General features: G+C 45.0%; 2 long non-coding RNA genes across 5 annotated transcripts; both read right to left on the bottom strand.

Moving 5' to 3' along the window:
• Positions 1-75,923: 75,923 nt before the first annotated feature.
• Positions 75,924-87,468, bottom strand: LOC149128621 (uncharacterized). Of its 2 annotated transcripts, none has more exons than XR_016213416.1 (4): positions 87,215-87,468; positions 78,693-78,744; positions 78,240-78,408; positions 75,924-77,453 (listed from the first exon to the last, which is right to left on the bottom strand). It is a non-coding gene; the product is annotated as an uncharacterized LOC149128621 (long non-coding RNA). The 2 variants fall into 2 exon arrangements; XR_016213415.1 differs by having other exon boundaries at positions 75,929-77,490.
• A 3,471-nt stretch (positions 87,469-90,939) lies between these two features.
• LOC149128620 (uncharacterized) lies at positions 90,940-116,635 on the bottom strand. 3 transcript variants are annotated; one of them, XR_016222160.1, is made up of 3 exons: positions 116,449-116,635; positions 115,886-116,036; positions 90,940-91,287 (listed from the first exon to the last, which is right to left on the bottom strand). It is a non-coding gene; the product is annotated as an uncharacterized LOC149128620 (long non-coding RNA). The 3 variants fall into 3 exon arrangements; XR_016222161.1 differs by lacking the exon at positions 90,940-91,287 and adding an exon at positions 103,593-103,661; XR_016222159.1 differs by lacking the exon at positions 90,940-91,287 and adding an exon at positions 108,318-108,998 and having other exon boundaries at positions 116,449-116,634.
• Positions 116,636-144,179: the final 27,544 nt, after the last annotated feature.

The raw sequence follows: 144,179 nt of genomic DNA, 5'->3' as shown, positions 1-144,179 counted from the left end.
GTGACTGTGTGATTTTATAGAACACTTACCCTTTTTAGTTCTCTGGGCCTTTTTCATTGAGATAACAATCATGACTGATAACACAACAAGATTATTAGATTTTTGTAAATTTTGAACAGTTGTATCAGTAGCATCTTACACTATCATAACTTAAAATTTAGCACCACTTTATGTCTTGACAGTACCTTGTAAATTGATTTTCTTTTTCTTTTTGGAATGCCTGTCAAAAATGCCAAGAAGGCTTAAAATATCTGATAACATAATATGATCAGATTTGATTTGTGCTATAAAGTGATCACTCAAGTGCTTTAGAATTGGTTTATATTCAAACAAACCATAACTCTTTTCATAAAAAAATCAGCTGTTTTTAAATAATTATAACTTAAGGAGAAACAGAGAACACAAAGAGTACCTAAATAAAAGATACAAAATCAGTGTCTCTGGTTTGTCACCAAAATGAGAAATGAAAATCTTGGATATAAGATTTAGCACATGGAACCATCTCATAACTTGGAACACTTTTAACAGTGTCAGAACTACAGAGGAGAAGAGAGCTTAGTGGAGCTGGCTAAGAAACTGACATGTTGCCAATTAAATAAAAACTATTAAAAGGAGGTGCTGCAGTGTTTAGACAGATTTTTGACTATTTCAAAGTATTTACTAACATTATGTATTGTAAAAACATCATTGCTTTCATAGAAGATCAGATTCTAATTTTATGTAAAGTAAAATATATCAATAGCTTTTGTCTCCAAAAATTTCTTTCTGTCATAACCTTCTTTGACATCCTCATACCTTCTGCAACTTACTTAAACCTTTCTATTTTTTCCATTCCAGTCTGGAGTAAACTAGTCATTAGGATAAACTAATTCTTACAAATCATGTCTCTTCTTTATTCAAAAAAGTCTCTTTCCTTCTTAACCTTCCTTATCAAGAACACATTTTTTTATACTGTGACCTTTTTCTATCTGCTGATTTCTTTGATTTACATTGAAATAATCCTTTAAAAATCTCCAAATCAAGACATTTCACATTTTAACCTTAGTTACCTTCTGAAGCCTTGAATTATTTTTCATAAACAGTTTATGAAAACATATTAATAAACCCACAGTTTTTGCACAGAATATAGGGTGCTAAGAGTCCTTAAGTTTACATTTAGACATATTTATCTCATTTATATTTAGCTAGTTTATGTTTAGCAATTACTCCTAGATGACTTAAGATACTGATATTATATGTTTATCTGAATTATGGTCAAAATTACATTATATGGAATTATACTCCTGTTTGTAAAAACTCTAACTGAAGTCAGTGACAATAAGCTAGATATTGTAAAATCCACCTTAGGGTCTATAACTAGACAGATTACCCATTGCTATTTTATCCAGATCTGTTAAACCAAGTCATAAAACAAATTTGGCAAGTTATAAGGCAATTTTTCAAGGCAGTGATCTTTCTAAATTCAAAAGAGGGAAATTCCTTTAAACCCAATGTCCAGTTACAGCTGAGCCAAAATTTTCATGCCTGAGATTTTTATTTATGAAGTTTGTCTCTTTAGATTTTAGATCAAATTTGAGCCTAGTCTTACCTAACAAGCACCTTAGGCCAGCACCTGGTCAAAAGTCAGATACCTGGGACCATTTTTGAAACAAATATGTCTTCAGAAAGCTACAAGACAGATCCCAAGGATGACTGTGGGCCAGGAGCTGGTATGTCACAGGTGAGAAGCCCACCAGAGATTGTCAACCTACATGCAGGAGACCTTTAAGTATCACTGCCCCATGCTGAGAGATAGGAGACAGTTCTCCTCTCTGCTGTCAGCAAGGGGATGGAGTTAACACACCACGAAGCAAAAAGATAAAAAAGGTTCTTAGCAGCTTCTCTCTCTCTCTCCCCTCACACTTTTTCCAAAGAAACTACAGGAAGAGAGGAGGTAAGTGAGGTTTAATCCTTTAGGCCCTTGTACAAGCACAACACAAATTTTTTTTTTTTTTTTTTGGTTGTTTGTTTTTGTTTTTGTTTTTTTGACAGGCAGAGTGGACAGTGAGAGAGAGAGACAGAGAGAAAGGTTTTCCTTTTCCATTGGTTCACCCCCCAATGGCGCTGCAGCCTGCGCGCTGCCGCGGCTGGTGCACCACGCTGATCCAAAGCCAGGAGCCAGATGCTTCTCCTGGTCTCCCATGTGGGTGCAGGGCCCAAGGACTTGGGCCATCTTCCACTGTACTCCCAGGCCACAGCAGAGCTGGACTGGAAGAGGAGCAACCAGGACAGATTCCGGCGCCCCGACCAGGACTAGAACCTGGTGTGCCGGCGCCGCAGGGGGAGGATTAGCCTATTGAGCCACGACGCCAGCCAAGGACAATTTTCTTATGGCTCAGTTCTCCTAGTGTCTTCCTGGGTCGATCCTTAGATCAAGGTCTGAGTGTAAAAGGAATTCCCAGTGTCCTGGAGGCCCAGTATGGGTGCCTTCTTATTACTGGAAATGTCATTCAAGTGCTGGGCAGTGAGAGCTTCAGGTCACTGAGCTCACAGTGAGGTGGGAGTAGATGCACTTACCTACACTCAGCCACCCATCCCTTATGTCCCTAGGGTGACTGGAGCCCTGCTGAGAAGATAGGATTCCAGTGATACAAGGCAGAATGTGGAGGGAGTATTACCCATTTACTAGACTAAAAGGACCAGCTCTGGCTGTCCCAAAGTTTCTTTCTGCCTCTAAGGGGTCAGTGAGATGTCTCTCACTCTCCTGAGGTTACCTGGAGGGGACACTCCACAAAAATCAGGGCCTGTCAGGAGTCTAGTCTCCTGTACTCATGTGACCCTTGATCATATGAGGATCACCACAAAACTCTGGTTTCAGGCCCACTCATAACCCGTTGCTTGTGCTGTGCATCAAGAGATTCCAACTGCCAATGCATGCAGGAGCAGCCAATCATTCCCACACCTCTCATAATCCCCTCCCTCTAAGGGACATCCCTTCCTCTGAGGGACAGTTCTTACCTGGAAATCCACAGGTGAATTTACTGGGGAGTGTTCAGGTCCCCCTTCTGTATAGTGGGGCAGGCCTGTCTTGGACTCCAGTCCCTGCAGATTCTTACCTTGTCCAGTGTTTCCGGGTCCAATCATCTTGAGTCTCCTTGAGTCCAGTTGGTAGCAGTGGCCAGGACAGCAGCAATTCCTGCTGTCTGGAGGACTTCTCCCTGAAGTCTTGGGAAAGGACCCTAAGTCGTCCATCCTGCAGGGGTCACCATTGTTCCGTCCATGGCCCACGCCACTTCTGTTACTGGTTTGCTTATTCATAATTTTAAATTAATAAGCTGTGTGGGCTCTTGCCTTATATTCAAAGAATTCTGAATACTGGCACAAATAGACCAAGCAGCATGATAAGTTTTTAAGCTTTTTATTCAGTGAGAAATGCATAGGAGAGTGAGCATGTTAGTCTAATCTAGAGGAGAAGGGAAAGTCTGGAGATTAAGTTGGAATCCATACCAAGCAGAAAGCAGGCCAAAAGCCACTTGCAGCAAATGTTTTGAGCAGCTATTAACAGCCTATCACCAGCAGTGGAGCAGAGGCAGAGAGTGATTTTGGGGTGCCCCTCACCTTTCATATGCTTTTCTAGGGGGAGTGGTTACATAGTCTGGTGCACAGGTGGGCACCCAGGTATGGTCAGGTAGGGATGTGAGATCACACAGGGAGTGTGGTGGAAGGTGTGGTCTCCAGCTTACAGACCTAATAGGTTTTGTTCTATCTGCCTGCCTATATCAGTCAGTTTCCTGGTCAGGGAACCAATTTTTTTTTAAAGATTTATTATTTATTTTATTTAAAAGGCAGAGTTACAGAGAGCAGAGGCAGAGAAAGAGAGAGAGATCTACCACCCACTGGTTCACTCCCAGATGTCCACAATGGCTGGAACTGCACCCATCTGAAGCCAGGAGCCAGGAGCTTCTTCCAGGTCTCCCACATAGGTGCAGTGGTCTAAGGACTTGGACCATCTTCTAGTGTTTTCTCAGGCCATAGCAGAGAGCTAGATTGGAAGTGGAACAGCCAAAATTCAAACCAGTGCCATATGGGATGCTAGCATTGTAGACAGTGGCTTTACCCATTATGCCACAGTGCCAGCTGGGAACCAAATATTATGGACAAAAGACCAAAGAAAACAAATGACACTCAAGGCTCGGGAGAAAAGACACACAGTTTATTTATGCATGTGGGCTTGACTAGACTCATGTCCCAAGAGTCAAGCCCCTATCCTCTGTCTTTCTCTACTTTTATACCCTGAATTTAGCAAGGCAGTACCAAGGCAATTTTAATCCAGTTTGGGGCAGTTTCAGGGAGCACACTGTTATCTTAGGCCCTCAGGGATTAACAAATCACAACTGCAAGGTAAGATAGTGTTAGGATACAAATACAAAAAAGAGTAAATTTAAAGTCAATTTCAGGAGGCGCACAACTATCTTGTCTTAGGTATGAGACTAGGTTTTCATGGCAGGTGGGGAACTGGTTTCTAAGTCAGTACCAGTTTGCTTAGACCCAGCTGGCCCTTTGATAAGTGGGAGTGACTCTGTAGTGTTCCCAGGACTGGCTGTATAATGTCAAACAGGAGAAGGTCTGTAACAACCCTAACTAAGTAACTGGATCTTATTTCATGATTTTAAGGGATCCTATTTCAACCAGATATCTTAAGCCCTGCTGACATCTATGACAGGCATTCTCAAAATTGAAGTTCTAAATTCTTTGGACTTCAATATCTCCAGTTGGGACCCTGGAAATAACAAAGGTTTCTCTAATCTTGTAGAAATAATAGCTAATTTGGCTATTTGTATTACATAAAAGGTACTGTCAAGATGTGAAATGGTGCTAAACTTTAAGTTATGATAATATGGAATAAGAATGTCTAAATTACATAAATGTCTAAAATTACAAAAGTCTAATGATCTTGTGTTGTTATCAGTCATGATTGTTATCTTCATGAAAAAAGCCCAGAGGCCTAAAAGGGATAAATGTTTATAAAATCCTACAGGTGTTTTCGAAAATACTCTGGAATAAACAAGTGCTTCTTCTTTTTGATTAATGAGTTTTATAATTTTAATCATGGCTATTTAAAGTCTTTTGTCATCCACAGTTTTGTATTCTTCTCTAAAAATTCTTACTATCAGATTTATGAAAAAGATCCCAACAATGTTCTTAAATGTAGGTTTTCTGACAACTATAAAATCAATGAACTAGATTAGAAGTTCCAAAACTCTGAAAAAATGTGAAAAACTGGTCATAGAAATTAAAGCATTGTTGGTTTTGTGTTTGAATGTTTCCTGTTCTAGGTCTGACAGGACTTTTATCTGTGACTTCTATTATATTCAGTACTTTAGGACAACTCTCTAAACAGATGAAGCTAAGCTTAACAATGGACTCCAGGTACAGTTGCCTAGCAACTACTCCTCCTAAACCCTCTTTGGTTTCTTAAATGCAGCTAAGAAAGTTATTGACATTTACTACAGGTCATCAACTAAATCTCCCCCTAAGGGGGACCAGATCAACAACCAGATAAAATCTGACCTCACAAATGAGTAACAAATAAAAAATAGCCACAAGATAATTAATCAACGATGTGCTCAAAATGGATTTTGAACACAAGGAAAAAATCAAAATCAAAATGAAGTCACTGGTGTCATCCCCCCCCCCAAATTAAATAAGGCCAAGAGATTATAAAAAAGGGTTCTTGTGTATTATTGCCTGTTAATTATTTTGCCATATATTCATAATTAATTGAGTCAAATCAAAAAGGGAGTTCTGGGGCTGGTGCTGTGGCATAGTGGATAAAGCCACAGCCTGCAGTGCCAGCATCCCATATGGGTGCTGATTCGTGTCCCAGTTGCTCAGTTTCGATCTAGCTCAAGGGATGGTCTGGGAAAGCAGAAGATGGCCCAAGCTCTTGGACCTCTGCACCTGCATGGGAGACTGGAAGAAGCTCCTGGCTCCTGACTTCAGATTGGTATAACTCTGACCATTGTGGCCAACTGGGGAGTGAACCAGTGGATGGGAGACCTCTCTCTCTGTCTCTCCTTCTCTCTGTGTGTAACTCTTTCAAATAAATAAATAAATAAATCTTTTTTAAAAAGAGGGGGTTAGATCCAGCCAAAAAGAAAAAGTTTCCCTAAAAGAGATTTAGAGGTAATTAGAGATGGCTTACGTGGATACCAGGTAAGCCCAGCAACTCAGGACTATAACCCCTGGCCACATGATGAGTACCAGTTAAGTCTGAGTCCAGAAAGGCAGGTAAACTATCTGTGAGGCCTGAAATGATGCCTCATTTCTCCTCCACTCTATTCTAGATGGAGAACTGGCTATTCTAAAAGACTACACTAAGATGTACAGTTTGATCCTCAGACCTTATAAAGGAATGACTTGTCTTCTGTAATAATACCTGGCCACATATAGGGGACCAAATAACATAGCCAAAAAATTAGAGCTTAAACCATGGTAAGATTTTACAGCTAGACTTAGGTTGTTATGAGCATAGTACAAGGCAACCATCCCCCCACCCACCCTTTTCAAACCAAACTAAGGAAGGGATAAAAAGTTTTACTAATAACTTCAAGTTTATGGGTTTGGGAAAGCTAGTCATCATGTTTGATCTTACCTAGAACAACATAGTTCTCCTCATGGCACTATCTTCTCTTACATGCCTGTTTCTATAGATTTCTAGTTCAGACTACCAAAGATTAGGGATGGGACTGAACACCACCTTGGCTGACATCCTAAAGGCTGCCTCCTCCAGGTCTACTTCATCGGAGACCAGGAAGAAGAAGAGCAACAAGAGAGATGTGAAGATAGGTGACAGGTCAATTAATAACATCTTTGCAGAATGACCCGCCATCAGGGATAGCTAACAATGTCAGTCCACTCTCATATGGCACCAGTTTTTGATATGGAAAGCCAGGGCTTTGGGCAAACTGTTCTAATGTCTGAAGCTAGTTTCCAAGAGCTCTGTCAGCTCTGCCTTGGGACCAAAGGACTTCTAGATTGGAACCCCAGACCCTGTTGGTTCTAAGCTGAAAAAGCTCTTCATGGCACCCAGCTTCCATAGTAACCATCACTATTAAGGGGATGGCCTGGGGTCAGTAAATTGCAGACAGGACTGTGAATTTTCTTTTAAAGATGCTGCCTACTCTATACTAACCTTTTTTTCATGACAACTCTATTCTTGGCCAGCCATGTGATGGGAGTCAGTGGGATGTCTTCCCTAAGGAGGTTCATATCTCCCTTATGTCTCTTCCAGAAACCCATGTGAAGAGATAGATAGTTCTGGGCTTCACATATATCTGGCCAGGCCTTAACACCCACCTGATTATTATCAACCCCCTACTGTCAGTTTCTATTTGTCTCCCAATGGGAAAACTTCCTTTTGATTTGGACAGCACCTTTCATAGGTCCTCTAATAATGACTCTGTCCTTTGTTTTGGACCCTATGTACTTAAACTGCTTGTGAGATCTGTTTCTTCCAGACCTGAAGTAATAGAATTCTGACTGGCCATGTACATGAAACCTCAAATGTAAGCAGTTCCTGTGCCCCATGAATGCCCCTCTGGCAGTTAAAAGAGTGACCATGCCTCTCAATCCCCTTTTGACACCCATCTCTTTCAGCTCATCAGCACCTACCTTGCTGCTAAGGGGTCAGCATCACATAATGACACCATCTTATCCCTTTGCAGGTTACCATGGACTCTGCTGTATATCCAATCCAGTCCCCCAGCGCTGGTCTTCAGAAGCTTAGGCAGCTCCTCAATTGGGGTGCACATCATCATCGTATGAAAAGAATAGATGGGCTTGAGGCAGAGGAAGAAGGATACACCATGGGGGACAGCAGGAGAATGTGCTGAGCATCTCCAATTATTTTGACATAGCACAGCTGTATATCTTACAGCTTTTCACTAAGCCTTCCCAGAATCAGGAACTCTGGCATCTGGTGGACAGTGCTGTTCTCTTTAGTTCTCAGTTTCCCTAGGTTTAAATCCATGAGTCACCTAGTTCAAAATGCAACTGATATAAGCTAGCTAGTTTAGTACCACATAGCCCAAAGTGTCTGCAAGCCACAAGTGCCCGTGCTATGCACCTACCCACTTGTCAATCAAATCTCTCCCTTCCCAGAATGGATCTCCTTTCTCTGGCACCTGGGCAGGAAAGGCACAATCTGAATAGCTACTCCCTTTCTGACATAAAAGCGGTCATAAAAGAGGTTGACAACTGGGAGACTTTCTTCTCTCTCTGCAGACCAGGAAGAGAGGAGTGCTGAGGCATACTCACTCTGGTTCCCTAGCCCCACCTCCTTTTTCCTTATGGTCCACTCTTCACCTAAGCCCACACATGTGTGTGTTTGCTTTCTCATCTTTTAAAGAAACTTTCTTATTTTGTGTACATATATGAGCCTGTACTTACAATGCTTCTCTAGGTAGAAGGCAAGGAATTGGGATAAAAATTAGACTCTACTTCCCCCTTCATATTGGCACCTGCAGGCAGGAGTATGAGAAAGCCAGTGAACTCCAGAAACAGCAGTAATGTAAGGGAATCGCTGTCTGAACTGTACATATTAAAATCCTAAGTATCTCTCTCTCTTCCTCTCTCTCCCTCTCCTCTCTCTCCCTCTTTCTCCCTTTCTCTCTTTCTCTTTTCTCTCTTCTCTCTCTACCCCTAAACCCCAGGCTGTCTTTTCTGAGTCAGTGGCTTAAGCACATCTGCTAAATTTCAAATGTGCATATTGTTGATCCTAATGTTAGTAGCTGCAGGGGTGGAATGGGTAGTAGTGTTAGGTGGCAAGTCAGAAATTGAGCCTATGTGTGTATGAGAAAGGCTTGAAGACCAACACCTACTGCAGAAGCTCCAGAAGCCCAGCATCCTGCACTTCAAAGTCCTGCTCAGACCTTGATAGCCTCCCAGGTGGTCCCAGCCCTTCCCCCAAGGAAAGTTCCCAGGAGAAATCTCTCTCATCAGGACCAAATAGGTTACCTGACCTGATAACATGGTGCAGTAAAACCTCCTCAGATGCCCTATGGGAAGTCCCCTTACTCTGCCCAGGACGGGCAAATCTGGGGAGGAATTTGGCTAATTTTCACCCAACAAACTCTTCCTCCAGGACTCTCCATCCTTTGTCCTGGAGGAGAGGGGGAGGTAGGTAAACAGACTCCCTTAAAAATGCAGGGAGTCCAAATGGACTGGCGCTCAGCTCTCTGCTCTCTGCTGAGTCACCTCTTGGCCTGCCCAAGAGTATTCTCTCCATTCAATCATGTAACCTCACTCTCCCCCAGTTCTCTGAGCGACTGGGCGCTCTCTCTGTCCATTCTGATGGATGCCCTATCCCCAATAAAGCTTTATCACTCTGCTCTCTCTCATGCCTGCATTCTTTCTTGCATGAAAACAAGAGCCCCATGGCTTCCACGGCCTTCCCTCATGTAACAGTAGCACTCTGGAACACACACTTCAGGCATGGGGTTTTAATGCCTCCTCTGGTTCACTAAGATCTTAACAATGGTGGTACATCCTGGGGAGTAGATTCCCTAGTGGTGGTGATAAAAGGTTCTCAATATTTGGAATGCCAGGAAAGGCCCTTAGTGATATTAATGGAGGGAAGGCTAGCACTACCCCTTGGGCCAGGATACCCCAGGAGTCGAGGTTAAGGATATTTTTATAGAGATATTGGGTAATAATTATCCCATGTCAACATGCACAGGGGCTCCCCCAAAAGGCTGGCTAACACAGGGAACCTCATCTTGAGATACAAAAAAGAAAAGATAAGACTAAGGTGCAAAATGACATCTAATACAGTGGATTGAAGTCACATGTCTAAATGTAGCTGGGCTGTGTCTTATCAGAATCTACTGAGACTGTTCAGCTGTAGGTGACTCTGCATTCATTACTATAGATTCACTTCTAACAGCACAGTTTCAAAAACTGGCCATGGACCCCAATCCTCCTGAGGTAGGTGGTAAAAACAGCATTTCAATTGTTCACTAATAATATATTTAGGAGCTAAATGTGAAATGAATCTCCAACATAGGAAGCAGTCTAAACAGCAAGCTCATAGAATGACATTCACTTTAATTATCACCCAGTGACCTCAGTCAGCCTGTAAGACATTCTGGTCTGGCTGAAAAACCCACAGTAGAGCGTTTCATGTGTGGAAAGCCAGAACACTGGTGCACGCAGTATCCCAACAAGAAGAACCTCTGTGGTCCAGGCATAGAAGGCAAAACACTGGCCATTAAAGAAGGAATGTCCCCTCCACCAAAAAGAGGAGAAACTTCCACTTTGCTCATGGCCTTGTCTAAACACTGATGAGGTCTAAGAACCTAGGAGGTTCCACAGCCTAGGCATCTCATACAAATAGCCTTACATGATCACTATGTCATACATAAGAGTGTTGTTACATTAACAACATGAGTCACTGTGTACTAACTTCATATGCAGGACTCTAAACCACAAGAAGTTGTAGTATTTGGGGAGCTAATGGCAAACCCTGCTACTGAAGATTTATTTTGCCTTTATTATGTCAAATATAGGATTTTCTTTTTCACCTGTCACTAGTTTTAGTGATGTTTAAATGTCCAACTACTTTGCTGGAAGAGAATTGCTATCATCCCTAGGTACTTCTCTAAGTTTAAGTCATTTGTTATTCTAGCAAGTCCTGAGGCTGTTTGGATGATCTTCCTACTGAAATAGAAAATAGGGTAGATCCTCAAGTCTGGAATCACAGAACACCTGGACAGGGCACACATGCTATGCCTGTCAGAAATTTCCTAAAAGAAAACAATTTCCTCATCAGTGTCAGTATCCCATACAATCAGAAGCTAGAAGGAGACTTCAATCCTTGATTGATGTTTCTCAAAAATGGACTCTTGGTTCCATGTCAGTCTCTATGAAATAATATTCCTATTCTGCCTACTTTGAAACTAAATGGGGGAATATATGGTACAAGACCTCAGGGCTATTAATGAGTCAGATATTTTAATTCATCCTACTGTGCCTAACCCTTATACTATATTGACACAAATGAGGACACTTCATGGTATACAGTCCTAGACCTGAGCTGAATTTATGTTTGTGTGTGAATAGACGAATTCATCCTTAAATATACTCAGCAATATACATGGGCAATCCTTCCTTTAGGTTTCAGAGAGAGTTTTCATTTATTTAGCAAGGTTCTGGAAAAGAAGCTCGGAGAACTTCAATTAAAGGATGGAGCAACGAGGCCGATGCTATGGCACAGCGGGTTAACGCCCTGGCTTGTGTAGGACCCCAAAAGCGGTGTCCTCTTGTGACGACCCCAGAAACACAGACTCCGGACCAGACGATGCAATAGAACAGGAGGTAATTTATTTCATTTGTACAAATGGGCCCCCTACTGCTGCAAGCAGCAAGCAAGTGAGAGGAGCCCCGAGCAGCTATCTCACACAGCTTTTAAAGGGCAAAACCACAAAATTAACATATTATAGGCTGGTGTAAGTTCATTGGATAATTTTCAGTAGCAGGCCTTGTATGGCAGTCTGAAGTGCTAATGTCGGTAGAAAAGTACTAGGTCAAAGGGATACATTAGGGGAGGGGGTTTCTAGGAGACAGGAGTAGGTTGCTACGTGCCTTGTAACTTTCTTAGTTAACCTTGAGCAAGCGTAGGGAAGGGGGCTTATCTACAAGGCAGGTGTTCTGTGTATCTCTGGTCAGTAGCTGACTGCTTTCTCTGTGAACCGGTTTACTCCCCATTTCCCAAGGCCGTCTCTGGAACGGTTTGTCTCAGGAGCCCCATTTTTTTATGGTGGCTCTTGGCTCCTTTCATTCCCCCATTTTCTCTTTGAACTAATTTTAATCTTAAAATTGTGTGCCGTTAATGAGGGGTTTCAATACGGTCACTGGTGGCCAGGGCTTGATACTGTTGCGTGAGGACTAATGCCAATGATCAGCAAGCCAGGCCTTAGCATGTGGGCCCATGGCCAGCCATGGGTCCCCACATTTTTTTCTTTTTTTTTATTTAATTGAGAATGGCCTCTGTCTTAGGTTGCCCTCAGTCATCTCTGTCCTTACCCGTCATCGGTAACTCTGGCAGCTTGGCCTAGAGCCCTGTCTTAGGTTGGTACAGGATGCTGAGCGTCTTACCCGTCTTTGAGTACCATTCCAGCCCAACATTAGGTGAGAGATGAAACATACAGCCAAATATCAATTATTTTGATTACAAAGGAGGCTTGGTACGAAGTTTTAAATGATGAATCTCAGTCCATTCATACTATAGGGAAGTCAGCATAAAATGCAGAACACACGGAAGACATCCCATATTAAGTGGGAAAAGCAGTAGCAGTCCAGCCAACATTAATAACCAATGAATCCATTGAAACCCTTCAAATGAATAGTGGGTTAGTAATAAACATATGTTGCATTTTACTCTTAAGTTTATCAATAACAGACTCTATATATGGCACATTGTTAGTAATGTTAAAGCAATATCCCCCAGGTACAGGTTTACAACTTAAATGATCTTTTTAACAGCAAGTAATTGTTAGCTGCATGGCTTAAAAGCACTCCTGAGTGAACTTGATCCAATTCTTTGGCTATATTGGATAGCACAGTAGCAGTAAGATTGATTGCTTTGGTCACCAAACATGTAAGCCTTTATAGTCCACGATTATTTCCAAATGCCAGTCCAGGAACACTTACTACTGATGCAGCCATGGCAAGGGCAGTGTCCTATTAGGATGACGTTGTTATTGTAGTCTTCAGGTAAAGCACGCCACTGACGTGCTCTATCCGCTGTTGTAAATACAGATGTTAGCATCAGGGCCACACGGCCCAGGGAGCAATTGCAGAAAGGCATGTTGGTTACATGGAAAAACCCATCCCTTAGGAGCCCTTGTCCCATACCAGTACTGGATCAGGTCCATTCCATTGATTGGTGATAGGATCCCTCCATTTCACCATTGTTCTTTTTACAGCTGTTTTTAAGCAGTTAGAATTTAACAGAGACATCAAGAGAACATAATAGATTACTTTAACTCATTGCTTTAACAGAGGATCAGATTTTGATTTTATGTCAAAGAAAATAACCAAAGATTTCTTCTTTCCATAACATTTTGCGACTTTCTCACACCTTCTGTAACTTGCTCAAACCTTTCTCTTCTCCCCCCCCCTTTTTTCATTCCAGTATAAACCAGCCATTAAGATAAACAATTTTTATAAATTATATCTTTTTAAAAGTATTTTTTTTAATTTTTTTTTATTAAGAACACGCTTTTATGTTTGTGACCTTTTACATTAAAATGATGGTATCTGGGACTGTAGCAGTCAATGGGAGAGTAACTTTGTTTAATTCCCTGTAATCCACAGTCATTTTTCAGGTTTCATCTGATTTCTTAACATGCCAAATTAGATAATTTCTTTTAGTGATTATAGGAATCATCACTCCAGCACTAAGATAATTTTTTTTTACTGTTTTAGATATTTCCTTATATTCACCTGGAATTGTGTATTGTTTACACTGAATAACCTTAGTTGGCCCTGGCAGCAGTACAGGAGCTTGATATAATTTTTTACCACTACCTAGCAGTTTGACTCCAAAGGGCAGCATTTTTTTTTCTCAATTTACATTTATCCTGTACTTATTTTTCCAATTGCTTACACATGCATCAGTATGCAGATAACAAAATCCATTCTCACCTCCCCAAAGTCTATACTTCATCCCCCTTTTCCACCGGCACTGATAGCAAAACCTCAATAACTTGTGGAGGCTGTGCACTCTGTAACTTGCCATCCCAATTCTCACTCGATTCTGAGCAGAGAGCCCATTCCTTCACCAAAGAGGCGAACTGAAGGTCTTTTCAGCCAGGAACATCACAGGTTACACATGCAACTTCAGTTTTTCTTTTAAAGAAAGGCATTGCTTTGCATACTTGCAGATCCTGCCAACTACGCCAATTTGTGACAGTAAATTACTTTTTAGCTGTCTGCTGTGCACAGACTTAGTTACTTTTAATCTGCAAGAAATACGCTGCAAGCCTTGTAGTGCACACTAAAATTATTTACAGGAAAGATGGTAAAGGAGCATAGATTAACAGAATGTTGCAATAAACATGGCTCTATTGCTTTAATGATACTATAGCAAGATGGTCCACTGATCCCTGTAGGGAGGGCCTGAGGCTGGCCCCGCTTCCAGTTTCCTGAACTCTGTTTTTTAATGAATTACCTTCTTTATCAGTTTTGGAGTGACACTTATTGGCCCAATGCCTTTCCCTTTAGCACTGGAAGCAAATCCCAGGAAGAGCCTTATTTTGATTTTTGACTTCTGGACAATTTTTGTACATGTCCCTGTTGCCCACATTTATAGCACCCTCATTTATCAGGCATAGCCCTCCTTGATGATTTTTGTAATGACATACCAAGCAGAGCGTCAGGTCCTGAATGTCCTGTTATTAATCCATTTTGTTAATTTTTTATTAAAGGGACTGTCACAGAACACCTCAATCACAGTAGCCAATTGATCATGTAATCATTACGGGCACATTTAACATTCAGCTTGACTGCGTGTTCCCCCAGGATGAAACAGCAGCAGCAGAGGCTTGCTCCGGCTCCCCCCTAAAGCCTCCAAGGACAAGGGTGGCTCATTGCCAAGATTTTAGGCAAGCAGTGCGTCCCATCTCGGGTCTTGGCCAGAGAGCCGAGACATGAAGCATGCCCACCTGTTTATCAGAAAACATTCCCTTATCCTCCTCCCCGGGAACTGGCCAGGCTCCCAAGGAGCAGGAGAAGGTCATTCGGCAGCAAAGTTTCTTGGTTACCAGAGCCAAATCTAGGTACAAGCCTCTCCAGCCCAAAAATTTGTCCCTACATTTGGCCCTAGAGTTGCATTGAGAGGTAGACATAATTAACACATTATAAGAATACAATACACATTTTTCATACAAGTATACATCTAGCAATCAAACACAACAATAAAAACAGATGGGGGAGACAGTAAGAGATAAAGGACAACAAAAACAGTGACACAGAACACAAATCACAAGCCGCGCGGCAACAGACCAAGACAAAACCGAAACTATCAGAAGGGAGCGGCAGTCTAGCCAGGCTCTCCCCTGGAAGAAAGGAAATTCCCTCTTTCCCTCCTTCCCAGACCACCAGCGTTCTCCAGGGTTGAACCAGGGGTCTCAGGACACGTCTGAAATCACAAGCCGCGCAGCAACAGACCGAGACAAAACCAAAACCAGAATTTCAGAAGGGAGCGGCCGTTTGGCCAGGCTCTCCCTTTGAAGAAGGGAAACACTCTCTTTCCCTCCTTCCCAGACCACCACTGGAGCGTCCTCCAGGGTTGGACCAGGGGCCTCACGACACGTCTGTCTCCCCTTTGGTCCAGTCAGTACTGAGCCTGTACAGGCGCCCCAGGACGGATTCCACGTCGTCCTGGCAGACAAGGACAAACAGTACAAACCACAGTTACAATAATACACAAGTAAGCAAACTTACCTCCGTCTGGCCGATGGAGTGTGGGAGTCTGGGGTCCCCCAAATCCCGGACGAGCCCCCAGATGTAGGACCCCAAAAGCGGTGTCCTCTTGTGACGACCCCAGGAACACAGACTCCGGACCAGACGATGCAATAGAACAGGAGGTAATTTATTTCATTTGTACAAATGGGCCCCCTACTGCTGCAAGCAGCAAGCAAGTGAGAGGAGCCCCAAGCAGCTATCTCACACAGCTTTTAAAGGGCAAAACCACAAAATTAACATATTATAGGCTGGCGTAAGTTCATTGGATAATTTTCAGTAGCAGGCCTTGTATGGCAGTCTGAAGTGCTAATGTCGATAGAAAAGTACTAGGTCAAAGGGATACATTAGGAGAGGGGGTTTCTAGGAGACAGGAGTAGGTTGCTACGTGCCTTGTAACTTTCTTAGTTAACCTTGAGCAAGCGTAGGGAAGGGGGCTTATCTACAAGGCAGGTGTTCTGTGTATCTCTGGTCAGTAGCTGACTGCTTTCTCTGTGAACCGGTTTACTCCCCATTTCCCAAGGCCGTCTCTGGAACGGTTTGTCTCAGGAGCCCCATTTTTTTATGGTGGCTCTTGGCTCCTTTCAGCTTGAAGCTCCAGCATCCCATATGGGCACCGGTTTGAGACCTGGTTGCTCCACTTCCCATCCAGCTCTCTGCTATGGCCTTGGGAAGAAGGAGAAGATGGCCCGAGTCCTTGGGCCCCTGCACCCATGTGGGAGACCCAGAAGAAGCTCCTGGCTCCTGGCTTCGGATTGGCGCAGTTTCAGCCATTGCAGGCATCTGGGGAGTGAACCAGTGGGTGGAAGACCTCCCTCTCTCTGTCTCTCTCTCTCTCTCTGCCTCTCCTTTCTCTGTAACTCTGACTTTCAAATAAATAAATAAATCTTAAAAAAAGAATGGAGCAATCCTATAACTTAAGGCCCCTCCAATGAAGATGCAGATGAAAAAACCACCTGGGTCTTAAACTTTTTAGAACATGAGATAGAGTGTTTTTTTTTTTAAAGCTCAGATTTCTAAACAAGAGGCAAATTAATTAAGGTGTATTTTAACCCCAAGAAAGCATGTTCTTTCACTCAAGAGAAAGAAAGCTGTACTATGCACAGTGCTACCACAGACAAAGGGCTTTTGTAGAATATGGATTCCAGGATTTGCATGGCTAGCCGAAGCTTTATATGAGGTTTTAAAGGGTCCTGACATAGACCCAATTTACTGGACAAGGAAGCTTCCCGAAATCTTCCCCCTCAGAGTAAAGAGCTATACACAGAATCTCTCACTAGGAATACATAACTTGGACAAAGAAACAAGGGTAGCTCTAGGAATACTAACTCAAAAACTGGGTCCACTTCTACAATCGATGGCCTATTTTTCTAAACAGTTAGATTTAGTGGCTACAAGGTGACCTGCATTCATGCTTAAGGGCTGTTGCTGCTAGTATTGCTGGGAAAAGAAACCTCTAAACTGACTCTAGGCCAGCCATTCAAAATTCAAACACCATACCTTGTGCAAGAGGTTTTAGAAATTGAAGGACATCAATGACTAACAGAAGTGTGCCTCACAAAATACCAGGCACTTTTATTATCATAAAGTCATGCTCCTGGTGCCCTTTCAATGAAAGATTTTTAAGAATATACATGACTCTACCCATCTGGGAAGAGGAATTTTGAAGCAAATAGTCTCTTGGTCATTTAAAGGAAAAGTACTGCATACCATCACATACCATCCTAGAGAAAGTAACTCAACACCTAGACACTGCTCAAAAGGATTTTTTTTTTTTATTATCTCCATGCCTCTTGGAGACCTCAGTCACCAGGTAAAATTGAAAAGGCTAATCATAGTCTTAAGAAAATTCTGGCTAAGCTTTGTCAATAGACCTCAGAAATATGTTTTAAATCATTGCCTATTGCCCCTCTCAGGCTGAGAATGACATCTAAAGCTGCTATAAGTCCATGAAATGATGCATGGAAGACGCTTCCTCACCTCTCACTTCCTCTTTGATTCAGACTCAAGATCAGATAAAGTATGTTCTTCATTTAAATCAGATAAAAAAGGTTTTGATGGAGTAGGATAATGAAACTCTCCCAGCATCACATCCCAAAAATTGCCACAGACTATCTCCCCAGGAGACATAGTTTTATTAAAGACTTGGAAGGAAGGGTCACCCTCAGACCAATTGCAGCTTAAATAAAAGGTATCTTACCAGGTGCTACTTTGCACTTTTACTACAGTTAAGTACAAGGCATTCCAAGTTGGGTACATTTCTCAAAGATTAAGCTTCTACCTCCTGAGCCTTAATAGGTACACACAGAGGACAAGTTTGCCTACTCTGTGAACAAATTAAAGATCTCAAATATGTCTTCAAAAGGCCAAAAGATAAGCAAATCCTTAACTTTTGCTATAGTAAGGCTATTGCAGTTTGTGGCAGACATGTTTTACCTATCTCTTGAAACTCTCAGGAAGCTGCTGTTGGCAGAAAACCTGCATAGTGAGTTCTTCTAGAATAATACTAAAGGGAACTGCTATGCCTCATAAAACCATTTTTAAATATTGGTCCATTGCCTGGGGCGACCCAGCCTACACTTTAGGCCAGCTTCTACTGCAAGTACTAAAGTCTGTGGATGATCTGTGTAAGGCAGTCATAGACAACCAACTAGCCATGAAATATATACCAACAGAACAAAGAGGAACATATCCAGTGAGTAATAAAACTACTCATATTTAACAGCAGGTTTTTCACTAAAAGAGACACTACAAATTCTATACCCAGGCTAAATAGTTCTATAATTTGAGTTAAAGAAGACTACCAATGCCCACCATTTGGGAAACAATAAAAATATACTTTTCCTTTTTTAAAGGGGATTCCACTTGCAATTTGTTTTTCACCAATGATGTTCAACCTGACAGATAAATTTGTCTGTTTCAGAATTCAGCAGCTTCTCAAAATAATGATGACCATGAGGGGCCACAGCCATTGGCAGTGAGTGATGAAAACTGCTAAAGCTATTGAGATGAAAGCATTAGATATGATAGGAAAGATTTCTGAACCCAAGCTAGGCAGGGACCCCACCCTGACCAGCAGGAAGTGGATAGAGAAGATGGATCTTTCAGCACCCCCTTAAGACTAAGGGTCAGAAATCTCCAAGGGAGGGGAGATGATATGGGGTAGCCAGTTAGGACCACAGAGTTAAGGTTGCTTGCAAGCCACAAACCACCCCCTTCTCAGGATGGAGCTCCTCTACCTAGGTGGGAGGTGCCATCTGAATAGCCACTCCCCTTCCAACTTCACAAGAGACCAGCAATTGGGAGGGCTCTCTCTTCTCTGTCTGCAGACGTAGATGAGAGGAGTGCCAAGGCGTCCTCAGCGTATTTCCCTTTCTTCATTCATTTTCTCCTTCTGGTCTACTCCTCACCTACTCTCACATCTGTATGTGTTTGCTTCTCACCTTTAAAATAAACGTTGTGTACTGCATATTGCCCATACTTCGAATGTTTCCTTAGGTAGAGGTAAGGACCTGGAATAAAAATTAAACCCTGTTTCCCCCGATTCACAACCACTTTGCCAGAGCAGAGCATTTTGTTCCATGAAGTCAATATCCCTATTACATTTCCATCTATTTATTTACTTTCCAGAATTTCATGGAACACAATTACTTTTTTTAATAAATGTGAATTTACGAAGTGAAACTTTTGTATTGTTGTGGCTTCCCCCCCCAACCTCCCTCCCTCCTGTGGCCCTCCCCTCTCCCACTCCCTCTCCCATCCCGCCCTTCATCGAGTTTCATTTTCAATTACCTTCATATACAGAAGATCAATTTAGTCTACACTAAGCAAGGATTTCAACAGACTGCACTCACACAACCGCACAAGGTATAGGGTATGAAACATAATTACTAATTAACTCTCTACCCTTTCACATGTGTCATGCCAGGTTACTTTAAACCTGTTTATAATTATACCTTGAAACACACATGAAGAGTTTTCTGAGCTGTTAATAAATAGCTTTTGCTTATATTATGCATTTGTTAAGGATAGTTTACCCATATAGACTAATGAGTATTAGATACAGTGCTAGAACACCTGTTCACATTAATGCTAATCATTTAACGATTAAAATAGCTTCCTTTTTGTTATGTGGACACATATTTATTTTATCTTCATTTGTGCAGGATATTTTCACTAAGTGTAGAATTCTAGCTGAAGAGATCAGAAGCAGAGCAGCCGTGAGTTGAACTGGCACTCAAATGCTGGCATTGCAAGCAGCAGCTTAATCCACCATGACACAATGCTGGCCTTGATACTTCTTTGTTAAAAAAAAAAAGAGCAGGAACTTAATTTTTGGCCATGTCCATACAAACACACTTTCCATTCCCTAGTGAGGCAGGACAAAGTCCTCCATAACCTGGCAATGAGCAATCTTTATCATCTGTCCTCAATATACCCTCCACAGTCATATTCCCTTATCATCAAGGGTGAGGTTTCTAGGCAGAGATGTAAGGTTAGAGACAAGATACAAGGACTATCCTTTTTTTTTTTATTTTTGAGTCGCCCTTCTCACAGATTGGAAACATTAGCCATATATGTTTGCTCAAGGTAAGTTTGCTTGGGAGAGAGAGATGTTCTGAGACCATGAAAGACATGGAGATATTTGGCTTATATATCCTTTCAATAGGATTTGTGGCTGTATTGCTTCAAGTATAAACAATACCAATGACCTGTGACTTGATAAGAGTTTTTATGTTAAATAATAATCAAAATTCTGGATACATGGTAGTTCTGCATGTGTTTTACAATTTTTTATTTATAAAATGGGAACAAATCTCTTGTATTTCATATATACAATTTTCAGGGCATAATGATACTTCACGTGTCTCACTTCCACTCTCCTCCTTCCTTCTTATTTTCATTTTAAGTTTTTCAGTGACATACTTTTGATTTGCTTTATAGTCACAGCTTAACCCTCCATTAAATACAGAATTCAACAAGTGTGAAGTAGAAACAAGTCACTGTTTCTCAGGAGTATAGACAAGGCCTGTACACAATAATCAAATCTGAAAACGTCAGTTTCACTCACTGTCGCTCTCCCGTCCGTGGAGGAATGACACCGAACGCTGTTTGCTTCCCCTTCAGTAGGGCTTTATTAATAGAAAATGTTACAGGGTAGAAAGATAGAAAAGAGGAAAAAAAGAGAGAGAGCCTCTACACTGTATTGTCTTCCATATATAGTCCTTTTCCACCGATCAGAATTGTCCCTCAGTTCATGCTGCAATCAGACCAATCAGGTTTGAGTCCACGCGGTGTGCTCGCAGTTCTCCTCCAATCGATGATAAGGTCAGCTCCCAGTCATTCGGCATTGGCAACACTCCATTCTCAGTTCCAAGTTTTTCCACTTCCTCTCAGCGGCATCTTGTGAGAGACGGGCCCTGTCGCCCACAACTCACAGACAGTCCTTTTTCTGTGCTCTGTTTATTAGTTACCACAGGTCAGGGAAAACGCATGATATTCACCTTTCTGGGACTGCTTTATTTCACTAAGCGTAGCAGACCCCAGGTGATACAGCACTGAATTCAGATAGCAGAAAGCTCTCAGCCACCTGCAACTTCAATGGTTTGCTCAGGCCCAGAGGGAAGCTTATATGATGGCATGCCCCTCCTAGGCGACTTGCCTATAGTGACTAATATAAAACTGCCTGGTCACCATGCCCCAACATGGAAGGAGCTGATAAGAAACACTTCCTGCAGGGATCTCTGCTGCTTATTGGGTCTTCAGTGCAGTTCAGCTTCTTTTCCCCAGTCCCATTTCATTCCCTTCGCTGATACTGATCCATAGTAAATGGTATGTATTGCACCACAATCTCCATCACACCGTCTACTTCTGTAGAGCTCAACAAATCAGGTTCCAGAACTTGATAGCTCATTGCCTGATTAGCAATAAAAACTTCAAAGAGTAGATTTACCAGCTTGACATTTTTGATCAATGTCCTAGTTTCTTTATTTTTTATTTTTTATTTTTTGACAGGCAGAGTGGACAGTGAGAGAGAGAGACAGAGAGAAAGGTCTTCCTTTGCCGTTGGTTCACCCTCCAATGGCTGCTGCAGCTGGCATGCTGCGGCCTGCGCACCACGCTGATCCGATGGCAGAAGCCAGGTACTTATCCTGGTCTCCCATGGGGTGCAGGGCCCAAGTACTTGGGCCATCCTCCACTGCACTCCCTGGCCACAGCAGAGAGCTGGCCTGGAAGAGGGGCAACCAGGACAGAATCCGGCGCCCCGACAGACTAGAACCCGGTGTGCCGGCGCCACAAAGCAGAGGATTAGCCTAGTGATCCGCAGCGCCGGCCAATGTCCTAGTTTCTAACCAGTCAGAAAAGAGGTTAAGAAACACTTTATTCACAAGAGATAGTCAATGGACTATCATGGCTTTGTACCAGGGCTCTGTTAACCCTCCTTCCTCTGTCATAAGACAGTGTGAAGAAGTCTGGATCATCTGGACCTTCTGCAAAATATTACATTGATCCATCGTATCAATAACTTTGTGCCAATTGGACTCTGAATGGGGATAAACTCTTCAGGGATTCAAGGACCAGCCATGTCTGTTATATTACAGGGATTCAATAGCATGCTGGGATATTTGTTCCAAAGCAAAAGGTAAGTCATTCCACCTTACATAGTCTACCAAGAAGACCACACTATTGCATCCAGTCAACCTCTCTGGTTCTAGGAACAGCATGTTTTGCATCTGACTATACCGCTCAGGATCGTAAACTAGGTGACACAAAAACTGCCAGCTTTGAACAGAACCAAGAGTAAGAATAGGATCTCTGACAACTCCATGCTGGAGCGCCAGTTGTCTGACCAGTCTGTGTATGTAATGGGGCAGATTCTATGATGTTAGAGGTATTTGCAGTGGGAAAATACATTGGGTAGAGGCTGTGGCAAGCTCCAGTGGAAGTACAGCATACTCTCATGGCAAAGGAAATGTGAGTGCTTCAATGACAGTGGGATCCACTGGTGATAATGCGCATTGCACTACAGAGAGGCTGCCAGTCGGATGGAAAACCGAAAGCTCTGATGATTCTCTGCAAGAATGCAGTGCTGTCCTCCATGATATCCTGTATACATTGTATCACAGACCATTCTGTAGCATTGCGACCCGATAGGAAGCATGAGTCCAAAACTTAGGGGGGACTTCAGGAGTAGCCTCACTATCATTTTCAGGGACCCTGTGCTTCCTTTCACGCAACTCTGGGCCTTGCAGAGTTAGTTCTGCTTCTCAAAGTTTCATAATCTTGTCAGATGACAATGAAAGAATTCTACTAGATTAGCAACTATGGCAGCTTCCTAGACCACTTGGACATTGTATCCAGGGACTCGCAGGTTATAGCAGAAATCACCCTTTTGGCTGATGTAACGGAATCTGATACTCAGGAGGGGTTACACTATGCATGCAGGTCAAATACACATGGAATTTAAGATCTAATTGGGACCTCCCTGACTGTTTTGCCCAGTTTATCTGTAAATAGAAAAACATAATAACCCTGATTTGAGAAGGGGTGCAATAAGGTCTCAAGTGCATTGGGACAGAGGATCTGGGTCACACCAACAGGTAAATCCTGAGGCTAGCAGAAGTGGTGGGGTATGGTGGAGATAGACAATAATAATGAATGCAGCCCTGAGACCAGCTGCAGGGGTCCGTCTCACCAACCTCCCTTCTCTAAGTTTCCCTGTAGGAAGAGAGATCCACAGAATTCAGAGGATCCCCACAGAATCCATATGCTGGGTGGGCTGTGGTAGGCAGTTTCCTGTAGTCCACCGGCCATTTTAAATCAGGGTTGAGGCCGGCACTATGGTGCAGTGGGTTAACGCACTAGCCTGAAGCGCCAGAATCCCATATGGGTGCCAGTTCAAGACCCACTATTCCACTTCCAATCCAGCTCTCTGCTATGGCCTGGGAAAGCAGTAGAAGATGGCCCAAGTTCTTGGGCCCCTGCACCTGCATGGGAGATCCTGAAGAAGCTTTTGGCTCCTGGCTTCGGATCAGTACAGCTCCAGCCATTGAGGCGAACTGGGGAGTGAACCAGCCGATGGAAGATCTCTCTCTCTCTCACTCTCTCTCTCTCTCTCTCTCTGCCTCTCCTTCTCTCTGTGTGTAATTCTAACTTTCAAATAAAATGAATAAGTCTTTCAAAAAAAATCAGGGCTGACCAGGTTGTGGGGAGTGACAGCAGCAGACAACTTCCGATGGCTGCTTCAGGCCCACACAGCCTCAGCTGCAGACTGGCCTTGTGTCAGGTCATGTCCTTCCAGGAGCAGCTGCACGTGGTGACTGACATGTGGCAGAACAAAGGGCCAGTTCTCCTGATCTGATGCAAGAAATTGGCAGACACTACTTGACTTTCACTCTTCACTGGATTGGCTGTAGTTCCCGGGCCCTGAATCTCTGTGCATCTTTCTCTTCACAGTGCTGCTTGCTTCTTTCCAAAGTCTGCTATTTCATAAACATCTCATGCCCCAAACACCAACTCAGCATCTGTCTCTGAAGAAGGCAGCCCATCCCTAACCCTCTGGTCACATGGCACATCCCTAGCTGCTTAGGGGAGTGAGTCTGCAAGTGCACCATCCATTTATTTAGCATCAGATATAGAATACACAATACCTGCATCTGCAATATGGAGATGAATTGAGATACTCCCTGTCGTCTATTCATCTAAGGCCCACGGGTCACTGAACCTTTTTTCTGCCAGCTTGGGTGACTGAGGAAGGAGGGGCAGGAGGCAACTTCAGGGATCAGAAGGGCCCCTGTGTGCATCATGGGCACCCTTTCTCCATCTTGGCAGCTGAGGCTCCTTGAGATTCAGCCCTGGGGCTGGACAGGCCCTGCTCTGCCTGCCTCCCTCCTTAGCAGCTCTGAGTGCCTTTGGGAACTGGAGATGAGCAGCTTTGTTGAGGAGAGGTAAGGTCAGGAACAGCAGCCTAAGCACCACCCTGAGGTTTTAACTACATCAGCCTGGCTCTCCAGGACACACTTATGAAGCCACAGCTCCCTCTCCTGGGCACCACATCCCTCCTTCCCTGACTGCCACGGTTGCTCCCGGCTGCCACCCTGCAGCCACCTGAATCCCCCAGACGGCTGCCTCAGCTCAGAGGAGTTCCAGCTGGGAGCTGTGCAGCCTCCACAATCCCCTGGGGCAGCAGGTGCTGAGTCAGACCGTTCTCTTTTCTTGAGGCTCCAGTCCGCTTCTCAGAACACCGCACTTGCTGGATGTGAACACAGTACCAGCTGTTCTGTGCCTCATACGAAATCTATCTGTTTGCATCTCTCTCTCTCTCTCTTTCTGGCATCCCTCAGGGCTGCTGGGACTCCTTCCCCAGAGTTGTGTTCACTTGATTACTACCCCACAAGTGACAGAAGTGACAGAAATTTCCTGCAAGGCACACAAGCGCAGGCTGTCAGTGATTTTCTGGGTCAGATGATCCAGGGACTAACTAAAGAGGCCCTCGCTGAGCACCAGCTTCCCCAGGCAGCTTCTTTCAGCAAGGAAAAGCAGTCACTCAAGCCAGGCAGGCCTCCCTGGGTGCTTGGAGGTGTGTGGCATGATGTACGCTAGACGTCTCTCTCAGCAGACAAATCCGAGAAATCTGACCATTGGTCAGGATCATGTGACACATAGTAATCACGGTATCATGCAGTCCACACTTGATTTTTTTCTGGGCCTTTGTAGACAACGACTTCTTAAAAATGTCCAGGACCTCAAATCCAGCTAGAGACGTATTCTCTGATTCCCAAGCTGGCTATGTGTCGCTCCCCCTCTTCGTGGAGGAACGACACCAAACCCTGCCTAGGCTTCATATCCGAGTCACGGCACCATTATGTCGCTCCCCCTCTTCGTGGAGGAACGACACAGGACCCTGTGCTGTTCTTTCATCTGCTCGGCCCTCCCCGGGTTTGCTGCTGGTTCTTCCCGGGTTGGCTACTGTCCCTTCCACCTCCATGGAAGGGCAGTTCCCCCTGCCACATTCCCCACTTCCGCGGGGGAGCGGCACACCGCCGGCCGGCTCTCTCGGGGGCTGCACAGGTGTTCCTTCAGATGTTCCCCTTAGATGTTCCTGGTGCATGCCATCTCTCTCCTCCTTTATAGTCCTCTTCCACCAATCCCAACTCTGCTACCCACACGCCGAGTACGCTGCTCTCCTCCAATCAGGAGCAGGTCCCACAGTTTATTGGTTGAACTGGAGGCAGCTGTGTAGAAGCTGTTTCCCTTCTCAGCGCCATATTGTGGGAGAGCAGATGCATAGAATAAGTCTTAATTCCAGTAACAGTCTAGTCCGAGTTGCTCCCAGTTGCTCCCCATAGCTATGCTTCCCCTAACATGACATACTGCCGTGCCTCAGTTGTCTGTTTGCTGGTCTGTGTCTTCTCACTGCACTCAAAGCTCTCTGAGCTTGCTTTCTGTTCCGTTATATCCTAGCACCCAGGACAATGACTGTTATGCAGCATTATCAGTTAATATGTAGCTTAATTCTCAAAATAAAATTACTTCACTCATATTAGTTAGACCTGGTACACAGGTGCATTGGTTCTTATTTAGGTGAGATTCATAAAGGATAAAGTAGGCATTTGAAGTGAACAGTTCAGTGGGATTTAGTGTATTCACAGTGTGGTGCAATCACTGTTTCTGTCTGGTTCCAAAGGAAATCTCATCCCCATTAACCAGTTGTTTCTCGTTTCTTCTCCCCACAACCTTTACAATCACCAATCTGTTTCCCAGCCCCATAGCTTTTTTTTTTTCCTGAACACTTCATATACATGGAATTGTACAACATGTGGAATTTTGAATCCAACTCCGCCCACCTAATGTAATGCTTGTTATTTTCATCCACATTCCAGCATATGGAATTGACTGTCATGGCTTCTGAGTCATTCTTGGTTAACTGAATTTGTTCATCTAGCATATTTAGCTTGTGCATAATTAATTCTAATATTATTTAGAGTTATTTTTACTTTCTCAGTTGTGGTAATGTCTCCACTTTTGTTGGGTTTTAGTTATTCACACTGTGTATTTTCTTTATTGGGTTGGTTACAATTTTGTTAACCTTATTGGTCTTTCTAAATAACAGATTTGGGTTTCACTGATTGCCACTGTGAGTTTCTTTTTCTTATTCTCCTTTTTGTCTATTTCGGCTGTGATCTAATTTCCTTCCTTTTGCTTTCATTGAATTTATTCACTCTTCTTCTGGTTCCATAAGAAATAAAATTAGGTAATTGATTTTGGTACTTTTTTTTTCTTTGAAACAGGTATATCAATAAATTTCTTTTTGAATAATGTCTTGATTACATCTCACAAGTTTTGGTATTGTGTAAGTTTTGCTTTCATTTGTCTGTAAGTATTTTATAATTCTCCTTGTGATTCTCCCTTAATTCCTTAGTTGTATAAAAATGTATTGCTGGTGCTTGTATTGTGGCAAAGTGGGTTAAGACATTGCCTGGGATGCCAATGCCAGCATCTCATTAGAGTGCCAGTTTGAGTCCCAGCTGCTCCACTTCCAGTCCAACTCCCTGCTAAGTACTTGGACACCTTCTGCCTACATCAGAGACCCAGATGGGGTTTCTGGCTCCTGGTTTTGACTTGGCCCAGCCCTGGCAGTTGTAGTAATTAGGGGAGGAAAACAGTGGGTGAAAAATTTCTTTTTCTTTTTCTCTCTCTGTCACCATGCCTTTCAAATAAATAAAATAAATATTTAAAAAATTAAATAAAAATAAAAATGGGTTGCTTAATCTCAACATAATTGTAAAATTTTCAATTGTCCTCCTATTTTTGATTCCTAATTTTCTTCCCTTGTGTCCATAAAATAAACTTTCTACAATTTCAATGATTTAATTTTTTTGGTTTTATTTTATGTTTTAAACGTTTTAAAGAAAGAGAGAAAGAGAGCAAGTGAGATCTTCAATCTGTTGGTTCACTCCCTAAATGGTTGCAACAGTCAGGGCTGGGATAGGTGGAAGCCAGAAGTCAGGAGCTTCTTCTGGGTCTCCCAAGTGGGTGCAGGGGCCCAAGTACTTCGGCCATCTTCCACTGCCTTCCCAGGCACATTAGCAGAGGGCTGGATCAAAAGTGGAAGAGCTTCGACATGAACCAGTGCCTATATGGGATGCTGGTGCTGAAGGTGAGGCTTAACTTTCTATGCCACAGAGCTGGCCCCAATTATTTAAAATTTATTGGAACTTATTTTATGGCTAGTATGCAATCTATCCTGGGTGATATTTTATATTCACCTGAAAAGAATCCATATTCTGCTGTTAATGACTGGAGATTTCTCTTTGAGTCTACCAGTTCTATTTGGTTTGTAGTTGTTGAAGACCTATACTACTTTATGTACCTCCTGTATAAATAATCTTTCCATTATGGAATATGGTGTATCAAAGACTTCAACTGTAATTTTAGATGGCTTATTTCTTCCTCCAACTCAGGTAATGTTTATTGTACTGTTTATAAAATTATCTTCTTGATGAGTTGACCATTTTATTAATATAAAATGTCCTCTTGGTCTTTTTTAACTTAAGGTCTACTATGATGTGAATTTTTTTAAATTTTTTAATTAATTTATTTTTTGACAGGCAGAGTTAGACAGTGAGAGAGATAGAGAGAGAAAGAGAAAAAGAGAAAGTTCTTCCTTTTTCTGTTGGTTCACCCCCCAAGTGGCCACTATGGCCGGCGCATTGCGGCTGGCGCATTGCAGCTGGCGCATTACGGCTGGCGCACTACGCCAATGCGAAGCCGGGAGCCAAATGCTTCCTCTTGGTATCCCATGTGGGTGCAGGGCCCAAGGACCTGGGCCATCCTCCAATGCACTCCCGGGCCACAGCAGAGAGCTGGACTGGAAGAGGAGCAACCAGGACAGAATCCAGCGCCCCAACTGGGACTAGAACCTGGGGTGCCAGCGCCGCAGGCAGAGGATTAGCCTGGTGAGCCCTGGCACCAGCCCTGTCTGATGTGAATTTAACCATCTCAGTTCTCGTTTTGGTACTATGACCTAGAGAAACTTTTCAACCTTTTATCTTTTCTTCCTTTCGCTTTCAACTATTTGTGTCTTTGGACCTAATTTGGGTATCCTGAAGACAACATATAGCTGCGTTATGTGTTTTTGTTGTTCTTGGTATTTTTAAATCTATTATGTCAATCACTATCTGTTGACTAGAGAACATAATCTATTATCATTTGACATAATTAATGATAAGAGCAAATTTACTTCTGACCTTTTTCCTCTGTTCTGCTCTGTCTTATGCATTTTACTCCTCATTCCCTATGTCTTGCATTATTTTGTGTTCAGTTGATTTTTAGTGTATAATTTTGATTTCCTTCTCATTTCTTTTTTTAAAAAAATTCTAATGCTTACTATGAAGATTATAAATAACATTCTATAAAAATCTAACTTAAATTGATATCAATTATGCTTTACTAATCTATAAAAACTTTGCTGATATGCAGCCCCATTCCACCTTTTCATGTTATCATTTCCACGTATCTTTATGCATTTTATACACAAAATATAAATTTATAAGTATTGAATGTATTTTTCTTTTACTTTTAAAATTCTTATTTGTTTTAGATATTTCAAAGGCCTGGAGACAGACAGACAAATATTTTGCATCCACTGGTTTACTCCCTAAATGTCCATAACAGACAGGGCTGGGCCATACTGAAAGGAACTCATTTTAGGTCTCTCATGTGGGTGGCAAGAACCCAATCACTTGAGCTACCATCCACGGTCTCTGAGGGTACACACTAGCAGGAAGCTGGCATTCAAGTCCAGGCACTCTGATATGGGATGTGGGACTTTGAAGCAGAATCTTACTATGCCAAATACTTGCAGCTGTATCTGCCTTTTAAATCAAGTAAGACATAAAGAGGTGTTACACACACACACACACACACACACACAATCCCAATATTGGCTTTTGAATTTGCCTATGTGATTATCTTTACTGGGTTCTTTACTTCTTTGGATGGCTTTGAGTCAATGTCTAATGTACCTTCATTTCAACTTTGAGAACTTCTTCTTCTTCTTCTTTTTTTTTTTTAATAAAGATGTGTTTATTTGAAAGGTAAAGTGACAGAAAAAGAGGGAGAGAGAAATAAAGGTCTTCCAGCTGCTGGTTTCCTTCCCAAATGGCCACAATAACCAGGTCAGGACCAATCCACAACCAGAAAGCAGGAACTTCATCCAGGGCTCCAACATGGGTGGCTAGGGCCTAAGTACTTGGACCATTATTTGCTAACTTCACAGGCACATTAGCAGGAAGCAGGATGAGAAGTGGAGCTGGGCAGTGTTGCAGGTGGCAGCTTAAGCCACCACACTGCAATGACCACCTGTTTTAGGAATTCCCCTAGCGTTTCTTATATTACAGTAACATATTTACTCAGTTTTTGCTTATCTGGGCATATTTTAGTTTCTGATTTACCTGTGTGTGTGTGTGGTGGTGGGGGAAGATGCATTGTTTTCCTTATACTAAAATTCATAATAGAGAGGCCAGTATTGTGGCACAGTGAGTTAAACCGCCATCTGCAATGCCGGCATCCCATATGGGATCTGGGTTGTGCCACAGCTGCATCACTTCTGAACCAGCTCCCTGCTAATGTGCCCCAGAAGGCAGAGGAAGGTGATCCAAGTGCTTGGGCCCCTGACACCCACTTGGGAGACCCAGATGATGCTCCTGGCTCCTGGATTTGGTCTACACAGCCCCAGCCATTGCAGCCATATGGGGAGTGAACTACCAGATGTCTCTCCTCTCTCTGTACTCTGCCTTTCTAATAGATAAATCTTTTCTAAAAAAAAATAAAATACATATAGCTAAATTTACCATCTTTACTTTGCAACTTAAGTGGACAGTTCAATAGTATGAAATGCATTCATAACGTTGTGTAATTGTCACCACCATCCATTTCTATCACTGTTTTCATAAAAAATAACTCACTAATCTCCTTCCCCCTAACCCCTGAAAACCACCACTCTATTTTCTGTCTCTGATTTTCACCATGCAAACCTTCTCAGATGAGTGGAACCATATGGTATCCACCTTTTTTGGCTGGCTTATTTCACTTAGCATAACATCCTCAAGCTTCATATATACTGTAGAATATATTAGTATTTCTTTTCTTTTTAAAGCTGAATAATATACCAATATATGTATATACCACAATTTGTATACCTATTTATTCACTTAAACTTCTGTTTCTTCTGTGTTTTAGAAAGATTTGTCAATTATTTTTTTCTGTTTGAATGGCCAACTTTTGAGACAGCATACAGTTGAATTGTATGTTGTTATCCTTTCTGCCAATCTGTCTTTTGACTGAACTGCTTAGTCTATTTCCACTTAAAGTAATTCTTAATAAGGAAGGATTTACTTCTTTCGTTTTGCTGATGTTTCCCAAATGTCTTATATCTCTGTTGTTCCCTAGTTCTTGAATTACTCCTTTCTTATGGGATTACTTGATTTTTGTGGTGAAGTGTTTATATCCCTTTATTGTTCCCTCTGTATATTTTCTATGGTTATTTTCTTTGCAGTTATAATGGGGATGAAATAAACTTTTTTTTAAATTTAACTTGAATATTTTCTGGTGTGTGCCCCAAAACACAAGCTGATAATTCTTTTAAATTCATTAAACCCCTAAATTGTTTACTATAAAATGGGGAGTTACAAACCAAAGGTAATAGTATTAGATTTCAGAACTTTTTTTTTTTTTTAATTTACTAGTCTCTTCAGTCATATAGGAAAAAATGCAGTGGATTTACAAAGCATTGTGACAATGATACTAGAATGTATAATTGTTCACATAATTGCTTTTACTAAGTCTTTAAATTCTTATCTTAATGTCACCCCACAGGATTTCCTTAATTATTTTGTGTTGGGAAGGTCTAATATTACTGAACTCCCTAAGCTTTTTGTTTTAATCTGAAAATGTCCATTTTCCTTCCTCCATTTTTGATGTTTTTCTAGATAGGATTTTTGATTGACGGTATTTTCTTTTTCTTTTTCTTTTTTTTTTTAGCATGTTGAATACAGTTGTCCACTGCCTTATGTTCTCTGAAGTTTCTGATAAGAAATAGGCTGGGGGCCCTGCGCCGTGGCTCACTTGGTTAATCCTCCACCTGCGGCACAAGCGTCCCACCGGGTTCTAGTCCTGGTTGTTCCTCTTCCAGTCCAGCTCTCTGCTGTGGCCTGGGAGTGCAGTGGAGGATGGCCCAAGTGCTTGGGCACCTGCACCCACATGGGAGACCAGGAAGAAGCACCTGGTTCTTGGCTTCGGATCGGGGTAGCTCTGGCCATAGCGGCCATTTGGGGGGTGAACCAACAGAAGGAAGGAAGACCTTTCTGTCTCTCTCTCTGTCTAACTCTGTCAAGTAAAAAATAAATAATTAAAAAAAACACACACATGATGTCAAATGAACCAGATATTAAAAAAAAAAAAAGAAAGAAATAGGCTGGGCCAGCATCCCACATGGGCACTGGTTCAAGTCCTGGCTGCTCTACTTCCAGTCCAGCTCCCTGCTAATGCTCCTGGGAAAGCAGCAGAAGATGGCTCAAGTTCTTGGGTCCCTGACCTCATGTGGAAGACCCAGAAGAAGCTCCTGGCTCTTGACTTTGCATTGGCCTAGCTCTGGCTGTTGCAGCCATTTGGAGAGCGAACCAGTGGCTGGATGCTCTCTCTCTCTCTCTCTCTCTCTCTCTCTCTCTCCCCCTTTTCTTGCTGTAACTCTGCCTTCCAAAAAAATAAATAAATCTTAAAAAAAAGAAGTATGCCGACATTTTCATTGATAATCCCATGTATCATATGTTGTTTTTGCTGATTTCAAGATTCTATCTTTGTGTCTGACATTAGAAAGTGAGAATAAGGGAGGCTGGCACTGTGGCATAGTAGGCTAAGCCTCTACCTGTGGTGCCGGCATCCCATATGGGTGCCAGTTCAACTCCCTGCTGCTCTTATTCTGATCTAGCTCTCTGCTATGGCCTGGGAAAGTAGCGGAAAATGGCCCAGATGCTTGGACCCCTACCCCACTTGTGAAACCCAGAGGAGGCTTCTGGCTTCTGGCTTCAGATTGACGCAGCTCCAGCCATTACGGCCATTTGTTGAGTGAGCCAGCAGATGGAAGACCTTTCTCTCTATCTCTTCCAGTCATTATCTACAAGTCTATCTCTCAAATAAATAAATAAATAAAATCTTTTTAAAAAAGATAAAAGAGGGGCCGGCGCCTTGGCACACTTGTTTAATCCTCCACCCGCAGCGCTGGCATCCCATATGGGCACTGAGTTCTAGTCCTGGTTGCTCCTCTTCCAGTCCAGCTCTCTGCTGTGGCCTGGGAAGGCAGTGGAGGATGGCCCAAGTGCTTGGGCACCTGCACCCATATGGGAGACCAGAAAGAAGCACCTGGCTCCTGGCTTCGGATTGGCGTAGCTCTGGCTGTAGCTGCCATTTGGGGGGTAAACCAATGGAAAAAGGAAGACCTTTCTCTCTGTCTCTCTCTCTCTCTCTCACTGTCTAACTCTATCTGTCAAAAAAAAAAAAAAAAGAGAGAGAGAAATTTAAAAAATCCCTTTAGATATAGATTATGGCAATATTTTCAAAAAAAAAAAGCATAAAAGAAGAACCTAAAATGTAGCTAGAAAGAAATCACTTTATTACATTCAAGAAAATGTAATGAAAGTTATCAACAGATTTCATAAAACAAATCGTGGAGGACAAAATATCATAATTTTGCACTGTTGTGAGCAAAACTTCTAATTATTCCTTAAAAATGAAGCAGAAATTCTGGGAAGATGTTAGAGTAGAATGCACCAGGAACTTATCTCACCACCTAGAAAACAATTGCACTGAAAAATCTTTCTTTCTGATATAGCTGGGAGTTCCGAGACTATTAAAGGATTACAACTTCCAGTGAAAGCCTGGGGTGGTAAACTGTGTTATTTTGGCCAATTTCAGCTTTTCTCAGAGAATAAATGTGACTCAGTCTCATCCTAGATCTGTTAGACAATGTGCTTATGTTCTTTTTTTAAAAAGATTTTATTTATTTATTTGAGAGGTAAAGCAACAGACAAAGTGAAAAACGCAGAAAGATCTTCCATCTGCTGGTTCACTCCCCAAATGACCCCAAAGTCATCGCTGGGTGAATTCAAAGCCAGGAACCAGCAGCTTCCTCTGGGTCTCCCATGCAGGCACAGGGGCTCAAGCACTTGGACCAACTTCCACTGCTTTCCCAGGCCATAGCAGAGAGCTGGATCAGAAGAGGAGCAGCTGGGACATGAATCCGTGCCCATATGGGATGCTGGCACTGCAGGCAGAGGCTTAGCCTACTACACCTCAGTGCTGGCCCCAATAGCTTATGTTCTTGATGCAGCTTTCACTCAAGTTGGCGGTAGTCAGAGTGGGAAAAAAGACTGTGTCTTCCAAATATTTAGAATCTGTGATCTGATCACTGTTTGCTGCTTCTCATCACAAAGGTGCAGGAAAAGAGGTGGGTTACCGTTCTTGTACCATCTCCCATTGTCACAAGCCACCTGAATTTCTCACAACTCATAGGTATGAGAATACCTCATGTATATTTTCATAGATATGTTTGACAGTGTCCCCTGGATCTCTAAAGTTCTATTTGTTTTAAAAATGCTTTTTCCTTTCTGAGCCTCCCAATGAATAGGTCTTTAAATTTGTTGATTCCTTATGTTCAAATCTGCTATTGAGATCTTCTAGTAAGAGTTGGTTTTTTTTTTTTTTTATTTCCGTTGTTGTGTTTTCAGCTCTAGAAATTCTGTTAGGCTCTATCTTATGCTTTCTCTTGATTGGCAGTTACTCACTTATACAATATTCTATTGCTTTCCTTAAGTTATTTGTTCATGCTTTCCTTTAGTTCTTTGAGCATGCTTAAGACACTTGGTTTACAATCTTTTGTTTTTGGTAAAGATTTACTTACTTAATTGAAAGGCAAAGTTAAAGAGAGAGAGAGACATCAACCATATACCAGTTCATTTCTCAAATGTATGCAATGGCTGGGGCTAGGCCCAAGTCTGGAATCAAAAATTCCATCCAGATCTCCTACACCAGTGGCAGGGGCCCAGGCACTTAGCCCATCTTCTGCTGCTTTCACAGAAGCATGATTAAAGAGTTGGACCACAAGTGGAGCAGCCGGGCCTTGAACTGGTACTCATGGGATGTGGGCGTTACAGGCAGCAGCTTAACCCATTGCTCTACAATGTCAGCCCATATTTTCAACATTCATGTAATAAACCCAAACCTGTACTTCTTATTGGACAATTTCTACTAATTGCTTATTGGTTGACCATACTTTTAATTTCATGGTCTATGATATTTTTGGAAACTGGACATTTGAAATGTAATAATGTGGTTAATTCTGGAAGTCAAATTCTTCCTACTTCTTAGGTGTTTTTAAAAAAATATCTATTTTCATTGAAAGGCAGAGTAACAGGGAGAAATTTCCCACTGCTCATTCACTCCCCAACAGCTCCTACAATCTGGGATGGGTCAGGAGTGAGGATCACAATCCAAGTCTCCCGCGTGGGTGTCAGGTACTGCTTCCCAGGGTGCATATTATCAGGAAGCTAGATCAGAAGGAGAGAACCTGCATCTCAAGCCAAACACTCTGACATGAGCTATAAGCAGTTACTTAGCCACTGTGTTACCCACCCTTATTTTGTTATATAGTCTATAGCTATATGTTTAGTAACTTTTCTAAACAAATCTTCATAAAGTCTGTATTCTCTGTGATGTAACGTTTCTTAAATCCCCGTATGTGTGGCCTACAGCTTCTAGTTTAAAATGATAGCTACTAGTGAGTCTAAGGATTATCAACAAGAAATAAACAGTCTAATAGAAAGATAAAAATGGTAGCTGGTATGTGTGAAGTTCTATTACACAACCTGAGCTGGGTGTTGCTTGGCATAGATGACTGTATTGCTAATTACAGGAACCTTAGCAGCATCCCTGGCCACTATTCACTATATGCCAATGAATTTTCCTCATCTTCTGTTGTGACAAATGTGACATTTGTAAATATCCCCTGGGAGGAAGTGAGAATTTCCTTCAGTGGAGGGTTACTGCCATAGAACATGGGCTGGGGTGCTCTGCCCAGATGATTGCCTCAGTCCTGTCTCTTCAGCCTGAAGCACTCAGTTGCAGCCGCTGGGTCTGAAGTGGTTTTAGATTGCTTTGTGCAGTGGGGCCTCAGTTTCTGATGTAGCTATTTGCCAAGGATGTGTGCGTTCTGAAGCTAGGAGCTTGAGTGTATTGCTATCGCCATAGCTCCCAGAACTGCTTTAAGCATTCTTTTCTGCTCTCTCTCTCATTTCCTCATCTTTCATTAGACATCCCATTCTCCCCTTTGCCTTCTATTATTCCTCTTTATTCTGAACTTAAAGATCACATGCAAAGCTTTCTCTGGACCTTAAACTTGACCCTGTACCTTGGTTATTCATCACTCTTGCTCATCACCTCCTCAGACCTCTAGACTGTGCTCCATGAGGTCACAGGCATGCAGGTGCACACTCCTGTAATCCCTGTTCCCTCCACGTGCCTCCACATGGGGCCTCTGTGAATGTCAAAGGGCTGCAGGTGAAAGAGAGCCACTTGATCTGGGCATGTTCACCGACTTGTCATTGCAAGTAGCGAGAGTGTGGATGATGTTTTATCCAGGAAGATGATCAGTCATGTTGCTGTCTAAAGGGAGATTTGTCTCTTATCCTATTGTTAGAGATACATCATCTAACAGAACTACATTTGTTTATGTTCCTAGTTCTTGCCCAGCTCAGCTGAGACTCTGACCAAATATGCACCATCTATCTTGTTTTGTGCTTTATCTCTCAAGATAAATCTAGTGAGATAGAGCCTGGCATAAGGGATGATAATGCAACTGTATTTTATATGTATTTTGTGCTCTGAAGGCACTATGTGTGGGGCAGAGCAGTTTGAGGGGCTTTCCATGGAGCTCTAGCGTGTCCCATCTGAGGCTGCCCCACTGACCCAGATAGTCCCTGATTCCAGCCATTCCTCTAAGGAGTCCAGAGTCAAGATTTCCCTGTGCCCACAGCCAAAGTCCTTCAGTTTTGAGTTATGAGGACTTGGCAAGGGCCAAGCTCTTTGTTCTTCCCCCGTCCCAGCAACCTGGAAGGACCAACTCTCAACAGGTAGTGAGAGTGGGAGAAGATGTCCAGAACACTTCAAGATTTCTGAAGAGAGATGCTTAACTTGAAATGTTAAGTGGTATTTGAGTGGTGCCAGATAAAAGTTTGCTGATTGCCCTCTGGACACTTTTAGAAATAACGTGCAGATGTCATCCACTAGCTAACCTTTCACTACAGGTATGGGAAGAGAGTAGCATCATTACAGGAACCTGAGGTAGGTGAGTATGAATGTCTCTTCCAATCAGCTCTGTGCTGTGTTCTCCACTGGACAATGTTTAGCACAAACCCAGATCATTAGAGTGAGGCTTCCTGCCTAGCACACAATAGGTGTGCTAATAGGCTAATATATGTACATCATGTGTTTATTGAGTGGTAAATCAAGGAATCCTGGGACTTGGACATCCAGAGACGCAGGTGGCACTGCTGGGCACCACATTGCCCCCTGAAGAGCTGCTCCTGCACTTGACAGCAGAATTGGAGTAGTGGGTTGTGCTGCTGTTGGTCCAGAACACACAAGAGGTCTCCTGCTTTCGAGGTCTGCAGTGCTATATGTCCGGTACAGTGCAGTCTGTGTTGGATCCCAGGAAGCTTCACTTTGAGTGCAAATTCCACTCTCTCCTCTGCATTCAGTGCACATGGAGACTACAGGCACTGCTCTGGCCAACTCTGCCTCAGTCTTCTACACAGGGATTCTTCCAGGGAGGTATCCAGAGTTCACAGGGGAGGGCCATCACCTGTGTGTTTGAGGAATAATAATAAACATGTTCTCACTGATTTTTGTCACCTTCAAAAATGTGCCAGCAAAGCCATTCTGCAGAAAAAAAACCATGATTTTAAATACAACTTCAGGAGGTTTAGAAACACAGCCAATAATTTCAACCTTGCAGGCACACTCACATTTCTCACCCCAGGTCCATCACAAGCAACAAGGTAGAGAAAGAAATGTGCTTGTTCCCATCAAGAAGTCCTTGCCAGCATCAACTCAGTCTGCTCAGAGGAGGAATCCGTAGGAAAAAAACGAAAACTGAAAAGCCAGAGAGGGCTGAAGGACTTAGTTCACACCGTGTTTCTGGTGCACGTAGTGGAGACTGCCCAGAGTGGGGGTGGGCACATGGCAGGGGACTGTGTACCGCAGGGTCATTGCAGAGGGTACTCTGCAGCTTTGACCAGGGCACTGCTTTAAAATGCATACTGACTGCCTTCTTCCTCTGGTGCTCTTTCTTTTCTGACATTGCCAATTAGCAACCAAGAGGGTGTGCAACGTCAGATCATGCCATCCAAGGCTTATCATCCCTCCTTCTTGCCCTCACCTCTGTGTTACAGATATGCCACACAGACACACACATACACAAAATTCAAAGCTTAAGTTCATACATGAATATAGAAACATCAGAAATCTCACTTCATCAAAATTAAATAAAATTAGTATACTATGGGATATATATTCAAGAACATGTTTATTCTCTATATATTCAATAAAAATCAGTTTATAAAACTTTTGAAAACCTCAGTTGCAAATGCAGACAGAATGCAGCAGAATGCAGACTTCTCGCTCAGGCTGTTTTCTGAGCAGCTGTGTTCATGTTGCTATAAAAGGGCTTTCTCCAAACTGATGTCTTATGCTTCCTGGTGCCCTACACTAGATCCTGTTCAGCAATAGTGTAATAAGCTACTAGAAGTTCACATTGCTTCAAAATAACTGTACGTTTTCTGTGAACATTTAAGACCACGTGTAGCAAAACAACTCTTCTCCTTGGAAGTTCAGTCTCCTAACCAGTCCAAACCTTTCTCCCGTGGGTTTGTCATCTTTTCTTCTGAATCCTGGTGACTACATTCATATGGTATGTGGAATCACAGATCATCTTCCTTGCACCGATGCTAAAAGACTCTTTTTTTTTTTTTTTTTTGACAGACAGAGTGGACAGTGAGCAAGAGAGACAGAGAGGAAGGTCTTCCTTTTGCCGTTGGTTCACCCTCCAATGGCCGCTGCGGCCGGCGCGCTGCGGCCGGCGCACCACGCTGATCCGAAGGCAGGAGCCAGGTACTTATCCTGGTCTCCCATGGGGTGCAGGGCCCAAGCACTTGGGCCATCCTCCACTGCACTCCCTGGCCACAGCAGAGAGCTGGCCTGGAAGAGGGGCAACCGGGACAGAATCTGGCACCCGGACCGGGACTAGAACCTGGTGTGCCAGCGCCGCAAGGCGGAGGATTAGCCTAGTGAGCCGCGGCGCTGGCTCTAAAAGACTCTTTAAGTTGGTGATTGTGTAAATCTTACTTCATTTCCTAAGACCCTGGTGCATGGCATCTTCTGATCACACCCATTCGTGTATCTGAAGTGTGTGTGTGTGTGTGTGTGTGTGTGGATGACAGTCTTCTTTGTACTTTTCTCCTCTAACCTCACTCATCATGTAGAGGTCCTCTGGAGATAGGATCTAGGATTTTACCATGATCCTCAATTGATTACTACTTTCTTTGTTCCCAAAGTGTTTTCAAATCTGTAATTTTATCATATACATACAGAGAAGCTGTCAAGGTCTGAAGACCTTCCTATCTTCTCCCTTTGTGACCACATGGAAATCCTCCAACAGATGAAGCAATAGAGACAGAGACCTTGGATGTGATCACAAAAGAGATGGGCAAGGCTGCATTTGGGGCTTTGGTCCCTGGATTTGTAGGCACAGGGTCTTGACCAGGAAGCTGCCTCATGACTTACCTGCTCCTCAAATGCACTGGGTCCTTGACACAACCTGCTTTGCTAGTGAGCACACTCATCTGGTGCTTCCCGCTACTGCAGCTAGACTTGTATCCTTCAAGCAACTCAGTGTTATCTACAGCCAAAGGCTCTTTTTGAGGGAAGCACACCACTCTGGATGGGAGACTCTGGTAGACCTCAGCATGTTTCTACACTCATGTATAAACTGAAGCTTTGAACTTTGTGTGTGTCTTCACACATATGAACATGCACATGCACTCCCCAGCTGGACGCTAAGGGCATCCTTGGGATTGGAGGTGAAAATCTGTTTCTCTTTTCCCAGAGGTCTCTGGGTGGATGATTAATCCCTCCTCTAAGACATCACAGACCCAAACTACTATAGTGACAGCTTATTGCCTCCTGGTACACCGACTCTCCAGCAAAGTAGGAAATCAGGATAGGTGGTGAGTATGGTAGTTCTGCAGACAACACGATTCAACAAATACAGAAGATTTTAACATTCACATTTGATATTCACATTCATGGTTAATAGAAGAAACAGAAAGACTGTTAGTAGAGGTGTTGTGGGGACTAGAGTAGTAGTCCCCAGTGGATTTAAACCCCGTTCTTGTCTCAGTGTGAGAGATAAATTCTAAGAGAAATAGATCAAGTGCAAAAATTGGAGTAAGATTTATTCAGACAGATTAAAGAGATAGTGCACATTCAGATGTGAATGCATGTAGCCTTGCTTGGAGAATCACATCAATCCCAGTTTGGCAGCCACTTTCATCCATTAGGGAGTTGTGCCTTAATAAAATATACAAATGGGGGTGGAGTTTGGGCAGGGCTCATGCATGTGATGATCTCTGGAGAGGTATCATGGTGTCTCCACATGGAACTCAGCACACACATGCTTATGGTGTATTCTATATAATGGAAGAGTGAGGATCAAGTGCATCATGGGAAATGGGATAAAAATGTCAAATTGGCACAGAAGGTGGTGGAATTTTAGTGATGCAACAGTAAGGCACAGAGGCTATTAAAAGCCTCTCAGCTCCATTGCTCACTAATTCTCTAACCAGTCCATATCAGCGGTTTTGAAGACTTGAACTACAAGATCAAACGAATTATACTAACTGACATGTAGAAAGCACTCCAGGAAATAAGGACAGAAAAAAAAAAACACTTTATTTTTGTTTCAAGTACATCAACATTCATTAAGGTAAAACATATGCTAGTATATAAAATATACTTGAGTGAATTCAATTTGATTAAAATATGTGGAATATATACTTTGATAACAATGGAATTCAATTAAAATTCAGTGAGAAGAAATTGAAATATTTTCAAATATTTGAACATTAAACATCTTTCTAAATAATACATGGGTCGAAGAAGACATTTTGAGGGGTTAGATAATATCTTTTTTTTTTTTTTTTGACAGGCAGAGTTAGACAGTGACATGCACATGCACTCCCCAGCTGGACGCTAAGGGCTAAACTGGAAGAGGAGCAACCGGGACAGAATTGGTGCCCCAACTCCTCTTCCAGTCCAGCTCTCTGCTGTGGCCCGGGAGTGCAGTGGAGGATGGCCCAAGTCCTTGGGCCCTGCACCCACGTGGGAGACCAGGAGAAGCACCTGGCTCCTGGCTTTGGATCAGCACAGTGCGCCTGCCGCAGTGGCCATTGTGGGGTAAACCAACGGAAAAGGAAGACCTTTCTCTCTGTCTCTCTCTCTCTCACTGTCCACTCTGCCTGTCAAAAAAATAAATAAAATAAAATAAAAAAGTGAAATTAAACATTATTTTCATCTGAGTAAAATTAAAAATATCATACCAAAATTTATGGAATTCAGTTTAAACTGTGTTTAAAGAGACATTTGTAGCATTAAACTACTGCACTATGAAAGAAATTATGCTTCAAATCAATTAGTTTCCAATGTGAGAAGACCTAACAGAAGGAGGAGGTTTAGCCAGCTGTCGAAGCACCACTGACAGCACAGTACTCCTGCCTTGGCTCCTGATTGCAGCTTCTCAATGTGCAGACTCAAGGAGACATCAGTGTCTCCTTTCATCCATGTGAGAGTCCTGATTGCTTTCATGGCTCTTACCTTTGGCCTTGGCCCAGCCTTGGCCATTGTGGGTAGAGGAGTGAGGCAGCAGATGAGAGCTTTCTCCCTCCGAAATTAATTAATTAAAAAATAAATATGAAAAGAAGAATCACTTGGGCTTGGCATTGTGGCATAGTGGGTTAAGCTGCCACCTGCAATACTGGCATTCCATATCAGAGCAATGTTCTGAGATCCAGCTGCTCTGCTTCTAACCCAGCTTCCTGCTAATGCACCTGGGAAGGCAGCAAAAGATGGCCCAATGGCTTGCAACACTGCCACCCACATAAGAGGTCCAGATAGAGTTCCTGGCTCCTGGCTTCTGGCTGTTGTGGCCATCCGGAGAGTGAACCAAAGGATGAAAATGTATCTTTCTCTTTTTCTCTCTCTCTCTCTCTCTGTAACTGTGCATTTTAAATAAATAAATAAATCTTTTTTTTTAAAAAATAGCAAATTAAATACAAAGGAAACAAAAGAAATAATAACATTCAATACTTTCCAAAGCTTCATGAAAAGACTTATAAATTATTTAAACCACATTAATATTATAATAATGAGAGATACCTAAAATAAATCTAATACAATTTGGGAAACTAAGCATGGTTCAACCTTTTTTTTTTTTTTAGTTTAAAATTGGTGTGACATCTATTCTGTTTTATGTGGCAGTGTTTTATTTCCCTATTTGAAAGATAAATATTTTAAGCCCAATTCATAGCTTAAATTACTTTGGATATAACAATTGAATAATTCTGCAGTAATGCCAACTGATTGAACTCCCCTGAACAAGAGAAAGGCCCAAGAAAAATTGTGGTGAGATTGAATATAAGAACAATGTTACTCCAACATTTTAAAAAATCCATTAGCTGTTTTTAGAGTTGTTTGTTTAAAGATATAACTTCTAGGTAATTTGCTACAATTAGTAAACTTTTGTCTCTATATTGTTCATCTGAAAATTGGTAGAAAGGCCTAAGTTCAAGAATTACCCTTACAGGCTGGCGCCATGGCTCACTTGGCTAATCCTCTGCCTGCGGCACCAGTACCCCGGGTTCTAGTCCCGGTTGGGGCGCTGTTTCTGTCCTGGTTGCTATTCTTCCCATCCTGCTCTCTGCTGTGGCCCAGGAAGGCAGTGGAGGATGACCCAAGTCCTTGGGCCCTGCACCCACGTGGGAGACCAGGAGGAAGCACCTGGCTCCTGGCTTCAGATCGGAGCAGCACACCAGCCATAGAGACCATTTTGGGGGTGAACCAACGGAAGGAAGACCTTTCTCTCTGTCTCTCTCCCTCACTATCTAACTCTGCCTGTCAAAAAAAAAAAAATTACCCTTACAAACAAACTTTTATAAGAATGCACAGATGTATATGTCTACGTGTTCAATACAGTGATTTCTCTAATAATGAAATACTAGCAATAACAGTATACATAAATACTGAGAGATTAAGATTGATTTATGCAATGGGGTACAGATGGTAAAAACAAAGAAGTATATGCTCAGGTGAAAAGTAATCTCAAAGACATTTTTCTAGATGATAAGAGGGGCAAGTGATGAAAGAAGCAGACTTTCGTCTTTGTGTGTTTCCATTTGTAAACACGAGGCATGCATCTCTCTAGGTAGATGACAAATGGTAAGGTGACAGATGATAGATAGAGGATAGGGTGGAGATATAGTATCTCTAAACTATGCTTGAAAGGGAATATGAGAAATTGGTAGTTGTAATGTGTCTAAAATTTTATTTCTCTCTCTCTTCTTTTTTCCCAGAAAGATGAATTTTTACAATGTAATTAACTAAAAATAATCTGTAGACAAAGAAAATGAAAAAGCAAGTGCTAACAGTTCATCCCTTTGTACAAGGGATCTTCAAAAAGTTTGTGGAAAGTTCATATTATGAAAAAAGCTATGCATGAATTTTAAAATATTTTTGCACCAAAATAAACTTAAATTTTATTCCATTTTTTCATGAACTTTATGAATTCTCTAGGGCAATGCTTGAAAATTTTCAGGAAACTTGAAATCATTTAGAAATGATTTTTTAAAAAAGGGGCCCAGAATTGTGGCATAGAGGGTTAAGCCACCACTTGCAAAACCAGCATCCCCTATTGGAGTGCTGGTTTGAGTCCTGGCTGCTCTGATTCTCATCCAGCTCCATGTTAATGTTCCCAGGAAAGCAACAGATAATGGCCCAAGTACTTGGGTACTTGCCACCTTTGTAGGGAACCTGAATGGAATTTTTGACTCCTGCCTTCGGACTGATTCAGCCCTGGTTGTTACAGGCACTTGGGAACCAAACTTGCTGCTGGCAGATCATTTCTCTCTCTCTTTGTCACTCTGCCTTTAACATAAAATAAAATAAATACTTAATGAAAGAATAGAAGCACCCACTAATCCCATAATCAGTTCTTTTAATCTGTGAACTCAGGACCTATCCAACTCTTCACATCCAGCCCACCTAGTACACCAATATACAAGGAACCTGACTTCTCTAAGTCTGTTTCTTGATCCCAAATAATAATAGAATAGAATAGAATGAATAGCACTTAGGTTGTGTCTTGCTCATATGGAGCATTAAATAAATACCACCATGCCGTCCAGCCCCCAAGCTCTGATACATGTCCTAATCCAGACGCACCACAGACACTTGACGTCTCTGCAAAGAGGCAACAAAAATACATACATGACAGAACTTGTTGTATTTGGTGTTATAATACAGAAAACTCCTCTGGATTTCGTCATCCCTCATTATGCTTTAGGGTATTAAAACTATACTTTCTTTCAAAAAAATAATTCCCCATAAGCCCAAAAGTTTTTGGCTCTAAAAATTTTAAGTCTTGGTCTAGAGAGGAATGTTCAGAGCTCATTTAATATTTTCCTCCAATATATGTGTATTTTGATGACAAGAATATTTCACTCTGTCCAGAACTTGTGAGAAATAAACTAAAGAGGAAGCACTGGATCTGGGGCAGATTCAGGTCCAACCACACCAGTGGAAGTTAGGAACGCCAGTGCAGATTAAGGTCTGCATGCAAGAACCAACAACTGGGTGACAGGACCAAACAGGAGGTCAGCTTTATGTGTAAACTTGACTAGACTTTGGGATACCCAAGACAGACATTTGGCTTTGCATTATTCTGGGTATATCTGTGAGGATGTTTCTGGATGAGATCAGCATTTGAATTGTAACACTGATGGCCTTGCCTAGGGTGGCTGAGGGCCTGGATAGAAAATAAAAAGGTAAAAGAAGGCACTATTTCTTCTCTCCCATGAATGCTTGAGCACACTAGAAATTATATTTTCAGAACTCCCAGTTTTCAGGCCTTTGAACTTTTATAGTTAACACCATTAGCGTTTCTGGTTTTCAGGCCATTTCACCTGGGTGGTAATTGGTAACCATTTGTTCTCCTGTCTCTGGTCTGTGGACCTAGAAGGTAACATGATTGGCTTTCCGTGTTCTCAGGCCTTTGGAGACAAGCAGAAAGTACAACACTACCATGGAAGTTCTGTGACCAGGACCTGGACCCTGTCAGTGAGGTCCTCCTTGAACCAGCTGATCTCAGAAGTCCCCACAAGAGAGAAGTGTGTGTGTGTGTGTGTGTGTGTGTGCAGGCGCACACACATGCAGGGGGAGGGCGCAGTGTCTCCTGTGGGTGATGGAGGACGGGGAAGCCTTGAACAAAGGAATTCCTTTAAATGATTCTAAATTAAATAATGCTGCCCTACTCTCCAGTTAGGTCGTGGTTTTCTTTGATCATGATTCCACTCCTGTAAGAAAACCAGGGATTTGGAGAGGGCAAGGAGGACAGGCGTGGGGTAGCAGCCTAATTATACCACATTCTGGGCACCACAGGCCCTGCCCACTTCTCTCTCAGCTTCCCCACCCTTCAGGTTCTCCCTGGTTGCCCCTGCCTGGGGCACAGATTGTTTCATAAATTCTTAAGAACATATTTGGAACTAACAGCTTAATCATTATAATGTATTATTCAATCAACTAGAAATGTTTGGGGAGAAAAAAAGCACCATGAAATATATCTTCATTTTAAGTGCATCTGCTGTTTCTTAGAAGCAATTAGCTGTCAGTGGATCATCAATTTTATTTTGTTGTATGGCTAAGACTATTTGTTCTAATTAAAGACAAGGCAGGAATTTAAACAAATTTGCCACATCTGTAAATGTGGGACTTTCAGGCCTCTAAGTGCAAAATCTTAAAGGTGCTGGGAGAGCACTTTCTTCCAGATGGCAAAAGGCACCGTGGGGTGAGTGGTGGCATGAGGCTGCAGGAACTATGCTGTCCTTGGCCTCATAGGGTGTTTCAGCCCCCAGGAGCCTCAGGTCTTACGGGCGAGCCCAGCCTGGGCCCCTCCTCCCCCTGGGCAGCTCTGACTCCTGAGAGGAGATTGTGCTGAGAGCCCTAGCAGCTCTCTGTCTTGCTGCTGTATTCAGGCAGCCAGGACAAAGCTGTAGGGCCTGTGGTGAGTGTCTCAGCCATTTTAGCTCATTACCCAAAAGAGATACAATTGGGATGTATCCCTTGTCCCTGAATCTCAATTTGGTCTCACACCTATTGTCCTCAAACCCACCCCCGCCCCATCCCCTGCATTCTTCCCCAGGCCCCAAAGTCAGTGGGCCAAACTTGAACAACCTGCTGCCCCCTACCCCCTTCCCAGCCTACCTAAGATATAAAAAAGGCCTCTGGGGTCTGGGCCTTTTGCCACCTGTTCAGTCAATGTGCACACTGTGGTTGGTCACCCACCTCTGGGGATTTATTTTCTCTGAATAAATTCGGTCTTGCTGCAAATTCATACCTTGCCTCTTCTCTGCTCTGTGCCCCCCTTTTTTCACATTTGGTGCCCCATGTGAGGAGGCACCAATCTGTGCCCTTTTTTCTTACAGTGAGCACAAGCAGCTGTTAGTGTGGGGAGCAAAGGCTGGGAGTGTGGGGACTCCTAAAACTGGGACTCTTCCCTGGGAGATTCTTTCTCTGGCTGGGACCGCCTGTCCAGGCTCCCAGTGCAGACAGGAAGTGGGGGACAGTGCTGAGGGATGCAGATGTGGGTAAGAGAGGAAGAAGGGGAGAAGGAGTCAGTGTTTAATCAGACTCCCTGTGGAGAGACATTTAGAGATTTCAGGGAGGTGGTGAGCTGAGAACTGAGGTTTTGTGACTTGTAGTCACATCATGCACAACTGGCAGAAAATAGAAACAGATTTGTTCTTTACTTAGTTTTTTTTTTTTTTTTTTTGGACAGGCAGAGTGGACAGTGAGAGAGAGGGACAGAGAGAAAGATCTTCCTTTTTCCATTGGTTCACCCTCCAATGGCCGCCACTGCTGGCGCGCTGCGGCCGGCGCATCGCGCTGATCTGAAGCCAGGAGCCAGGTGCTTCTCTTGGTCTCCCATGGGGTGCAGGGCCCAAGTACTTGGGCCATCCTTCACTGCACTCCCGGGCCACAGCAGAGCTGGCTTGGAAGAGGGGCAACCGGGACAGAATCCGGCACCCCGACCGGGACTAGAACCCGGTGTGCTGGTGCCACAGGTGGAGGATTAGCCTAGTGAGCCGTGGCGCCGGCCTCTTTACTTAGTTTGTCACGTGCATGGATTACTATCGGCGCTGTCTCCAGGTTCTGGCTTCTCTTCCCTAAATTAACTTCCCAGAGCCTTGCACTGATGCCCCAGCCTCCTTCATCACAGGAAGCAGCTGTGGTAACTAGCACCTCCTGGGGTTCTGACCAGAGCCTCTGGAATCTGGCCCTGCATTCCTGAGACCCCAAGCACGGGGGGGGGGGGGGGGGGGGGGGGGGGGGGGGGGGATTCACCTGGGAGTTGTTTACTGCCTCCTGGTGCTGCACCTCCACTCCCTGCCCTCCCTCGTGCTCTTTTGTTTCCCTATTTTGCTGAGGTCACATTCATTAAGTAGTCAGTTGGTCACACATACACTGTAACTTCAGATTCCATTTTCCAATGACTCTGGATGGAGATACTATCTGAAGCAAAGGCTGGCTGATAGCAAGAGCGATCGGAGGTATATTAGAGAGAGGCAAGGGCAGGGCAGATGAGGGCGTTGGTCTGTGGCTAAGGGCCATGGAGTGAGGAAAACAGGGCCAGCACAGGCTCTGAAGCCAGGACATTGGAGAAGATTCAAGCAGGAACTGCAAGAACACTCATATGATCAGGTAGAACCAGTGTAGTTGTCAAGGTGTCTGGGAGCGACAGCTGGGATGAGGTGCAGAGCTAGCTTTGGTTCCTGGAGTGCAGAGCACAGCAGGTGTGTGGGGGAGAGGTGTGCATGTGAAGTGTATGTGTGTATGTGTGTATGTGTGCATGTGCAGCCCAGCACATCCTCCTCTGCCTGACATCAGGAATGCAGCCTGCACATCTAGCAATCAACGCAGACTCCTCCACCCTCCTCATCTCCCTTCAACTACAGTTGTGCTCCCAGGGAACCCAGGCTTGTAATAACCCACTCCGCTTGGATGAAGACTTCAGAGTAAAGAATAGATCACTGCTCCAGGTTCCCTTGAATTTGATTAAATGCTTCTGAGCAAAACTCATGATTAACAAACACCTGGCTTCACTTGGCATCTCAGAGTGGCCATAGTCTCCATTCTGGTGCTGTTCTCAGTGACTTCTGTTCTCATTTCCAGGTCCCTGGACTCTGACCACAAGACTGACTCTAGGCCAGGCAGCACAGCCCCCCTCCTCACGGGCTGCTGAAGCTTCCATGAATGGAATGCAGAGACTGTAAGGCTGGGGCTGCAAGAAGTAGGGCCACTTTCTTCCTGTGCTGTGACACAGCCACCACGATGCTCCTGCCTTGCTTGCCAGGACTGTGCCAACTGTGTCACACCTGTCCTCTGCTTCCACACTGGCATCTTCTCCTGCCCCTATGGATCCCCTACATCTGTGCTCGGAAGAGTTCACGTAGCACTTTTGGGAACCTAGCTGCATGTAATTTTTAAAAAGATTTATTTATTATTTCATTTGATAGCCAGAGTTTGAGAGGCACATACACACACACATAGGAAGAGAGAGAGAGAGAGAGAGAGAGAGAGAGAGAGATCTTCTATCTGCTGGTTCACTCCCCAGATGGCTGCAACAGCCAGAGCTGTGCCAATCCAAAGAAACCACAGACCAGGAGCTTTTTCCAGGTCTCCCATGTGGGTACAGGGGTCTAAGGATTTGGGAAAATTTTCACTGATTTCCCAGGCCATAGCAGAGAGCTGGATCAGAAGTGGAGCAGCCAGGACTCGAATCCACACCCAAATGGGATGCTGACACTGCAGGCAGTGGCTTTACCAGCTATGCCACAGCACTGGCCCCCTAGTTGCACATAATTTTATGTACCCAAAATAGAGGTAAGTTCTCTGATCCATTAAAGCTCTGACATTGATGTATGTGTGTACACGTGCAGTCATGTGTGCAGTGTGTATATCATGTGCATATATGTATGTGAATATTAACATATGTGCATTGCCATGTCTATGCATGTGTGTGCATGTATGTGTGTGTGCATGTGTGTGTGTGTGCCACTTCTCCTAGCCTTCTTTTAGTGTCAGTGTTATTTGATTCTAGCTGGTCCACCCTTCTTCCACTTCAGTTCCACCCCTGCAGGGACATCATGGACAATTCGAAATTGAGTGCACATTCCCCCACACACTCCGTGCACAGGTCTTACATTCTACCCAGGGCTTTTTCTTGAACATGGGTGCTCCCTGGGACAGGCAAACTGCAGCATCTGAGGAAACAGTTCCCACGAGAGCACCTTCACCTCTGAGAGCAATTGCAAGTTTGGGAGGTTCCTCAAACCACTTTCAGTTTTGACAGCTTGCCAGGAGAACTCAGTGGAAACTATTAAACTCACAGAAGCAGTATATTCAGGGAGCAGAGGCACAAGCTTGGAGTTCCTCTCACCCTGTCCCCGTGCAGTCCTGGGTGGCGTTACCAACCCCTGCCACTAAGGGTGGTGACACACAGCATGTTGCTTGCCAGCAACACCCCTTCTGCCTTTGTGTGCAGATTTTCCTTGGAGCTTCCTCACGTACTGCCAACGTGGCTGCCGTCAGTCTCCAGGCCAGCTGGCTCTAACCATAACCTGCCTCATAAAGGATGTTGTTGCCAGACTGTCAGTGGCTGGGCCTCAGAATCAAAGTGACTATGATAAGGAAGAAATTCCCAGGGGTCTGACATCACTTCGGTGAAAGCAAACTCTCCCCTTCAGAAAAATCTGAAGTTTGAGTATCAGTGGGCGTAGGAGTGTCTCTGCAATGCCCTGCCACTGACTGCAAGCCATGAGAGCCAAGCACCCTTCCCTGGTGGAGAAGGAAGAGGCCAGCTCATCCCTGCCCGTCATCTTTGCTGTGAACAAACCATCCTGGTCTGAGAGAGCACTGCCCCACCCCCATGACCCGCTTGTGGGAACCCAGAACAATCCACACCAAAGCAGTTCACCCCACCTAGAATCATCTGCCTCTAAGAACCATGGGGAAGAATGGAAGAATGAAGAAAGGGTAGGGGGGACAGAGGACGAAAGAGACAGTGCTCTCTGGCATCAAGTGAGGAAGAGTTCAGGGCTGCCTTTCAGAGGTGAGACTTGAGCTGTTTGGTCTAGGAAGGGTGGCACTTCGGCAGGTGGAAAAGATGGGAGCGCAGGGGTAGAGGTGAACTAAGCACAGCCAGTGGCCCAGTGTGACTCTTTGCAGCATAACTGCATCCTGGTACGGCCAGGTTCATGGCTGGGGACTGTGTCTAGAAGTATCCAGAGGCAGCCTTGTGACCTGCAGAAGGGTAGAGAATAATGGCCACGGCTTCCTGAGCTGCAGTGGTGCCTTCCTCTTATAGACACTGAGCTCTCAAGTTAACCAACTTTCTAGTGGGTTCTTTATAATGACTAGTTAACCTGGAGCGGTAAAAGCCCAGGGCATTTCGTGGCAGTTTGTACAAGAAGCCACCCATTTGCCTGTATTTCCCTGGACTTCTGTGCAGTGATCCTGGGTAAAAACAATGCACAACCAACAGCTTGAGAAGCAGTCACTCCTGGGGCTGCCTTCCCCATGGTGTACCTGATTTCCTGCAGGCCAATGGACACCAGTCCGTGAGCCCTACTATGAGTGTGACACGTACCAGGTACAGATCTTATTCTTGGTCACAGTTCTTTCTTCTATGACCTATTATGAATACATGTGTACATATGTGCCTGTCTGTGTGAGGTATGTGCACAATATGTACATATGTGTGTGTAGTACATGTGTGTGCCTGTGTGTGTGCAGTAGCCATGTGCATGTTTTTGTGTGGCTGGAGTATTTGCGTGATGTACACGTGATTGTGTGTACAGTGCCTGCCTGTATATGGGGTGTGTGTTCATGTTTTGCAACACCAGCCCATTTCCATATTTCGAGCACACACAATGTACACATAGACTGTCTCAAGGATGTTCCTTTGCACTGTCCCATGAAATTCAAGGGAAGAAACACTCACTTCCACATGTGCATCTCCTCTCCCTCATCCCCAAACTGAAACTTAAGGTGAATGACCATGAAAATAGGTTCTGTGTTTAAAAAGTTGGAATTAACAATGGGGACAGTCAGTGACTCCTTTCCTTGTCTGAAGCAGCTGGAAACATATGGAATCACACTGGCTGGAAGTCAGGAAGCTGGTAGGGGGTCTGTGCACCCAGACAGTCAGGTCTTTCTGGGACCAAAGTGAGGTCTGGAGGTGTCGAGAGGGGACTTCAGAGGACTCAAAGCACAGCCTTTCCCCAGCGGCCAAGGATGTTTCAGCTGATGGACCGAGGAGCTCAAGTCTCCTTCGGGCTGGCAAAAATCAGCACTGCGTGTGTGAGTGGGTTGCCCACTTCGGGTTCAGTTTCCAGAAAAAAAAATTTTTTTACTGTTTCTCCTGCTACCTTCCCTTCCAAAATACATGTGAATCCTGTGAATCTCTGTGGTGGTTGTTGGGGACACGGGAGTGAGTAGGACAGAGCAAGTTTCTGGCCCATAAAGACTTCATGCCCCAGCATGGGAAAGAAATGAAGCAAACATACCACTGAATGCTTTTTCCTTGAAATCCAATGGTGCTATGAGGGGGAAATCAGGCAAAATTCCACTTCATTCTTTGGGACTGATGGTCAGGAGAACCCTGTCTGGGTAAGTAGCATTTTTTTCTTTTATCAATGAGTGTTATCAGAATATTTCACGAGAACTCTAGTGGCTAATTACTAAGTTTCAAAAGACTCCATATCCTCAGAGAGAGAATTTTCCAGCGAGGGCAGATAGTAAGTGAAACAAGTAAATTACGACACTAGGAAGATAAATCACCCAGGGCAGGGCACAGCCAAGCTCGCAATTTTGAACACAGTGCTCAGTATCCCTAAAGATGCAAGACTTGAAAGAGGCACAGAATCAGAGCCAACGCTGTGGGGTAGTGGGTAAAGCGCCACCTGCAGTGCTGGCATCCCATATGGGCACCAGTTCGAGTCCCGGCTGGTCCACTGCCTATCCAGCTCTCTACTATGGCCTGGGATAGCAGTGGAAGATGGCCCAAGTCCTCAGGCCCCTGCACCCTTTTGGGAGACCCGGAAGAAGCTCCTGGCTCCTGGCTTCGGATCGGCACAGCTCCAGCCAATGCAGCCAGTTGGGGGGTGAACCAGCAGATGGAAGACCTCTCTCTCTCTCTCTCTGCCCCTCCTCTCTCTGTGTAACTCTGACTTCAAGTAAAATAAATAAATCTTTTAAAAAAAGGAAGAGGCACAGAATTATGCTCTGGAGAAATTAGGGGAGAGGGCATTCTAGGATGGTGAGGCAGCAGGTGCAAATGCCCTAAGGCAGAGATGTGCCCAGGATGTTCTGGAAGCTATATGGATAGGAGTGGCTGAAGCTGAGCACAGGAAAGGGACTGTGAGTGGGAATCGGATGGGAGATGGCCCAGTCTGGGACTTTGCTGGGCACTGGGTGGGAAACATGAGACCATAGGGACATGAAGCCAGGGAGTGAGGTGGTCTGGATATGGGTTCTCAGAGTCTCTCTGGCTTCCCTGTGGGATACCCTGCAGAGAGAACCAGGGAGGTACAGGAACATCATCAAGGCTGAGATTCTTGGAGACTGGCTAGGGAGTTGCAAGGGGAAGGAACCCAGAGAACACACTTTCTCCTCTCCCATCACACCTCCAGTCCTGGAAGAGGATGCCTGGGACCCTGCTGAGTCCTTTATGGTGTGACAGAGGACCTAGGTAAACAGCCAAGGAAGGGAGCCCCAGCTGGCCTGAGGTTTTGAACCTGCGGCCTGAGGGCAGCTCTGTCACTCACCAGCCATGTGATGGTGTTATTTGAAGAGCTTACTCTCTAAAACTGGTCCTCTGTTATACAGGGTATCTATTTCACTACCTTTGTGCTGAGATCAAAGGGGAGAATAACTGCAACAATGTTTTAGATAATTTAAGAATCATTTAAAAAGTTATTCTCTACCTCACACAGCATATGAAACCAAGAACAAAAAGAAAAACTCACGATAGGGACAGACATTTGGCACATACTCTCGAAACCCACATCGGCATGCCCGGATTTGAGTCCTGCTTCCACTTCTGATCCAGCTTCCTGCTAATGCACACCCCGTGAGGTAGCAGATGCTGGGTCAAGTACTCAGGTGTGCTCATGGCTTTGGCCTGGCTCAGCCTTGGCTATTGTGGGCATTTGAGGATGGGCTACAAAAGGTCTGCATGTGGACCACTCAAAGGGAATTGAGAGGCTCAAACTGGAAGAAGAGGCACAGGCTGGGTTCCTGTGGGATCTGAGCTCCAGCTACTGAGCTCTGGGTTCTGTACAGGTTCCCAGGGGCATCCACCTCCAGGTAATGCTGCAACAATGCAGCAAATGTGTGCTTTTTCCTACTGTGCAAACCATACTCTGAGTAGCACCTATTCTGTTTAATTCTGAGAAACAAATTTCTTGAATTGAGACATTGTATACCTTTTAAAAAATCTTCCTTTAAGTTATATATCATTTTCCTTATAATTAGTATCCAGAGAATAGTAGTTATTTTGCTATTTTAAATTATAGTATATACTTCATAAAATTTTACTTTTTATTTTATTGATAAAACTGCAGTACATATACTTAGCCTTTACTTTCCAAACATAGGAGAAGAGTGGAATCCTCCCCCTTCACTTAGGAACAGTCCCTCGGCAAACAGACATGGGGTCTATGAGACCATGCACAATTTCCCACATGTGGCTTTACCACACTTCTGTGGGTAGGCACTGTGCCTCAGACAGGCCATTCTGTGATTCAGGACACCACACATGCTCTGTGAGCTGGAGGAGGGGCAGAGGAACAGATCCTTCTAGAGGATACTCTTAGGCTTTCCATCTTGGAGTAGGGATATCTGTAGGAAGAAGGTCCTAGGTGCAGAAGTCTTGATAAAACTTCCCAGGGGCAACCGGGGCAGGCTTTGACATCAGAGGGTTGGCAACAGGGCAGTCTTGGCCGAGGATGGACTCAGATGCAGGGCCTAGGAAATAAGATGAGGGGACAAACAGGTCAGCAACCAGGGACAAGGAGACGGGGTTAGCCTAGCCTCATGCAGACACTATGGCACCCAGGTTCAGAGAGGCTGTGATTGGTCCCATCACATGGCTGGAATCCAGGTGCCTGACTCTTCATGACTGTGCCCCACCAGGGCCCATGGTCTTTACAGGATGGACTCCTCAGTCTTCTCCTTGCCCAGCCTGGGACCCCCCGTGTACTAGGTGAGTGAATACTCCCAGAACTGTAATGCCTTCCCTTCACATAGGAGAGGGGATGAGAACAGCCACTTGGACTGTACAGACTGAGGTCTATCCCCCTTCATGAAGATGCTCTTGGCAACAGCAGAACAGCTGAGATCCCAGCTTTCTTTATTGTTTAAATAAAACAATAATCTTCTCCTGGCTACCCTGGAACTCTGGTTATCAAATGAATCAATAAAAATAGTTAATGCCTTGAACATCACTCTTTGAATTTACACTTGCACTGTTACTTGTATTAGAGGAAGCAGCAGTGAGTGACAGATGTGAGCACAAAGCTAAGAGTCTGAGACCACAGAGCTGTACCCCATGCTGCCACCTCCCAGCTCTCAGATTTCTCATCTTAAAAGTTGGTAGGCAGAGAACAGCTACCACCTGCTATTCAGTCATCATCTCACTCCCTCCACAGAGCACTGGCCGAGTCCCTCATGCCCTTCCAGACCCTGGAATTCAGACACAGCCACTGACAGAGTATTCCTCTGTGTCACAGCAAGGAGACAGAAAAGTCAAACGAAGCAGAAAACCCCAAAAGGGTAAAGATGCTCCCTCTGGTGGTAGCTAGTGAGAGCTTGTTTCAGCTGAAGACAGCACAGAGCAGAGAGGAGGCTCCTGGCCAGTCTCTGAGTGGGGCATGTTCAGGAAGCAGGAGCTGAAGGATGGGTCAGACAATGTGGACCAAGCACAGGGCATGTAGGAGTTCCAATGTATTCATCAGAGAATACAGTGAGGTTGCCAGCGTGGGGATGATTTGCCTTTAACAAACTCACTCTGACACTGAGTGAATTGTGGATGGCTGGAGGGGTAGGCAGGGACAGAGACAAGGTGCTGGGGACAGAAGGGGCAGGTCAAGAGGTTACTGTAATTATCTAGGCCAGAGATGATGGTGTTTTTATTATGGGACAAAATTGGGCCCAGGACGCTGGACAACCAATTCACTGGAGATGAGAGTAGATAAGAGGAAAAGCTTTATTTCAAGCAGCCGGCAGTCTTGGGAAAGAGTGGATCTTCTGATCTGAAACGTGCTCTTTTCACTGAACAAATGAGCAAGAGGATTTTTAAGGAAAAAAAGGTAGTGAGTCAAGGGGAGGAGGGAGCTTAGAAGAAAACAATGGGCCAGGCCAATCGATTAGTAAGACAGATGTCAGGATGTCTTCTGATGATCTATCCAGGTGCCAGTCAGGTGAATTCCCTGACACGGAGCTTGGCTGCTTGCAGTTGGCGGTTGCCAACTTTTTCCCTAGCAGAGATGTAAGGTCTGCCATCCTAGTCACTGCTTTTCAGTTGGCTCCTGAGAGGCAAGCATCATTACTCACGAGACTGACAACAAGTCATAAGACTAGTCACAGGGTAAGTTACAAGACTGATTGTTTTTAATAGTTAAAATGTGAAAAGATGGGATGGGAAGATAACATTTGTTAAAGCTCCATTTTGACTTGGGCTGGTGTTGGTAAATGGGGACCAGGGTGAATTCAGGCTGACTCATTGAAGAAGGATTCAGAGAACTGATGATGAGCTGTGTAGGGGAGAGGAAGGCTCAGGGCAGACTGCTGTATCTTCATTCTCACACATTTGCTCTTCTCTGATGTGAGTTCCCTAACAGATAAAGGAAGACCTAAGTGAGAATGGATTTCTGGGGAGTAATCAATAGTTGCTTTTAGATACGTTGAATGTTTGTACCTGCCACACCTGTATTAAAAGCCAGGTCCCTGTCCCTGGTGCCAATCAATATAAAGAGGATAAGATTTTGGGATGAAGGAAAGAGAGCATTTAATTTATTGACAGGTGAGAGGGTAGAAGACTTCTAGTGTCTCAAGAACTACCAGTCTGTTGGATGAGGCTGTTTTGGGATTTTTAGAGAGGCTATGTAGAAGAGGGTGCTGGTATGGAGAAATCACAAAAGAGCTGCAGGTCTCTGATGTCGGGCGTTGAGGCTTGTAATCAGATCAGTGTCAACACTTCCCTTCTCTATTTCATCATGGTGGTGCTTGGGGTCCTTGGGGGTTGAGATGAGATCGAGCCTGACCAGGCCCATCCTGCTTGGCAAAAGAATATAAGGAACAAGGCAATATGTGCCTTAGAACATGGGTGGAGCACGAGCTGGCTGTGCAGCCCTGAGGTATCAACTTCCCATCTTTACATCTAAATAGTTAAAATTGTTTATGTTACTTTATACTTGCTTACACACCAATGTGGAGACAAGGTGAAGGCAGATGCTTACAAGATGTAAGAAGTTGGAGTTCAGGGAGAAACGGGGTTGAGGAAGCAGATGTAGTAGTCATGGTGGGATGGTCTTCAAGTTTATAACACCTGAACACCTGGATGGCCAAGCAGGAGAGGGAAGGGATGAGGGAGAAAAACAGTCCTTGGTGACTTGACTCAAAAGGACTGGCAGGGGAGGGGGAGCCAGCACAAGAGAAGGAACAGGAAGTGGGGTGGTGGGAACCAGGGCTGGGTGGTGCCTGATGCTGTTAGCATGAAGACAACGTGAAAAGCTCCACCAGACTACTTTCATGATGAGTGCCTGGGTATTAGCAAGGGAATGGGTGGCCACAGCCCTAAGCAGAAAGGACAAGAAACCACCTAGGCCACCAGTTTAGTAATCCCTTGCCCAGCCAGCACCTAGTAGGAGGGAAGGGCAGTGTCCTTACGGTACGCAGTCCTCAATTGCTCATCTCTTTCTACTTGCTAAGGACTCCCCCCTCAGCACCACAGGGTACTGGTGCATTTCTTCACTCCTTCTTTCAGCCCTGGCTGCAGACCTGGAGATGGCGGCTACTGCAGCAGGAAAAGCAGAATCAGGGACCACAATGTGTCACACACGGACGTGAAATCTTGGGAAGAGGCCCTGCACAGCTACCTTTTGGCAACTTGCATGTATACAGAACCCAGGTAGATGATTTGATTCAAAAGACACCATGAGATCGTGAGCTCATCCGTGACTTCCCATTTGTATCATTGTATGTATGCCATCAGGTATTTGATTTACTTAGATATTTGTTTTGACTTGGGATATATGATTTGAATAGGGTGTTTTAATTTTATTCAGGTTATAAACTCATTTAGACAGTAGACCAGGCAGCGATGTTTTGGACAAGAAGGGAGATCACATATCAAATGTAGTGTAAAAGGTTTGAACCTTGGGTGGGAGGTAGGGAGGACAGAGGGAGCAAGTTGTATAGAAGTTGGGAGTGACAGGGCAGGAGGGGCACTGCAGGGGAAGTCTGAGGTTGTCTCCTCATTTTCTCCTGGAATTCATAATAGCTGGCCAGATTTGGACACTTGCAAGAGATGGCAGGGTCCCTGCTCCAAAAGTAAGAGATGTGAAGTGGCTTAGCTCAGAGTGGACTTGGCGCTCTCGGAAAGCTAGTGCCTCTGTCGTCCTCAGAGTGGTTATTGTCCTTGGAGAGGGTCAGGAAAAGACCCATCAGCCAGAGCTCAGACTGAGTGCCTCCAGGCAAGTGTCTTCTGCGGGGTTCTGCTGGGACTTGCTCTCTGGTTTTGACTTCTTGGGTAGTTCCCTGACTTCTCAGGAGAAAACTGTCCCTCCCCTCAATCTCAGGGGAAGAAGCATGCGCTTTGTTTTCCTCCAGAAGGGACTATTCTTCAGTAGGGTAGAACTAGTGGGCTCGCTGGGGTAAGCATAACCTTCACCATTGCAATGCCTCCACTGAGAGAAGGAGACAGCAAGGTTTGAGTGCGTGGGAGATGCTTCGGCTATCTCCACCTTTCCTGGTTGGGATATTTGACGCTTTGTGATCAAGTGTGCCCCTCTCCATACCTCAGAGTGGTTCAGGACTTGGTGAGCTTCTGCTCGTCAGGACTCTCTCAGGAAGCTTATATCCCGCCCCAGAAGACCTGGAATGAACTATTCCTGAGCATCCCACATTTGTTGACGAAAACCCTGGGGGAGATCATAAGAGAAAGAATGAAGTTTCAGGACAGGAAGAAAATGTAACGTATTGGGCACTTCCTCGACAGCAGGCGTTCCAGTTCTTCAACCCTCCAGCAGCAGTGGTACCCATTTTGCAGAGGAGGAGCAAGACCTAGACCAGAAACCCCCACCCCGCCCCCCTTAGAGCTCACTGTGCTGCTGGAAGCGATCCAGGCTATCAGATACAGTTGCCTCCAGTTGCATGTGACGACTGAGCAATGTGCATATTTCTGCTGAGGAGTGAAATCTTAAACTGCATCTTATTTCAATTGAATTAAGTGCAATAATAAATAGCCACCTGTTGCTAGTGGCTACACACATTGGACTCTGCATATCCAGGGAGTAAATTAATGTGTGCGAGATCACACAGCTAGTCCGGAACCAGGCAGGAGGTCAGACTATGTTTCCTCCCTACAGCTGCTGCACTGTACTTCCAGATGCCTGGTGACAACAAGAAGTTAGAGAGTAGGAGAGAATTGAGGACAACTGACTGCAGCATCTCCTCCCAACGAGTCCTCCCTGAGTCGAATCCCAGGCATTTTGCTCTTGTTTCAGGCACTATCTGTCTCCAAGGATGAGAAACACCAGGGACGAGGGCTGGAAATGACTGCACTGAGACACTTCGGTGGCTTAAGACTCTACAAAGACACTTGCGGATGGAGAGAGAGTGTCCAGAGGAGGGGAGAGAGAGGCAAATAAGGTCAAGTTGCTATAGTAGGAAGTTGAAAATCAGCATATGTGTGTGAGAGGGACCAGAGAAGAGCAGAGCATCTGTACAAAGAAAGGAGGCAGCCTCTAGCACATCTGGGAAACAGCCCAGTATTTTACATTACAAAGTGCTTCCCTTAGCCCATTAACCTCACAGGTGGCCCCAAACTTCCCTCAGGGAAGACACCCCAGGAGAATCCTCCCTGCCCTGTGCCTTGTGGGCTAACCATCCTGATGACCCTGGCTAACAAAACCTTGGGAGGAATTTCACCTGTTTCACACCAAGCAAACTCTGCCCTGGAGACGAGGGTGGAAAGGAAGGAGAAGTGGAGGGAAGAACTGGACCTTATTCTCTCTTCAGTTATAGTCTGAGTGCAGACTCTGCTCTGCTGAGGTGCTCACCTGGCCTGTCAAGTGCATTCTTTCCATTAAACTCTGCAACCTTGTTGACCTCAGTCTGAATGATCAGGCACTCTCAGATTCTATCGGGAGAGGTGTACATCCACTCTGAGGGATGCCTTACCCCATTAAACATTTCTTACCACTACTCCTCTGTCTCACATCTGAATTTTTTCTTACATAAATATAAGAACTAATTCCACTCATATCCTCTAAAAAAGGAGGTGCTGAAAACCTCAGACCTCATCAGAAAACCTTGATTCTGCTCAGTTATTTGCCAAACCTCTTTTCCCACAGCATTGAGCTCCTTATTCTCTGTCTCTGGGTTTCTTCTACAGAGCTTTGATGCCTGCTCCTGTTTATGACTTTTCCTAATCTGATCACAGAGAAAAGATGCTTCACAAAGGGCCTTGGAGTTCATCTGACTCCATCTCTGCTTTTCTGTGGATGTGTGCAGAGAGCACAGGATGCAGCAGCAGAGAGAAAGAGCCTTGATCGAGGAGAGATGGTATCAGTCCTGGGTCAGCCACTGAAAGTGGAGCTTCAGCATCCTCCTGTGTGAGGAGAATAGTAATGTTGTACCAAACAACCATGTTTCCGAGAGCTTATCCCAAGTAACTGTTTAGCTTTACGTTCATTAACTTGGTTAATCAACACATCAGTACTGTTCCCTAGACACAGTCACTATCCCAAGATCAAAGACTAGTAAGTGGAGAAGCTGCAATTCATACCTGGGTCTGCCCAACTCGCCCCTAATGCCTTCTTTAAAAAAATATTTATTTATTTATTTGAAAAACAGAGCAACAGAGAGAGAGAGAGAGAGAGAGAGAGAGAGAAATCTTCCATTCATTGGTTCACTTCCCAAATGGCCACAATGGTCGGAGCTGCACCTATCCAAAGCCAGGAGCCAGGAACTTCTTCTGGGTCTCCCACATGGTGCAGGGGCCCAAGGACTTGAGCCATCTTCTACTGCTTTCCCAGGCCATAGCAGAGAGCTGGGTTGGAAGTGGAGCAGCCAGGACTCAAACTGGTGCCCTCTGGGATGCCAGCACTGCAGGCGGTGGCTTCATCAGCTACACCACAGCGCTAGCCCCGGTAATGCCTTCCTAACCTGTGGGAATGTTTATGGTGTTGCCAGAACCCAAGCAGGCAGCAAGTGAGGGGAAAACTCTGGCTGAACCAAGGAGTGGGCTCACAGGTCTGAGTGTGGAAGAGGGAGATCAAGTCTGAGCTGTAACTACACTGCCAGCACCATCCTTTCTGGAAATTCCCCTGCCTTCCAGCTGGTCACCTGGGTGCTGCTGGTGGCGGGCTTGATCTGTCCTCTGTCTGCAGAGTCAGGCCCCTTCCCAGGCAGATCACAGGGGTTCCTACCACCCTCCCGTTAGACTCTCCCAGCTTAATGACATTTTTAACTGTTTCAAATGGCATTGGTTTCATTTTTGTTTTCTCTTTCACATCTTTGTAGAAGATTTATGTATTTATTTGAAAGTCAGAGTTACACAGAGAGGGAAAGTCATAGAGACTAAGAGAGAGAGATCTTCCATCCACTGGTTCACTCCCTGAATGTCTGCAATGGCCAAAGAAGGCTGGGCCAGGCTGAAGCCAGGAGACAGGAACTTCTTCCATTCTCCCATGTGGGTGCAGGGGCCCAAACACTTGGACAATCTTCTGCTGCTTTCCCCAGGCCATTAGCTGGCAGCTGGATTAGAAGTGGAGCAGGTGGGACATGAATCAGCGCCCACATGGGATGCTGGTGTTGCAGGGGGACTCTGCTTGCTATACCACTGTGCTGGCCTCTCTTCTTTATAGTTTTTAGTTGTTGCATTACCATGAAAATTCTAAAGCAAAACAAAACACTATGATCCTATGCCACTGCCAAAGGGGACGTCTCCTGATGGTGAGTGAGTTGTTTTTTATGGTGATTTTTCCTGCAACTAGTGTACATCCAAGGTTTCACTTGACTCTCTAGACTAATGCTGGCCTTTGGGGTCCAGGCAGATTTAGAACCAGTAGTGGCTGTCAGAATCCCTTGATACTTAGACAACACAGAATGTTCAGATTGGGTTGGTGGAGACATATAGATCTGCACCTCTCAGCCAGACACAACACCTGTCCCCATCTAGCCTTTCCAAGATGAAATAGGCAGCTTGGCCGATGCATTCATGATGCATGGAGGAGCCCACATGCTTGGCACACAGCTAGGGCACAGATGGAAGGCACTGGTTAGGGTTTGAGTTCTAGTCCATGGACTGCATAGTAGAGGTGGTCTAAAACGTGAAAAGCAAGAAGCAGCACTTTATCTTACTCATATCAGTGTCTCAAACCAAATGGAAATAACCACACTGATGCCACAAGGGCCAGAGTGAATTCAGGGTCTTAAGGTCCCTAACATAGCCAGTTTGTGATGGAAAAGATCTCAGTGGACATGGACTCACAGGGGCAGGTGGGACCTCTGCTCTGGGCAGCCCATGGACAAGCCATTATGAGGGGACTTTAAAACATTTATGGAACATTTTGGTGCAAACAAAATTTGAAAGTCCTGCATAGTTTTTTTCATAGTATACATATCCATGAACTTTTTTGAAGACCCCTACAAGAAAAGGACTTGTTGTCCCCTCCCTCTAAGGAGAAGTCTTACAAGGGAACAATGTGGCGAAGGCCAGGGAATCGAGAGTCTTTTCTGCAGAGCTTAGGAACACGATTTCAGGGTAAATTTGCTCCCGTGATTGTATTTCATTTCAGAGCCATTAGGATAATGTTGTTATTCTTTCCAGGCCAGTGGCATTTCTTCTTTATTTGCATGATCTGCAGGCTCCTTCGCTTTTGTGCTGAGAAATGATTATATTTGTCAGGTGGAGGTTAAAAAGGCAGGGCACAAAGCTGTTTACCAAGGTCAGGCCGAAACTTCCTGGTCCTTCCTCCCCATCCATCCAGATGGCTTCCCAAGCAGGACTCTCCTCTGGCAGCAGACACATCCCGTCCATCTCCCAGGCTCCCGTGGTCCTGAGGCCCACCTACAACATCTGTGTGATGGGGTGAAAGCCTGTTTGCACCATGTGCCCCAGCACTAAAACTGCAGAAAGGCAGGGTGCCTTTGGAGTGCACGACACAGATACAATAACCTTCTTGCTCGGTCAGGGAGTTCCAGGAAGGCCACTGCTCATGAGCTGTGTGTTTATAGAGGTGTAAGGTAGGCTTTGTCTTAGTCTGTGAGCAAAGCGAGTCTGCAGAGGCAGGCCGCAGGTGTTAGGGGTTAGATTTTGGTTGCTGTCTCATGTCTGCTACTTACCAATTGGGTCAATCTGGAGAAGGGGATTTAAGCCGCTTCACTTAGCTTTTCCCATCAGTAATATGATATTGATGACCCTGTCCCATCTTCTTTTACGGTTGTTATAAGGTTAAAATGAGATATTGTAAATGAAAATCCTTTACAGAATCTAAAGTAGAGTACAGATGTAAGTTGTTAAGCATAGTGGTTAAGACAGTTGGATTTGGAGTTTATCACTGGCACTAGATCCCAGCTCCGCCACTGATTTGCTGTGTGACCTCAAATGTTTTGACTAACATGTCTAGCAGTCAGTTTTCCTAATTATAAACTTCAAGCAAATAGTTTATTCTTAAAACCTTGTAATCAGATTTATACGTGTTAATATATACGAAGTGCTTATATTTGTATCTGGGACATAGTAAATAATATTTTAATGTTTAATGTTGTTATCATGCCATTATTGTTGTTATTATTAGTAGTAGTATCTGTTGTTATTGTTTATGTAATATACAAGCATGCTTCAAAAAGTTTGTGGAAAATGAAATTAAAAGATGTTTGTCTTGGAACAAAACTTCTGAAATCCATGTATAGTTTTTTTTTCATAAAATGAAAAATTTTTAAAAAAGATTTATTTATTTGAGAGGCAGAGTTACAGAGAGAGAAAGAGAGAGATCTTCCATCCATTGGTTCATTCCCCAAATGGCTGCAACACTTGGAGTTGGGCCAATCCAAAGCCAGGAGCCAGGAGCCAGGAGCTTCCTTCTGGTCTCCCACATAGGCACAGAGACCCAAGCGCATGTGCCATCTTCCATTGCTTTCCCAGGCCATAGCAGAGAGCTGAATTGGAAGAGAAGAAACCGGGACACAAATTGGTGCCCATATGGGATGCCAGCACCACAGGGGGAGGCTTAGCCCACTGCACCATGGCACTGGCCCCATAATATGATGTTTTTGTAAACTTTTTGAAAGTTCCCTGTTTGGGTGGATTTTGAAATGTTTTGTCCCAAAATAAACTCACTTTTAAATTTCACTTTCCAGATGGATTTGAAGTAACTTCAAAGACTTGAATGGAAAAATGTGCTGAGGGGCCCAACTCTGGCTCCAAGAAGCCATTCAATGTAGGAATTTCATTCTGCCTGTTGTATAATGTAAGATATTGGGTCAGGGTGGTACCCATTCTCTGATGAGCTGTGTGCTTAATTGCAACATTGCAGCATTTACATTTCCACCAGCAAGGTGCTATGGCTTTAGTTTATCAGTGTCATCACCAACACATCATTGTTGATCTCTGAAATAATCACTCTAATGAGTATGAAGCAGTTTACCAAATTGATCTTGATCTGCATTTCCTTAATGGCTGTGGTGTGGAACATTTTTCATATGTCTATTGCCATTGATATACCTGTAGAATAAAAGTCTATTTTATGTCTTGGTTCAGTTATTAATTGGGTTATTTATCTTTGTATTGTTAAGATTTAAGACCTCTTTATTGTAGACTGTATATAGTTAGATAATTTTGCTTTTAAAAAATCCATTCCGTTAATATATGCCTTTGACTTGCAGAATTTCATCCATTTACATTTAATGTAATTATTTATTGGTAAGATTTATGTCTTCAATTTTTCTATTTGTTTTCTATACATCATTTTTTCCTATGTCTTTTTTTTTTTTTTTTGACAGGCAGAGTGGACAGTGAGAGAGAGAGACAGAGAGAAAGGTCTTCCTTTGCTGTTGGTTCACCCTCCAATGGCCACTGTGGCCGGCGCACCGTGGCCGGCGCACTGCGCTGATCCAATGGCAGGAGCCAGGTGCTTCTCCTGGTCTCCCATGGGGTGCAGGGCCCAAGTACTTGGGCCATCCTCCACTGCACTCCCTGGCCACAGCAGAGAGCTGGCCTGGAAGAGGGGTAACCAGGACAGAATCCGGCGCCCTGACCGGGACTAGAACCTGGTGTGCCAGTGTGCCGGCGCTGCAAGGTGGAGGATTAGCCTAGTGAGCCATGGAGCCGGGCCTCCTATGTCTTAATTCACCCATTATTGACTTTTCTTTGTATGCATTAAACATTTTTAGTGTGCCATACTAATTCCTTTGTCATTTCTTCTGTATATTTTAAGTTATTTTCATAGTAGTAACTCTGGGGCTTATCACTAGCATCTTAATTTATAACAGTCTTTCTCAGATTAGCATCAATTGAATTTCAGTAATATATAAAAACAGCCATTTCTTTAAAAAAAAGATCTATTTGTTTCAAGGTAGAGTTACAGAGAGAGAGGGAGACACAGTGAAATGGAGAGAGAGAAAGAGAGGGAGAGAGAGCTACTATCTGCTGGTCCATTCCCCAAATGACCACAGTGGCCAGAGCTAAAGCAGGCAGAAGCCAGGATCCTAGAACTCTATCCAAATCTCCCAGATTGGTGTAGGAGCCCAAAGACTTGGGCCATCTTCTGCTGCTTTCCTAGGTGCATTAGCAGGAAGCTGGAGTAGAACAGCAGCTGGCACTCATATGGGCCCCAGGTGGCAAGTTAACCTACTGTGCTGCAATGCCAGCCCCCAAATTTTGCTTTTATATAACTCCATCCCCCCTTATAGTGTCACTGTCACAAATTACATCTTTATATATTGGATTTTTCAATATATACTAGAATTATTAGTTTATGCTGTTGTCTTTTTATTAAAGGACCAAAAGTAAATTCATTCTTTTACATTTATCTATGTCACTATTGCCCATCCTAATGTTGTGTGTTTACCATTGTGGATCTGAGTTAGTAGCTAATGTCTTCACTCCAGCCCGACACTTTCCCTGACTCACTTCCTGTGGGGCAGACCTGGGTTCTACTGCATGTATACTGTGTGCTTGATGTTGCCTCTCAGGTTTCTGAGGCTCTGTTCAATTTTATCAAGTCTTTTTTTAATGTTCCACAGTTTGGATAATCTCAATTTATCCATTTTCAAGTTCATTGATTATTTTTTCTCCTTCCTCAAATATGTTGTTAAGCACGTCTAGTAAATTTTTCAAGCCAGTTGTACTTTTCATGTTCAGAGCTTGGATTTGGTTGTTTTCTTTATAATTTCCATTTACTATTGCTACTCTTCAGTGAGATGTAAATCTTCAGTTTTTTAGCACTTTGAACATATTTACAGTCACCAATTTTAAGTTTTAGTCCGGTATGATCAATAATTGGGCTTCCTCAGGATTACTCGCCATTTATTCATTTTTTCTGTGCATTGGCCATATTTGCTTTGCTTCTTTGTATGTCATACATGTTTTGCTGTTTCTGAAAACTGGACATTTTATATTGTATTATGTTATTATGTGGCAACTATAACAATCAGATTCTTGTCCTTCCTAAAGGTTTGATGTTATGATGTTTCTGAACTAATTCTATGCAGGCTGCATTCTTTGTTGTGTTCAGCCACTGAAGTCTCTACTTAGTTTAGCTGTCAGCTGGTGTTCGCACAGAAAGTTCTTTAAACACCTGTGACCAGCAGAAACTCCAGTCTCTGGGTGTATTTTGAGCATCCCTTCCACATTCAGCCAAGCAGTGTAAACTCTTCCCTGGTCTTCAGTTCTTGCTGGTGTAGACCCTCAAACCTGGCCAGAAGTGAAAGCATGGGCCTTGTCAGATCTTGTTAAGTTTTTTATTTATCTTATGGGGGGGGGGGTGAGAGAGAAGGAGAGAGAGAGAGAGAGATCTTCCACGCACTACTTCACCACAACAACTGAGGCTGGAGCAGTCCAAAGTCAGGAGCAGGAAACTCAGTCTGGGTCCTCTGTGTGGGTAGCAGAGACCTAACCAACTGAGCCATCCATGCTGCCTCCCAAGGTGCCCGCTGGCAGCAAGCTGGAACTGATAGTAGAGCTAGCATCTTAACTGCTGTGCTAACACCAACCCATATGTCAGGGGTTTTCCTGAGAAAATGCACAGTCCTGCTCCTGCGTGACTATGTCCCTAGGAATAGGCCTGTGACAGTAAAGTCCCCATGGACATCTCATTTTTCAGCACCTGTTTTGTGCTCTTTGGTTAATGTTTTTAGACATGCCCTCACCTCAGGCAGCTACAACACTTTAAGCATTTAGCTGGAAATGTTTCTGACAAATTCCCTCCCATCAACCCTACACTTAACACCGAATACACTGTAAGCAAGGTTAAATAAACTCTTCCAGTTCCCTTCTCTAGGGAGCCACCAGACAGGTCACCTACTGGCAATTCTTCGGGAATTAGACTTTAAAAGCGCTCCAGCTCCAGCTCTGTTCTACTCCTTTTTCCCACTGGGGTGCAGGCTTCTATATTTAGGATAAAAAGACTGTTAGATTGAAATTATTTAACATAATTCTTGAAAAGAAATGTGAGTGCTCTCTCTCTCTGTAACTGCTTTTCAAATAAATAAATAAATTTTCTTTTTTAAAGAGATTATTCATTTATTTGAGAGGCAGAGAGAGAGAGAGAGAAACAGAGAGAGAGAGAGAGAGAGAAAAAGTCTTCCATCCATGGGTTCACTCCCCAAATGGCCACAACTGCTGGAGCTAGGCTGATCCAAAGCCAAGAGGCAGAAGCTTCTTCTGGGTCTTCCATGTGGGTGCAGGAGCCCAAGTACTTGGGCCATCTTCTACTGCTTTCCTGGGCCATCAGCAGGGAGCTGGATCAGAAATGGAGCAGCCAAGACATGAACTGGAACCCATATGTGATGCTGGTGCCATAGGCAGAAGCCCAACCCACTATGCAAGAGCACCAATCCCAGTAAATCATTTTTAAAAAGAAGAAAAATTATGTTCATTCTTAACAAGAGCAGGATGAGTTGTGAGGATGGACTGAAATTCTTCCTGGCCTCTTTCATTGAAGGGTTTGACACTGATCCAAACTGAGAAATGAATGAGTAAGACAGGAAGAAGTGAGGTACCCTGGGGAAGAAGAAAACACGAGGACCAGCTGACCCAATGATCTACTCTTTGATTACAATCAGTTAGCCATGGTACCCAAATGCCAGCCCCAGTGAGCACCCCATCATTCCATCATGCACACCTCCTGGAACCAGGCACACGTGTCACTTACTGTTTTACTGCATGGGAGGACCTGCCAGTGTAGCTGAGCTTTTCAGATGAGTGACTGACTCAGAGGATGATAAGGAATGAGGGCTATGTGTCAGCAGTGAATTGGTTGATGAAGAAGGATCAGTCCAAGAAGCAGAATGACTGCTGTGTCTGGGGAGACGGAATCAACCCTAAATTTAACCCATTGAATTCGTTAAATAGGTATTGGATACTACTAGAAGGAGAAACTAAAGTACAGCACCAGCCCCTGAAGTAACAAAAATAATCTCTTAGTTTCTTTTCTCTGCAAGGAATATGAATACTTCTGAGGATCACCCTAAAGATTAGGCGGGATACCACGCCAAGTGAGATGCTGCATGAAGGTTTGCCAGTCAATAATCATCGCTCTCTTCTCACTGCCTAGCATGAACAGATTGCTATAAATGTATCATGAATTGTTTACAAATAAACTTTCAGGTCTGAAGCTAATATTGTGACTACTAATCCCTTCATAAGTTCTAATGTCATACATATATTTCCTATAGCCATAAAGCTTTAAACTGTAGACATTTGTGAATAGTTATTCTGATGTTGCAATATTGGAATTCACTTAAAGTTCTCACTCCATTATTGGTAATTTGGATTCTTGGGAAAGGGAGCAAATATTCCTGGGGGATGTGGTGTCTTCTCAGATCAGAACCATGAATGGGGCTGGATAACCTTGGCTTCATATTTATGGAATTTACAGATATTTGAAGTCAATCGAAAGAATAATATCAACCCTGCCTGTCATGTAGCTAATATTTCTTCTTCCTTTTATCATTATTGATCTTGTTAGCCATTTTACTGTATTGATCTTATTGTAAATGTTTTTTCTTATTTTTGTAAGACAGATCTAACCTTTGTTGGGAGAGTATAGATAGCAGAAAGTAAAGACAAATGATAGATACCATACATTTAATATCAACTTATCAAAGAGAGTCACTCAATTTCAACCCTTCTAAATTTATGGCATTGGGACAAGAGCTGTGGTGTAGTGGGCAAAGCTGCTGCCTGCAGTGCCGGCGTCCCATTTGGGTGCTGGTAAGAGACCTGGCTGCTCCACTTCCAATCCAGCTCTCTGGTATGGCCTGGGAAAGCAGTAGAGGATGGCCCAAGTCCTTGGACCTCTATTGTGTGGGAGACCTGGAAAGGCTCCTGGCTCTTGGCTTCGGATCTGCTCAGCTCTGGCCATTGCAGCTGATTGGGGAGTGAACCAGCAGATGGAGGACCTCTCTCTCTCTCTCTCTCTCTCTGCCTCTGCTTCTGCCTCTCCTCTCTCTCTCTATAACTATGACTTTCAAATAAATAGATCTTGGAAAAAATAAATTTGTGGCATCAATATAAGTGCAGAAATTTCTCTGGACTAGACCTCCATGGGCAAAAGCCTACCAAGGGCTTTTATAAAAGTGAAAACAATGCACTTTTTTAAATAAAAGATTTATTTTATTTATTTGAAAGACAGAGTTACAGATAGAGGTAGAGATAGAATGAGAGAGATGTCTTCCATTCCACTGGTTCACTCCTGCAAATGACGGCAACAGCCAGAGCCAGGAGCCAGGAGTTTCTTCTGGGTCTCTCACATGGGTGCGGGGGCTCAAGGACTTGGGACATTTTCCACTGCTTTCCCAGGCTATAGCAGAGAGCTGGATCAGAAGTGGAGCAGCCAGGACTTGAACCAGCGCCCATATGGGAAGCTGGCATTGCTAGTGTCGGCTTTACCTATTATGCCACAGTGCTGGCCCTAACAATGCACTTTCAAAACAGTTACAATGACATTTATTACCGACATAAAAACAATTTTACAGCAGATTAAACACACTTAAGGAAAGGAACCTTGTGGGGAAACAATCTGAACACCAAATTTGAGCTTGGTCTGCAGCTGACAGAGAACCTTGGGACAAGGACTCGATGTGCAACCGACTGCAACCACCCTCCCCAGCCCAGTTCTCTGGCGAGGGTGAGCTCTCTTCCCTTCAGTGGAACTCTCTGCCTGAGAAGAGTGCCTAGAGGATGGGTTTTCTGAATCATAAACTACATCAAACAAGGCCATGGAATCTCTATGGACCATAGGAAAAGTAAATGAAAACCAACTAAAGAAGGAAAAATTGAAGAGAAGCAAGGGGTGGCTCTGTTTTATGGAGGTAACAGAAGCTGCAAAGTAGCTTACTGATACTGAGCGAGCAATAGTCTTGGTGAGAAGGTGGAGGAGGAGAGGAGCTGCCTTATCAAGTAAGGAAATAGCCATTCTTGGCTTCACTTTGCTCACTTTTTTATTGCCAGGTCCATGTATTCATTTGTTTGCTTCATTTCCACATGGTGCACTCAGCCCTCGCCTCTTTGCCTCACTGATTTCTTCCTTTACACAAGTCCTAGAGATAGCCCAGTGGCCACTGGCCAGCAACGAAAGCTGTATTGTTCAACTCTCATAAACACTTCTGTGACTAGCTTGGAAAACCAGTTTGAATCCTAGCTTTCAGTTTCATGGGTAGGTAAGTAGGTGTGTGTGTGTGTGTGTGTGTGTGATACATGTGTATATGACTGTTTTACTTCTACAAAGAAGTAAGGAAAATGGATTACTTAACTTTTTAAAAATGGAAATAGACAAGACCATCAAGTTCATTAACAATGACTTTTTGTTGAATAAGTCACTAGAAAAAGACTACAATAATGAAACAGTATTTTCAATGTAACATTGTGATCAAATCAGGCCCTTGGGGAGTGTAGGGTAGAGGTAGCTCCTTATTCTTTTCCCCACTATTGTTCTCCTGTAAAATGCTTCACATTCTTGGAGTGTTTAAGCTTCTTCCTTTGTATCTAGAAAATTAAATCAGGAGATGCTAAGACAAATGTCACCAGTTTGCCTTTGTGGTTAGAAATCATGTTTTTCTTTCCATTCTCCACTTATCTCTGAGTCTGTGATTGAAATTGGAATCTTTCTAGATAAAAAGTTGATTCTAAACATAGCATTGAAAGAAGGTCAAAGGCAGTGCTGGCAGGTCTGGCATATTGTGGGGAGAGGAGAAGGACGATAGGAGTCCCTGGTATGGAGAGGAGATGGGGTGGGAGGCAGAGCTGGTGTGAGGTGTTGGTATGAAAGAAGGAGTTTAGGACTTCTGAGGACAAATTCTATACTCTGTTTTTCATTAAATTTCACTTTGAGTTATCGAATGTCTTGGCCCCCTCAGGAAGCTCTAAGAGATACCAGAGACTGGGCAACTTATAAGCATCAGAAATTTGTCTCATGTTTCTATAGGTTGGGACATCCAAAATCAAGGTATTGGAAGAGTCAGTGTCTGGTGTAGTCCCACTTCTGGGTTCAAGGATGGCCATCTCCTCGCTGTGTCCTCCCACTTGCAGGAGGGAGAGGAAGCTCTCTGGGTCCCACTCATGAGAGCTTCACCCTCATGACCTAATCACATCCAAAGGCCTCACCTCCTGACACCATCACTTTGTGGTGAGGATTTCAACATGTGAATTTGGAAGCAGGACACAAACACTCAATCCATAGCATTTGACCTCTGACTCCCCCAAATGCATGTTCTTCTAGCATGAAAAATACATTCATTACATCCTATTAGTCCCCAAACTCTCAACTTACTCCAGCATCAACTCCAAAGTCATATCATACATGGACTGGGAACCTGGGAGACCAGAAGTAAGGAGTAATGGATTTCAAGCAAGCTCAAGCTCTAAGGCACACTTTATGGGATCTTGAGGCTCAAGAATTATGCCCTTTTGTTGGATGTTGTGCTCCCCAGGCTCACTGGGACAGACTCCCCACCTTCTGGACCCCCTGCAGCTCTACCTGCCAGAAGTTGTGCCCCAAAGATCTGCTGCACGGCCCTGTTCCCAGGATCCTAGGAAGAAGCTCATAGGTTGGTTGAAAACAATAGTTTCTCCTTTGGAAATCAATGAGGCAGTTTGATGGTTTCTGAATTGCTTTCAGAGTCAGTTTTCTTTGGTCTTGGAAGATCTCTTGTATTCCCAAATAGCTCCATGGTCCTCTTATAAAATCTAAGAAGTCCAATAGCATTATTTAAATTTCTTCTCAGGTTAGGTCTTCAACGTATGAGCCTTGGAAGCATATAAACATTCAGTCTAGGCTGGTGCCGTGGCTCACTAGGCTAATCCTCCACCTTGCGGCACCAGCACCCAGGGTTCTAGTCCTGGTTGAGGTTCCGGTTCTGTCCCAGTTGCTCCTTTTCCAGTCCAGCTCTTTGCTGTGGCCTGGGAAGGCAGTGTAGGATGGCCCAAGTACTTGGGCCCTGCACCCGCATGGGAGACCAGGAAGAAGCACCTGGCTCCTGGCTTCAGATCGGTGCAGCGCACCAGCCGTAGCGGCCATTTGGGAGTTGAACCAATAGAAGGAAGACCTTTCTCTCTGTCTCTCTCTCTTATTGTCTAATTGTGCCTGTCAAAAAAAAAAAAAAAAATTCAGTCTATAACACTGGATTATCTCCCGAATAATTCATGTTGTTTTGAAATGTGTATTCACTCATAGACTGTTTTGAATTTTACACCTGGCTGCTGCAGGCTTATCATTTACTAAGTCCCTTCTGCAGGAAAACGACTCCACAGAAGGAATTAATAGAATTCGGGCTCTTGTGAGTCTTATATGCCCTTCATTCCCAGATTATGCTATGAAATTGCAAGAATCATGCTTCTCTTCTACCACCCTACGTACCATGAGATATCCTGAAAGTGATTTAGATGAGATCACACTAACAATACTGTGAACAGCCACACCCGACTCATCCCACTGCATCACAGTTTAAAAGTCATTCTCACGTACATTCTTTTAGTGGAATAATGTAACAGCCAGTGTCAGGTTGTTATCTGGGAGTTACAGTGTCACATAATGAAACCAAATCCCCACAAATCTTATTCACAACTCTGGGACTACATCTGTAACGTTTTATGTGCTTGTAAAGCAGGAAGAAGAGCAGATAGGAGTAGGCATGTCAACTGTCTTTCACGGTAGGCAAAGGAAGGTCTTTCTGAGAATCTTCATGGCATCCCATTTACATATACAAACTGCATCAAAGGTCCATGCCCTGGAAACAAGGAGGTAGAATTCCAGGTGACATAATGTTGCATCTACTTGTCAGCTAAAACCAGTGGCAGTCACACTTGAAATTTATTGAAAATGAGAAGCAAATGAGAGACAAATGAGAGGCAAGGTAACCGATCGGGACCAGCCACCAATCAGAACCAACACTCCTTACCAGAGTGCGCCCCCACCCCCCCAACAGAGGTTTACACAGCTTTTTATAGTATTCTTTACACTAGGGCTCACAATTTTGAACCGGACCCCTGGTATGCAGTGAACAATAAAAAGGAAAACCAGAATATGGTTTTAAGATAACGGTTAACAATAACAAACCCAATAACAGATCCAAGATATGGTGGTAAGATAACAGTGAAGGGCACATTTCGGTCAACCTAGTTCCTGGGAATTTGGGCCCACATAGTTTCACAAGATACACCCTTAGATGTTAGCAAGCAAAGTTAATATGTGCAGAAGCAAGAGATCTGCAATTCACTTTTAGGCACACTCACTCCATTTTGATTCTGATTTTACAATAATGAGACGTTCATCGTAGTTTTACATCCATTGGAGGCACGTGGCTTCCTCCACTCTTGCCCCACTGATGGAGGAAATGGGGAGGAAGAGTCTGCCAAGGGAGAAGATAAAAACTCAGGGACACGGGAGACCTGCACTCCTTCCTAGGAGTCTGAGTCTGAGATTACCAGGTCCTCACTGGCAGGCCTTGTGGCTGGGGTCTTCCCAAGGGGCTGCTTTCTGCAGGGGAGGGCAGGGGCCTCCGCTATGGCAGTCAGGCCCATGAAGACTGGGCTTTGTTAACAGCCTAGCCTAACCCCACACACCAGTCCCTGATGCTTCCCCAGGGAAATGTCCTTGTTCCAGTTATAGGAGATGATGGCTCTTCCAGGAGAGTGGCTGGCTCTGACAGGTCAATGTGTCCAGCCCAGGCCACACAGAGGGAGTCAGAGTGTTGAGGAAGGAAGAGCATGGCCAGACCCTCAGCTCCTCAGGCTCCTACTGGTCTTGGCTGGGTGACAAGGGAGCTAGACAGGATGCAGGCTCTGCAGGGCTCTGATGGTAACAGCCTGAGGATAAGCAAGGCCCTCTGGTGGGTGGATCCACCAACCCACTTGCCCAGACTCCAGGAGGGATCATTTATACATCCACAAAATTGCTCAAGACTACAGTCAGGCGTTCATCTGCTGTATGTGAGAGAGCCTGTGCCTTTCCTTCTCTTTCAGGAGAGAGGGCAGATGGACTAGACAAAGGGGGAACAAAAGCAGTGGCCAAGAAAGTCTCCCATGAGCTTTATGGCACAATATCTGAGAACTATCTCACTGCTAGACAGACAGCCTGCTCCAGTTACAAGTCTGCATGGTTTGACTGACACCTGCTTTTCTGTATGTGATCTTCACTGCCACCTGCTCCCTCCAGGGGACAGCATAGGGCTCTTCCCCTCTCAGGGGCAGGATCGGCTTGCTCTGAGCTTTGATTTTACCACTCTGCCAAGTTGATGTGGGAGCCAATCAGCGAGATGGGATCAGACCCATGCGCTGGAGGTCACACACCCCCTGCCCTCTGTGTGAGCTCACCTGCATCCACCCACCTGTCAAACAGACTATAACTGCTCCCCTTTTAGAACTGGATAAGAGCGTGGAGCATGCTGAGCCAGAGCTGTTTTGCCACTTCTCGAGCCTGCTCTCCCGAGCTGCTGCCAGCTGCCCTCCCACCTGCGTGCCCTCTCTCCCTTTCAGCCTCTGGCCTGCTCCCTGGAAAAGGCCGGTATGGAACTGCCCGTTTACTCTTTCTGATCTGCTTCCCCTTAATAAAGCCCCCATGTTCCTGTGTATTTCTCCAAATAAATCCCGGACTTTACCACGCTGCCTCTCTCATTTGTACCTGAGCTTAGAATTCCTATCTAAGAACCTGAAATATTGAATTTTAACTTAAGGTAAAGCATAACAAAGTGACTCGTGCTCTCAGCAGACACTGGAAAACAGGGTGTTTACAGGGATTCGGCTAGCTGTTGCTGAAGACTTAGAGAAGGGGAGTAACAGCCATGTGACCCTGCTCGGATGGCTCCTGACAGAAGAGAGGAGACAGTGCAAGGATCAGGTCTCGATCTGCTGCCCTCATGTTCTCTGCCCACCCGGTGCTCTAGGTTGGCTCTGTCAGCCAGGTGGCGTAAGATGTGCATCAGTTGTGCCTTGGGGGTTGGACAACACTGCAAGTGGGAACCATGGGTCAGGTACACACTGGAAACTGTCCCTGTCCCCATCTCCTCCTCACTTGTAGCTGCCGGGGGAATTTGCTTCTCTTCCTCCTTTTGTACTGGAGCTTCTTGGTCCATCTTTCTACAGTCACACAGGTGGAGCAAGATTGAGATCAGGCAAAACTTAACCTCAGAAGGCCCCACCTGGATTCACCATGTAAATAGAATCACTAGATTAGAAGGGCAGCAGCTGAGACAGGTTCACGGCGCTGCGGCCAGTGCAAGATCACAGGAAATTTGGAACATTTTGATAAATTCAGTAGTCACACACAGTATGAAACATCCTCTTTGAGTCACAGCCTTTGGGAATCAAAGGCATGAGGGTTACCTAGGCACAGACGCCAAGTGTGTCTGTCCTCAGAAGTGGCAGCTTTGCAGAACAGGATTTCAAGAAAATGGCAAGGACTGGAAGCCCATAGAGCAATGAGGAAGCCTCACCATGAGCAACAGGGTGTTCCCATTCTGAGCATCCTGAGGTGCTTGACACAGGGTGCTGGTGCTGGGTTACGGGGGACAAGGCCCAGGGCAATGGCCAGCCGGGGGAGAGGAAGGCAGGGCTGTGCTCGCTACACCTGGCCTGACTGGAGCTGCTCTCACTGGAACCCCACGGCACAGCCGAACAGAGAAACAGTGACAGTGCTCAGATCACAAGTACAATGAGCATCAAGTCCTGATGAAATCTGCTCATCGGGAGGAAGTAACCTGATTTGATCTGCTGAGCTATAGGGGAGAGAGGAGTGAGCGTCCTGTGTATCTGTGGGTTCTGCATGCATTGCTGTGTGGCTGAGGCTGGTGAATGTTCCTGTCTCAAACATCACTAACCCTGAATTTACCTTTTTTGAGCCAGTTTTGTAAGGGTATGCAATTCATTCTGTGAGAACTGGTCTCATCCCCCCTTTATTCTCCTCTCTCCCTCTTCACCCCTGGCACCCTGTCTGCTACTGTCCCCTCCCTCTCCCTCACTGCCCCTCTCACTGCTGCCTTGAGCCTCTGACTGTCTCACTGTCCTGTCACCACCATCTGTAGCCACGTGGGAGAGGGAGGCTCGCGCTGCTGCTTCTTCCCCATCTGCTGTGGCTGGGCCAGGGAGGGGAGCTAAGGTCAGCATTGAAGCACCTCAAGAGTAAGAGAGGGTAGAGGGATGTTAAGAGGGCTGCTCAGTCAGAGCCGTGGGGAGCCTCTGGCTGGCAGCTGTGCCTCTCTGTGAGGGATGGCTGACTGATCTGCGGAGCTCACAGAGAGTGCTGTGCCTGACAAAGCTCTCCGTGGCGTCAGGCAAGGAAACCGCAGGCCACGCCTCCGGCACTGCTCCAGTTTGCCACTTCATCCTCGTCACTTTCTGCTCATTTGGGAGCCAGAAAGGAATACAAGGGCTGCTATCAAACAACTTCTCTTCATGCCTGATCATGACACCCATTGCAGCTGCCTTGGCTTCCACATCTTCTGCCCTGGCCAACTTTACAGAAATGTCCTTCATCTCTGTCACCTGGCACAGGCGTGGCCTGGCGCTCAGACTGCGGCCACAGAATGCTGCTCCCTGGGAAGCCAACAGAATACTGAGATGGCTCCCTGCGTGTGGGATCAGACGCGAGTGAGTGCCCAGTCTCTTGATTCACCTGTACACCACAGCCTCCAGACCCCAAGGGTCACAGCTAATGTGTGACGCATCCACTCCCCTCCCCCTCACTTCACTGCTGGCCATATTTCACACGGGCATGATGCCGAGTTCAGGTGATCGCTGGTGTCCCAAAGGGAAATAGAGGCACAGATATATCACTTGGCTACACTTTTAATCCACAGAAACTCCTGCACTGATGAGAATAAGGATTCAGTGGGTTTTCAAGGTACAGTAGACAAGCTATTTAAATGCAGACTATTATGCAACTCCAGGACCACCACTGTACACACTGTGCAGTCTCCAGCAAGTGAGCTCTAAGACTCTATTTACGCCAAAGGAGGGAGAACCAGTGGGCGAACCTCACAAGTCCCTGTGAACATGAGGCATCCAAACCAAAGGTCCCAGGAAGTGGAGCCTTTTTATGTTTCCAGAATTCATGGCAATAAATGTATCTTATCTGAGCCTTTTACACACAAGGGAGGAAGCTGGGTTCAGGGAGGGACAGTGATTTGCCCAAAGTCACCCAGGGAATTAGGCACCTGGCAGGCTTAGGGGTCAGTGTGTGAGTGTTGTCCCCCGCTCCCTCTGCCTCATTGTGTCGGTGCATATTCACCCTCCCCCCCCACTCCACCATCTCCGGTACATAGAGACCTCGGGTACTAAGTGACGAGCACTCACTGAATGCAGAGCGTATGGACCGTGGATGATGCAGACTGTAAAAGACTGAACAGAGGGCCAGTTGTAAATGGCAGAGGTGTCGTGGAGAATAGACAAGGTGCTGGATTGGGGCGCAGGTCTTCCGCCAACAGGGGCTGTGGCAGGGTACAGCAGGTGCAGAAGATGCGGGAGGCATCCTGGCAACTGAGCAATGGTGATGGTGCAATGAACGAGCCTGGAGGAACAGGAGGGGCCATGACTGCCTGAGACTTCTAGAACAAGAGAAGACATTGTGGTTAAACAAATGTCACAGGATGCTGCAGATGGGTAATGAGCAGACTCATCACCTAGCACAAGTTTTAAAGATCAGGAGCGTGAGTGTGAGTGTAGCATGGTGTGTGTGTGGTGTGTGTATGTGTGTGAGCATATGTGGTGAGTGTGAGCTGTGTGTGCATGGGTGTCAGGGGCTGGAGGGAAGCAGGAGTGCTGGTAAGGGAGGGTGGTTGGCATACTACGTGATGTTGGCTATTCTCACACCCAGGTGACAGATAACTGGCATCAATGCAGCTGGTGGCAGAAAAGAGAAAGAGCTAATGGGGCGAGGGTAAAGCTAATGTGGCATAGCGGGTAAAGCTGCCACCTGAAGTGCCAGCATCTCATATGGGTGCTGGTTCAAGTCCTGGCTGCTCCACTTCCGATACAGCTCTCTGCTATGGCCTGGGAAAGCAGTAGAAGATGGCCTGAGTCCTTGGGCCCCTGCACCCAATTCAGTAACTTATACTTGCCATATAAAGAAAAAGAAAATATCTGACCAAATATTTTCAAAATTATCAAGTTTGCTTACTTCTTTATAAAGACCTTCTATATGATTTATTCTAAGTATCTATGGAAGAAACAAGACCATTATGGTTTATGGTAGGCTGGATTTGGCATTTATACGGAGCTTTTTATCTTCACCCTCACCATATGGTCCTTTAGCACGCACTGTCATTTAGTGGAGCTCCCAGAAGTTTCTTCTCACCTGTTGTGCCCATATCATTCCAGGGGACAGGCGATCTCCAGTGCCTTCTTCCTCCTGTACCAGTCCCCTTCTGCTTTCTTCCCTTATGGAGTCCAAATCTCATTCCTTGGGTTTGTTCAGTAGTTTAGTGCAGCCCCAGCAGTTCCCCCACCTAATGCAGTATCCCATCCTGCATGAAAAAAAGAACCATTATTTCACAACCAAACCATACTCTGTGAATTCAAAGCTTCGCATGCTGAAATGTTATTCACTACCATGGCTCAGTCTCTGCAGCTCTTTTGATTGACATGGCTATATCAAGTGTCTCAATGGACATATTTGCAGCTCTGTAGATGCATGATGTAGATGCTCCAGAGGTGGAAAGAAGCAGGTATTAAAATACAAAATCCACTAATATCTTAATTAAACTCAACAGGTAAAACCCGTGAGTATCCAGCCTCTCACAGAACTCACCAGGCAAGACTGCTGACATGACTGTAGATGCTCCAGAGGTGGAAAGCAGCAGCTATTAAAACACAAAATCCATGAATATCTTAATTAAACTCAACAAGAAAAACCCATGAGTATTCAGCCTCTCACAGAACCCACCAGGCAAGACTGCCCAACCCTGCAGCTAACACATCACTGTCTCTTCCACTGTCCTTTTGGGAATCATGTTGGTTACATGGTCTCCATCAAGCTCAGGGGACTCTCAGAGCTGTAATTCAAAAAGCTTGTAAAATAGGGAAATTTAAACACCTCTGGCTTCCTCACACAGAACAGGTTCATTTCACTGAATCAGTAATGACCTTTGGAATTTTGTAAAAAGCACCAGTAATGACCTTTGGAGTTTTGTAAAAAGCATAAGGGCCCTGGCCCCTGCAACACTAGAAGCTCTGATGTGATTTGCCTGGAGCGGAGCTCAACCACTGTATCTTTAAAAGCTTTACAACAAATGCAATGCTACCCACATTGATAGATGGTGCTTCTCAAAGGTAAACGTGCAGATTTCAGTTGTATATCTCTAAAGTAGAGCTTACTACTTTTGGGGGCATTTCTAACATGCTCCCAAAGAGTGCCTGGCTGCTGGAGCATGGACCACACCTGGTGCATCAGGCTTCTAGACCATGGTTCTCAACATTGGATTTATGATGCACATCAAAATCATGCGGTCCCTCCTCTACTGGGTCAGCACTTGCAGCATCACCAGCCCCGAGCCTCACCACAGCAAGTGGTGAGGAATGTGACCCACGCTCGCTGATAACCCAGATGGTCTTTCTGTGAAATTTGATTCTGGGGATCAGCAACCCCAAGACTGTACAAGGTCAGAGAATTTCAGTCTTGATCACAGTGCTACAATGACACAGTGACTGAATCCTAAACTCAGCTGTCCTGAAAACCATTACAGCCCATTTTAAATTAGCGTTTTCTGAGATGATTCATTTTATTTCAGATAAATCTATAAAAATTATTTATTTGTTTAAGAGGGGGAGAGAGAGAGAGGGAGAGGGAGTAAGAGAGAGGAAAAGAGAGGGGGAGAGAGAGAGAGAGAGAAGAGCTCATACTTGCTGCTCCAAATGCCTACAAAAGTTGGGCTGGGCCAACATCGAAGCCAGGAGTCAGAAATGCAACCTAGGTCTCCCTTACAGGTGACAGGACCCAACTACTTTGACTTCCCAGGGCATGTATTAGCATGAAGCTGAAACTGGTAGTGGAGCTGGGACTTGAACCCAGGTACTTTGATGTGGGACATAAGTGTCCCAACTGGTGGCTTTATTGCTAGGCCAAAAGTCAACCTCAAATTATTTTTCTACATTGTTAGAAAAGTTACCCATTTTTCACCTACAATGAAAAAATTTCGCTCATACTTTCTGGATGTATTACATAATGTTGTATAATTAGACTTATCCTGTATGCTAGTATTATTTTATTTTTGCGGTGATAAGGGGACATCAACAGTGCCTTATTCCTCCATCCCAGTCTGAAGCTTAAGACTTACAGAACAAACTCATCACACACACTGCCTTGTGTTGAGGTTTGACCCTGAATAGAGAAGTACTTTCAGGCAGGGGTTGATAAGATGTTCATACAGAATGGGTCAAAATTCTTATCCAAGCCAAAGGACTGGCCAAGGTCAAACTGTGAAGCAAGAAGTTTGTGATGGGGACTTTCCTTTTTCCTCTTCCTCAGCATGCGCCCTACAGGGATGTCTAAACCAAGGCTATCCAACACCCTTCACAAAAAGCGATGTCCCTGTCTTAATTCTTACCTCTCCCTACTGCTTTCAAATATAACAGTTGAACAATCTGAGTGAGCAAAGATTTAAGTCAACATCCAATAACAGCTCAATAATCTCAATAATGTCTTTGAGGCTGCATGTTCTAATCAAGAGTTGGAATGTTAATAGTGGATTTCAGATATGTAGCCCAGCATCAATTAGCATCTAAGAGAAATAACTCCCACTTCTCTCTCCCTTACCATGATCCTGCCCCCAACGTCTCTATGTACCCCCCATTTTATTGCCCCCAGGGATGAGTCAAGGTGGAAAAGAGTAACATCTATCATCCCACACACTCTTCCTACAGTATAACATGGATAACCCAGCTGAGAAAAGATGTTGTCATTGTCCCCTTGCATCTGCATGGGTCTCTGTTACTGTCTTGATGAACAGAGGATAGTGAAAGGGACACAATTTGACTTCTGAGGCTAACACATGAGAGGTGATGCAGCTCCTGCCTGGTTCCCTTGGACATGTGTTCTTGGAGCCCAGTCACCAGGATATGAAGAAGCACACAACTGCATGCAGAAGCCACCTGCAAATATTCTGGCCACAGTCTCTGTCTGGGGGTGGTGGTGGGGGACCAACAACAACCTTCAACTGCCTTGTGGGTGAGGGATTTTTCAGGGGGTTCCCAGTTTAGCCATCTTCAGGCTGCTGGTATTTTAAACTGAAGATGTGGGCAGTGTGGAGCAGAGAGAAGGCCCACTCAGATCCCTGGGTCGCAGAATACAAGAGCAAATAAAATAGTTGCTATTTAACATGGACAAATTTGATTTGTTAGGCAACAATAATAACTGACAGAATCAAGTGTAGTAAATTCTAGATTGATGCCTAACCACATTGTCTAGGATTCATTTTCAGAGGAAGAGCATAAGAGTGTGGCCTCTCTTCTCTCTTCTCTGCCCAAGTGGCTGCAGGGGGAAGCACCCAGAAGGCAGACAGCTTTCTCTCTGAATGTTCTCTTTCTCTGACACAACAGCAAAGGTTGGCCAATTGTGCACTGGGCATAGCAGACACACATGACCCCTTGTGCTCCATCTCCTCTGGGTATGGTAAGAATTCTCTTACTGGCTTGGGGTGTTACGGACAAAGACCACAGAAACCCAGTAGTGCGCTCTAAGACTTCAGGAGGAAACCCACGGTTTATTTATGCATGTGGGATTGAGCCCCAATCCTTTGCCTTTTCCTACTTTTTGTTTTGACAGTCAGATGGACAGTGAGAGAGAGAGAGACAGAGAGAAAGGTCTTCCTTTTGCCATTGGTTCACCCTCCAATGGCCGCTGCGGCCAGCGCACCACGCTGATCTGAAGCCAGGAGCCAGGTGCTTCTCCTGGTCTCCCATGGGGTGCAGGGCCCAGGCACTTGGGCCATCCTCCACTGCACTCCCGGGCCACAGCAGAGAGCTGGCCTGGAAGAGGGGCAACCAGGACAGAATCTGGCGCCCCAACTGGGACTAGAACCCAGTGTACTGGCGCCGCAGGCAGAGGATTAGCCTATTGAGCCGCGGTGCCAGCCTGTCTTTTCCTACTTTTATAGCCTAAATTTAGCAAGGCAGCAATGAGGTAGTTCTGGTAGTTTCAAGAGGCAGCATAGTGTTGCCTTAGGCACTCAGGAACTGAAAATCACAATTGCAAAGTAGGATAGTTTTATGATACAGGAGCCAGTAAATTATAACTTAAAGGCAACCTCAGGAGGCACACAACTATCCTATCTCAGGTATGAGGTCAGGCTGTAGGTGTGCGACTGAATATGGCCAATGAGGAACAGGTTTCCAGGGTCAGCAGCGGGCCCTGTGATAACAAGCAGGGGGGAGCCTGCAGCATTCCCTCAAACCGGCTCCTTAATTGCAAGCTGGAGGAGGTCTGTAACAGGGGCGGTAAATTCTGAAGTCTGGTGTGAGTACATGAAAAGGAAAGCACTGACCAGCATCCTGTTCTAAAGTGTCTTAAATCACTCATAAAATTTCCCATTAGGTGCAATCTAGTTTATGGACTCCTGTTCTGAGGCTTGAAATCAAAGCTCCAGTTAATGATAAAATGTCACTTCGCTTTTCCTCGCCAAGTTAACACAATCAGGTGTTTCCGTTGGAGATCTCATGTGGAGGGGAGGTTGGCGAGTTTGGGGCAGAATGATATCACAAGGGCATCTCATAGGAGCCCCACAGGGAGCTTCAGTGCAGGAGCTGCTTCCGAGAGAAGGTTTCCCAATGTTCTGGAACTCTATGCTGGAGTTCCACACAGACTGCCTACAGGAAACCCAGTCCTGTGCTACAAAAACCTGATCATTTTCCTCATGAAGACAGCAGACCCACCAGAGTTATCCTGTCGGGAGCTACCAGGTGACTGGTGAATGAGTTGGCTCCAAAGCGTATGTCTCAGTTGTGCATCTCAGATGTGTAAGACAGTTTAGACAAGATTCAGAGAGTCCCCATGCATTTCACATCAGTAGCATATCGTATTCAAAGGATGATGTTTCTCCTCTAAAAAAAAAACTGTGCCCAGACACTGGCAAGGACATTAATGTCATGAAGAAAAGAGGCAGCTATAAAACAAAGAGACAGTAATCACGGGACAGCACTGGAGACCAGGGATGCAATGAAGATAGGGCTCATACGCAGCAGTCGTGGGAAGTGGCAGCTGCAACAGGACAAGGTCCATTGGAGACATGTTCTGTCCTCCACAGGGACAGCCAAGCCCCCAGCCTGAAAGGGATGGTGTTTGAGGGCAGCTGCCAGTAAAAAGCTCCAAAATTCTCAATACATATCTCACAGAATAAAAGGTTATTTTTTTAAGCTGCAATAAAAAGTGGATTCTATGACAAGTGAGTGTTGGGTTAAGGAGGATCTTCAGCAAGTGTAGCATGGATACTTCCCAAATTTATTTGACCACCAAGGGGAACATTCAGGCATGCTGATAAACTTGAGTTCTTGAAGATTATTTTCCGGGACAGCCATGTGTCTTAGTGGTCTAGACACTGGTTGGAACAGCAGCAACCCACATCAGAGTGCCCTGGTTCAAGTCATGGCTCTGCCCTGACACTAGCTTCCTGCTTTTACAGACCCTGGGATCCTGTGGTGGCGAATTAACTGATTAAGTCCTTGCTACCCATGTAGGTAACCTGGATTGGTTTCCCAGCTGGCTTAGGCCTGTCCCAGTTCCAGCCATTGCAGGCATTTGCAGAGTGAACCAGTGGATAGGAGTGCATATTTTTTTCTCAGTCCTTCTGTCTCCAAATAGATAAATGAAAATTTGTAGCCAGCACTGTGGCATGGCAGGTTAAGCCAACACTTGTGACTTCAGCACCCCATATTGGTGGGGCTCTGTTTCTGATCCAGCTCCCTCCTAATGCACCCTGGAAATCAGCAGATCATGGCTCTGCCACTTATGTGAGAGGTCCAAACAGAGCTCCTGGCCCCTGGTGCCAGTCTAGCCCAGCCTTGATTGTTGTGGCCATTTGTAGAGTAAAGCAGCAGATGGAAGAGACCCTCTGTATCTATCTATCTCTATCTGTCTCTTCTCTCATACGCTGCCTTTCAAAAAACACATCTTTCAAAAGATAATAAAAATTTTAGAAAAACGATTTCCTTTGGATGGTGGGATTATGATTAATTTGCATTTTCTTCTGTTTGTATTGATATCGTCTAGCTTTATTAATAATTTTAATATTAATATTGCAGGTCCTTGCTGTCTATTCAAATAAGAATTCTGAATATCAGCTCAAATAAACTAGGCGACATGGTAAGTTTTTAGCATTTATTCAGTGAGAGAAATACACAGGAAAGTGAGGGCTTTATAAGAGGGAGAAGGAACTTAGAAGTTTATCAGGTTTTTCCAGGGAGTAGACAGGAGGCTGCAAGGGAGAGAGAAAGCACGTGGGCAGGAGAGCATGTGGGTGGTGGGGGCAAGCAGGCATCAGGGATGGCCAAAAGGCCACCCCACACTAAGAGGCATGGGGTGAATAAGACGGTAGGCCTTTTATACAGTTCCAAAGAGGAGTGGTTACATAGTCAGATTGGCAGGTGCGTACAGGTTAGGTCAGGTACAGGCATGAGATCATGAAAGGGGGCAGGATGAAGGCATGGTTCTAGCTCACAAATCTAATCAATTTTATCCTGTCTGCCTATATCAGTATCACTTGTATAGTGAGTAGATGCTGCCTTGGTAGTGAGAAATAGGATTTGTTTATTTATTTTTTAAAGATTTGTATGTATTTATTTGAGAGGTACAGTTACAGAGAGGCAGAGGCAGAGAGACAGGCCTTCCATCTGCTGGGTTACTTCCTAGATGGCTGCAATGGCCAAAGGTGCGCCAATCCAAAGCCAGGAGCCAGGAGCTTCTTCTGGGTATCTCACGTGGGTGCAGGGGCCCAAGGACCTGGGCCATCTTCTACTGCTTTCCCAGGCCACAGCAGAGAGCTGGATTGGAAGTGGAGCAGCTGGGACTTGAACCAGGACCCATATGGGATGTCGACACTTCAAGCAGCGGCTTTACCTGCTATGCACAGTACCGGCCCCAAGAAAAGAGGATTTAAATAAATACAATACAAGATACAAATCCTCTTTCTCTCTTGGAACTGTGGGTGAGGATGAAGAAGGGAATAGAGTGCTTTTCCAACTTTGGGGTCAGGGTGGGAACACCACACAATCTCCTGACTGCTGGTATCCAACCCCCTCCCTGTGGTTTCCCATTTTTCTCAGGACAGGGGCTCTGAGTAGGGGTGGCTAACAAAGAGCTCAGAACCTCTGGCCACATCTCCCTTTTAGCCACAGGGCTTTCCTGGGCTCAGGAGCCCAGCTTCTCAGACCCCTCCCTCTAGCTGATGCTACACTGCAGATTTTTAGTTTATTGCTAAGGGCAACTCATTCCAAACAGAATGTGGATACAGAAAAAGGAATAGACAATTTTTTTTCCCAGAGTTGCTAAAATTCATTTTTCTTCTCCAATTTTAGAAAACATAATTAATAAAACATCCGAGGTTAGGCAGCAAAGATACTTTGCAGAAACTCTTATTATGTGAATAACTGAATGAATTACATACATTTGCATCCTATTAAGTGCTAAGAAGTAAAGCAGCTTTAATAGAATTGGATCTATTGTTACCAAAATAATCTTAGGCTGGGAGAAAATGTTAAGAACAGATGAACTTGGCTCAGAATTTTAAATCCTGCTTAGGAATTCTAGGGTTTTATAGAGTAGGAGTCTTTCTTATCTTGAAAATATTTTTTATTTAAATAATTAAAATAAATATTACTACAAATCTTGCGATCTTCAACTTCAATACCCTCACGCATTGTTCATACTACTTTTTGAACACTCTCCAGACATTGAATCTGTATAGGTTTTGCTTTAGCACACTATGTCTTGCAGATGTTACTGAAATAGAATCGTTTGCTAAAGATCTATAAATAAGGTCCTGCAATTTTCTAAGGCACGGGAATCACTTCTGCTCTAAATCCGACATGTGGGCTTGGGCTGACGGTGCTCACTGGCCACATCCCAGCCCTCAGGGCCCCAAGGAATTATTTCAGTCTAACCTCACTCAGTAAAGGACCTGGGCTTGGACCCATCTCTCAGGAGCCCTTCCCATCTGCTGGTCCGCAGACAAAAGCCCACATTGGAACAGCGATTCTCTTTCACACTGCTCCGTGGCCTCGGACAGTCAAGTGTGCTGTCTGAGCTCTGTAGTATCCATTGGTGAACAAGAAGGAAGTCCACCTCAAGTCAGCATCAGCCCAGTACAGTCGCAGCTACCAAATCTTACCCAAGCAATGGAGTTTTTATCTTCCGCTAAACAAAAATAGCAAGTACGGGCAGGTAATAAAGGGGATTTGAAAGTTCATAAACAGCGGCCGGCGCCGCGGCTCACTAGGCTAATCCTCCGCCTTGCAGCGCCGGCACACGGGGTTCTAGTCCCGGTCGGGGCGCCAGATTCTTTCCTGGTTGCCCTTCTTCCAGGCCAGCTCTCTGCTGTGGCCAGGGAGTGCAGTGGAGGATGGCCCAAGTGCTTGGGCCCTGCACCCGCCTGGGAGACCAGGAGAAGCACCTGGCTCCTGGCTTCGGATCAGCGTGGTGCGCCAGCTGTGGCAGCCATTGGAGGGTGAACCAACAGCAAAAGGAGGACCTTTCTCTCTGTCTCTCTCTCTCACTATCTACTCTGCCTGTCAAAAAAAAAAAAAAAAAATTCATAAACAGCAAGAACACAGCACATGGTGTGTAATAAATACCACAAATCCCCATCGGTTCCCTGTTCCCACGGATTTTTTTTTTTGAAAGAGAATTACAACTAAATGCAGTAGATAAGAATTGTTCCCATTATCAGAGATCCAAGACTCTGTCCACAACCAGGCTTATCTGAGAAAAGTCTAGGAGTGAAGGTTTGGGGCTGGACAGGGCCCTGCCGTGCAGGGCGTTGGTGTTCTGTTTGAGGACAAGCACACACACAGGTAGCCGCCCAGAGTGAATGGACTACAAAGCCAGTGACTTAGCAATAGAGAACGTAACTCTGTTCCGAGGGGAGGGTAGTGATGGGGTCACTCATCTCACTTTAGCTGCATCACGTGGGGACTCAGCCAAACTCGAAGGTGGAACTTGCTCAGGCCCAGGATGGAGTGAGGGGATGAGGGCTGCGGCTACTGTTCATCTGTCCACTGAGGGCAGAGCAGGTGTGGGCTGGACTCCACCTGGCCCCAGGCTACGGAAGGTACAGTGATTCATACCTGGTCAAGATGGGTCCCACCTCTTCTCTCTGCAGTTCCTATGTGATCCTTGCACGTTCTGCCAATCAGCTGTTGACTCTCCCTGTTACCTATCATTGCAGTCACCTGTCTTTCAACTCCTTGCTTTCCTGATTCTTATTTTTTGCCTTAGTCCTCTCCTTCCTTTTCCTCGTCAGCCTTCTCTGAACCTGTGCTCTTCTTCCTGATTTTTTTTCCTTCTGATTTTCATTTTCTCCACCTCCCCTTCCAAATGTCCATTGTGCCTCTGAGGAAGCAGCTGTTTCCTGTTAGCCCCATCACCTGAGACATCCCTGGAGGGCTGCCTGGTGGCAGTCTGACTTCTCAGGTGTCTCAGTTAATTAAAGGCCCATTATTTTGTTAAAGCTGCCTGCAGTTTGTTTTCTGCCACTTTCTACCAAAGGCCTCAGTCTAAGGGGCCTCCTTGGGACTGGTGCCTGTCTCATCTCCAGCCTGTGCCTACACCCTATCCGCAACAACTCCTCAGCTCCAGCCATCGCACCTTGCTGTCTGGGCTGTCCCTGGGGACCCTGCCCTCCGAGGGTTCCCTGGCATCTTTGCTTTCTCAGCCATGGGACTGGCTGCATTATAAGGCAGGTGATAGGATGATACGGGATAAGGTAGCTAACTGAGCTGGGGTCGGGAGCCACAAGGTCCTTTCCCTCGTAATTCTATCCTGTCAGACACCCTGTTTCCAGGATTCCTTGGGATCCTGGGAAGGGTTGCCGTGCTGATATGAGGACTTTTAAAGAGGTGTCATAAACCTCCCAGGTACCACATCACCTATTAAAAGGAGGCGTTGAGAGGTGCGCTCTCTCTCTCTCTCTCTCTTCTGTAGGAATGAGAAAAGGTGCTGAAGGTGTCCCCATCTCCCTACTTCCCTTCCCCCACCCCTTTCTGTCTCTGGCCCACTCTAACTATGCTTGTGTGTGTGTGTGTGTGTGTGTTTGCTTTCTTACCTTGCAAATCAGCTTTATCTGGTTGTGCATGTATATATGCCTGTGTTTAAAATGCATTTTAAGTAAAAGGCAAGGGCCTGGGTTAATAAAATTATCCATGTGGGTAAAGGAGGAGAGGGAAGGCCAGGAGAGCTGTAGCTTGTCCAACGTCCAGTGAGCCCTGAAGGCTCTGCTGCCTCATCCCCTTCACCTCTGCAGAATCAGGGAGGCTCCTCGCACATGGAGGGCTGCTTCCCGAAGACATGCACGCCTCCTCAAGGAGCTCAATCTCAGGTGGTAAAAGGGAGACATCGTGAAGCCTGCCACCGCGTCATGAAACACTGAGCTCTGCAGTGCCTGCCACAGGGACGTGGCGTTAGGACACACACTTGCTGTGTGGTCTTGGATAAGTTATCTCACCTGTATGAGCCTTACATTTTTCATCTATAGCACAGAAATGACGTCCCAGGACCATGCCAAGGACTGCTGTCAGGATGCGACAATTATGCCTTACACATGTCTGATAGGGCCTCCACCCCTCCCCATCGTCCTTGTCCATCTCCTTCCCCTCCAATTCCTCCCTTTCCCCCTTCTTCCCTGTGTGTTACAAGGACAGGGAAAAGCCTAGAGCTGCTGGCTGGGGAAACTGGAGCAACTGCCCCAAGGATACCCTCTGCCCCCTGGCTTGCCCAGACTCTGGCAATCCTTCTCCTTCTTGGGAAAGCTTTTTCCATGGACTTGTTTCTGTCAGTTTCACTCCTGGACCTCCTGGGTTCCAGTAGAAATGGAGGTTGTTAAAGTTGTTGGCTATTGATGATGATTTCCTATAACTTCACTATATTCGTTCATTAATTCTAAGCTCCTGTTATTAATTATTGCTAATGGCTATCTCAACTGACACCCAAATCTTGTCAAAGAGGGATTGAGAGGGACAAAGGAAAGAGTGATGGGAAAAGGATCTTCAGGTGCTGACTAGCAGGAGTGAATCCAGCAGCTCCCTGAAACCCTTTGAGCATCTGTGGACTGGCAAAACCCTGACCTCATTTATCCCAACCCCTGATCTAGCTTGCTCTAAGCTGAGCTTTTCCTGTTTCTGAGATGCCTCTCTGAAATCTGTACTAGTTCTCAGCCTGGGGTGAGACAGAGGGTAGGTGGTCCACGTTCCTGGTGACCAAGCTGTCAGCTGATCAGTTGTTACGTGTACCTGAGATGAGGCCAGAAGCAGGAGTGTCAGCCATATGGTCAGGGGTACATGTTTAGGTTCAAGGTCACTGGTGGGAGATTTCCTTGGTCATCCTCTGGCAGGTGTTACCTCCCATCATCTGAAAGAGTAGCCAGTGGTCAAAGCCCAGGACTGGGCCACTCCCACTGCCAGAGAGAAAAAGGGACCAGTCATCTCCACTGATGCCCATTCCATCAGAAGGGGCCTTTGTGTTAGAAAATCCATGATGGACTTTGCACAAATGAACCTGTGTCTTCAAATGGACACACAAAGCAGGTGTTTTAACCTGCACCTCGATATGAGAAAACCAAAGCTCTGTGTGATCACACACCCGGTGAAGGTCAGAGTCAGAGTCCAAACCCAGGTGTGTCTGAAGCAAGCCCAGGTGTCCTCACCACCCTCTGCAGCTCCCTCTCCATGTGTGACCTGGGCCTGGCTAAGGCCAGGGTCCAGCAAGCACACCCACGGCTGCACAGGCTCAGCCCGGACCCCCGCCTCCACCTCCACTAACTAGCCGACTAACTAACTAGCCGACAAAGTCTCTGTGAAGCTGCATGCACATGACGCTGTTGGTGATGGTGACGATCACCCTGACAGTCACGCTTATTGAACTGCCTCTTGAAGTGTCCTGTAAGAGCCTCTTTAATGGAGTCGCACAGTTCTGGGCAGTTTATTATGCAAATGAGGCCTCAAATGCTCAGTGCTCTTGGCTGAAATGTGTTTTATAAGATAAGATGGAAGTTTTTTTCACAAACCAGAATAAATCGGTATAAAGGACAATAGAACTGGAAAGGTTACTCTTTACAAAGGGAGACGCTCAGAGTCTTAGAAACTGGACACAATGAGAGGCTGTATTCAATGACCCTGGACTGAGAGATGCTTAAAGGAAAGCCTGAATGTTAATTCCAATTGTATGCCCATCTATCCACTAATCTGAGCCTCCAGCTCTGATTCACAGCCTGGAAACTCGTTTACTTGCTCCCTTTGATCACGGCTGCTGCCTGGGAAACCGCCGGGCCCTACAGCCTGGTGAGTGCTGACCCTCCGCGAGTTCAGCCTTCTGACTTCACGCCATGGCCCGGGTGATTTAAACAAAACTCCATTGTCAAAGGTCAGGATTCAGAAGGAAGAGATGGGATCAGCATGAAGGAAGCCAGGCAGGAAGCCACTGTGCTTGAGTGTGTTTAAAAGATAAAATCACATTCGAGAAGCTTTTACCATGGATATCAAGATGAGGAGAACACTCAAGCTGTGTTCAGGAGCTCCAGCCAGATGGCTGTCTGCAATATGTGCTCAGAGAACACACTCATCTTGGCCACAAATCTTAACTCCCCTACTCTCAAACTCCACTTTGCAAAAGATCAGCTCATGGATTTACATGGCCCACAACAACAGTCCATTTGGGGCTTCACTTTCCGTCACTATTGTCAACTTGGACCAGGACGTCATATGAATTCTGGATCTCTTCCTAGTGCTCATGTTACTTAAACATAGTTACTGGCTTAGGAAAGTTCATCTTTTTTAAAAGGCATATTTATTTATTTCGAAAGCAGAGTTACAGAGAAGCAGAGGCAGAGATAGAGACAGAAAGAGAGAGAGAGAGAGAGAGAGAAAAGGAGAGAGATCTTCCATCCGCTTGTTCACACCCCAAATGGCTGCAACAGCAGGAGCTAGGCTGATCCGAGACCAGGAGCCAGGATCTTCCTCCAGGTCTTCCACGTGGGTGCAGGGGCCCAAGCACTTGGGTCATCTTCCACTGCTTTTCCTGGCCATAGCAGACAACTCTATAAGTGGAGCAGCCGGGACTCAGCACTGCAGGTGGCGGCTTTACCCACTATGCCACAATGCTGGACCGGAAAGTTCATCTTTGAATAGACCGAGGTTGGACACCTAGGCTGAAGAGATTCATAAAGGAGTCACCAGCAACATAAACTAAAAGTTTGTTAGGATTTTCCACATTGAGCGGCTCTTTTGACTCAGATCTGATCTTGGGATGGTAGATGGCCAAGCCTGTCAGGGAGGAGAAAGACTGCCACTCAAGCTTTTTCCATATGCCCCCCGTCTAGACCCTATTATTACACAGGGGAAACTCTCTCCAGGGATGTGCAGATCATCTGTCCAGATTTAGGAACCAGGACCAGGATGGAGGTGAGCGTGAGCATCAGCATGGTGATGTTTTCCCACTCATTTGGCAAGGGCTGGACTTAGCTCAGGAAATGCTGGGTGTCCAGGCAACATTGAAGGAATGGGCAAAATCAGCAATATCAGATAGCCATGGCCAAGAGCTTGCACTACCCAGGAGTTAGCTGATTTGGGGTGTCAGAGAAGAGAAGGGGTGAGAAGTACAAGGGTAATTTTAGGGCTGCAGCCAGAACACTAGCAAAACTTTCCCCATGCCTGATGCCTGGCTCCATGTCCACATCACTGACTCCACTGTCCAGGACAGCTGCTGTCCACACATTCTCACTCCATGGCTACTGGGGCAGCAGGCAGAGGTCGTGACAGTGCTTATTTTATTTTTAACACATTCCTCTGTATTTGTTAACCCAATATCTCTATTTTCCCAATTAAAAGATCTCAAAAGTCTAGGATCTGAGCCCACCTCCCCCCAGCTCCCACTGTCAGCCACAATCCCATCCAAGCTCCGCAAATAAAATACCAGCTGAGTAAATGTTCTAGGCTCAGTCTTGCCCATGACTACTTGCCAGTCCAGTCCCCCTGGATCCAACCACCCTCCCACAAGGAGACAACTTCTCATTTGCAAATGCACATCTTCTACTATTGTCAAAGTGGCTTCCTCCATAGAGATGAGAAGATGTCAAACAGGGACAGGCAAGAAAATGGGTGGGGTGGGGCGAGAAAGCCAATCTGCGTGTATGTATGTGTGTTTGTGTATGTGTGTTTATGTATGTTTGCACATGTATGTGTGTGCATGTGTTATGTTTATGTACATGAGTGTGAGTGTGTGTATGCTTGTGTGCATGTGTGTACATGTGCATGTGTGTTTGTGCATATGTGTATGTGTGTACATGTATATTTGTGTATGCATATGTGTGTAGTTGTATGTGTATCTGCATGTGTGTGTATGAGTGTGTGTATGTGTGTGTATATGCTTGTGTGTGTATGTTTGAATGCATGTGTGTGTTTGTGCATGTGTACTTGGGTGTATGTGTGTGTATGCTTGTGCTGTGCATGAATGTGAGTATGTGTGTGTGTTCATGTGTATATGTGTATGCATGTGTATGTGTGTGCAAATGTGTGTGTGCACGGGTGTTCACGAGTGTGTATGTGTGCTTGTGTGTGAGTGCATGTGTACATATGTGTGTCTGTGCATGTATGTACATGTGTGCATGTGTTTGCATGTGATTTTATGCTTGTGTGTGTGTGTGTGTGTGCACATGTGTGTTAGGGGGCTATCTCTGTAGCTCCCCTGTCCCCAGCTGTCCAGTCCAGGTTGAAGAGCCCCCATCGTTACTGCTGATATAATTAAAGTAGGTGCATGTGGAGTTCTAGAGAGAGAATAGGCAGGAGAAAACAGGCAGAGTTCTTGAATGAATTTTCAAAAAACTCCTCAAAGATTAATTGTACAAAGCAAGCCTAATCTTTCAGCTAGCTGGAGATAGTCCCAGAGGGAACACACAGGATGAGCTGTCTTCTGCACCAGACGGCACACAGCAGAGGGTGTCTGGACTTCAAGTCACTTCCACTCATGAGTGCTGCCTACACAAATGTAGGCCCCGTCTTCTTACCTTTTAAAGAGCGTGAACACTAATAGCCCTTACTGCAATGGCTGTTTAGAACAGATAGAAGATTGCTAGCAGAGGTGCCTGGAATAGAGGTTCTTGTCTTCCCACAAGAAAGAAAAAGAATTTCAGTGAGACAAGAGAGTAGCAGTAAGCAGGGTAGCGAGATTTAATGAGGCAGCGCATCCGCAGAACTAACGGGCGCCTCTGCAGCTGAATCTGAGAGAATGCCCAGTCTGCATTCAGAGTGGGGCTTGTAGGGAATAGGGCCCAAGTCTTCTCACTGTTTCTCTTTCCCTCCCACCCTTTTCTCATGGACAAAGGGTTTGCGGTTTGCTAGGTATGAAAGAGGCTAAATTTATCCCTGGGTTTTATTACCCCATGTTGTCAGACTGGGTAGCCCACTTGGTCTGGGCAGAGAGGATTCTCCTTGAATGAAGCCTAGGACTACCTGCAAAGTTATTGGGTGTAGTGTAAAATAGTGGTCTGTTCCAAGGCTGCAATGTTCCTTCCCAGGGGTGCCTTGTCTTCCTTTCGCACACTTAGGCTAACTTCCTTCCTCCCACCTTACAGGATCATGCGTGCAAATATCACGAGCACATTATTTATCAACCAATGGATTTCGTTTGCCTTTTTCCATTTCTATTATTCCATGAGTTATTATCAGAATATCTATGGTTTTGGTCAAACAATAGTCACACAATACATATTTGTAGAATGGATATCTAAGGGGTATCTGACAAAGTGAGTGAGTGAATATCAGATTACTCTGAAAGATGTTTAGACAAAAGAAAAACTTGCTGAGAAGAAATCAATTCCTCTCTCATGCCACTTCCCCCTGCCCAGCCAGGCAACCAGAGGACAGGGGGCTTTCTCTGATTCTTCTAGAAGCCGAGAGCCTGTAAAGTGTTGAATGTATCAATGGGAACCACTTGCTCTGCTGAGCACACCACAGGGAACAAAGACATTGAATGGGAAAAAGAATCATAGCTACCCCTCCCTTGGAGAGCAGGAACTGCTACAGAAAGACTCCCCTAGAATACCAACACCACCACACCAGAAAGAACCAGTCAAGGGGGCACTGCTTCCTCGGGCAAGGAGGGATTTCTCCTGACACATGTCCTGCACAAGAGAGGAGCTATTATACAAGGGAACCTGGAATAAGAGAGATCCCATCACGCAGATGGAGTCTTTGTCTTCAAAATAAGGGTGGGCTGCCTGCCAGGGCTGGGGGCTGACCGCAGTTCCTTAGAGTTTTACCTTTGCAAACTTGATCTTTGGAGGATATCTGTCGGTGAAGAACAGTTTTGCTTTTGATCATTTGTAATAGTAGAGGACATCTCTCCGATATGCAAAATTTGGATAATCCACAATAAAGTCTTGACTATTTGTAAATTAAATTTTATTAGAAAAATAAATATATTTTAAAAGATTTATGTATTTGTTTAAAAGGCAGAGAGATAGAGAGAGAGGGAGAGAGAGAGCAAGAGAGAGAGAAAGAAGGAAAATCTTCCATCTGCTGATTCACTCTCCAGATGGCTACAAACGCTGAAGCTGGGTCAGGCTGAACCCAGGTGCCTGGAACTCAGTCCTTGTCTCCCACATATGTGACAGGGCCTAGGCACTTGGACCATCTGCTGCTGCTTTCTCCAGTGCATTAGCAGGGAGCTGGATTGGAAGTGGAGTCCCCTGGACTCGAAACACCCTCAGATACGAGATGCCAGTGTCACAAGGTGGCAGAACTCACTGAGCCACTATGCCAGCCATGATAAATATATTTTATGTATTAAATATTAATGATTGAATTTTATCAAACTTTTATACAGGCTTATTAAATTTTTAATCACCACTAAAACATGTATATATCTCTGCTTCCATATTCGCTAGCATATTTTCAGAATAGTTAAGTAATCATATGTGTCACACTTGATAAAAGGAATTGTTAAAAACTTTGATACATTTGTTTGAAAATGCACTTTTTGATCCATGTCACTCTCGCTGAAAGTAACAGCAGCTCATCTTCCTTCGAACAAACCTAAAGCCGTGGCCTCAATCATCGTTTTGGTCACTGCTAGTGTTGTTATGACTAGTATCACTAATTATCACATCCCACAGTGTGCTGTTCTGGGCACAGAGGAAAGGCCCTGGGCCAGGTCAGGGGATCTGCAACAATGAAGGAAGAAAGAATAAACAGGAAGGAGGCCCATGCTGCTCCCACCCCTCTCCTGCCTCCAACCCAGAGCAAACAGTAGCCAGCTTGGCACACACACAATGGGGTTTTTCCAGAAATGGTATTCTCCACACTAAATTTCACTCCTCCTTTCTTTGCATTCATGTGTGTGTATGAGTGGGTGGATGAGTGAGAGAGATGGGGATGGGTGGGTTTGTGGGTTGTTGACAGGGCACAAACAGTCAGAAGAAAAGACACAGAAAGAAGCCAGGTGTTGTAACATACTACTCTCTCAACTTTTAACTAAAAGTTAATTTTTAGTTAAGACATTTTTCAAAGTCAAGGTTAAAAATATCATATATAATAACAATAAACAACATACTTAGCATGGCTCCTAGTATAGATTGAGACTCCAAAAACTGAGACTATTACGATTATTTGATAATATTTGAGTGGGGCTGGAGACCCCGAGTGACCCTCTGTCTCCTGCCTGAGCCTCCCGAGCTATTCCCAGCACTGCTCAGATTCTGCTGAGAGAGGGAAGTGCAGAGACAGATCCTGCTCCTGCTGGGGACCACGGCACAAAGCTGACATGGATCACTGTTAGTTCCCTGTGTAGTTTTCTGCAACTGCAACCTTAGGGCAGATTAGCCCAGAGAACACATCAACCACAAGAAATAATCGTCTCCTTGAGGGTTCTCCCGCTTCCGCAGGGTCAGTCTGGAAGCAATGGCTGTGGCTGGAAAGGCTTGGTCATTAAAGCCACAGTTCCAACGTGCAACTGCTATCCTGGCGCCCATAGTTTGAGACCTCAGTTGATCTACTGTTCCCATTCTCTCCTTCACTCATTTGAGTTATAAGCAGCCAGCGCAGGCCTGGGAGCCTGGAAACAGACTGAATTACTGACAGATTACCATCTTCGTCCCAAGCAGAGCTGAGGTGGAAGGCTCTACTCCCTCCACTGAGGTCTGAAGCATTTGAAACTGAGCCCCAATAATGGAAAAGCAGGACACAGCCTCTCGTCTGTCCCCCTTAGCCCAAGGTGTCCTTGCCTGTCCTTTATCCAAAGGGATTCACTGACTTGAAGGAGTGGCACAGCTGGCCTTACAAGGTTATGATCACCTGACGCAAGGAGTCATTTGCTTCTGCAATAAAGAAGACCCTGATGCCCGTATTGTCCTGGAGCGCCTTGTATAAGGGAATTCCAGGACCAGGAGGAATGTAACTGCCACCTTCAAGTAACTCCCAGAGCGCCTGGAGCCCCCCTGGCCATCATAAAGTCTCCAGAGAGCACGGCATCGCTGACCAAGGGAAGGTCATGAGCACCGCTGACCAATCATGAGCGTGACTGACCAGTCCCGAGTTCCCCGGACCAACCAGGAACTTGAACACAAGCTGATCACACGCCCCTCAGCCCGCTTTCAATCTATAAGAACCTTCACCCCTAACTCCTCAGGGAGCCTAGAAATTGAGTAATGGCTGCCCATCTCCTTGCTCTGTGCTTTGCAGTAAATACATACTTCATTCCACCACCCCGATGTCAGTGATTGGCTCTCTGCAAGTCGGGCGAGCAGAGTCAGTTTGGGGGTTCTATAGCAATGTTTCCAGCCAGTTTGGGGTATTGTTCGACAACAAGTTCAGTGTGGGTTTCTTACAAGCAAGGGGGCTCTTCTTTGTATTCCAGGTCATTCCTCTGCTCTACGTATAATTGTAACTACTTTTTTAGAATCATATAGAACTAACAAAAATCCAGCTACGCCTTGCTGAAATTTAGTTTCAGCAACTGGATGAGGCAGTGGGTTCAGGATTCTGCTTAGCGTCAGGGCTAGCCCAGTCCTGAGTTAATACAGTAGCACAAGTCCTAGAACCTGACCTTTCTGAGAACTGTGAAGCTTTTTGGTTTTTAAAACAATTTATTTTAAAGGCAGAGAGGCAAAATTAGAGAGAGGTACTGCATCTACCAGCTTACTCCCCAAATGGCCACAACATCCAGGGCTGGGCCAGGTGAAGCCAGGAGTCCAGGACTCAATCCAGGTTCTCACGTGCACAGCAGGAACCCATGAATCTGACCTTCACTTGGTGACCCTCAGGGTGCGCATTAGCAGGAAGCTGGCATCTGAAACAGGACTTGAATCTGATGGAACAAGGAAAGAAGCCTCAGCCACCATAGGTTCTTGCTAACCCTGCCTTATTTTTTTTAACTTTTTTTTTTTTAATTTATTTGACAGGTAGAGTTATAGACAGTGTGAGAGAGAGACAGAGAGAAAGGCCTTCCCTCCTTCCATTGGTTCACTCCCCAAATGGCCGCTACACCTGTGCTGCGCCGATCCGAAGCCAGGAGCCAGGTGCTTCTTTCTGGTCTCCCATGCGGGTGCAGGGGCTCAAGCCCTTGGGCCATCCTCCACTGCCTTCACAGGCCACGGCAGAGAGCTGCACTGGAAGAGGAGCAACCAGGACTAGAACCCGGTGCCCATATGGGATGCCAGCGCCACAGACGGAGCATTAACCAAGTGACCCAAGGCGCTGGCCCCACCCCTGCCTTCTTTCAAGCGTCCAGTTCCGTCTCACACCTGTATTGTTCCCCACCCCATCCCCTGCATTCTCCCCCAGGTTGGAAGCCAGTGGGCCAAACCTGAAGAACCAGTATGGAGAAGTTCATCTCTGCCTACTGTGCCTCACCCCACTTCTAGCCCACCTAAGATATAAAAAGGCCCAGCCTGCTGGGGTCTGGGCCCTCTGCCATGTGTTAGGTCTGTGTGCATGCTGGCGGTTGATCAACTTCTGCAAGCTTATTTTCTTTGAATAAATTCAGTCTTGCAGCAAGTTCATAGCCGTCTCCTCTCTGCTCTGTAACCCCCTTTTTCTTACAGAACCCAGGCCTTCCTGTACGGAATGCAGGTGTCCATTGTGACAAATACCTGTCCCTAGTCAGCTCTCATGTTTTCCAATCCTATGTGTCTGTTTCAGCCACCTCCTGCTGTATGTGAATGACAGCACGCTGTCCCTACTGCCGAGTGAGCCTCTCCATACAACGGCACAGACTGAACCTCCAACCTGCTCCTGCAGCAGGGACCCATTCCCCACGTAGGGCACTAAGGCAGCTGACAAGCAGCTGCTCTTCATATTTGCGAATGCAATCATGCCCCACTATTCTGGTCACTCAGAAGACAGCCTCCCCTCCAAAATGCTGCTTCCAACTGCCCCGGTTTTCCTTCTTTCAGTAAATGGAGTCACCTACCTCCTAGTTGCTTAAGGTCAGTGTATCCTTGCTCTTGTTCTTTTAAACGTCCCCCTCTTGGGTCTCACAGCTAATCTAAAAGCATTAGGCTTTTCTCCACAAGAGGTTTCGGGTGTGCTTGTCTCTGTCCACTCCACTCGCTCTGCCTCTGGCGCCCTCTGTCTCTGTGTTGCTGCAGCAGTTTGCCCAGCTGTCTTGCTGTGTCTGTCCTGCTTGCTGGGAACAGAGCAGCCAGAGATGTGCCAAGGAAACCCATGTCAGACTGCACTGCCACACAGGTGCATACTAAGCACCTTCCTGTGGGAATGCACACTGCCCTGTGCCAGCTTTAAGGCTGCCTCGACCTGCCTCCTACCTCTGCCTGCCCTCCCAGCCTGCAGTCTCTCCTGGCTACTCGCAAAGTTTTAGACAAACTGAAGCTTGCAAACCTGGGGGCCTTGGTGCTTGCTGTCCCTCCTCCCGACTCTGCAGAATCCGCTCTTCTTCCTCCTCCAGTATCCAGGTTACCTGACACTCAGATCTGTGTCTCCTCAGCTCTCTGCGAAGGATCACCTGTTTAGTAGCTATGCCATGAATTCTCTTTCCATGTCATGTATTCCAAGCCTATATTAATCTTGTTGTTTTAAAAACATGTAAACTTCTAAGCAAGTAAACAGGATGACTTCTAGCTATCAGAACAAAAACTTAGTGAAGGCAGGAATGGAGTCCCCCCAACCCTTGGTTCTATGCCATATTCTCTCCCTACCAGTGTCGAGCCAGCACCAGGTACATGAGAGGACCAGGACCCTGATTATGGAAGGAGTGGAAGGCTTCCTGGGGAGCATGGGGTTTGAGCCATGTTTGGAAGGACCAGCAAATTTTGTATGGAAACGGAGGGGTGAGCCAAGCAGAGAGCTCCACCAAGGTCCACAGTCAATTATGGGAGTGACAGGGCCTGCATTGTGGTGCGTGGATTAAGCAAGCCACTACTAAGATGCCAGTATCCCATATTGAAGTATCAGTTCAGCTCACAGCTGTTCTGCTTCTGATCCACCTGAGCCAGCAGCAGAAGATGGTCCAAGTCCTGGGCCCCTACCAACCACGTGGGAGACCTTGATGGAGTTCCAGGTTCCTGACTTCAGTCTTACCCAGCCCTGGCCATTGTGGCCATTTGGAGAGTGAGCCAGTAGATGGAAGATCTCTCACTCCATCTCTCTCTTTTTCCCTCTCTGTCACTCTGACTTTCAAATAAATAAATAAGTAAATAAATACCAACAGAGGTATGTGAGTGACGTGAAGACTGAGATGGGGCTGGCTGGTCAGGGGCTTGTGGGTGCACTCTGGCGGAAGGCGCCAGAACATGAGAAGCAAAAGATGGAGGATGACCGTGGTATCAACATTTCTGCCCTACATAATGGAATGAACTGAGTCCCCTCAGAGTCATACATTGAAACTCTAACTCCGCATAGCTCAGAAAGTGACCGTATTTGGAGATAAGGCCTTTCTAAACTTGGGGTTGCTAGGATGGGCTCTACTCCACCTGACTGGCGTCCCTGTAGGAAAGGACACCAAGGAAAGGCCATGAGAAGGGGCAGCAAGAGTCCGCGGTCTGCTAGGACAGAGGCCCCAGAGAACCAAACCTGCTGGAACGCTGATCTTGGATTTCAGCCTCCAGAACTGTGAGGAAATACATTTCTCCTGCATTTACTGCCTCAGACAGCACTGCTGGGAGGGGATCAATCAGGGGTAGCCCAGGAGCTTCCCACACTGGAGGAAGCAAATTTACAGTAAGGAAACTCCCTTGGGGCCACTCGGGAGCAAGCTCTGAGAAAAAGCGATCAGCAGAGCTGGGCTCTCACGGCCCAGAGACCAGGCCTGCAGCCCCCTGCATACTAAAGCCGGGTGGGTACTGGACCTTGCACCCCACCGCTAGCAACCCCTCGCCACCCCACAGACAGCCTGGGGGCAGGGGACACATCTCAATATGCCTGGCAGAAACTTGGTTGGGTTTCAAAAGCCCTTAAATATAGATTACAGAGAATGTTAGGTTTCAGGCTCGAAGGGCTAGTTTCTAGCCATAATTTCTTCACTTCGGAAGTCACACAACCTTTTATGTTTTGTTTGCAGTAATTTTTTTTAAAAAAATAGTTTTTTTTTATTAATTTGAGTTACAGAGAGATGGGGGGGGGGACAAAGAGATAGACCTTCTATCCACTCACCGCTTTACTCCCCAGATGACCGGACAAAGAGATAGACCTTCTATCCACTCACCGCTTTACTCCCCAGATGACCATAGTGGCCAGGGCTGGGCAAGGCAAAGCCAGGATCCAGGGGCTTCCTCTGAGGCTCACTTGTGGGTGGCAGGGCCCAAACACTTGAGGCACCTTCCAGGACTTTTCCAAGGTGCATTAGCAGGGAATTGGATCAGAAATGGAGCAGCTGGGACACAAATAATTGCTCATAGAGGATGCTGGCATTGGGCAGCAGCTAACACCATGCCACCAAGCCTACACCTTCGGCAATCCTTTTAAACAGGAAATAACGTGGTGGGTATGTGGGGAGTACCAGAGAGTAAGAGAGTTAGTTCTCAATGCATCCTTTTTCTTTTTAAAATTTTATTGTGCTAGGAGCACTTGACAGAGTTTCTCAATGGTTTTATTTGCACAACACAATGTTGCTATCTTCAGGCACAAAGCTGCACTACAGGTCTCCCGGCAGTAGTCACTCATCATGTGTAACTGAAGTTTAGACCCCATAAACAATGATTTCCCTGTCCCTGAGCTCCCAGACACTGTCCTGCTCCCTGCTTCTGTGAGGTGAACTATTTTAGAGACTGTATACATTGAATCACGCAGTCTTCAATCCTGAGAGCTTTGTAATGGCAGGATGTAGTGTTCAGGTGGGAATCTTTACCAAGTGTGGTCCCTTGTTCTCAGATGAACAGTGCAGGTCAGGGTGCTGGCCTCCAGCTTCAAGCAAGTAGGATGCTGTGCTGACGAGGTGGCAGCAAAATTGCAGACGTGAGAACTGGATCCTGGCTTTCTAACAATTTGCCCAGCAGGGAAATCCTCTGTTTGGTTGAACTCACGTGTTACAAGAAAACAAGGATGTTTACCGTGGAACCAGCATTGCTTCTACCCCAAAGGCTTCAGTGCTGTGAACATTCTGAGCCTGTCCTAATTAGAAATGTGCTTCCAAACAATTAAAAATATAAGATTTAATTCTATTCAACAAATTACTTCTGTTTAGAAAAATTAATAAGGAATATTCAAGCAATAGTACCTTTTTAACCATGTAAGAATACAAAAACAAAGCAAGTATCAATAGGAAATTTATTTGTAAATGAGACACCAAGTTGTATACATTTGCATCTTATTCATGGAAATTGCTTCCTGAGATTACTATGAAGCGTGAATATTAAGTGCAGTAATCATGTAGTCAAAACAGCAGCTGTGTGAGAAAGACAGCCGCTAGGAGAAGGGACACTATTCCTGCCTTTAATGGGATAATTGTTTCCTCCCACCTAGTAATTCTGAAGCTCAGTCTGCCTGTGAGTCAGCTGAGCTGGTCTGTTTGGGGATAGGCTTAAAATGAGTGTGAAAAAAGAACTGACAAAGTGAAAATACAGACGTGTACTCCGTCCCCTAGGTAGATTTCATTCTGTGTGTGTGTGTGTGTGTGTGTGTACCAGTGTGAATACATATGTGTGTGTGCCTGCGCCTTGTGTTTAGAACTCATTTTTTCAACAGTTGTCACGATACTGGACACTACCCCACCATCTTTTTTGGAAAGCTCCCTCTTGGAGGCTCTCGCACCTGCCTGCCCCAACTCTGGTTGCCAGAGTCCACTGATTTCCGGGCTGACTGTGCCTTTCATGGGCACCTTCTTCCTTAGTTCTCCTCCCCACCTTCTGCCCTCAAACTCAGCAGCTCACTACTCACTTGACTTGACACTTAACACCTGGGTCTACAATGCCCTGATGTCCACACTGCCTGTTTTTTCTTCATCGGCTCAGTGGGGGACAATGTTCACAATTCTAGGATCAGAGCAGGGCCATCACTACTATTTTTCTTACTCCTTGAATGAATCCCATTATCCCCGCTCAGTACAAACCTGGCCCCCTGCTGCCAGCATACTTGTGTTGGTAGCCTGAAGGCCTTCTATCATTAATTTCATGACTTTCTGGCTACCTATGTCCATGTTATATGTATTCAATTTGTTACAGGTGCAGAAAAAGCTGATTATCTTCATTATCCACCTTAAATCTATTATTTATAATTATTTAAAATGAAGCTTAGATTTCATGTCTCATGGACACTCAGTTACAGTGGCAATGCCCTTGCCCTGGAGGACTGGAACTGAGCCCTCTTCATCTGGGCACTGGTGGGACGGAGCTTTACTGAAGAAACCACACAAAGCTATGACTAGTTCCAAAGTACAGTCTCAGTCCTGCTGGCATTATGGCTTATTTTAAAATAGGCTTACCCATAGTGAAATAATTATGTCCTGCGTGCTGCACTTCATTTAAACTCTATGTTGTTTCTTCCCCATCCTCACTTTGAGCAATAGTTAATGTCATTCTCAACTGAAGTAACTGAAACCATGAAACAAAAATCCTCTTCATGTTCCAATGGAAGCTGGGTAAGTAGCATTCACTTTTATGCATGTTAGCTATCTTTTCTGTTCCTCCTGATAAAATAAAGACAGTAGTGTTTCTCCTATTAAAATAGCAAACACAATGAGGTGGAACATATCTTCCCACTCTTCAAATGTGTACGGAATTGAAAAATTAAGTAATGGATGGCAGTCACTGGGAGCCACTTTTCTCCCTGTTGCAAGGTAAGTAGGTCAGTAAGGGAGGGGCTGGAATGATTCCTATGGCCCTGAATAGCACCGGTGGTGTCAGGATAAACTCATGTTTAGCTTATTACAGATACAGATGGTTCCATGTGGAAATATTTATGGAAATATGTGTAGTCACAGGTTAGCATGCACAAGGGGATGTCCCTGCTCAGTCAGCCCTGAAGTCCTGGAAGCAAGACAACGCTGTATCAGAGAGTACACCCAGCCTGCAGGTTTCAGTTTATTGGTTTCTGATAAAGGGATCCAGAGATTCCTGTAGAATGGTGGATTGTAGGCCTAAGAAAAGAAAGGAGAGTAGTCCAGAGCATATTGTAGTGTCAGCAGGTAAGGAGGTCACACACACACACACCACATACACACGTTGGTGTGCACCCAATAAAGAAGATACCAACCAAAAGAATTCCCCATGACTAAAGCTGGCAGAATTTTAGCAACAAAATGAATGAAGAGGTAATAAATTATATTACAAATTGTATTAGGTTTTCATTACTTTTTTAAAGATTTATTTATTTATTTGAAAGTCAGAGTTACATAGAGAGAAGAGAGGGAGAGAGAGAGAGAGAGAGAGAGAGAGAGAGAGATCTTCCATCTGTTGGTTCACTCCCCAATTGTCTGCAATGGCAAGAGCTGCGCCCATCTGAAGCCAGGAGCTTCCTCGGTCTCCCACATGGGCGCAGGGGCCCAAGGACTTGGGCCATCTTCTACTGCTTTCCCAGGCCACAGCAGAGAGCTGGATCAGAAGTAGAGCAGCAGGACTCCAACCGGCACCCATATGGGATGCCAGCACTGCAGATGGCAGCTTTACCTGCTATGCCACAGCACCAGCCCAAGGTTTTCATTACCTTTAACCAGAACACTGAAGAGGAGCTTTTGTGAAGGAAAAGGTACATTTCAGCTTATAGTTTGGAGGGCACAATTCAAAATCAGGTGGCCGCATTGGCCTGACATCTGATGAGGCTGGCAATGGCAGAGTATGTGCAAAGGAACAATTGCGTGGTGATCCGGGGAGCAGAGAGAAAACCTAGAACTACTCTCTGAGGGCAGGCACCCAGTGTCCTGAAGACCACCCACCTGAGCCACCTGTCAGACATCAGAATTAGATCTAGTCTCTGCTCTTAATCCGTCAACCCTTCACATAAGACTGCAGCATTTAATCATCTAAATGAGTTTGGGAGCCAAATCCTGTTCAATCCATAACATGAAGCGTAAAATTAATGCCTACTCTCACCATCACTATTCAATATACTTCTGAAAGTGTCAGCCAGAGCCACTAGACAAGACAAAGAAATCAAGGGCACAAAGATCCCTGATATGCTTCTATGTATATGCTTCTATGTATATGCTTCTATGTATAGGGGAACCAAAAGATTCCACTAAGAGATTATTATCATAAGATAATCTGGCAAAGTTGTAGGACATAAATATCAACACACAAAAATCAATAGCATTTGCATATGCAAACAGTGCCATAGTTGAGAAATAACTAGTAAGATCAGTCCTATTAGCTACAGAAAACATAAATGCCTTGGGATAAATTTAACCAAGGATGTGAAAGACCTTTACAATTAAAATTATAAAATATTAAGTAAAGAAATACAAGAAGACACAACAAAAATGCATCATGAATTGAAAGGATTAATATCATCAAAATGTCCACACCACCCAAAGCAATTTTGGATTCAATGCAATTACAATAAAAATACCTGAAATATTCTCATCAGATCTAGAAAAAAAATGACCCTAAGATATATACAGAATCACAAGAGACCCTGAATAGAGCCAAAGGCATCACAATACCAGATACTGTAGGGCAGTTGTAATCTAAAATGCCTAGTCCTGGCACACAAACAGACATGTGAATCAATGGAACAGAATAGAAACCCCAGAAATGAATCCACCCATCTATAACCAATTAATCTTTGACAAAAAAGGTAAAATCACTCCCTGGAGAGAGGCTAGATTTTTCAAATAATGGTATTGGGAAGATCAGATCTCTGAATGCTGAAGTATAAAACAAGATCCCTACCTTACACCTTATACAATGATCGACTCACAATGGATCAGAGATCTAAACCTATTATCTGAAATCATCAAATAACTAGAGGAAAACACCAGGAAAACTCTGCAAGTCATTGCATAGGCAAGGATTTCTTGCATTAAACCCCAGAAGCACAGGCAATAAAGGTAAAAAAGACTAATGGGATTACATCAAGCTAAGAAGCTTCTGCAAAACAAAGTAAAGGGTTAACCAACAGAATGGGAGAAAATATTAGCAAATTATATATCTGATCAAGGATTAATATTAAGGATATGTAAGGAGCCTAAGAAACTCAACAACAACAAAGCAAACAATCCAGTGGGGGAAAAAAATGAACAAAGGACAAAAACGGGAATTTTTCAAAGGATGCAATGGATATGGCCGACAGACACATGAAAAATGCTCAGGATAACTGGCCATCAGAGAAATGCAAAAAAAAAAAAAAAAAAAAAAGAGAGAGAGATTTTACCTCACCCCAGTTAGAATGGCTATCATCCAAAAGTCAAAAATTAACAAATGCTGGTGAGGGTGTGGAGAAAAAGTTACCCTAATACACTGTTGGTGAGAATGTATACTTGTACATCCATTATAGAAGACAATATAGAGATTCCTCAAAAATCTGAAAGTAGATCTACATTATGACCCAGCCATCCTGGGAATTTATCCAAAGGAAATTAAGTCAGCGTATGAAAGAGTTATCTGTACTCCCATGTTTAAAGCAGCTCAACTCACAGTAGCTAAGATATGAAATCAACCCAGATGTCTGTCAACTGATGACTAGATAAACTGTGGTATTTATACATGATGGAATACTATTCAATCATAAAGAGAATGAAATCCTGCCTTTCCAACAAAATGGATGAAATTGGAGACTGTTATACTTAGTGAAATCAGCCCCAAAAAGTTTTCTCTGGTATGTGGTAATTAATATACCAGAGTAGAAGAAAATGTAATGTATGTGAACAAAACTGGCATTTTGAAATTTGATTACCATTTATAGCCCTTATCTGTACTCCTGAGGAAAAGTGGTTTTTCTGTTTACTACTTGTTGAATTCCTTATTTAGTGGATTCCTTATTTGTGATTATAAAGTAAATTGAAAGTATGTCATAGCAAAAATTTAAATAAAAATAAGAAAGGAAGGAGGAGGGGGGTGGGAAGTATTATATTCTTAAAACTCTATATATGAAATACATGAAATTTGTTCCCTTTATATAAATGGAAAAACATGCCCTTGAGTCTATAGTGCTTGAAAAGTAATTGCATAAATAGAGAGATAGGCAAGAAGACCCAAATATCCCATACAGAAGAATTCCAAATAATTTAAGTAGACACTCTGCCCTCTATGAGGTGGAGCATCACTTCCCACTCTAAGTGTGAGCTGCTTACAGTGACTTTCATCCCAGAAACACAGTAAAAGGGTAGCTGCTCTACAGTGGAGAGACTTGCCAATCAACCTTCGACCAGAAATCAAGGTTGACCCCCATGCTGATTATTTGAAGTGTATATCCTGATGTGATAAGCATGGTTTACTCTGAGGTTTTCTTCTCCTCCAAACTCAGGAACCCAGCCTCATCATGAGAAAAGCATCCAAACAATTCCAATAAAGGGGCAGTCTAGAAAATATCTAACTAATGCTCCTCAAAGCTATCAAGGTCAACAAAAACAAGGAAAGTCTTGGAACTGACAGAATCAAGGGGTCAGAGGCGACAGAGCTACCAAACATGATGCAGCATCTGGGTAGAATCCTGGCTGAGAAAAAGACATTAGGGAAAGATTAAGGCAATTTAATAAAAGCAAGGACTTAGTAACAATATATCAATATAGTTTCATTAAGTATAACAAATGACATACTAACATAAGATGCTAATAATCAAGGAAATTGGGTGAGAAATATACAGCAACTCTGTTTCATATTCATAATGTTTTGTACCTCTACAAAGGGGTATTTAAAAAATAGTAACACCTTGGGGCTGGTGTTATGGCACAGCAAGATAAGCTGCTGCCTGTGATGCCTGGTATCTGATATGAGCACCACTTGGAGTCCCAGCGGCTCTACTTCTCATCCAGCTCCGTGCAAATGCACCTGGGGAAACAGCAGGAGATGCCCCATGTATTTGGGCCCCTGCACTTACATGGGACACACAGATGGTATTCCAGGCTCCTGGCCTCTTCCTGGCCCAGCCCCAAGTATTGTGGCCATTGGGGGAGTAAATCAGTAGATGGAAGATCCTTTTCTGCCTCTCTCTCTCCCTGCAACTCTTCTTTTCAAATAAATAACTCTTTAAAAAATAGCAACATCTTGACTCCTTACTATGTATTTATCACTGTTTTAACCTGTTAACCTTCACAATAATATTAGCATATAGGTTCAATTATCATTTTATTCTTATGAATACAGTTTGTCACAGATATGTTAAATAGTTCCTGCATATTACACAGTTACTATGCTTTTGAGTTGTAATTTAAAACCAGAACAGAGACTACATTTGGTGCAGTGGTTAAGACTCTACTTGGACACCCACATTCCTTATGAAAGTGCCTAGGTTTGAGTCCCACCTGTAGCCCCCATTCCAGTTTCCTGCTACTACACACCCTGGAAAACAGCAGTGATGGTTCAAGTACCTGGGTCCTTGCACCATATGGGAGACCTAGATTGGATTCTCATATCCTTATTTCACCCTGGCTCAGCCATGGCTGATGCAGGCTTTTGGGAAGTGAATCAGAAGATGGGTGAGCTCTCTGTCTGAAGCAATAAAAATGCAATGCAGCCTGGGTGTTGTGACCCAGAGTCCCTATTCTTATTCACTATGCCAGATTTCTGGCCCTGCTCACTTGCTCTGGATTCGATCCTTCTGCTTTTCCTACAGATTTTGTTTCTAGAGTGATTAGCCCCCTCCTGTCTCTTCCTTTCTTCCTTTCTTCTTCCTGGATCTCTCGCATCAGCACTTTTTACTTCAAAAGCCATCTTCAGTTTCTTTCTTTTTTTTACAGGCAGAGTTAGACACAGAGAGAAAGGTCTTCCTTCTGTTGGTTCACCCCCAAATGGCTGCTACAGCCGGTGCGCTGTGCCGATCTGAAGCCAGGGGCCAGGTGCTTCCTCCTGGTCTCCCACGTGGGTGCAGGGCCCAAGCTCTTGGGCCATCCTCCACTGCCTTCCCAGGCCATAGCAGAGAGCTGGACTGGAATGTTTACACACCCAGGAATCGCATGTGTTCTATTAAACGTGATCAGTGATGTCATGTAGTGATGTCATGTCTGATCAACTGGATTAGCATCTTGTCCTCTTCAGGAAGTGCAGGGGCTCAGGGAGGCTGAGAAGTTGCTTCCATCAGCAGGGGACAACTTTCAGACTGAGGGGCCAGCAGGATGTCATCTTGCTCAGGACAAGGTCAGTCATAGCAGCACAGAAGCAAGAAAGCAGCCCCAGAGGAGAGACCATCCCAGACTCAGGAGTCAGGGCAGAGAGTGGTAGCTTTGGGATCCGCAGGAGAGAAGGCCCACGCTTCCGGGAATGGAGAGTCCCTACCCGCACTTCCGGGAACGAAAAGTCCTTGTCAAGGTCCTTGCTGGTGCCTAAAGATCAACCAATGCGTCAACCTTTAACCCCCAGGCACTGTATCTACAAAAGGAGCTCTCCCAACCTCTGATGGGTGACTTCCCCAGCCCCTGCTCTGTTGGGACCAGCGAACCTTGCCTGGGAGCGGAATTCCAATAAAAGCTTGTAAATTAATTGATTCATCTGGCTAGGAAGATTTGTTACACACCGGACACCCCGGACACCTTGCAGAGAGTAAGACTGGAAAAACACACTGCCAGCACCATGGCTCACTAGGCTAATCTTCCACTTGCGGTGCTGGCACCCCAGGTTCTAGTCCCAGTTGGGGCACTGGATTCTGTCCCGGTTGCTCCTCTTCCAGTCTAGCTCTCTGCTGTGGCCCGGGAGTGCAGTGGAGGATGGCCCAGTTCCCTGGACCCTGCACCCACATGGGAGACCAGGAGGAAGCACCTAGCTCCTGGCTTTGGATTGGTGTGCCGGCTGCAATGCTCCCCCCCATAGAGGCCACTTGGGGAGTAAACCAACGGAAAAAAGGAAGATCTTTCTCTCTGTCTCTCTGTCTCTCTCTCTCTAACTCTGCCTGTCAAAAAAATAAAAATAAAATAAAAAAAATTTTAAAGAAGAAAGGAAACACGCTAAGCATCAGGCTCCGGAAGAGAGCTAAACAAGCATCAGGAAGTGCTTTTCCCCCTTAGGCATCCAGTGTATTTTTGATTTACTTCTTAAAAAAAAATATTGATTGATTTGTGGGGGAAAAGAGAAAAGAAAAGAGAGAGGGAAAGAGATATGAACAGAAAGAGCAATTATGTTTTTTAAATACAGAATCTAACTTTGTTTTGCACCGGGGTCCTGAGGACAGTGATGAACAGGATCAGATTTATGCTGAGCTGAAGTAGCTAACCTGGAGCTGTGGCGCAAAATGTAACTTCAGGTACTCACTGTTCCCCACGGCTTTCTTGCCCGAATTTCTGCTCACCTGCCGCCTAAAGCTCGGCAGCATTTTTTTGGTATCAGTCTTGAGTGACAGATGCGTTCTGTGGCTCTTGCTTGTTTTGGCATTGCCTGGAGGACCTGTACATCTACTTGTCCATCCTGACTTGCTGTGCACCTGCCAGTGGACAGCACCACTCCCTTGGTGAACGTCCTGATTTCGGGTTTGCTTGAGTCTTCAGGAACCCATGCATCTCAGCTGTCCCTATACTCCGTCAGAGACAGACTCAAATCTAGTGTGTTCTTGCCGAAGGAAAGGAAGACCTAATGTTGCTGTCACCAATTTCAGTGTCTATTTTTAAATTCTCAGCTAAAAATCAACTCAGGAGAGCTCCTCTATTCAATAGCTTCAGACAACAGGCCTCCCTCTTCCCAGCCATCTTCCTCTTGTGTCACAAAGGCACACTTTCTCACAAAGGTAACTGCGGAGGAAGGCACTGAGACAAGTCAAACCCATCTGCAGCGCAGGAAGCCTAGGGTACAAAGCACATCTTCCACGGGGGAAAGCACACGTGGGCTCACAGCCTTACGTGGATACAGGGAGGAGAAAGGGGGCAGAGAAGAAAGCAAGCCTGCGTTTCACTGCCTCTGTCCACAAGGTTTCCACAAGTTCCTGAAGCTGTCAGGAGAAGAGGGTCAGATTTGACACTGTTACAGATAAAGGGGTTAGTGTTACTGGAGACAGCAGATGGGAGGTTCTTGTCTTCATGCAAGAAAGAATTCAGAAAAAAAATTCAGACGTGAGCCAGGGGGTAGCAATCAGTATGGGAAGAGAATACACCTGACAGACCAGGAGGGCATTTCAGCAAAGAACTGAGAGCCCAGTGTCTTTTGGACCTCAGCTTTTAGGGATATGAATACAGGTCTCCCTTTTCTCCTCCCCTCTCTGTGTCCAGGATATTACTGGGTGGAGGGCTTCCTAAGTGTAGAATTCCTGAAATTCTTCCCAAAACTTCATAATGGACCTAATAGCCTCATTGGTGTAGGGTAGAGAAGATTCCCCTGAGCTGCCCAGGAGAGGGCTGAGATCCACCTATCAAGGGTATGTAACAAAGATATTTGATGTGAAAATGCTGGTCAGCTTTCAAAGCTTGCTTCTACATTTCTTCCCTCATTCAATAACACAAAAATTCCTATTTTCTTCAAAATCAAAAATTCCCATCTTCTTTGACTCTTCTTACACACATAGGCTAATGTCTACCTACCTACCTTAATTCTCAGCCTGGTTACAGCACTAACTACTTTTTTTTAAAAATCAACTTATGTATTTGAAAGGCAGAGAGAGAGAGAGAGGTCTTTCATCTGTTGGTTCATTCTCCAATGACCGTAACAGCTGGAGCTGTGCCGATCCGAAGCCAGGAGCTAGGAGCTTCCCACATGGGTGCAGGGGCCCAAGGACTTGGGATATTCCACTGTTTTCCCAGGCCACAGCAGACAGCTGGATCGGAAGTGGAACAGCCAGGACTCCAACCGGTGCCCATATGGGATGTTGGCACTGTTGGGGAGGTTTTACCCACAGTGCCACAGCGCTGGCCCCACATTAACTATTCTTAACTGTGAATACCCTTGGATGATCTCAGCCTGGTTAGTCTTCAGCCTAGCTCTTCCCCTAGGGCCTGAGGTCAGAGCTGCTGCTGAAAGAACAGAGAAAGGCTCTGAAGCCCTCCTCCCCTACCCGACAGCTGCATCTCTCACTCTTCTCATCTTCTATTCAAAAAATGCCAAGGGACTCAGGAGCCACCAAAGCAAGAGAAACAAGGGTCCACAATAACAGATAGACTAAAATAGCAAACACATCCAGAGGACAGAGCCCCTCCGTTCACTTCCACATCAGAGACACAGGTGCAGGGGCAGCCCCATTCCACAGAGTGCTCTTTGCTTTCCTCCAAATGCTGCCCAGGTTTTCTTAAAGGAGCTGCACTTCCTACACTGTGGAAACCCAACTTGCTACATATGAAGGGAGATGCTTTGATGCTGTATCCTGTAAGATTAACCAGAGGACAAAACTTGGCCCATGTGAAGTTTTGTAACCTGAAGGATTGGGGACTTCCTCCACCTCCTCTGAATGCAGTCTACATATGCAGAGGGAGATGCGAGATGTGCATGGACAAGGATCTCGGCCCTTACAGAATAATCAGGATGGTTTCTCCAGGGAGTCACAGAGATTGCTTTTCCTGGAGTCTTCTTTGAGACTGTAAATCTGGAAAATTTTCACAAGTATTGAAAGCAAAGGGCTAATTCAGCAAACCCTGGAGGTCATTTTCTATCTGGCATCTCAAAACTTGAAAGGTGTTCAAGGGGATGCCACTGAGTACACCAAGGTCTGCTATAGACCTCTGCCTTGTAGTAGTCCTCTCTCCTCTCCCCACAACACCTGCCAATCAGCATGCCCTGGCAAGGAGCAGCTGGTCCCTTCTTCGAGTTTATAGTCTACTAGAACCACCTGGAATGGTGACTTATAGGGGAGGTGAGCCCTTTGTCCTGGGCCCATTTAGTGGCATCTTTTGTTAACTGGCAGCAGAGCAGCTCAGGCCTTGGCCTAGTTCCGGAAGCTGACAGAAGAGAAAGAGTAGACTTGGCATACCCAGGCATGCAGGAGTTCCATCCACAATTGGGCTGCTGATTGAAGCCCACATTCAGCTCTTAGGAATTTGGGGACGGGCGTGAGGCAAAGAATGTGGCACAGCTGAGAAGGGGCTCCTATGAGTTATAGAGAAAGACTCCCTATTGGAACAGGCATTTGTTACAAATGTTAACACAGTTAAGAGTCCACTTGGGATGCCTAATCCCATGTTGGAGTCCTAGCTCTGCTTTTGTATCTAGCTTTTTGCTAATATACATTCTGGCAGGCAGCAGGGGTGATTCAAGCATTTGCATCTATGCCACCCTCCCCACAACACATCCACAGGGTTCCAGAGTTCTAGACTCCCAGTTTTGGCCTGACACAGCCCTGGTTGTTAGAATTTGTCGTGTAAACCATCCTTCTCCCACCTCCTCTCTCTGGCCCACTCTAACTATGCCTATGTATATGTGTGGTTGCTTTCTTACCTTCTAAATAAACTTTTTTACTTGGAGCACCACATATGTTCCTATGCTTAAAATGCCTTCTAAGAGGCCGGCACTGTGGCATAGCGGGTGAAGCCACTGCCTGCAGTGCCGGCATCCCATATGGGCGCCAGTTCAAGTCCCAGCTGCTCCACTTCTGATCCAGCTCTCTGCTGTGGCCTGGGAAAGCAGTGGAGGATGGCCCAAGTCCTTGGCCCCTGCACCCACGTGGGAGACCAGGAGGAAGCACCTGGCTCCTGGCTTCGGATCGGCGCAGTGTGCCGCCATAGCAGCCATTTGGGGAGTGAACCAACAGAAGGAAGACCTGTCTCTCTCTCTCACTAACTCTGCCTGTCAAAAAAAAAAAAAAACTTTGAGGGAGGTGTTTTGTCTAGTGGTTGGGGTGCCTGGGTTCAAGCCCTGACTCTACATCCAATTCCAGCTTCCTGCTACTCTACTCCTGGGAAACAGAAGATGATATTTAAGTAGTTGGGTCTCTGCCATTCACATGTCAGACCAGAGTTCTGGGCTTCCAATTTCAGACTGACCCAGTTCTCTCTGGTGCAGGCATTTGGGGAGTGAACCAGCAGGTTCTCTCTCCAGGGTGGGAAATTTCCTACAGGGTCCAGCCAGACTGAGAAAGAGAGCAAAGATGTCATTTCAGGAAGGCGTTCCTTCCATGAGCCAGGAGGGAAGCGGCGTGCTCAGGACTGTGTATTCAGTATCATTACGTTCATATTTCCCGCGAGTGTTGTTTCTCTCCTTCACATTTACAAACTTTATCCCAGGTGACACTCCTTACCTCACGTTAGTGTTGTGGGCTGAAAGGAAGTATGACTTCTGTGGGGTTTGCCTGTTGTCACACTCACCTACATTCTGCTACATTCACACACTCCCTGCTCTGGGTTATGCAGGTTGCCAGCATCTCTCAGCCCTGGTTCCTCATTAACAACACTAGGATAATAATACCGAATTGCTGTGCATATTAAGTAAGATCTTTTTTTTTAAAAAAAGATTTATTTGAAGGGGAGAGTGACACACACACGCACACACACACATCTTCCATCCATGAGTTCACTCTCCAAATGGCCACAATGGCCAGGGCTGGTCCAGGGTGTCAGTGTGGCTGATGTCCCAGGAGACTAAGGTCAGGAACTAGCAAGGTCACAGAGGAGGAGAGTGAGGGAGGGAAGGCATCCTGGGGAAGAGCACCTTGAAGCTGAGCCTTGGTGGGTGAATGGTAATTTGCCAAGAAGTTAGGGGGCAGTGACTTTCCACATGGAGAGAGCACCCTGTGACCCATCTGGGTCTCCCCTGTGCATGGCAGAGTCCCAGGCCCTTGAGCCATCATCTGCTGCTTCCCCAGGCTCATCAACAGGGCACTGGTTTGGAAGTCAAGCAGCTACAGCTGAAGCCAGTGCTCCACTACAGAATGCTGGCATCCGTCACAGGTGGAGGCTTAGCTCACTGCACCACAATGCTGGCCCCTAAAGATCTTTTGGAAACACTGGCCCAGAGCCTGGCCCACAGGAGAAACCTATCACATATTTTTCCTTTTCTCCTTCTGATCAGAAAGGCTTCCTTGAGCGTCTCCTTCCTGGCTGTGCCCAGCACTGCACTGGGCCTGTGGGAGATTATCACATGTGATATACTGAGTTCCATTTACAGGCAAGGATTTCCAACAGAAGCGAGGGTTGTCCCTCCAAGGTAAAAGAGCTCATTTCTGGCCCCTGGGTCACAGCTCAGAGGACACTGTCTCACACCAAGGTTGAGCTGAAATGGGCAAAGTCGTGCTGTGGATGGGGAAAGGTGTCAGGCTGACTCAGCCGGATGTCACCTGTGTGGATAGAGGACAACACCCAGCAGTCAACGGAGCCAAACACATTTGGCTGTCTGCAGGGCATGCAGGTCCTCTCCTAACTCCCACTGACCTGACATCTTTCCTCCCCGCTGCGGCTTCACACTGTCTGATCTTTCACTGACTGCTTCACAGTGCCACCCTGCTGGCTCCCTACTGAGGTGTTCACAGGGTGCTCTCTCCATGTGGAAAGTCACTGCCCCCTAACTTCTTGGCAAATTACCATTCACCCACCAAGGCTCAGCTTCAAGGTGCTCTTCCCCAGGATGCCTTCCCTCCCCCACTCTCCTCCTCTGTGACCTTGCTAGTTCCTGACCTTAGTCTCCTGGGACATCAGCCACACTGACACCGTCATGCCTCACCTTGAAGATCCTAGGGGATATCACCCTCACCAAGAGGAAAGGCAAGGCAGCTCATCACTGCCTACCCTCCTGCCTCCCAGGACAGAGCAGGTCCAAGGCGGAGTCTGGGGCACTGGGCATTGCTTTTAGAAAAGACACAAGTCTGTGCCAAGGTGTGAAGCTTCTTGTGCACTTGTCTATTTGTCATCACTGTCATCCCCACTTCAAAGATTGGAAACAAGGTTTGGGGAGAGAAAACAGCCAGATTAAAACACTCTCCTGGCAAGTATTAGAGCATTCACTTACATGGGTGGCCCTTAGTTTCAAATCCACAGCTGAAGTTTTCCCCAGTCTATTCCCCTGCTGTACCTGTCTCTTCTCCCTGACCAAGATACCCACCTCTGGCTATAATAAGCATCTCCCTGGACTTCCATGGGAAGGAAACTGTTCCTGTCACTGAAGCAAAGCAGCAGCTGCTCCAGGCTGTGATCCACGCAGCTGCAGCCCACACTTTTTACATCAGATTTCTCCTTCGTGGATTCCTACAGCCGTACTCCCAGCCCCTTTGCAGGTCTGGATCATCGTTGATGTTTCCCTTTCTCACTGTTGTCATGCTGACTCAAAAGCATATTGCCTAAAAGCTGACATCGAGCCCAAGTGAAATACTGACCTGGTGCCTCTGAAAGTGCGGTCCCACACGCAGCCACCCTGCTGCTTGGGCAGTGATCAGATATCCAAACTCCCAGACTTCACCAGACTTGCAGAATCAGTCTCCAAGCATGAGGCTCAGTGGCCTATTGAGTGCTCTGAGAACCACCACACTAGGGCAAAGACAAGGGATCAATGGTGGCTTAGTTGAAAATGTGTGTCCCACAATAGCACAGCGATAGCCTGGACTGCCCGTTCTCTTCTGCGGCCCCTGCCTAATGGCACTTCTGGTGGACTCGACAGCTCTTCCCTTCTCCATCTCTTCTCCGCCCTCTGTTATCCAACAGGAAAGACAGGTGGTATCAGTTCACCACAGGAAATGGACCAAAAATCAATCCCCACAGAACAATGAGCCTGGCTTGTCTCTGATCATCCCCAGCCCTCAGGTGACTGAGCCAGAGGGTTCAGGTGGGCCTAAGGGCCAGGTCCTAACCCTTGATGTGGAGCCTCCATGAGCGTGCTCATGTGGGCGCCCATGTCAGAGGGCCGCTCCGTTTGTTTAAGCCCGAAAGCAACAGCCTTCACCTTTTCCTTGAAGCTCTCGTGCATGACCTCCTGTTCGGTTTGTGTCTCCTCGTTTTGGTGTAGTGACAGCTCTCAGCATTCGGCATCAGCTACCCTGTGTGGCCAAGCATCTTCACGTGTGCAGGTCCTGCCTCCTTCAGTTCAGCTGAGAGTTCTTTGTGGGCAGCAATCATGACTTACACGTGCAGCTGTTTGTATCCTTCAACAATTCTAGCACCAGACGTCTCAGTTCTGAATGCAAATTAGATTTACAGAAAGTGCCTTAGGGAACACTCACACTCAAGCCTCAGCCGTGGTGCTTCTGGGTTGATTGTCTTGAGGCAGGGAAGCAGCAGTTGCATTCAGAGGCTGCCCATGGATCCGAGGTCACAGGCAGTGAAGAACTGCTGCCTGCCTTTCCACAAGGCACAGGGCAAGTAATAATGGAGTCCCAGCTACCTGACATTCACCGCCAGTCAGTTTTTCAACAGACTGCTCTTGCTGCTCATGCTTTTGGTAGCTGAGCTCCATGCAGAGAGGCACTTAGTTGTCCCAAGATGCAGAATTGCCCATCTGCCCATAGACAAGGTCCTCAAGGGAGAAGGAAAGGCTTTGGCATAGAGTTCAGTGCCCCGGTATGGATTAGCTTGTGGGTGAAAGATAGGAGGTATGCTTTCTTTATTTTTTATTAGATTTTATTTATTTGAGAGGTGAAGTTACAGAGGCAGAGAGAGAGAGAGTGAGTGTTAGTCTTGATCCACTGGTTCACTCCTCAAATGGCCACAATGGCCAGAGCTGGGCTGATCTGAAGCCTGGAACCAGGAGCTTCTTCCGGGTCTCCCACGCAGGTGCAGGGACCCAAGGACTTGGGCCATCTTCTACTTCTTTCCCAGGCCACAGCAGAGAGCTGGATCAGAAGAGGAGCAGCCGGGACTAGAACTGGCATCCATATGGGTCCTGGTGCCGCAGGTGGAGGATTAACTGGCTGTGCCACGCAGCAGCCTGGTATACTTTCAGTGTCTTTCTGAACGGGATGCTGTGACTGTCTGCTCTCAGTCTGTGCTCTGCCTTGCGTGCAGTGACCCGGGCAGTGAGGGTGGGGGTGCTATTGTGATTCATCCTAAAGTGCCTGACACACTGGCGTCCTGGTAAACGCTGCTTGAAAACCGTCACTGATGTTGAGGTCCCTTCTCTCTCTGATTGTTTAATCCCTTCTTGTTATGTGCATAAAGATACTGCAGATAGATACTGTGGCTGAGACTTCTGTAACTTCCCTTTCCCTGGCATGCATTACTCAATCTGGAGACTATGAGAGCAACCAACCCAGCCACCCACACTGGGCTTTTATAGCTGCATAAATTGATTCTCCCTGTGCTGAATTTAAAACATAGCCTGACAATTTTCTGAAGTGACTCCCAGCTAAGCAGCTCTGGTACCTCTGGCAGCTCAAATATCAGAGCCCCTTCCCAAGTCCTCCTGCTTGTTTGTTCAGCCTTGCAGTCCATTAGGATCCCTCCTCTAAGCTAGAGTCTCCTCCTCTCTCTGAATCTATCCATGCAGATGCCAGATGGGTCTTCCTGAGGCCCAGCTCTGATATGATGACATACAGCTCAGCCTTTTTGTAGTTACTCATTGCCTATAGAACATATCCTGTCACTCAGCACACTCTGGGATCTAACCCAGGTCTGCTCCCAGCACAGGGCAGGGCTGAGGGTGCAGGCTCCAGAGAAAGACTGCGCTGGTTTGATCCAGGATCTACCAAATCTACCAATCCCTGGGCATGCATCTTGGTGCATGACACTGAATTACTTTTCTTAGTTTTCTCATCTGCGTTGTGAAGGTAGTTACGTGGCCTACCTTGCAGATTTGTCAGAATTGACTGGATGACTAGGGACTAGTATAGCATAAGCATAAAATAAAGCAATTCTGAAATTAACACTATTGTCATTGTTACATCAATTATACTCTAAATCAACTGTGGTCATAATAGTGACAATAACACATAGTGCTCTATTCTCCAGCGTAAGTTAAGTTTCCATTAGAAACTGATTCCAGTCTCTCCCAGGCAGGCTTCCCCATAGCCAACACAGTCGTCCTTGACCTTTGCTGCTTCCTGTGTGGAAATGCTTTTTATTCCATTAAACTCAAAGAGGGAAATTTGCTTAGTTGTGTGCCCAAGTACCATTTGCTGGTGGTGGTGGCCTGGAGGGACACGTGGAGAAAGAGATTTAGTGTGTCTGTTCTGATGGGTGTGGATGGAGGTGGCAGGCAGTAGGCGCTAATCAATTGTTGGTGGGAATTATAAGCACGTGTGCAGGTATTTGCCATTCCAGGCGTAAAAGCACTCCCTAGCAAGCCCTGCTTCAGATGCAGCACCTCACATCTTCCCCATCTCGGGTCTGTAACACAATCATCTCTGCCAAGTCCCTTAGCTAGCAGGTAGCATCCATGTATCCCAGGGATTAGGGCGTGGAATGCACTTTGGGGAGCATGAGTCTGCTTATTGTGCCTCTGTAGAAAATTGTAGGTGATATTAAAATTTTATACAGTGGTTATGATATATTCATTACTGTTTCAAGTGCCTTTGGTACATAATTTAATTAATCCTCTCAAAGGCTCTAAGGAGGGAGGTGCTGCTATTATCAGCCCTCTGATAGTGGGGGGAGCTAAGGCAGTGATGGGCCAAGTAATCTGCCAGAGTATTTCTGTGTGTCTTAGGAGAGCCAGCATTGGATCTGGGTATTCTGCCATGTGCTTAACCATTATGCTAAGCGTATTGTTAATAATTCATGTCTGCTGAGCGGACACATAACAGCACAATTACTTTTAGGATATTTGAAATAACTATGAGCTTTTCATCTTTGGATAAATCCTAAATATTCACATGCCTACATACATACACACATACCCACACCTGTGCAAGAATACTTAATAAAGGTGGGAAAATGGAATTAAACCATGTTTATTTTGTTGCAAAATATTGAAATCCATGCATTTGTTCATACTCTGCATTTTCCATGGAATTTTAAAGGCTTCTTGTGGGGTGTGTGTGTGTGTGTGTGTGCCTTCCATATGTACAGGAATACATGTGCCTAGGTACCCAGGTTATGTTTTCTTCACCTGTAGGATTTCTGTACTTGGAGTCTTTTCATTAATGTCAATTTAGAGGCTCTATTACTCTTACTGCCAATCAGGAACCGTGCATTATATATTATGTATTATTACTATATGCCATTGATTGAAGTACCCAAGGACACAGGCCTTGATTGTGCCCTAAGGACACAGGCCTCTGGTATCCATAAATCAGACCAGAGCCCCATTCCCTGAAAGTCCTGTTCTGGCCAGGTGCTGAAATTGTTGTCTGAGGTGGTGAGGACTACTGCAGTCGAGACTACATGGGGTTCCATCTCTACCACTACCTGTTTCACATGAAACAGGTTTAGCTTCATTCTCAAAACAATGAAGAACCATTGAGGGCCGGCGCCGCGGCTCACTAGGCTAATCCTCTGCCTTGCAGTGCCAGCACACTGGGTTCTAGTCCCGGTCGGGGCGCCGGATTCTGTCCTGGTTGCCCCTTTTCCAGGCCAGCTCTCTGCTGTGGCCAGTGAGTGCAGTGGAGGATGGCCCAAGTGCTTGGGCCCTGCACCCCATGGGAGACCAGGAGAAGCACCTGGCTCCTGCCATCGGATCAGCTCGGTGCGCCAGCTGCAGCGCAAGGGCCACGGCGGCCATTGGAGGGTGAACCAACGGCAAAGGAAGACCTTTCTCTCTGTCTCTCTCTCTCACTGTCCACTCTGCCTGTCAAACTAAAAAAAAAAAAAAAGAACCATTGAAGAATTTTTAACAATATGGAGAGCCTCACTATGATTAGGTACTGAGTGCAGGTTGGGATGATGGACTTTGGAACAGGCAGACAGCCATTTCAGGAGTCAGGCAGAGGAATATTACAGCTTAGACTTAGTTATGCTTGAGGCACAGAAAGTGGATATATTTAATAAAATTTTCAGTTACTAAACGACTCAGTAAGGAATTAGATATGGGGGTAAGAGAAAAAGCCAGGGGATGATTGCCATGTTTAGGGTTCCTGTCCTTGAATCAATAAAGGATGGCCAGGTTGGGGCACTAGTCAGTGAAATTCTAGCATAGCTTTGGACATGGTGAGCTTGATGAAGAATTCAAAGAAAAAAATCAGAAGAGACTTTAATATATGGACCTGGAGCTCAGAAAGAAAGTAGGTACTGAAGAATACGTGTCATGTATGTGTAGACAGGCATATAAAAGCATTCACATATGTGCTGTTATAAATACTCCCATAGTGATTGGAAGGATCCTCAGGACAAGGATTCGTACAAAAGAGAAATGAGAACGAGCCTGGAGCCCTGTCCTGAACACCCTGCTTTATGTGTAAGTAGAGGAGGGGTGTGTGCAGGCGATGAGTTGCTCAGTGCTCCTGCTCTTCTAACTCACCCAGCATCAGCACCAGCTGAACACGTGGCTGCACCTCCACAGCCGCAGTGGGGAAACAGAGGGCAAGGGGAAGAGGAAATCCCAGTCAGCAAGGCCTACTTTTAGAAGGCAACTGTCCTCATTAAGTTTGCTTCTGAAATCTACTGCAGTCTCATAATGGATATGTTTTTCTTTGAATCTCCAAGACAGTAGACCTCATCCTCTTCCGCATCCTAGCAGAAGGCCCTTGAGAACATTTCTTGCTTCTTTTTTTTTTTTTTTTTTCTGAGAACTGGTCTCTCGCTGGTGATAAAACTTGTGTAGCAAATGCTGGTGTGTGCAAGCACCGTGTAGAATCAGCTGTAAGGGGGACAGAAGCTACTCTGCAGAGAGCACAGGGGAAGGTGTAGACAGTCCAGTCCTGGGGGCCTGCATTGTCCTCAGTGAAATCATTCATGGGGCACAGCTGAACCCCAGCCCTTACTAAAGTTTACTTCCTTTTTTTTTTTTTTTTTTTTTTTTGACAGGCAGAGTGGACAGTGAGAGAGAGAGACAAAGAGAAAGGTCTTCCTTTGCTGTTGGTTCACCCTCCAATGGCCGCCGCGGCCGGCGCACTGTGGCTGGCGATCCGATGGCAGGAGCCAGGTGCTTCTCCTGGTCTCCCATGGGGTGCAGGGCCCAAGCACTTGGGCCATCCTCCACTGCACTCCCGGGCCACAGCAGAGAGCTGGACTGGAAGAGGGGCAACCGGGACAGAATCCGGCACCCCGACCGGGACTAGAACCTGGTGTGCCGGCGCCGCAAGGTGGAGGATTAGCCTAGTGAGCCGCCGCGCTGTCCCTAAAGTTTACTTCCTTAACACGATAAATGACACTTTTTGCAAAGGTACTCTCTCATTTTGGGTTCTGGCATATCGATTTACTAATTCCTCAAGCTTTGTGGCCAAGAGTGCAGCTGTGCCTGCCCGTGAAAGGATGTCCACTGACAGCCGAGCTGAGAAGAGCTCTCTGCTGGCAGTGTTGTGCACTGGGGGTGGGTGGCAGGGAGTCAGCTCAGGGCGGGGGCGGATGCGTATGGTTTGCCATGAATGATGTGTTATAGTCTGGTAATTGCCCTCTGGGATCCGAAGGTGCCATTATCTCTTACAAGGTAATGAAGCTGTGGGATGACACCAATTTTCTTAATCTGCTGAATTCTGCTGATTCAATTTTTGTCACTTAAGTGGAGGGGAGTGGGAGAAGGAGCTCTCCTACCATTGCAGGGGAGGCAGCCTTACCTCCAAGGGCCTCTACTTGACTGCAGGATTCCTCCAAGGTCTGATTCAGCACCTTGAGGTCCAAAGAATGAACCTGCACTGGCAGGGGATGTAGAGGGTGCAGGGAAATTCATCACAGTCCAGAATAATATTTCTGTTTCTTAAAAAGTTTATTTATTTTTTAAAGGTTTATTTTATTTACTTGAAAGAGTTACAGAGAAAGGTAGAAATAGAGAGAGAAGTCTTCCCTCTGCTGGTTCACTCCCAAATGGCCGCAGTGGCTAGGGCTAGACCAATCTGAAGCCAGGAGCCAGGAGCTCCTTCTGGGTCTCCCACATGGGTACAGGGGCCCAAGGACTTAGGCCATCTTCTTCTGCTTTCCCAGGCACATTAGCAGGGAGCTGGATTGGAAGTAGAGCAACCAGGACTCAAACCAGTGACCATATGGGATGCTGGCACTGCAGGGTGGCGCTTTAACCAGCTGCACCACAGTGCTGGCCCCAAAGCTTATTTAAAAAAAAAAACTTATTTAAAATACAGAAAGACAGATACAGATAGAGAGAGATCTTCTATTCACTGGTTCGCTCTCTAAATGCCTGCAATAGCTGAGACAGGACCAGGCTGAAGCTAGTAACAGGAACTCCATCCAGGTCTCCCATCTGGGGGCAGAGACACAGTATGTGAGCCACCTGCTCCCTGCCAGCGTGTGCATTCGCAAGAAACTGGATCAGAAGCAGAGGTGGGCTTGAATCCAGGCACTCTGATACATGATGCAGGAATCCTACACTGGGTTAACCAGCTCTGCTACAATGTTTGTCCCAGAATAATAGTTCTTAATGAAAGAATTGTTTCCTCTTGATGACCTGAGTTGATTGAAATATGAATTACATAATATGACTTACATTAACATCTCCAGATTCCTTATAGACAGCAGTGATTAGAAGCTGTTATGCAAGATCACAATTCATGTACCAGGAGGATTGCTGATACTGCCTTTCATTGGTCTTGCTCCTCACAGTGAGCTGCAGAGTGAGCACCAGTGATCCCACTTCATAGGTGGAGAAGGAGGCTCAGAGAGATTGGGTAACATAATAAGGTTCATTTACCTGACAAAGGGAGGGCTTGGTGGCAAACAAGAATCTTCTAATTATAAACTTAGAACTATGAAACTCCCTCTCCTAATCATCTCTGCAGATCCAACCACATTTGTTACTTTGAAGCAGTAAGTACATGGCCTGGTGGGCAGCTGCTAAGGATTCCTTCCTGTTAGCTACAGACCTCCCACCCCTTCTCCTGGGGTTATGCTCTCCTGTTCTTCTCAGTCTGGGGACATGGGTCCAGTTGGAGCAGCAGGCTGGACCTGGTGAACTCTGATTTCCTACCAGTCTGATGGCCTGAAGGTCTGTGCAGTTGGAGGCTGAGCTGTCACTTGGCACTGCCTGCTGTAGCCTTCCTCGGGCAGCACAGAGATAATGAGAGCAAGCAGGGTGGAAGCAGGCAGCGGAACTCCTGCTCCTCACCTCTCTGAGCCTTTCTGCTGGTGCCAACCAGGCTAAAGGAAAAGCCTCCTCTTTCCAGATGGGGCCTGAGGGTGTGGCTCCTACTAGAAGATGCTGGCTATGCCCTAGCTACCCGCCCTAGGGTACATTTTGGACTTGGAAAATTGTGGACTCTGATTTTCAGCACTGTCCTGGCTATTACTTCAAGACAGATGGCTCTTTCTTGAGGCGTCTTGCAGCTTGCTCAGAGTCCAGCTCCGCTCCCCTTTCGAAATAACTTTTCTTAAATAGATAAAGGTTTCATCCCAAAGGCATGCTTTTTGTCATAAATGTCATTACTAGCTCTAGAATTAATGCAGACGATGAGATAATGTCTTCTAGAAATGAGGGCGCCTCCCCACCCAGCTGCCCTTCCTGTGAGGACAATGTGAGTTCTCACATCTGGGCCCCTCACCCATCAGGACCCCAGACAGAGGACAGACAGCCCCATCCAGGGACACAGAGGCACACACTGGCTATGGCTCTGAGCCACACAGACAGACAAGGCTCCAGGAGGGTGTGTGCGTGTCAGCCATGGCAGGTGGGCTAGACTGTGTGAAGGAGTATGCTCAGTGAACACTTGACACGCTGCCTGGAGGAGGTGGGACAGGAGACAGCAGGGGTGGGGCCGCGGCAGACTTAATTACCAGAGGACGTTGAGAATGAGCAGGGCGTGAAACCAATCGTGAACGTCGTAGGTGGAGCGTGCCCCTGGGTTCTGTGAATAGGCTTTCCTGAGGCCTGTGAAACCTGGACAGGGGCCAAATGAAGGAATTTGCAACACAGGGCTTCTGATGAACATGGAGACTGTGGCCGCAGAGTGGCCTGAAGACCTGGGATCCAGTTCAGATGGAAACATGCATTCTTTCGTAAGACATATTTGGTTATTGTGACTCATCCACCACATAGGTTGTCAGAAAATTTCAAGAAAAGACTCAACCAAGGAACCTCCCCTGTGATCTATTGCACTGTCTACGGACAGTCCTTAATAATAATGTATATTTCAAATGGCTAAGAGTGGATTTTAAATTCTCACTAAAAAAAAGTTAAGTGAGGGATGAATATGTTAATTAGCTTGATTCAATAATTCCATAATAAATACATACAGCGAAAACATCACACTATACTGTATACATGCATGCAATTTTTTACTTGAACATTTGAAATAATTAAGCAATAAAAACCTCACCAGAAGTTTGCCCATAGCACAGGTCTAGAAATACTGATTTTTTTGTACAACCCAGCCAGATGCAGCAGTTCTTTGCCCCTCTGCACCAGGGTCTGAACCAGTAGTGGTGAGGGGATGAAGACATCACCCGGGGTAGGGCTGGTGCTCTCCTGCTGCCCTCCCAGGGGCAGGATCCAGTCCCCCAGAGCCCTGCCGCTGCCCTGCTCTGTGGCTGTCCTTGGTCCCTTCTGTCACTTCCTGGTGAGGTCTGTGAGTTGCAGGTGAGCTGTCCAGAGTGGAAGGCAGTGAGTGGCAATATCTCAGTGAAGGGCTGAAGTCCAGTGCTCCACTTGGTGGCACTGGCTTTTCCCTGTCTCACACCTCCAGTGATGGGCCCTGGCCATGGAGCTGCGAGGGACAGGAGCCCTCTCCTGCGCCTGAAGGGGATGGTCACAGAGTCCTATATATCTGGACTGGGCAGGATGGTGTCTGGTCTCTGGGTCAGGGAGGCCGCTCGTTAATATTCTTAGACACACTAATCCCATTGAAAGGCCAGGAAGGAAAGTATTCGTTTTTATCAACATCTCAAAAAGGAGGAGTTTTGCTTTTTGCTTTTTTAAAATCTCCATCTCCAAAGAGGAGTTTCCAGTTGCAGAAAATTCCTCTCCCATTCATCCCTCTGGTCTCTGAAGTGGTCTACTCCCCACTTCTGTGGAGTAAATGCTGACAGCCACAAACCACCCTGTGTGTTCAGAAGTATCTTCCTCCTCGCTGTGGCACAGATGAAGCCAGAAAAGGGGGCTGGATAGATGAGTACCGGTGGCTGGAATCCGTGCATCTTGTGTGACGCTGAATTGCAATTGGGCAGTTCAGCTTCAGCTGACCCAAGTGGATCATTTTCCCTATGTCCTAGAAAGGTGCTGGAGAGATTGTTCATCCAAGAGGACTTCACTCCCAGTTCAGCATCACAGCCGTCTCATGATGCTGAGTCCCCAACATGTCCCTCTCCTCTCTCACTCATTCACCTGACATCCACCATACACCAGGCATGGCCCTGAAGCAGTAAGCATAATTTTGAAGTCACAACACACTTGCTCGTATTTATCATCTCATACAGTTTTTGAGTAGGTCAGCCAGTCAGTCTGAGTCCCAGCTTCCTTAATTATAGAAATGATTCAAAAACACCTACCTCGTGTTTTTAAGTCATTTCTCTTTTTTTGAGTTAAAATAGTATCTTTATTGTTGTTTATTACCTTTGAAGGTTTTATTCTGCACATAATAACTTTATGCAGATTTACCCTTTTTAACTTTAATTTAATGAATATAAATTTCCAAAGTACAGCTTATGGACTACAATAGCTTCACCCCCCCTTAACTTCCCTCCTACCTGCAACCCTCCCCTCTCCCACTCCCTCTCCCTTTCCATTCACATCAAGATTCATTTTCAATTATCTTTATATACAGAAGATCAATTTAGTTTATATTAAGTAAAGATTTCAACAGTTTGCACCCACACGGAAACACAAAGTGTAAAATACTGTTGGAGTACTAGTTATAGCATTACTTCACAATGTACAGCCCATTAAGGACAGCGATCCTACATGAGGAGTAAGTACACAGTGACTCCTGTTGTTGACTTAACAAATTGACACTCTTGTTTATGGAGTCAGTAATCACCCTAGGCTCTTGTCATGAGTTGCCAAGGCTATGGAAACCTTTTGAGTTCGCTGACTCTGATCATATTTAGACAAGGCCATAGTCAAAGTGGAAGTTCTCTCCTCCCTTCAGAGAAAGGTACCTCCTTCTTTGATGACCTGTTCTTTCCACTGGGATCTCACTCGTGGAGATCTTTCATTTAGGTCATTTTTATTTTCCCAGAGTGTCTTGGCTTTCCATGCCTGAAATACTCTCATGGGCTTTTCAGCCGGACCCAAATGCCTGAAGGGCTGATTCTGAGGCCAGAGTGCTGTTTAGGACATCTGCCATTCTATGAGTCTGCTGTGTATCCTGCTTCCCATGTTGTCTCTCCTTTTTTGTTTTATTCTATCGGTTAGTATTTGCAGACACTAGTCTTGTTTATGTGATCCCTTTGACTCTTAGTCCTATCATTATGATCAATTGTGAACAGAAATTGATCACTTGGTTAAGTTATTTCTATAATAACTTAAGGTCATGTGATAATTAAATGAGAATGTAAATAAGGCAGTCATATTCACCTTTTAAGTAATAAAAAATGATGATGACTCCAGACTCTCAGGGCACAGTGCCCAGCCACAGGGCACTAGAGTCTAAGGTGATAAGGAGCAAATGACAGCAGCCAAGGACCAAGAGTATACATTTCTGGGCACCACCACAGAACACAAATAGGACAGACTTGTTTCCTTAGCTCCATCTCCTGCCCAACACATGTCCCAGGTGTCCATAGGCTATTTTGTCAGTAGAATGCTGTCACATGGGTTTCAAGTTACTATTTTACACTTTCTCATGTACAAAACAAGCTGTTTTGGCAAAGAATGCTAACACATTTCCATGGAAACCACTTCACTAGCTGGGACTCATCTCACTGATGCTGCAGAATTCTGAGCTTGAGAGTCTTTGGAAAAATTGACTAGTGCGTATGAATAGACACTTGTGGGCATTTGTTTTCCAGCATACGTGCGTGCATGAACACATAGCACTCACGCAATCCATTTAATGACTTTTTCGCTTAGAGTTTTTAGAAAGCAGATTGATTGTTGCCTAGGGAACTATAACATCACTGGCATTATGTACATTAACAAAGCTTTTATTGTATCAAAAGCTTGGTGTGCATTCAAGCAGATTAACAAAGAAAGATAAGGGTGGATCCAACAGTTAAAAATAGACATGGGACAGTGGATGGCATCATCGATGAAGTAACGAGTTTTGGAGAAACCAGCTCTGGATGCCAGTAACAACTACCAGTGTCTGTAATGACAGGCACCACTTGAAACATACTCCATAGGTATAAAACCCATCCTTCTCCTTGCCCCCCCCCATAATTTACTCTCAACCCTGCTCTCTACCCACATACACACATGCACACACACAGACACACAGACCTACTGAGCATAAACTCTGCCTGGTTCTCAAACATTCATTTATCATTTACTAACAGCCAAACACTGTGAAAAGTGCTGTAAATAGTACAGAAATTGAAAAGGTACTCACGAGTAGTTTTAAAATTAATAGGGAAGGTATGCAAAGACTGGTTTGCCAAAATTTCACAGAAAGGCCATTTCTCAAAAAGCTAACCACGCAGGCTTAGACAATGCACTTAGTTTTCACTGTTTCAGATTTTTCTTCCCTGAAAAGACTATAGAGCGTGGCATCCAGGAGTGAATTAAAATATCCTCAAAAGGGCCTTGCAAAGAAGAGGAAAAGGTGTACACATTCTTTGCAGGAGCCATTAGACAGAGCTTCATTGTGGAAAGTGTGGCAGAGACAGACTCTGCTGGCAACAATCAGATTATAGGTGACAAAGCTTGTGAGAGCACAGTGCAGGCCAAGAATCCTGGAGCAAACAGCCAACAGCACAGGGAGCCAGGAATGGGGGATGATACAAGTGAGAAGGGAGAGAAAAAACTAGGAGGTAGGCTGGGGCCAGGCTCTGGAGTGATCTGTGTGCCCTGCTGAGATACCTTCCCATATTAAGGTGGAAGCCATCAAAGGTGTCTGAGCTGAGGCATGTGATTATCTAAAGCAGGGGCATGGACACAGACCACACACTGAGGTGAATGCAGATACTGCATTTGCTCAGGAGGGCAAGAAGGGTTTTGGGTTTTTTTTTTTAATTTAAAAATTGAGTACCTATAGGCGGGACCTGCTCAGCTCTAGTATTTTGCAGATTTGTTGATTTGAAATCATAAGTTTATGCAAGTATGCATCCTATCTGGACCTGGAAAGCACATGAGGTTTAATCCTTGATTAAGTCAAGTCATGAGAAAAATTAATCTGCCCCAGGCCAAAAGATGCAATTAAATCAGAAAAGGAGAAACAAAATAGGAAGGATGAATTCCATACTCCCATGCCTGGGCCGTCCAGCAGCACCTTTCTGGTTAGAAAGTGGGCTGTGGTGCAGCAGCATGAGCAGGAAGGCTCTACGGCAGGATGGCGAAGCCTGCCACTCAGCCAATCATGGCTTTGCAACCAGCTCTGACCACTTAGTGTATCCCAGGTCCTGTATGGCACATGAGGTACGGAGAGAAGAAACGTTTTTGGGTGTTCAGCTCTAGCTCAATTTTCCTATAGAAAACCACATTATACATTTACAATACTCTGTAGGTTGTGTGCAAGGCTTTGGGAAAATCAAAAATATATCACACTCAGTTCTGCCTGCCAACAAGCTCATAATTTAAGTGAAGAAGCAAGGTACTAGCATACAAACTTTTTATATTTGCTTTTTTTCTTTAAAAAATGAAGGATTGTGGTGGAATGAGAAGGCCATGCCAAGATGGCCGCTGGCCAGGGAGCATCAGTTATTCAGGAATGGCTTTGGAACCCACCTGGCAAAGGAGTCTGCCTGGCAACAGGCAGTGATTGGTTAGGGCATAAACCACCCCTTGATCAGATTGGCTGCCTTGGCTATAGAAGCAGCTGTACCAGCTGAAATAAACGAGTCTGCAGGCTGCTCACCTCTGGCCCACTTTCACCTTGTGAAAGTGGTGACCCCGTGCCTCTTGCCCCCATTGCGCTTCTCCTCTCAGAATGAATCTACGGCAACAAAGGATAAATTCCAAGGGAAGGGATGGCTCAAAACAGAACATGATTAATTAACAAACAAAATTGAGTCCATATTTGCTACAAATTAACTATGTAATCTTAGAGATGTTGCTTAATCTCTTTGGAAATGCTTTTTGACTTATAATCTGAAAATTAAAATGATAATCCCTACCAGATTATAGTTGTGAAAATAAAATTAGAGAAACAGAATTTTATAGTGTAAAGGACCTGCATGGCATCTGCTCAGCACTTTAGATTCCAGATGAGGGAGACTCTGGGACAGAGATTCTGTGAGATATTCCCTAAGTTACTAAACTGATAACACTAATTGCTATTAAGTTTGTCTTTTAATGTGTGCATATTTATTCTCTAAATGATCTCTAAAAGCCTATGCCCTGCAGGTAGAGTACTGAACAAGACTGACCCAGCACCCCTGCCCTCTTGGGGCTCATATCTCCCAGGGAAGATGTCACACACTTAACTGCAAGCAGGATAGAAGGACCGGGACAGAGGGGCCAGACTTGACCAGGGAGGCAGGAGAGGCCTCCTGGGGATGGGACCTCTAATGCCCAACCAGGAGGTAGGTGTTTCAGAACCTGTATTTTAGAAATGGTAACCCATCTGTGGTTGTGGACAGAGTGAGAATGGAACACAAGTTTGTTGGCCTGATGGTCAATACCCATTCTTTGAATATATCTCACAGACTTTTCAGTTAACCACCAATCATAAACAATCACAAAACTGCACACGACGTATAAAACAACAAATTTCATAGGCTTGGAAACAGGCAACATGCAACTGTTGCCCGCAGTCACCTTATGAAGTGACCCCTACAGTCAGCCTGGCATTCCATTGGGCAGCATTTTGAGGATCACAGCAGAGACAGAACCAAACAGTGCCTGGAAGAATCCCTGTGTTCAGAATACAGAGGCCAGGGCCTGAAGTGAGCCTGGTAAATATAATTTACCTAGCAGAGGGCCAGCAAAGAGCAACCTGTGCCGAGACAGCTCCAGACATCACAGAGTCTCCTTGAGTATCTGGCTAAGTGCCACCTGCATGCCCACGGAGTGAAACACCACGAGTCTAAGCAGAAAATAACTTATGGGGAAAGAAAAATTGTAAGCCGTAAAATTCCCAGAGCTTATGCAGGATTGAGACTGGTTCAAAGTCTCCACCAGTCACAGTGAAGAGACCTCATATTCTCGTGGATAGGAAGATATGTGATATTCTCTAGAGGAAAGGCTACATCTGAAATGTCTTCCAGGCATTTTTTTAAAAAAATTTATTTATTTATTTATTTGAAAGGCAGAGTTACACAGAGAGAGGAGAAGCAGAGAGAGAGAGAGAGGTCTTCCATCCGATGGTTGCTGGCCGCAATGGCCAGCGCTGTGCCGATCTGAAGCCAGGAGCCAGGAGCTTCTTCCAGGTCTCCCACATGGGTGCAGGGGCCCAAGGACTTGGGCCATCTGTACTGCTTTCCCAGGCCAAAGCAGAGAGCTGGATCAGAAGTGGAGCAGCTGGGTCTCGAACCGGCGCCCATATGGGATGCCGGCACTTCAGGCCAGGGCGTTAACCTGCTGCGCTACAGTGCCATCCCCTTCAGACATTTAAAAAGACAAGTTTACATATACCCAACAGTTTGAGAAATCAACTGATGTCCAGTAATCAAACTGATTCACCAGTTATCTAAGTGCTTGCAAGGACAAAGTCCACCACTGTTTGAAAGTTTGAAAGAAACCAACTTAATGCAATACTCAAAAATGTAAAAGTTCTGGCAACCAGTAAAAAAGCTTCTAGTTGGGTAAAAACTCAAGATAATGTGAATCATAACCAGAGGAAAAGCCTATGGCTGGAAATTCCCAGAAAAGAGACGGACTTGATGAAATTAGCAAAGATAGCAAAACAGCCAGGCATGTTCTCTATATGCTATAATTTAAAAGCAGACATGAATATGATAATAAGAAGAATGGAAGGTATAAAGATGAACCACATGGAATGCCCAGAGATTAAAAAAACTGTAACATATGAAATAAAAATGTTGCTAGATAGCGTTAATGGCAGATTAGACAATGAGAAAGGAGAGATAAACTTGAGGGTATAACAAGAGAATCAATTCAAATAAATTGTGGGCAGAATAAAAAGACTGGAAAATAAGTAAAAAGATAAAGATACAGGGAATAATACAAAAGGTTTAATATTTAAAAGGTCTTCAAAAAGTTCATGAATGATGTATATTATGAAGAAACTACATAACTTTCACAACACAATCATTTGTATTTTTATTTTCTATGAAATTTTTTCAATATATTCACATATGCATTTGAAATTCCAGAATAGGAGGAAAAGCAAAAAAAAAAAAAAAAAACTTGAGAAAATAACTACACAGAATATTTAAAATTTGGTGAAAACTATTGAACCATATGAACAAAAAGTGCAAGCAGAGATCTGTGGGGAGCAACCCGGACTAGACTAAGTTACTGGAATTAAGACTTATTCTATGCATCTGCTCTCCCACAATATGGCGCTGAGAAGGGAGAAACAGCTTCTACGCAGCTGCCTCCAGTTCAACCAATAAACTGTAGGACCTGCTCCTGATTGGAGGAGAGCAGCGTACTCGGCGTGTGGGTAGCAGAGTTGGGATTGGCGGAAGAGGACTATAAAGGAGGAGAGAGACAACATGCACCAGGAACATCTAAGAGGAACACCTGTGCAGCCCCCGAGAGAGCCGGCCGGCGGTGTGCCGCTCCCCCGCGGAAGTGGGGAAGGTGGCAGGGGGAACCGCCCTTCCACGGAGGTGGAGGGGACGGTAGCCAACCCGGGAAGAACCAGCAGCAAACCCGGGGAGGGCCGAGCAGATAAAAGAACAGCGCAGGGTCCTGTGTCGTTCCTCCACGAAGAGGGGGAGCGACAGAGATCAAAACAAAAAACAAAATCAAAGCAGGATGTATCATAATCAAAATGGAAAGAACACAATGATAAAGAGAAATCTTTAAAAATACCAGAAAAAAAGCATATTAACCACAATGGACAAATACAATGATACTAAGGCAAGGCAAAAGACAATGAGGTAACATATTTTTTAAAGATTTATTCATTTAATTGAGAGGCATAGTTACAGACACAGAGAGAGGTTTTTCCATTCACTGGGTCACTCCCTAAATGTCCATTGCTGGGTCCATCTGATGCCAGGACCCAGGAGCTTCTTCTGGGCCATCTTCTGCTCTCCCAGACCATCAGCACAGGGCTGGACTGGAAGTGGAGCATCCAGGACTCAAACCGGTGCCTATATGGGATGCCGGCACTACAGGCAGATGCTTATCCTACTATGCCATAGCGCTGGCCCCAGGTAACATATTTAAAGATTTCAAACAACACAAACACACACCCCTAGGATTTGCTATTCAATAAAATATCTCTAGAAAGTGAAGGGAAATCATTTTTTCAAACTCATGAGAGCTGAGGAAGTGTGTTGCCAGCAAATGTGCACTACATCAAACAGTAAATTCAGTTGTGAAGGAAGGACTCTGCATCTGCAGAAAGAAATGAAGCGGCAGGAGCTGGGCAAGTGGCTTAAGCCACTGCTTGGAACAAAGCATCCCGTGTCAGATGGGCTGGTGTGGGTTCTGGCTACTCTGTCTCGAATCCAGCTTCCTGCCAAAGTGATTGTGGGAGGAAGCAGGTGAAGGTACACTATTTGGATCCTTGCCTCCCATGTAGGAGGTCCGCATTGAATTCTGGGCTCCTGGCTTGGGCTGGCTAAGCTCTGGCTGTTGTGGGTAATTGGGGAGTAAACCAGTGAATTGAAGATTCCGTCTCTCTCGCTATCTCCCTTTCTGCCTTTCTGATAAATAAATCTTCAAATAAATTCCTCAACATCACTAGTGATTAGTAATCAGCAGATAAAAGTTGCAATGAGATCCCATTTCACAACCATTAGGATAGATGTCATTTTTTTTTAAAAAGGAAAATAGCACCTGATAGTGGTGAAGTAGAGAAACGAGAACTCTCCTGCGTAGTTGTTGGTGGGAATATAAAATGGCTACACTGTTGAACACAGTTGTGCAGTTCCTCAAAAAGTTAACTGTAGAGCTAGTAAATGATCCTTGGGGCATGTCCTCAGGGGGTAGGTATTGCGAAAGCATTGGTTATATAAGCTTAGCGTGTCCCAGTCCTTCTCTCTGTTTTCTGGCTCACCAGGTGATCATTCCTTTTGCACACGATCCTTCGTTGCCAACATGGGCCCTCATGACCACAGATGAAGGGGACACCTGATCTCAGACAGTGGACCTTCAAGCTGTGAGATGAAACGAAACTTCCTCCCTCATAAATAACTTCTCTCAGGTGTGTAGTTGAAGTAATTAAAAGCTGACTAATACAATGGATCTGAAGTTTCATTTTGGATTGATCAAAGCATTGGGGAACAAGCTAAAGATGGTAGTCAGAACACATTGTGAGAACACTAAATGCCATCTAATTGTTCACCTTAAAATATTTAATTTTGTATGTGGATTTCATCCAGATACACTTTTAAACAGGTTTTAAAAATTATTTCATTTGAAAGTCAGAGAAATAGAGAGGGAGGGAGAGAGAGAAAGAAGGGAGGGAGGGAGAGAGAGAAGGAAGGGAGGGAGGGAGAGAGAGAAGGAAGGGAGGGAGGGAGGGAGGAAGGAAGGAAGGAAGGAAGGAAACAAGGAAGGAAGCAAGGAAGGGAGGGAAATCCTCTATCCACTGGTTCACTCTCCAAAGCTTCCAACTGGACTGAAGCCAGAACTCTTGGGTTTTACAACACTGTTCTAGTATCATTTGAAAGTAGGGGCTGCCATCGTGGCATAGCAAGGAAAGCCTCTCCCTGCGATGCCGGCTTCCCATTTGGGCACCAGTTTGAGATCCGGCTGTTCCACTTCCGATCCAGCTCCCTGCTAATGTGCCTGGGAAAGCAGAGGAAGATGGTCCAACCACTTGGGCCCCTGAACCCATGTGGGAGATCCAGAACAAATTCTTGGCTTCTGGCTTCAGCCTATCCTAGTCCGAGCCATTACGACCATTTGGGAAGTAAACAACCAGATGGAAGATCTTTGTCTCTGTCTCTGTCTCTGTCTCTGTCTCTTCTCTGTCTGTCTCTTCCTTTCTCTGCCTAATTCTGACTTTCAATAAATAAATGAATCTTTAAAGAAAAAGAAGAACGTGAAGGTGTATATTGTAATTCCTAAAGAATTCAAATAATTCAAAGTGATCTAGCTAATAAGTCAACAATGGAGATGAAGTAGAATTATTTAGAAATATCAAATAATCTTTAATGGACAATAAAATGCAAAAATAAAGCAAAAGACTTATAACATGAAAAGGAAATATAGGCAATAATTTTAACCTTGAAAAATATCAATAGGGGCCAGGATTGTGGAGTAGCTGGTAAAGCCACTGCCTGTGATGCCAGCATCCCATATGGACACTGGTTCGAGTTCCAGCTACCACACTTCTGATCTAGTGCCCTGTTAATGCGCTTGGGAAAAGCAGTGGAAGATGGCCCAAGGGCTTGGGACCCTGAACCCATGTGGGATACCCAAAAGAAGCTCCTCGTTCTTGACTTTGGCCTGGTCCAGCCCTAGCCATTGTGTCCATGTGGGGAGTGAACCCGCAGATGGAAGTCCTCTCTCTATCTCTCCCTCTCTCTCCCTGTAATTTGCCTTTCAAGTAAAAAATTTAAAGGAAAATAACATTAAATCTGAATTGTTTAAACACTTTCACAAAAAAGAAAACTTTAGGAGTGGTAAATTGCCCTAATGTTTTTTTTTAACTTTTATTTAATGAATATAAATTTCCAAAGTACGACTTATGGATTACAATGGCTTCCCCCCCATACCGTCCCTCCCACCAACAACCCTCCCCTTTCCCACTCCCTCTCCCCTTCCATTCACATCAAGATTCATTTTCGATTATCTTAATATACAGAAGATCAGCTTAGTATACATTAAGTAAGGATTTCAACAGTTTGCTCCCACACAGAAACATAAAGTGAAAAATAATAGATGATTTTTTTAAATGATGATGAAATCAGATCAGACCTATTGTCATGTTTAATCCCAGTGAGAGTCAAGTTGGGAGTTGATAATTTCTTTTTTTTTTTTTTTTACAGAAGATCAGTTTAGTATGCATTAAGTAAAGATTTCAACAGTTTGCACCCCCATAGAAACACAAAGTGAAATATATTGTTTGAGTACTCGTTATAGCATTAAATCTCAATGCACAGCACATTAAGGACAGAGATCCTACATGAGGAGTAAGTGCACAGTGACTCCTGTTGTTGACTTTACCAATTGACACTCCTGTCTATGGCATCAGTAATCTCCCTATGCTCCAGTCATGAGTTTCCAAGGCTATGGAAGCCCTCTGAGTTCTCCGACTCTTATCTTGTTTAGACAAGGTCATAGTCAAAGTGGAGGTTCTCTCCTCCCTTCAGAGAAAGGTACCTCCTTCTTTGAAGACCTGTTCTTTCCACTGGGATCTCACTCACAGAGATCTTTTTGCCAGAGTGTCTTGGCTTTCCATGCCTGAAATACTCTCATGGGCTTTTCAGCCAGACCTGAATGCCTTTAGGACTGATTCTGAGGCCAGAGTGCTATTTAGGACATCTGCCATTCTATGAGTCTGCTGAGTATCTCACTTCCCATGTTGGATCATTCTCTCCTTTATTTATTCTATCGGTTAGTGTTAGCAGGTACTAGACTTGTTTATGTGCTCCCTTTGACTCTTAGTCCTTTCATTATGATCAATTGTGAACTGAATTGCCCTAATGTTAAAGCTGCCTTCATTCCATATGAATGTGCCTAGGTTTGTGCTCCACTCCTGATTCAGGCCCCCGCCAGGGCAAGAGGTAAGCAGCAGGTAGTGGCCCAAGTAGTGGGATCTCTTCCATCCACACAGGAGAAAGGAGTTGAATTCCTGGGTCCTGGCTTTAAGTTGCCTCCGTCCTGGCCACTATGGGCATTTGAGAATTGAAACAACCAATGTGAGCTCTGTCTGTCTATCTGCCTCTGTGCTTCTTGAATTACAAACAAAAAAAACTTTGGCAGAGTTGATTATAATGAAAAAGAAGACAAAAGTGCTTGATATTCACAAGAAAATCACTTTAAAGAAAAACACACAGAAATGTTAAAAAATCACTGGGCACAAAATGATATACTAGTATAACTTTTTTTTTTAAGATTTATTTTATTCATTTGAAAGAGTTACAGAGAGAGGCAGAGACAGAGAGAGAGGTCTTCCATCTGCTGGTTCACTCCCCAGATGGCCGCAATGGCCGGAGCTGCGCTGATCTGAAGCCAGAAGCCAGGAGCTTCCCCTGGGGCTACCACGCGGGTAAAGGGGCCCAAGGACTTGGGCCATCTTCTGCAGCTTTCCCAGGCCACAGCAGAGAGCTGGATTGGAAGTGGAGCAGCAGGGACTAGAACTGGCGCCCATATGGGATGCCGGCGCTTCAGGCAAGGGCATTTTTTTTTTTTAAATCTTTTTTGACAGGCAGAGTGGACAGTGAGAGAGAGAGACAGAGAGAAAGGTCTTCCTTTGCCGTTGGTTCACCCTCCAATGGCTGCCACGGCTGGCGCACCGTGCTGATCCAATGGCAGGAGCCAGGAGCCAGGTGCTTTTCCTGGTCTCCCATGGGGTGCAGGGCCCAAGCACCTGGGCCATCCTCCGCTGCACTCCCTGACCACAGCAGAGAGCTGGCCTGGAAGAGGGGCAACCGGGACAGAATCCGGCGCCCCGACCGGGACTAGAACCCGGTGTGCCGGCGCCGCTAGGCGGAGGATTAACCTAGTGAGCCGCGGCGCCGGCCCAGGCCAGGGCATTAACCCACTGAGCCACAGTGCCAGCCCCTATACTACTATAACATTAAGATGCTGATGTGGCCATGATAATAACAGACAAAGGAGACAAAAATAAGACTACTGCCAGGGCTAGAGAAACCCTAAGGGTAAAAACTCTAATGATAAAAGGGTAAATGATCAAGAAGACATAATGATTTTAAATCTGTGTGTGTTCAATAACAGAAAATCAAAATATATGATACATGAAGAAAAGGCCAACAAAATGAAAGGAGAAATAGGTACATTCACAATTATGCTTGGAGATGGAAGCACCCCTTCAGTAATTGATGGGACAGACAAAAGAGAACCAGTGGGTGCATAGAACAGTTAAACATGGCTCCCAGCCACTGTGACCTCATCGACAGCTGTAGGCCACCCTGTCCCGTGACTGTAGAACACACGCAAATGCACACAGCATCTTCACCAAGAGACTTCTACTCATTTGCTGGTTTACCCAACAAATATCAATCAATTTATCAGCATCAGCATCTCACAGAGTTTGCTCTCTAAACACAACAGGAAAAGATTTAAAAAACCAACACCAATAATGTTTCAAAAACCACCAAATATTTGAAAATTAAATAGCACCCTTATAAATAACCTGTGACTCAAGGGAGAAGTCAAGAGAATTAGAGAACATTTGAACTGTTTGAATTACATGAAAATAATCACTTGACACATCACGATTTGTGGTGTGCAGATGAAGAATTGCTAAGACAGAAGTTTACGTGCAAACTTAAAATAGAAAAAGGGCCTAAACTGAGTTTTCTAAGCTTCTGCCTTAAGAACCTAGAAAAAGAAAAGGAGATTAACTCTATAACAGGTATGGTGAGGGTGCAAACAGCATATGTTTTAAGTCCTATCCTTTGCAGGCCACACATAAAATAAGATTAAAACAAATCCAAGGGAAATACAATGGCAGTTTTATCATCTCCCATCAGCTGAGGACAGAGTGAGTCTAGTAAGGAAGGCAGGTATTTCACTCTTCTTGGTTTGCAACTCAGTTTCTGACCCTTCACAGGAATAATCCTCAAAAACTGATGGAAGATACATATGGCAGCCCTGCCCACAGAGAACAGAGTAATTCTACCCCTAAAAGGTTGCTAGACACCTTCATGATGGAAGAGCAAACAGGTAACCTAGAAAAAAGCGTATGGAATTTGACCTTCTAAGAAAGACTTAGTCGGGACCCCTAGGGACAAGGAATCAGTATCCTGGATGAATTTCCCAGTCCAATGTGGCCCAGCAGAGGATCTCAGGACATGCACTGATGGGGTCTGAAAACCATAGTACCTCATGCTACCAAGTGACCAAGACTCAAAAACATTCATGATTAACACTTGAACACACTTTTATACGTTTAAAATATATTTCAGTTAACTTTTAATATTTAAATTTTTATATTTAAAAATTCAATATTTAATATTAAGGAATATAAAATACATGAGCCAGCTTAAGATTTAAAACATTGACAACATAGGTATATATCATCATTTGCCTCACTAGGGTAGCTGCCATCATTACCAGTCATTTCATACTGTATGTATGTGTAAATATGTATATACATATATGCATATTCTTTTCATTTTTAAACTTTCTATGAAGGTTGTAGAATATTATCTTGAATTTTGATTTTTCATTTAATATTGTGCTGAGTATTCATCCATGTGACAAATGTCATTTTTTACTGATTTATATGTTCTGTTTTATGACAACATGTTGTTTATTTCTCTATAGTTGATGGAATGTATTTCTCAGTTTTTGATGTATAACAATTTCAAAAACTTCCTTGCTTTCAACATGAATATTCACCCCTGATGTTCTGCAAACCTGTTATGGTCCAGCCAACACAGACAGTACCAGCCTGGGTCCCAGGATTCCCTTAGGGTTCAGTCCTGCCCTCAGGCTGAAGAGAAGAGGCAGCATGGTTGTGCTTCCCAGCAGAAATGATAAGAGTGCTCAAGTCTCAGCCAAACTACACACGCAAGTTTAAAACCTTTGCTTGCGGCTCACTAGGCTAATCCTCCGCCTTGCGGCGCCAGCACACCGGGTTCTAATCCCGGTCAGGGCACCGGATTCTGTCCCGGTTGCCCCTCTTCCAGGCCAGCTCTCTGCTGTGGTCAGGGAAGTGCAGTGGAGCATGGCCCAAGTGCTTGGGCCCTGCATCCCATGGGAGACCAGGAAAAGCACCTGGCTCCTGCCATCGGATCAGCGCAGTGCGCCGGCCGCAGCGCACCAGCCACAGCAGCCATTGGAGGGTGAACCAACGGCAAAGGAAGACCTTTCTCTCTGTCTCTCTCTCACTGTCCACTCTGCCTGTCAAAAAAAAAAAAAAAAAAAAAAAAAAAACCTTTGCTCACAGCGCACCTGCTAATAGTAGATTGTCCAGTATCAGTTGGACAGGGACATATATTATGACTTCTATAGTGACAGAAACTGCAGAGCTACACAACAAAGGTCGTGGACACACAGTTCTCATACAGAGAGTGAGTGAAGAGGCAAGAGCGGGGCACTCATCTGTCTAGGACAGTCATCCTTACATGCTGCTAGTGAGATTGCAAACTGAAGGGCCTGTGCTAGAGAATAATTAGCATTTGCTAGTAATGGTAATGATCACTTAATTTATAATAAAATTATTATTTTTAAAAGATTTTTATTTATTTATTTGACAGGTAGAGTTACAGACAGTGAGAGAGAGAGACAGGGAGAAAGGTCTTCCTTCCGTTGGTTCACTCCCCAAATGGCCACTACGGCCAGTACTGTGCTGATCCGAAGCCAGGAGCCAGGTGCCTCTTCCTGGTCTCCTATGCAGGTGCAAGGACCCAAGCCATCCTCCAGTGCTCTCCCGGGCCACAGCAGAGAGCTGGACTGGAAGAGGAGCAACCGGGACTAGAACCCATCTCCCATATGGGATGCCGGCGCCGCAGGTGGAGGAGTAACTGAGTGAGCCTTGGCGCCGGCCCCATAATAAAATTATTGTACTCTGAAGTGTGCAACAAACTCTCACATTCGTGAGGAGTCTTCAAACGGTTCAGGAAAATGCTTATTATGAAAAAACTATACATGGACTTCAAAAAGTTTTTCACCAAAATACACATATCTTAATTCCATTTTCCATTAACTTCTTTTTAAAAACATTCATTTATTTACTTAAAAGCCAGAGTTATAGAAAGAGAGGGAGAGATGAAGAAAGAAAGAGATCTTCCATCCATTAAATGGTCACTCCCCGGAGGGCTGCAATGGCCAGGGTTGGGCCAAGCTGAAACCAGGAGACAGGAGGCAGGAGCTTCATCTGTACACCACATGGATGACAGGGGCCCAAACACATCAGTCATCTTCCATTGCTTTTCCGAGGCTGTTAATAGGGACCTGGATCAGAAGGGGAGTCTGGGACACAAACGGGCACCCATTAAGGGATGCTGGAGTTGCAGGCAGTGGCTTTACCTGCTAGGCCACAATGCAGTCCCCTTTTCCCACAAACTTTAAAGCATCCTCATACTCATACAGAAACATTTTTCATTCCTCATATAAAGATATGTATATTTGGTATTTCAAGCAATTTTCTAATACACTCTTAAGGGTGGATGATTTTTGTGTGTGTGTGTGTGGTTTTTTTTTTTTTTTTTTTGACAGGCAGAGTGGACAGTGAGAGAGAGAGACAGAGAGAAAGGTCTTCCTTTGCCATTGGTTCATCCTCCAATGGCCGCCACAGCCAGCGCGCTGCGGCCGGCGCACTGCGCTGATCCGATGGCAGGAGCCAGGTACTTATCCTGGTCTCCCATGGGGTGCAGGGCCCAAGCACTTGGGCCATCCTCCACCGCACTCCCTGGGCACAGCAGAGAGCTGGCCTGGAAGAGGGGCAACTGGGACAGAATCCGGTGCCCTGACCGGGATTAGAACCCGGTGTGCCGGCGCCGCAAGGCAGAGGATTAGCCTAGTGAGCCGCGGCGCCGGTGGGGTGGATGATTTTACTCCTAATTTTTAGATAAAAACTCTGCAGCCCAGGGTCTCAGGTCTAGCAAGTAGTGAATTCATCGCTAAGGGTCATGATTTTTACTCTAAAACTAAATAATCTCCATTTCACCACAATGCCCACCCAGCCTCAAATCCTCTCCCACATGCACATTTATGACCACATGGACTATGAGCAAATTCTCCCATCAACTCATTTGAGAGATCAGTCAAGGGACTTCTTTTGGCCTACTTGGCTTCTCTAAAAGTAAATGTCAAACATTGGCAGGCAAAGCTGAGAATAAGGTCTAAATATTTTGACTACTAATGGCAAAGCATCATGGTATTTTGAAATGCCAAGATAGTGCTCTTACTTCTTCATCCAGACTTTCAATACTGTATCAATATCAGTGTCTTAGGTCAGATTCCCCAGAGCCAGACACAGGAATTCTTGACTGATTTAGAGAGGAAGTACCCCAAGGAAATAGCTGTATGGGAGTAAGGCCAACAGGTAGGAGGAAGGAAGAAGAGAGGTGACACTTGGTTGCAGAGCTCTAACATCCGTCTGATCCCAGGGGGAGTTCTGGAACAAAGTCCGACCCATCTTGGTATGGACTTTGCAAGTTTATACTTTGGCGTCATTCAATCATTGGCCTCAGATATTCCAGCAGTATTTTCTGGCTGGCAGCCCCTCTTGATTAAAGGAAAATAGAAGTATGCACAAATATGCCATCAGTGGACAACACCTGCAGCACCCAGCTCAGTGGGGAGTTCTTAAGACAGGAAAGCAACTACATCTGCTAATTCAGGCCACCTGCTATTTCTGCTCCTCCAGGAACTCATATGTGCCACATGAACAGCCTGGCCTTGCCTTTGAGGAGGTATAATTGTTTCCATCCAGTCATTGCTCTCACAGTTAAAGATGCATTTCAGGAGCTAAGAGGGTCTCTGGGATAGAACACAGCTCTTGACCTTATTCTGATTCTGATTGGCAAGTATTTAAACTGGTTGATATTGCTAAAGAAGAAAAATGAATGGTTTTAATCACCAAGGGAATTTTGGAAAACTAGCATAATAATTAACAGCAATGTTCCAGAGCCCTTGGTAGTCACTTTAAATGAAGTTATTTTAAGCCATATGCCAATCATGAGGTGTAATTACTTCAGAAGCCAGTGTTTAGAAGAAACTAAGGTAAGTGCAGAAAGAACTGGGACTGCAGGAAAGTCACTTAGCTCCAATCCTTGGTTGGCTTGGGTGATGTCTGAGCAATGGTATTACCATTCTCCTCCTTCTCCTCTTCCCTCCACTCCTCTTCTTCCTCTTCATCACCAGCATCGTAACCCTTGGCTAAGCAGTGATCTTTCACTGCCCAACTGACTCCTTGACCTACATCACTGGCTTCACCAAGTCCATGGATGCACCCCAAAACCTTGAAGAGCAGTAGAATTTGACAGAAGAGACTACTTTTTCACATTGACTGCTGGTATACGTGGCCAAATACCTGCCATTGCAGTGTTATCCATGATAAGACAAAAATAATAAAGAAAACTTGAAGAGAAATTAATATTATTTATGAGTACAAGAATTCTAATTGCTTTCACAAGGAAACAAATAATTCATTTCCTTTGAGACAGCCTGGAATATGAAAGAGTCTCCTTTAACAAGCAGGAGTCCCCAAAGGATAGATCCAGCTATTAAAATTATTAACTACTTGTTACAATCAGCAAATATTCTCAGAGACAGGTCATCTGTATAGGAATTTGGGTGAGTAGCTTTAAGGCAACAACAGAAAGTCTATTTCAAAGAACTTGAATGTGCTTGGGAAATAGGAAAAAAGGAAGACATTCATGACCCAGGGTAACTACATGAAAATCACACAGTACCTGACACTATCTTCCTTTTCCTTTCCTGAAGAAAAATGTTTATGCTCACTTCCCATTATGGACCAGGCTTTACACAGACATACAGGTGGTGTTAACTAAGAGTGTGGACCTTGAGGTGCAAAACTCTATCACAATGATAACCAACTACAACCAGTGACAAAAGATATGGAAAGATGTCGAACTTCTGGGCTCTCATCCATTACTGTTGAAGGTACAAAATAGTACATTAAAATTTTTTTGACTGGGTGAGAATTGTGGTGCATTAGGTTAATCTGTCTTTTGGGTTGCCCACATCACAGCACATTCAAGCACATAGAGATGGAACAACATGCTCCTGAATGAACAGTGGGTCATAGAAGAAATCAAAAGGGAAATAAAATAAAATTCTGGAAATAAATGAAGATGACAATACAGTATATGGGATATAGCTAAAGCAATGTTAAGAGGGAAGTTTACAGCAATTGGTGCCTACATCAAGAAATTGGAAAGGCATCAAATAAATGAGCTATCAATGCATCTCAAGGACCTAGAAAAACAACAAGCCAAACCCCAAATTAGTAAGAGTAAAGAAATAATTAAAATTAGCGAAGAAATAAAATTGAAACAAAAATATGAAAGATCAGTGAAAGGAAGTTTTTTTTTAAAAAAATAAATAAAATTGATGCACCATTGGTCCAACTAACCAAACGAAAGAGGGAGAAGACCCAAATCAGTAAAATCAGAGATGAAAAGAAAGATGTAACAAATAAAAAGAATCATCAGGAATTGCTACAAACAGCTATATGCCACAGATTTTAAAGGGGTAGATTCCTGGACATATACAATCTACCAAAACTGAGACACAAAGACAAAGAAAACCTAAACAGACCAATAACCAAGATGGAGATTCAATCAGTAATAAAGACCTTC

The sequence above is a fragment of the Oryctolagus cuniculus genome, chromosome 1 (genome assembly GCF_051225735.1).
Source record: "Oryctolagus cuniculus isolate XC-2025 breed Fujian yellow rabbit chromosome 1, ASM5122573v1, whole genome shotgun sequence".
NCBI lineage: Eukaryota > Metazoa > Chordata > Mammalia > Lagomorpha > Leporidae > Oryctolagus > Oryctolagus cuniculus.
The sequence above is the reverse complement of the archived record's forward strand: the minus strand, read 5'-3'. Positions and strand labels throughout refer to the sequence as shown.